The sequence below is a fragment of the Mesoplodon mirus genome (genome assembly GCF_964341445.2).
Source record: "Mesoplodon mirus genome assembly, chromosome: 19".
NCBI lineage: Eukaryota > Metazoa > Chordata > Mammalia > Artiodactyla > Ziphiidae > Mesoplodon > Mesoplodon mirus.
The window spans coordinates 59,724,953-59,835,915 of NC_138995.1; the positions used below are offsets into that span (position 1 = coordinate 59,724,953).

General features: G+C 52.4%; 9 protein-coding genes across 11 annotated transcripts; 2 read left to right on the plus strand and 7 right to left on the minus strand.

Moving 5' to 3' along the window:
* Positions 1-9,188: 9,188 nt before the first annotated feature.
* On the plus strand, positions 9,189-13,780 carry SIGLECL1 (SIGLEC family like 1; the record flags this gene model as incomplete). Its single annotated transcript, XM_082606699.1, is given in 5 exon segments — positions 9,189-9,210; positions 9,562-9,731; positions 9,735-9,843; positions 9,990-10,089; positions 13,636-13,780. Coding segments are annotated over 5 exon segments (546 nt in total).
* Positions 13,781-24,830: 11,050 nt separating this feature from the next.
* On the plus strand, positions 24,831-39,256 carry IGLON5 (IgLON family member 5; the record flags this gene model as incomplete). Its single annotated transcript, XM_082607226.1, has 8 exons — positions 24,831-24,909; positions 33,340-33,418; positions 34,099-34,331; positions 35,732-35,851; positions 37,224-37,358; positions 37,584-37,704; positions 38,292-38,446; positions 39,168-39,256. The coding sequence occupies 8 exons, from the start codon at positions 24,831-24,833 to the stop codon at positions 39,254-39,256; spliced, it is 1,011 nt and encodes a 336-aa protein (XP_082463352.1).
* A 3,772-nt stretch (positions 39,257-43,028) lies between these two features.
* Positions 43,029-51,882, minus strand: VSIG10L (V-set and immunoglobulin domain containing 10 like; the record flags this gene model as incomplete). Its single annotated transcript, XM_082606700.1, has 10 exons — positions 43,029-43,212; positions 43,684-43,838; positions 44,063-44,176; positions 46,654-46,950; positions 47,367-47,645; positions 48,072-48,326; positions 49,368-49,652; positions 49,811-50,104; positions 50,513-51,640; positions 51,879-51,882. The coding sequence occupies 10 exons, from the start codon at positions 51,880-51,882 to the stop codon at positions 43,141-43,143; spliced, it is 2,883 nt and encodes a 960-aa protein (XP_082462826.1). The 3' UTR covers positions 43,029-43,140.
* Positions 51,883-54,392: 2,510 nt separating this feature from the next.
* ETFB (electron transfer flavoprotein subunit beta) lies at positions 54,393-66,678 on the minus strand. 2 transcript variants are annotated; one of them, XM_082607828.1, is made up of 6 exons: positions 66,545-66,678; positions 59,210-59,368; positions 58,890-59,048; positions 58,069-58,131; positions 55,735-55,893; positions 54,393-54,603 (listed from the first exon to the last, which is right to left on the minus strand). In XM_082607828.1, the coding sequence occupies exons 1-6, from the start codon at positions 66,638-66,640 to the stop codon at positions 54,433-54,435; spliced, it is 807 nt and encodes a 268-aa protein (XP_082463954.1). In that variant the 5' UTR covers positions 66,641-66,678; the 3' UTR covers positions 54,393-54,432. The 2 variants fall into 2 exon arrangements, with proteins under 2 accessions (XP_082463954.1, XP_082463955.1); XM_082607829.1 differs by lacking the exon at positions 54,393-54,603 and adding an exon at positions 55,038-55,171.
* Positions 66,679-67,395: 717 nt separating this feature from the next.
* On the minus strand, positions 67,396-68,804 carry CLDND2 (claudin domain containing 2; the record flags this gene model as incomplete). The annotated part of the gene is made up of 4 exons (XM_082607561.1): positions 67,396-67,469; positions 67,722-67,841; positions 68,147-68,284; positions 68,636-68,804. The coding sequence occupies 4 exons, from the start codon at positions 68,802-68,804 to the stop codon at positions 67,396-67,398; spliced, it is 501 nt and encodes a 166-aa protein (XP_082463687.1).
* Positions 68,805-70,501: 1,697 nt separating this feature from the next.
* Positions 70,502-71,918, minus strand: NKG7 (natural killer cell granule protein 7). The gene is made up of 4 exons (XM_082606938.1): positions 71,561-71,918; positions 71,339-71,485; positions 71,115-71,249; positions 70,502-71,011 (listed from the first exon to the last, which is right to left on the minus strand). Exons 1-4 carry the CDS (start codon positions 71,715-71,717, stop codon positions 70,953-70,955), a joined length of 498 nt encoding a protein of 165 aa, XP_082463064.1. The 5' UTR covers positions 71,718-71,918; the 3' UTR covers positions 70,502-70,952.
* Positions 71,919-78,830: 6,912 nt separating this feature from the next.
* On the minus strand, positions 78,831-84,355 carry LIM2 (lens intrinsic membrane protein 2; the record flags this gene model as incomplete). 2 transcript variants are annotated; one of them, XM_082607268.1, is made up of 4 exons in its annotated part: positions 78,831-78,892; positions 79,135-79,269; positions 80,368-80,517; positions 84,181-84,355. In XM_082607268.1, 4 exons carry the CDS (start codon positions 84,353-84,355, stop codon positions 78,831-78,833), a joined length of 522 nt encoding a protein of 173 aa, XP_082463394.1. The 2 variants fall into 2 exon arrangements, with proteins under 2 accessions (XP_082463394.1, XP_082463393.1); XM_082607267.1 differs by having other exon boundaries at positions 84,046-84,355.
* Positions 84,356-85,244: 889 nt separating this feature from the next.
* LOC309795170 (piRNA-mediated silencing protein C19orf84) lies at positions 85,245-87,144 on the minus strand. Its single transcript, XM_082607269.1, has 2 exons — positions 87,078-87,144; positions 85,245-86,412 (listed from the first exon to the last, which is right to left on the minus strand). Exons 1-2 carry the CDS (start codon positions 87,110-87,112, stop codon positions 85,899-85,901), a joined length of 549 nt encoding a protein of 182 aa, XP_082463395.1. The 5' UTR covers positions 87,113-87,144; the 3' UTR covers positions 85,245-85,898.
* Positions 87,145-96,292: 9,148 nt separating this feature from the next.
* On the minus strand, positions 96,293-102,153 carry SIGLEC10 (sialic acid binding Ig like lectin 10; the record flags this gene model as incomplete). The annotated part of the gene is made up of 11 exons (XM_082607816.1): positions 96,293-96,541; positions 97,953-98,088; positions 98,188-98,281; positions 98,594-98,878; positions 98,961-99,218; positions 99,332-99,379; positions 100,515-100,778; positions 100,868-100,915; positions 101,228-101,512; positions 101,659-102,039; positions 102,117-102,153. 11 exons carry the CDS (start codon positions 102,151-102,153, stop codon positions 96,293-96,295), a joined length of 2,085 nt encoding a protein of 694 aa, XP_082463942.1.
* Positions 102,154-110,963: the final 8,810 nt, after the last annotated feature.

The following is a 110,963-nucleotide window of genomic DNA, read 5'->3' on the forward strand; positions in this document are numbered from 1 at the left end:
GAGTTGAATGAATCAAGAAGATGTGGTGTTCATATACAATGGAATATTACTCAGCCATCAAAAAGAATGAAATAATGCCATTTGTAACATCATGGATGGACTGAGAGATTATCATACTAAGTGAAGAAAGCCAGACAGAGAAAGACAAAAACCATACGATATCACTTACATGTGGGACCTAAAATGTGACACAAATGAACTTACCTATGAAACAGAAACAGACTCAGTGATAGAGAACAGACTTGTGGTTGCTGAGGAGGGGAGGGGTGGAAGAGGGGAGTGGATGGATTGGGAGTTTGGAATTAGCAGATGCAAACTATTATATATAGAATGGATAAACAAGGTCCTACTGTACAGCACAGGGAACTATATTAAATATCTTGTAATAAACCATAATAAAAAAGAAAAAAATTGTAAGCCCTTTCCTAATAACCACAAAATGGAAAAAATCCAAATATGTATCAATGGATGAGTGGATAAACAAAATGTGCTCCATCCATACAATGGCATATCATTCAGCCATAAAAGCACAGATACACGCTACGACATGGATGAACTTCAAAAATGTGCTAAATGAAAGATGCAAGACACAAATGGTCACATATTGTAAAATTCCATTTATATGAAACATCCAAAATAGGTAAATCCATAGAGACTGAAAGCAGATTAGGGGCTGCCGGGGGCTTTGGGGAGGAGGAACTGGAGAGTAACTGTTTAATGGGTATGGAGTTTCTTTTTGGGGTAATGGAAAATGTTTTGGAACTAGATAGAGGTGTTGGTTACAAAACATTGTGCATATACTAAACGCCACTAAATTGTTCACTTTAAAATGGTTAATTTTTTTTTTTTTTTTTTTTTTGCAGTACGCGGGCCTCTCACTGTTGTGGCCTCTCCCGTTGCGGAGCACAGGCTCCGGACGCGCAGGCTCAGCGGCCATGGCTCACGGGCCCAGCCGCTCCGCGGCATGTGGGATCTTCCCGGACCGGGGCACGAACCCGTGTCCCCTGCATCGGCAGGCGGACTCTCAACCACTGCGCCACCAGGGAGGCCCTAAAATGGTTAATTTTATGTCATGAGAATTCCTCCTTGATTAAAATACTACCAATACTAGTAATTTACAGTCCTTCCACCAGGACACGAGCACCTGCTTCACCACTTAAACTCTTGCCACTACCACTTGTTCATGTGTCAAGTGGGGATGACGGCATTCCTTAGCTCATTTTGTTGTTTTGAGAATTCAGTGAATTCACGCCCACAGGCATGGTGCAGTGCCCTGTGCTTGGTGAGCCTGCAGCGACTGTCATCTGCAGGTGGCTGGTCAGAGTGCACCCAGACAAACACTGCCCAGGTAATCATTAGACTTACTAAATGTGTGGCACCCTGATCAAGTGGGTGTTTCTGTGGTCATGGGTAAAGGATGTTGACATGCAAGTTGGCAAAGGAGAAGTATGAGGCTTATTTCAAGTCTTCGTGGTCAGGGTTCTGTTTCAATTCCCTGCTCTTTCTTCACCTGTTCCCACTGAGTCAACAACCCCCTGATCTGTCCCCTTTTCTCTATCCCAGCCTGGCCTCTCTCCCCTGATCATTAAAACACCCTCTTCGTGGGCTTCCCTGGTGGCGCAGTGGTGAGAGTCCGCCTGCCGATGCAGGGGACACGGGTTCGTGGCCCGGTCCGGGAAGATCCCACATGCCGCGGAGCGGCTGGGCCCGTGAGCCATGACCGCTGAGCCTGCGCGTCCAGAGCCTGTGCTCCGCAACGGGAGAGGCCACAGCAGTGAGAGGCCCGCGTACCGCAAAAAACAAAAAACAAAAAAACCCACCCTCCTCCTCAAAAATCTGGGCTCCGGTGTCATCCCACCCAGCCCATCACCACCACCAGCAGCAGAGGGAGCGAATACGCCGCTCCAACTCTGTCCCTCCCCTCCTAAATGTCCTTCCATGCCTGACCCTTCCCCTCAAGATGAAGCATCAACTTCAGTGAGAGTTATTCAAGAATTTTCACCCTCACACCTTCATCTACCCTTGGCACTCCCTGGTGGCCTAGTGGTTAGGATTTGGTGCTCTCATCTACCCTAAACACACCCCATTTTAGCCACCACTTCACACATCCTAGTCACATCCCTGTCACTTCTTGAAGATCTCATACCCCTTCCTATCTCTCCAACCTTCATTCATATGGTCCCATCCCACTATAATATTGTCCCCTTTCTCCATCTTTGCGATACATGCTTATCCTTTGAGATCTGGCTCAAATATCACTTCCTCAAACAAGCTATCAATACATTCCCTGCTTTACCCTGCCCCACTCCTGCACTTTCCCGTGGATGGATTACAGTACGGTTTATCAACCTCAGCACTATTGATATCTGGGCATTTGGGGGCCGAATGATTCTTTGTTGTGCGGGTGCGTCTTGTGCATTGTAGGATGCCAAGGAGCACCTCTGATCTCTATCCGTGAGATGTCAGTAGCTTCCCCTGACCAGTTTTGACCACCAAAAATGTCTCCAAACATTACTAAATGCCCGTAGGACAGCAAAAAGTCCCCCACCCCCAGCAGAACCACTGGGTTAGAGCCCCCTCCTCTGCACTCACACAGATACTTCAGTGGAACGAAAAACTTTCCCCAGTTTCTTCTTTTCAAAGTCACCACAAACACCACTTCTTCACTCCTGGAAAAGTTTCGAAACAATTAAGTGCATTTCAGTTCCTTTGCATTGTATTCATGAGGGGAGCCTTGGGAAATTCCTACATTTGCCCCTCATTTCTTTGTTCCCCAAACTTCTTTTTGTTGTTGTTTCCAATCTGCATTCTACCACACACCGCGAGAACCACAAGAGGAGGAAGATACAGTTTCTGCCTCAGAGGAGTTCAAGTTCATGGGGTAAGGTTTGGGGAAGGAACAGAAATACGTAACCTATTAAAACACAGTGTGATGAGGTTCCTATCAAGATGGATATAGGGTATTAAGAGAAAAGCAGGAGTTGGCCAAGCAGAGAAAATGAAAAGCAACCCAGGTAGTAATAACATCAGGTATAAAACAAGGAGGTGGGAGAGGATCTGGCAGCTGTTTGGGCAAGAGGGATCAGTGTGCAGTAGTGAGACCTGGGGTAAAGGAGACAAGGTGAGGTCACATCCCTAGAAGCCTTGACTGGTCTCTGCTCTCCAAAGACTTTGTAGCCATGTTGAGGAGGCTGGACTTCATCCTTCAGTCTGTCACACAGAAAACAAATCTGGATTAAGATAAAAAGAGAGTTTATTCAAAAGGATTATTGCAATAAGGGGAATGGGATTATTGCAACAGGGAAAAGGAAACTTCTCTTTGTTAAAAAACAAGTCTTAATAAAGTTTAAAATATGGAAATCATAAAAAGCATCTCTTCCGATCACAGTGGAATAAAACTAGAAATCGATAACAGAAAGGAAACTGGAAAATTCACAAATATGTGGAAATTAAACAGCACGCTCTTCAACAATCAAGAGTCTAAGAAGAAATCACCAGGGAAATTAGAAAATACCTTGGGACAAATGAAAACCAAAATACATACCAAAATTTATGGGATTCTGTCAAAGCAGGGCTAAAAGAAAAATTTATAGCTGTAGAGACTTACATTAAAAAAGAAGAAAGATCTTAAGCCACATAATTTTACAGACTAAGAAGCTAGAAAAACAAAACAAAACTAAACCTAAAGCTGGCAGAAGGAAATAAATAATAAAGATGAGAACGGAGAGAAATGAAAGAGAATAGAAAAGCAATAGAAAAAATCAACAAAACTAAAAGTTGATTCTTTGAAAAGATCAACAAGACTGACCAACTTTTTTTTAATATAAATTTATTTATTTAATTTTTGGCTGTGTTGGGTCTTCGTTGCTGCATGTGGGCTTTCTCTAGTCGCAGTGAGTGGGGGCTACTCTTCGTTGCACTGTTTGGGCTTCTCATTGTGGTGGCTTCTCCAGCTGCAGAGCACGGGCTCTAGGTGTGAGGGCTTCAGTAGTTGTGGCACGTGGGCTCAGTAGTTACGGCTCGCAGGCTCTAGAGCGCAGGTTACATGGTTGTGGCGCACAGGCTTAGTTGCTCTGCGGCATGTGGAATCTTCCCCGACCAAGGTTCAAACCCATGTCCCCTGCATTGGCAGCCAGATTCTTAACCACTGTACCACCAGGGAAGTGCAATACTGACCAACTTTTAACTAGATCAACTAAGAATGAAAGAGAAAAGACTCAAATTACAAAAATCAGAAATGAAAGTGAGAATATTACTACTGACTTTACAAAAACAAAAAAAAGATTGTGAGAGTACTATTAACAGTTGTATAGCAACAAATTGGGTAACCCAGATGAATGGATAAATTCCTAGAAACACACAATCTACTAAGACTAAATCATGAAGAAATAGAAAATCTGAATAGACCTGTAACTAGTAATAAGGTTGAATCAGTAATATAAAACCTCGCAACAAAGAAAAGCTCAGGACCAGATGGCTTCATGAATGAATTCTAGCAAACATTTAAAGAAGAATTAATATCAATCTTTATTAAACTCTTCCAAAAATTCAAAGAGTAGGGAACACTTCCTAACTCATTCTTTGAGGCCAACGTTACCCTGATACAAAAGCCAGGCAAAGAGACTACAAGAAAATAAAACTACAGACCAATATTCCTTAGATATGACAGCAAAACAGAGACAACAAAAGAGAAGTGAAAAAATTGGACTTCACCAAAATTAAAAACATTTGTGTATCTAGTAACATTATCAACATAGTGAAAAGGCAACACACAAAATGGGAGAAAATATTTGCAAATCATATCTCTGAAAAAGGATTAACATCTACAAGATATAAAGAGCTCCTAAAACTCAACAAATACAAATGATCCAATTTTTAAAATGTCAAAGACTTGAATAGATGTTTCTCCAAAGAAGATATAAAAGTAATAATGAGATATTACTTCATACCTATTAGGATGGCTATTATCAAAGAAAGAAAAAATAGGGAGGTTGATGAAGTTTCAGAGAAGTTGGAACCCTTGTGCATTGCTGGTGAGAATGTAAAATGTTGAAGCCACTGTGGAAAACAGTCTGAAGGATCCTCAAAAAATTACAGATAGAATGACCATATGATCCAGTAATTCCACTTCTGGGTATATACCCCAAAGAAATGAAAGCAAGGACTCAAACAGGTATTTGTAAACCAATGTTCATAGTAGCAGCATCACAATAACCAAAAGGTGTAACAACCAAAGTGTCTATTGGCAGATGAATGGATAAACAAAATGTGTCATATATATATATATATATATATATATATACACACACCATACACACACACACACACACACACACACACATACACACACACACCCCAGAATGTTATTCAGCCTTAAAAAGGAAAGAAATCCTGTTACATGCTACAACGTGGATGAACCTTGAAAACATTATGCTAAGTGAAATAAGCCAAACACAAAAGGATAAATATTATGTGGTCCCACTTATATGAGGTACTTAGACTAGTCGGATTCCTAGAGAAAGGAAGTAGAATGGTGATTACAAGGGGTTGAGGGGAGAGAGGAGTGGGAGGTATTGTTTAATGGTTACAGAGTTTAAATTTGGGGTGATGGAAAGTTTTCTGGAGATGGATAGAGGTGATGGTTGCACAGCAATGTGACTGTACTTAGTGACACTCAATTATACACTTGGAAATGATTAAAATGATAAATTTTATGTAATGTATATTTTATCACAATTTTTTTAAGGTAAGAAATGGATTTATTTAGAGAGAAACACACTCCACAGACATAGTGTGGGCCATCTCAGAAGATGAGAAAAGGCCTATCACAGTTTTTAAAAAGAATATTGTGCCGTGTTCCTGGTCAAATTGTCCCCAAATTCATCTGTTAATTCAATGAAATCCCAATCAGAATTCTGGAAGGGGTGTGTGTGTGTGTGTGTGTGTGTGTGTGTGTCTGTGTGTGTGTGTGTGAATGAGAGCCATCAGGGTGAGGGTAGAGTTTTTTGTTTTTGAAATTTTTTTATTGAAGTATAGTTGATTTACAATGTTATGTTAGTTTCAGGTGTACAGCAAAGTGACTATTTTTTTTCAGATTTTTTTCCATTATATGTTATTACAAGATATTCAATATAGTTCCCTATGCTATACAGTAGGTCCTTGTTGTTTATCTATTTTATATATAGTAATGTGTATCTGTTCATCCCAAACTCCTAACTTACCGCCCCCCCCCCCCGCCATGGTTTTCATTAACATGGTCCAAAAAGGCTTCTCTGAGAAGAAAATTGACTCCTAAATTTCCATAGCACCACCCACACTACTGATTGGCTCAAGCCCTGAAGATTGATCCCCTTCCCCCACCACGCCCCCCCACACACAAAGAGGTGAGGGGGCATTGCTTTCAGCTCCTGATTGGCTCTTGCAGCTGTGCATCAACTCCCAAAGCTCCGTCTGCCTCATTGATTGGCCGTGGACTACTAATCCATGCAGTCGCTGATTGGCTATGAAACAGGCCCATGCAGTAGCTGATTGGCTGCCGGGTAGACGCGTACAGTGCATGCGCAGGAGGCACACAGCCTGGATCCAGAGCAGTTTCCACGTGGCCCTGAGCTGCAGCCTTCCACTTGCAGACAGGCCACGGCATTGGGCCTCGCGGGGCCTCGCCAGGCCTCAGGGGGCCACGCTGGGCCTGTTGGCTTTCCCGTCAGTTACTGACTGTAGAACCTGCGTTGGAACTGTCCAAACTGGGCTTCCATGAAAGTAGAGCATCTCTGTCCGTTAGCGTGACCTCGGGCAGCTAGGCAGCCACGACGTCAGTGAGGCCTCCCAAGGTGGCTGTCCAGCCTGAGAGGCCCCCGAGAGCCCCTTAGTCAGAAAGGCCAATTCTGGATCAGATTGGGAGGCTCCCTGAGAGCTAGCTCACCAACTAGCCAGTCAGTTCACCGGGAGCCTGTCTCTGTATTTGTCAGCCTGCCACCAAGTGGGTCACCCAGTCAGCCTGAAGGGGAACTAGGGGGTCTCCAATATCAGTAAGACCACCAATCGGTGTGTCGATGGAGGATCAGGCTAGTGCCCTGATGAGTCAACAGTTAGTCCCCTCGTAAATCATTTAATCAGTTAATCAGATCATCCACCCCCTTCACAGCCTGCCCTGTTAATCAGTCAAATTAGGCCCCCTGTAGATCAGCCTCTTAATAAGCTAATCCCCCTACAAGGCACTCGGTCATTAGTCACACAGTTATCCCACGTGTAAGCCAGCTGATCAGTTTCACTGTTAGTCCTTGGTTTCTCTAGAAAATTCGTTTTCCAGGCAACCTAAGTAGGTCAGTCGTCCAAAATTCAGTCCCGCCCTTAGGAAGTCTGGAAAGCACTTTGCATTACTTACGTTCTGCTGAGGGGTTGTGCTGAGGATAAAGAATCTCCTGGAAGCCTTGGAATGAGAGACAAAGGTCAAATTGAGAGGAGAAGTGTTGGATGAAGGGCAATAGAAGGGCAGGAAAAAAAAGAGGGTAATGAGGATTCACCCCATGTATCTCTAAAGGCTGGCAGAGAGGAGCAAGAAGAAATCCGAATTTTAGAGCTAGACTGATCATCACATCCCAAACAATCAAGCCCACTCATGTTACAGATGAAGAAATAAAAGGAAAACCAGAGAGAGGGAAATGGTTGACCAAGGTTATTCTGTGATTTACTGGCTAAGCCTGGGCCAGGACCCAGACAGGGCTCGTTCCAACACCCAAATGCAGTTTTAAATCAGAGAACGGAAAAGGAAAAAAAAAATTTGGCAGTGCAAAAAGAGAATGGTTGTGGGGTGTGAAGAAGAGAAAATACTTCATTACCTGGAAGCCTGGACAGCATCTTATTTATGTAAGTAGGAGAAAGGAGATCTGTTTTGACATGTGGGGATTAAGGGTTGGTGCAGAATCCACTCAAAGGGGTCCTGTAAAGCATGTAGAAATACGGAACAGGAAAGTGGGTGGGGGGTGGGGGAGAGGAAATAAAATATTAGAAAAAAAAAAGAAAGCAGCTCCATGACCCTGGCCTCCTGGCTCAGTAAAGGTATCAGCTCCCCTGTAGCTTCGAATCAACCCAATGCTGCCCTAGATGATAACACCAAGGACAGATCCCACACTATTTGGAGTCTTGAAGAGCAAGAATGGACCCAGCCGATCCACAACATACTCAAAAGGGACAACACAACATACTTACTCTATGCAGATCTAGGAGAACACACGAGTGCTTTGCTGAGGAAGAATATCGCTCTCTCTGTGCCAGTGACATTCAATCTCATGCAATGGATGGTTTGGAAAGGACTCCAGAAGGCGTTCTGGTAATTGTGTGGCTTTTGCTTCACCTGGTTCTGGGCTTTACAAAATCTTAGGCATTTCATTTTTACAACCATAATACAACTCAATTGGCACAGCTGATAACTTTTTCCCCCCGAATAGGAATGGTGAAGAGGGGGAGAGAGACTTGCCCAGCAGCATCCAGCCAGTAAGAGTTGGAGGTGTAAATGATCACAGATCAGCTGGCGGGGGGCAGAGCCTAAGGGAAGAGATGGATTGGGAGGGAGAAGGCAGGGTAGCGGGGAGCAGGCGAAGAGACGGGTAAAGAATCGAAGGCAATGTAGATCCTCAGAAAATCCACTCATCCTGTCTTGAAAGTCAAGGTTCTGGTTCAAGCTCTGCCATCTTAAGCAGCTCTCTTCAGTTTGCTCACCTAGACACTGAGGTGTGCACCACCCAATAGTAATCCACCCAATAGTAACAATCCCAGCTTCTATTAGGTCGTTGGATTAAGGCAGGGGTACCAAATGAGCTAATGGGTGGGAAAGCACTTTGCAACCTGGACCACTGGGCGTCACTGAAGTGTCCATGAGGGTCCCTTGTCTCCAAGTTTTGGGGTCCAATCTGTCTCTCTCCTCCAGACCTGACCCAGAAACCAGAGCACCACATCCCAGAGATTCTTGCAGCTGGGGGGCGTAGGTCCTGGCCTGTGCCTTCAGAGGCACCTGCAGAGAAACCAAAGCCCTCTTCCTGTCCTGGAAAAGACCCAATGTGTCCTCTAACACAGACGGCTCCAGCAACTCCTCGTGGTTGGTGCTGCATTTCACCCTGGAGCCTAAGGACCACGGCACCACCCTCGGATGTCATCTGAACTTCTCCCCAGCTAACTTGACCGGGAGTAGCATGGTCAGGCTCCAGGAGGCCTGTGAGTGCTGGTGGGCAAGGGAAAATCCAGAGTCTGTGAGGAATGGTGGGCTCCAGAGAAAGACCTAAGTCCTGGGTTGGGAGACAGAAGCAGTCTGGGGAGCAGTCTCATCTTCCCCTAAGTTCTGGGCTGAAAGGCCAGGGGTAAGAGCCAGACTCAGACTCTGCTGAGTCTGAGGCAGATGAGGAGAGAAGATGAAGGGGAACTAGTCTGAGTCCCAGCCACTCTGGGCTTCCAGAAAGTCTTTCTGAAGCCCCGTGTGAATCACAAATGAGGAGAAGGCAGGGTCCTGGAGGAAGCAGAGAAGGGAAGTCAGGATGCTTGCTGACTCTTGACCCTGCTTCCCTACAGCCCCCACCAGCCTGCTTTATTCTTCTTGTTCCTTGGAGAAGACTCTGCAGTGCAGCTGTTCCTTCCATGGGATCCCCACGCCCTCCGTGCAGTGGTTGATGGGAGGTGTTCCCGTGGGTCTGAACAACATGATATATATCCTCCAGGTGACTTTTAGCATAATTGCCCCTTAGGCCAACAGCACCATCAGCCTCCTCGGGGAGCCTGAAATAATCATGGGCCTCCACTGTGAGGGGAAGAACCAATGTGGAATCCATACTTCAAGCATCTTCTTCATACCAGGTAAGTATACAGGGGTCTAGTTGCTGGGCTAGAACGACAACACCTAGGGATCAGGATGAGGTTGGGTACAGAGCCAGAGGAAAGAGTAGCGGCTCCGAATTTGCAGCCTCAGGAGAAAAGCTACTCTCACTTCCCTCTGATTCCAGATAAGAATTCAGTTTCCAACGCATTCGTGAAAGGGCTGATCCAGGGCATTGTGTATGGATCCGTTGCATCAGCACTATTCTTCTTCCTTGTCCTCCTTGCGTGAATATCAAGTTAAAATTCAACAGCAAGCCTTCCCCAAAGCCTACCACGTTTATTTACATTCTTTATTTCCTTCCTTATGGTTCTTCCAGTTAGTTCAGCTCTGTCAGTTTTCTTGATACAGACGCTTACATCATTAAATTTCAGCCATTCTTCTTTTCCAGTTTTCCATTTAAGGCTATAAATTTCCCTGTAAGCATGACTGTAGCTGAATCTCACAAGTTTTAATATAAAGTCTTTTATTATCTTTTGGCTAAAATATCTCTAATTTCCATTATTCGTTTTTGACCCATAGAGGTTTTTTTAGAGGCATCAATATTTTCTAATAATCCTCTTTTCTTTATTTCTATTTAAATCCAGTAAGGTCAAAGAATATGCTATGCATGATTTCAGTTCTTTATTTCTTTGTGACAAAATTTTTGTTTAGTTTATATAAATAAATATTCCAATGTGGTCTTGAAAAGAATATGCATTCTACACTTGTTGAATGCAGTGTTTTATATAAATATTATATATATGTACATGTATATATGTGTGTATATATATATATATATATATATATATATCTCCTTTAAACCAACTTTATTAGTCATGTTTAAATCTTCTCGAGCTGTACTGTGACTTCTGCCTGGTGCCCCTCCCTACACTTCATCTCCCATCCCTGAACCCCTCTCTTACCTGGCTGACATTTACTCATTGTTTAGGACTCAGCTCACAGCCCTTCCATCATGTGCTCCAGGAAACCTTCCCTGGTACCTGGGCTGGGTGCCTTTTCAGGGCCCCCATAGCCATCTGGACTTTGGGGTATTAACACTAAAGGTTTCACTCTGATGTGACTAAGTGTGGATATCTTTTTTTGTTTGCTGTTATATTTGTTTGGCCTCTTTAATCTCTGCTTTGGTGTCTTTTATCAGTCCTGGAAAAGTCTCAGACCTTCTTTCATATATGCCTCTGCCCTTTCCTTTCACTATGGGATTCTCATTTAATATTTTTCAAACCTCCTTTCTCTTTTTTTTTCCTCAAACCTTGTCTCCTGTATTTTCCAAGGATATAGACAAGTAAACAAGTGCTGTATTAGAGGCCTGCACAAGGAAGATACTAAGGGAAACTTACCCTTCAGTATCTCCTTATCCCTTGGGAGCGAGCATCAATACTGCCCAGAAATCCCTCAGCCTGCCTCTAGTCAGCCCTTTCCAACATAGCACTCTGTCAGTACTACACATGTTTTCCTTTTTCCCCCAACTCTCTTATCTCCTCCCCTCTCACTCTTAGCCATAAGGTTTCCCTGCTTCACAGGAAAAAAGCAGCTCCCCAAACCTACAACGTTATTTACCACTGGCACTGACGATTTACTCCTTGCCTTTTTCAGAGAAAGAGGCATCCCTCTTCCCGTCCAAGGCTAGCCCGACCTCCTTTGCTTGGGAATCCATCTCCTCCACGCTTCATTCATCATTCCTCCTGTCTCTTAAATTATCAATCACTCTTTCTTCACTGGCTCTTTCTCTGAATTATATAAGCATGTCCAAATCTCTCCCACCTCAGCCCCACAAACTCCTTCTATGTACCATCCAGTGTTTTGGGGTTTTTTTTGAGAGAGAGAGAGAGAGAGAAGAGCTTACACCCACTTTCTGATTCTCATCACCCTTACATTCTTCAGTCCACTTCAATATGCTCTCCAGCACCATGCCACTGAAATGACATTGTCTAAACCAACCAGTCATCCTTATTCTCAAAAATCCAATCGCAGATGTTCTTTTTCTGGTTCACCTTTAAGTGACATTTATCACTGGGTGGCCATTTGTGATTGGATCCTACCCAGTGGCTCCTTTCCGGAGAGAAGAAATATGGCAAAGCCATCTGCCGAAAGTGATGTGGGTGGGAGCAGGGGTGAGGGGTAGAGAATGAAGAAGAGGGACAGTGTTAGGTGTGGTTAGAATAGCCACTGAGGAGAAAAATTGGGATCTGTACAAGGACAAGGAAAACACTTGGTAAGCAGCCGCAAAGGCCCAGCAGTGACTGGAGATTATTAAATTTTTTTGGAGATTATTCATTGTTAATGGCACCAAGCGTCATTGCCCTGGGATGTTTCCTCCCACCAGTGGTCATTGGAAAGATACAGTAGATGGTGGCATTGACCTAGGTTTGGGTCTTTGCAGGCAGGGTCCCATGGAAGGGTGGGGTCGGGGAAAGGGAGGCAGGGAGGCTGGAGGGAGCAAGCACTTCAAGTGGGCAACCAGTTGTACCCTGTGGGGTTGGGAAGGAAGGGAAACCAAGAGGGTCTTCACAGGTGCCAGAGAACATGGTGTCTTGGCCTTGAAGTTTCCACCTGTGGGATCAAGGAAGGGGAACACGAGATTGGAATGAGAGCACAGGAAAGCTGATAGAGTAGAACCAGGGAGAGCCTGGGGCATTGGGGTTCATATTTTCACAGGTGGAAAACTTTGGAGGATAATGGAACCTTGGTGGTTACTAAGGGAGATAAGTCGCATTCGTCAGAACTCTTCCAGCTGTGGGTGACAAGAGCCGAACTCAACAAGTTCAAGAGAACTTGACAGCAGCTCTGGTTCCTTGTTGTCATAATCCCCCAGCCCTATTACTTAAGCCATGATTTTAAGCCATGATCGTTTTAATGTATCTTACAATTTCATGGATCAGGAATGTGGTAGGACCCAACTGGATGATTCTTCCGCCCTCCTGTGGCATCTACTGAGGTCACGTGGTGGTAGTTAGCTAGCAGCTGGGCTGTGGCATTTTGATGGGGACAGTCAGAAGATTGCTGGGCCCCTCCCCCTTTCCATGTCGTCTCAGGGCCTCTCATCGTGGTCTCTTCCAAGGCATAAGTTTAGGGCTAGACCTGGAATTGACACTGTCATTTCTGCCATATTCTTTTACAAAAAGTCGTAAGCTAGTCAAGATTCAAGGGGAGAGGAAATAAACCCCACCTCTCCATGGGAGGAGTGCCAAAAACTTACAACTGTGAAAAGACTAAGGGAACTCTCAGTACACTGATATGCACAAATATGCCAGGAATATTGAGAAAGAAAAGAGATGCAGAAGAGATTTCTCTAGGGAATGGCCTGGCTGTCCAGTGGTTAGGACCCCGCGCTTTCACTGCCAAGGGTGTGGGTTCGATCCCTGGTCGGGGAACTAATATCCCCCAAGCTGAGCAGCACAGCCAAAAAAAATATTTTTTTAATTAAAAAAAAAGATTTGTCTATTTAAAAAAATTGCATACATATCGAGACTTTAGGGGGCCAGGAGAGAAGCAGAGGAAAGGCACAGTCATGAAGGGCCACCAGGCTGGAGGGCTGGGACTTTGTCCCGGGGGATGTGGGGGAGCCATGGGAGGGCTGTGAGCAGGAGGCTGGGAAGAGGGTCCAGGCCAAGAGAGTAGGAACTGTATCCCCATTTGATGAGGGGAGTCGATGTTGGTCACAGAACCAGCAAACGGAGGGAAATTTGGTCTTCTGACCCCCAGCCCAGGGCTCCTTCTGGGAACCAGGGGGTAAAGAGCACAGCATTAACCATTGGGGATCATTGCCTTAGAATGAAGATGCGTAAGTGGTGGGGGGAGAGTCATATTCCCGTGGCCAATGAGGCCCTGATCCTCAAGAAACCAGAGCTGCTGGAGGAGCCAGAAACACCCAAGGAGTCTGAAGCTGAAACCTCACCTGCTTCTGTTACAGATTAAGTCCCTGGGCTGGGCTGCTGCACAGCTGAGGCCACCAGAGGGCACGCGTTAGACACAAAGATTCCCAGAGCCCCCGGATACCTGGCAACTGGCCGGGAGAGCCAGGGCTCAGCCTTAGCAGAGCATCTGTCTGCTTCTTCAAGCTGAGGCCCCATTCCAGCAGCCAAGCCCCCTGTGCCCCAGATGGTGATGACCCTGAGGGGTCTCAGCCCCACCTGCTGCCCCGCCACAGGCAGCCCTTGCCCCACCAGGAAAGGAGAGCAAAGTCTAGAAGGGGGCTTATGAGTCCGCTTGTGCTGCCATAAGAAAGCACCACAGACTTGGGGGCTTAAACAACAGAAATTTATTTTTTCACTATTCTGGAAACTGCAAGTCCAAGATCAAGGTGTGGGCAGGGTTAATTCCTTCTGAGGCCTCTCCCCTTGGCTCGTAGACAGTCATCTTCCTCTTGTGTCCTCACGTGGTCATCCATCTGTGTCCTAATCTCCTCCTTATGAGGGCACCAGTCCTATTGGATTAGGGCCCACCCATGAGACCTCATTTTACCTCATCTCTTTAAAGGCCCTGTCTCCAAACAAAGTCACATTCTGAGGTGCTGAGGACTAGGGCTTCGACGTATGGATGGGGTGAGGCGGGGAAGGGACACAATTCAGCCCATAACAGAGGCTTCAGGGAGCTAATTGGATCCTTCTGTTTGTGGGAGACCCTTAAAGGGGAAGGGGCGTGTCCACGGCAGAGAGACGCCAGGATCTGTTTCTCCCACAGTCTAGGGCTCTTGAGAGCGAAAGAAGACCGCAGACACGTGGACTCCAGGACAGGTCAAGCCCAGCGCATGGCTCACAGCCTCCTAGATCCAGCGGCCCGGGCAGACCTGCGCAGACCCGCAGGGCAGGAGCGGCGGCTACAATTCAGAAGCTAAGACCAGAGGTCCTGCTCAGCACTCACCCATTCACTGGGCAGACACCCGCTAGGCCACCTGTCAGCCCACACACCTGCCCCCTGCCCTGGAGGAGCGAGGTCCGGACCGGCCTCAGTCACCCAGGAGCACAGGTGAAATACAAGAACCCTGTAGGGGACAGTACTAGGGTATGGACTGTTACCATGGCAGAGGCCACATGGGGCCCTGTGAACCAGAGTCACAGTGACCACCAACCAAGTCCAGCCCCAGCATTCTACAGGGAGAGAAACTGAGACCCGTAGAAGGGAAATGAGACCCTATAGGTCCCTCTGCAGTGACTCTGGGGATACTCCCCATCCCCACATGGCAATCAGGGAAACTGAGACTCACAGCGCCCCAGGCCACACAGCAAGACCTTGCCCTGCTCAGGACCCCTGGGTCCCTGGAGCAGCTGTCCGGGTCCCTGATCATTTTCTCCTGACCTTATAAGCCTCCAGTGCAGAGGCTGCAAACTCAAGCCCACAGGAGCCAGGCAGGTAGCAAAACAAGTGCCTGGCGGGACCGCATCCACCTTGAGAGCAGGTGCCCCACCTGAAGGGGCCGCCCCGCAGCCGCCATCTCCACTCCCACGCCGTCCACCACCCACCCGCCCCGAGCAGTAATAGGATCTCTATAGCCGGATCTGCGGGGGGTTTTTCCCCGGAGATCCAGATTTCCGTGGGGAATTTCTGGATTCAAACATGTTGGTAATCGACACTATGTTTTTTAAAAAACAGCATGGGCCCAGGAAAAGCCATATGTGGGCCTCTCATTTGCAAATCTCGTCAGAAGCACAGACGTGGAGGGGCCTCCCTTTCTCTAAACCCAACGCCTGCCAACCGGAGGTGTCCTTCTTCAGAATTCAAACACCTCAGGCCAAGCGCAAACGGAGCCCCGGGCTCAGGGCTGCGAGGATGAGAACGAATCCCTGGTGGAGCCGGAAGATCCAGGAAGTCACTCACTCGTGCTGCCACAAACGTCCCCGGAGGCCTCCCGTGTGCCAGGCCCCGGAGTGAGGGCACGGAGCTGAGTCGGATCCAGGTCCTGCCCGCAAGGAATCTAGGTTGTCACAGCCTGCGTGGCCAGGGGCTGTGTACAGGGAGCCTCTGGGAGGGTGGGGGGCCGGCACTGGGGAAGGGGGGCTTGACCTCACCTGGGGAGCTGGAGCGTTGCCACCTGAGCTGGGAGGGGTGATGGCAGTCCAGGCACAGTAAGCCACAGGATCAAAACCAGGGGGCACCCAGGGGGCTTGGAGTGCTCCAGCCAGGGCAGGGCAAGCAGAGTGTCTTGGCAGGGGGCAGACGACAGGGAGAAACAAGCCAGGCAAGGTGCCACTGGCTGGGCCTGGATGAGGCTCCCTGCAAACAGGCCTCAGTTTTCACCCAATCCACTCTCAGGTGAATCAAGAGGAGTTGTGCCTGGCCGGCTCCCCCCACCCTCCAGAACGAACTGGGTGGAGAAGCCAGAGCTGGGGTATTGCATTTAAAATATATATATATATATATATATATATATATATATATATATATATATATATATATATATATATATATGTGCAGCTTATGAGCTTATGACCTGCTAACTGGGGAGGCAGAAGCCACCTGTACGGGACTGGCATATGGCTCCCTCAGCGTCCAACTCCCACTTTGGGGAAGGTGCAGTTTCAACAGCACCCGCACAACGCTGAGCAGCGTCACAGGATTTTGGTGACTTACAGATGCTAGACGCAAGGGGGCGCGGTTGAGCCGGGGAAGGGCAGTCCTCCGTCCCCGGGCACTGGCAGGCCCGAGATCGCAGGGTAGCAGCCCTATTACTTGTAAGGTGGTTGGGGCCACGTCACTAACTGTTCTCGGGCTTAACTCTAAGTGGTTATTATTTTTTTAAATAAATTTATTTATTTATTATATTTGGCTCCGTTGGGTCTTCGTTGCTGCGCGTGGGCTTTTCTCTAGTTGCGGTGAGCGGGGGCTACTCTTTGTTGAGGTGCGCGGGCTTCTCGTTGTGGTGGCTTCTCGTTGTGGTGGCTTCTCTTGTTGTGGAGCATGGACTCTAGGCATGCAGGCTTCAGGAGTTGCAGCACGCGGGCTCAGTAGTTGTGGCTCGAGGGCTCTAGAGCGCCGGCTCAATAGTTATGGCACATGGGCTTAGTTGCTCCGCGGCATGTAGGATCTTCCCAGACCAGGGCTCGAACCCGTGTTCCCTGCATTGGCAGGCGGATTCTTAACCACTGTGCCACCAGGGAAGCCCCCAAGTGGTTATTTTAAAAGGTGTCTTGGGAAAAACAAAGCGTGAACTTATGGCGAGCATCCTACACTCAAGTCCTTATCTATGTTCAGACTCCGGGTGTGAGCAGAATTATCACACTACAAAACACCTGGACACAAGTGGGAAAAACAAAGGCATTTTCCTCAAAAGTTGTTTTTCTCATTGTAAGAACACACGTGGCAACATCCTTGAGTTCAACTTCAAAGACCCCACACTCCATCAGTTAGGGGCTCGTGGAGGCGCGGAGACGGAATTCAGGAAAAATGAATTTTTCATTTTCCTCCTGGGTGGGCGGCAGGGTGGAGACGGCAGGGAGCCGGCAGCGGCTCCATGAATAAAGATGAGGTTGGAAAGTGGATCATCTTCCTAGAAGCGGTTACAGGGCTGACCTTTTCCTCCAGAGTCAAGAGAGAGACACTAGAGGGCGCTAAGGGGTCAGGCACGGCTCCAACCCCAGGCTGTGTGACATCGGGCCCGGCACAGACTCGCTGCACCAGGATAAGAATCAAATGCTTGAAATGTAGTCGTGCACGGGGGGCCTCCACGCAGAGAGACCCCAGGAACCTACAGCTCACCCCCTTCTGAGCAGACATTTGCTGATGTCCACTGTGTTTCAGCGATTCACGGGAAGGACCCGCAGAACTCTGCAAAGCTCTCATACTCACGGTTTATTGTAGCAAAAGGATAGAGATTAAAACTAGCCATGGGGGCTTCCCTGGTGGTGCAGTGGTTATAAGAATCCGCCTGCCAATGCAGGGGACACGGGTTCAAGCCCTGGCCCAGGAAGATCCCACATGCCACAGAGCAACGAAGCCTGCCTGCTGCACAACTACTGAGCCCACGCGCCTAGAGCCTGTGCTCCGCAACAAGAGAAGCCACCGCAATGAGAAGCCCGCGCGCCGCAACGAAGAGTAGCCCCCGCTCACCACAGCTAGAGAAAGCCAGCACGCAGCAATGAAGACCCAAGGCAGCCAAAAATAAATAAATAAATAAATAAATAAATAAATAAATAAAATGTATTTTGAAAAAAAAACTAACCATGGGAAGAGCACACAGGGCAGAGTCCCAGAGAGGCCAGGAGCCTCCAGTGGTCCTGTCCCAGTGGAGTGGGGAGTCTGTGTGATCTCCCAGCAACAACGTGTGACAAGACGCATAGAGTGTTGTCGACAAGGGATGCTCACCTGACCCTCAGTGTCCAGGGTTTTATTGGAGGCTGGTTATGTAGCTCTTAGTTTCCAGGGCCACCACCCACCAGGAGGTCAAGCTGATACCACATGACCCAAGGCATCCCCTGTAAATCACACTGTTAGCATAGACTATCTGGTGTGGCCCAAGGTCCCCAGATAAAAAAAGACACTCTTATCAGGACATTCCAAGGGCTTAGAGGTTCCCACCCAGGAGCCAGTCCTCTGTTTAAAATGGGCAGGGTTTGGACAACCCAGGCCTGCTGAGTTAACCCTTCACTGCACACCTGTCTGAGGCCAGCTGGAGGTGCAGGACCTGCAGGTGAGTCAGCCTAGATGAGGACAAGAGCGTCTTCCTCTGAGAGGTAATGGGACTCGGTGGTTTAGGCTGTTTCGTGCCCGCCTCTGAGCCTTGGCATTTCCCACTCACAGAGCCCTTCCCTGCCCCTCCCACCCTTCCGGGTTGACCTGTGTCCCAGTCTGGACAGGGGGAGGCCTGTCTCATCTCTGCATCCATGCAGTGCTCAGCACGGAGTGTGGCACCCGGGGGGCTCGGGGAAACATTTGCTAGATGAGCAACAGAAGGAAGGAATGAGAAACAGTGAGGGAGAGACAGAAAGGTGGGGACAGAGACGGAAAGAGACAGATGGCAACCGAGGTGGAGAATGACAAGGAGGCGGAGACAGGGACATAAACCGGAGAGAAAGGAGGATGAAGGGGAGATGCACAGAGGGAGGGAAAGAGGAGATCACAGGACGACAGCCTTGCATAAACCTCCTCCATCCCCTCAGGAGGTGATGGAAACAACCGTGATAATGGCACTGGCCAGGATTGAGTGACCCAAGCCCTCAGCCCTTATTCACTTAACCCAGCAGCCCTGTGGTCTGGTCATGGTGACCCTTTCACAGAGGAGGAAACTGAGGCCCAGAGAGGCTCAGAAGCCTCCCTATGGTCACACTGCAACCCTGTGAGATAGGAGTTAGGCCCCCACCCCTACCCTCGAGGATGAGGACGCTGAGATTCAGAAAGGGGAGGGTCCTTCCCAGGGGCTCACAGCCTGAGGGGCAAAGCCAAATCCATCCGGGTGCACCTGCTCTCTCCTGGCTGCTCCTAGGAACTGGGCCCATTAGGATCACTTCTCCGCATCTCCGAGACAGGCTGGAGCACAGTCCTCCTGCCCAGAGACAAACACTGCTCTGGTGCCTGGGGTTTCCTCCCAGAGAGGTGGGTCTCAACCAGGATCCATGTTGCCCCTCCCAGGGAACAGTCTGGGTTGTCATGACATCTAGTGGGTGGAGTCCTGGGATGCTGCTTAACACCCTTCAACACATAGGGCAGCCCCCACCATAAAGAATCACCCAGCCCCAAATGTCAGCGATGCCAAGACTGAGAAAGCCTATTCTAGAGGAATAAGATGGACATGCAAGCATATGTGCGTATTACACATTTGCGTTATGTACTTTGCTTCCTTTCACTTACAGAACACCACACAGTCTGTATCATTAACCTCATTCTTTGTGTGTGTGTGTGTGTGTGTGGTACGCAGGCCTCTCACTGTTGTGGCCTCTCTCATTGCAGAGCACAGGCTCCGGACGCGCAGGCTCAGCGGCCATGGCTCACGGGCCCAGCCACTCCGCGGCATGTGGGATCTTCCCGGACCGGGGCACGAACCCGTGTTCCCTGCATCAGCAGGCGGACTCTCAACCACTGTGCCACCAGGGAAGCCCTAACCTCACTCTTTAACAGCTGCCTATCAATGCATATAATGTATCAAACCAGTCCCTTGTTGAGTATTTAGGTAGTTTGTCCTCTGAGCACTGCAGACAATGCTACATTAATGATCTGGTCCCTCAGCCGTTGGGGGTGAACGAGATACACCTGCAGGAGAAAATTCTGGATAGGGACTTTCAAGGTTAAGGGTGAGGTACATAGTTTCCGGGGATATGCCAACTTGCCCTTCATAGAAAGGGAACCAATTTCACTCTTGTCAACACCGGCCATCGCCAACCTGGTGTGTTTCTGGGTCCTTTGAACTTTGCCTATCCAGTGTATGAAAAAATAGTATCTGTGGCCATCAGAATCTTTATTTCACTTGTTAGGTGTGAAATGGAGCGTCTTCCACACTCCTGAGCCTTCTAAGCATCATCTTCAGGGGGCTTTGGGCCTCGACTGTGAAACCCTAATAGCGTTAGGACAGCAGTGGTCCTGGCCGGAAAGAGACAGCCACCTCCAGTGGGATTCCTAAACAGACTTTGTGATAAAGGTGCCTTTCACAGAGGTGCGAGCAGGGTTAGGGATACAGGGATGGTAAGGCTCCCAGGAACCAGCAACAGAAGGAAAAGATTCCTTCCAAATTCTGCTGTGTCCTTGAGGAACTAGAGAGAGAAATGGTGTCTCTGAGGCCTTATTGAGAACCGGAGCCGTGGCCAAGGGGCCACCTGACAGGCCCCAATGTAGGGCAGCGGGCAAGGACCAGAGCATTCTCCAGCCACCCTTCAGTGTTCTGCCTGTGCCTCCCTTTGGCCAGACCCCCCTTGAGGTCAAAGGGCAAGTAAGCTTGCAGGGTTTGAGAGTTCCAGGTGCTCCACATCCTTGCCAACACTTGCTACTATCAATCCTTTTAGCCATTCTAGTGGGCGAATAGGAGTATCTCACTGTGGTCTTGATTTGATTTCCCTGATGACTAATGGTGTTGGGTATTTTTTTCAGGTGCTTATTAGAAATCTTCTTTCTGTGAAGTATTTGTCCAAGTCTTTTGTCCATTTAAAAATTGAGTTGTCTCTTTTTTTGTTGATTTGTGGGAGCTCTTTATATTGATATAGTCTGGCTATAAGTTCGTTATCAGATACACATATGGCAAATGTCTTCAGCTGTGTCTACAGCTTTGGGGAATTCCTTTACTTTTTTACTTCTCTGCTTTTACTTCTCTATGTCTGTTTCCTCATCTGTGAAACAGAGGTAAAGATAAGACACACCCACAGGGACATCATAAGGCTTCAAGGAGAATGTAAAATGTGCTCAGAAAGATGCCTGCATGTAGGAAGTGCTCATATTGTCATCAGGCCTGGGATGGGTCATTCCCGGAAGAGAGAACCCTGTCCTCATCCTAAGCCTCATCATAGGGAAGCAATAAATGACCTTTTGCCAGGATCCCAATGGATTTTGTACAAGGGTGTGTTGGTACAATGGCTCTCAAACAAAAAGTCCTGATTTGTAGTGTTTGCCAGTTGCCACAGTGTAGATACTTCCGTCATGTCCAATTTCAGGCTAACACTGGTTTAACATCCATTTTGAAAATTCCCGAAAATTTAACCATCAGTTCTCACAAGTCAGTGTGAACAAGCAGCGGCACACCACCAGCTCTTATGCCACCTGGCTGTGTTAACGTAGGTGGGTCCCTTTCCCTCTCTGGATCTTCGTTCTCTCCATCTATCCAAATAGGGATAGTAACTCATCCAACCCATGCATAGAGTACATATTTGTTGAGTACCTACTAGGTGTCAGTCACTGGGCTAAGCTCTGGAGATAAGCCTTGAGCAAAAGCAGACAAAAACAAACAAACAAAAGACCTGTCCTAGATGCTCAACATTGCTAATCACCAGAGAAATGAAAATCAAAACCACAATGAGCTATCACCTCACGCCTGTCAGAATGGCCATCAGCAAAAAGAGCACAAATAACAAATGCTGGTGAGGATGTGGAGAAAAGAGAACTCTTCTACACTGTTGGGGGGAATGTAAATTGGTGCAGCCACTGTGGAAAACAGTATGGAGGTTCCTCAAAAAAATAAAATAGAATTACCATATGATCCAGCAATTCTACCCCTGGGCATATATCCAAAGAAAATGAAAAACACTAATTTGAAAAGACACATGCACCCCAGTGTTCATAGCAGCATTATTTGCAATAGCCAAGACATGGTAGCAGCCTAAGTGTCCATCAACAGATAAATGGAAAAATATTCATATATGTATATATATGAATACTACTCAGTCAAAAGAAAAAAGAATGAAATTTTGCCTTTTGCAACAACATGTATGAACCCGGAGGGTACTATGCTTAGTAAAATAAGTCAGACAGACAAATACTGTATGTTATCACTTATATGTGGAATCTAAAAAATCAAACAAACGGATGAATATAACAAAACAGAAACAGACTCACAGATGTAGAGAACAAACTAGTGGTTACCAGTGGAGAGAGGGAAGGGGGGAGGGGCAAGATGGGGTGGAGGATTAAGAGATACAAACTACTATGTATAAAGGAAATAAACTGGGGCTTCCCTGGTGACGCGGAGCGGCTGGGCCCGTGAACCATGGCCGGTGAGCCTGTGTGTCAGGAGCCTGTGCTTCGCAACGGGAGAGGCCACAACAGTGAGAGGCCCACGTACCGCAAAAAAAAAAAAAAAAAAAAAAAAAAAAAAGAAATAAACTATAAGATTATATGGTATAGCACAGGGAATATAACCAATATTTTATAACTTTAAATGGAGTATAATCTATAAAAATTTTGAATCACTATATTGTACACCTGAAACTAATACAATATTGCAAATCAACTATACCTCAATTAAACAAACAAACAAAAACACAAAACCCTGCCTTAGCAAAGCTTACATTCTGGAAGTGGGAGATGGAGGGGAAGGGAAGTGACTGGAAACAAACAAGTGAACACATGAAATAAGGGAATGGTAACGGCTATGGAGAAAACAAAACCGATGTCAGAGAGCTGTTGCATTGGGAGTGGGGGTTACTTTGGATAGCATGATCAACAAAGGCTTATTTTCTTAAGATTTATTATTTATTTATTCTATTTCTTTCTTTATTTATTTTTGGCTGTGTCAGGTCTTAGTTGCGGCACGCTGTCTCTTCACTGTGGCACGTGGGCTTCTCTCTGGTTGTGGTGGTGGATTTTCTCTTCTCTAGTTGTGGCGCGTGGGCTCCAGGGCATGTGGGCTCTGCAGTTGTGGCTCAAAGGCTCTCTAGTTGAGGTATGCGAGCTCGGAAACTGTGGCATGTGGGCTTGCCCCGCAGCACGTGGGATCTTAGTTCCCTGACCAGGGATCGAATCCACATCCCCTGCATTGTAAGGCAGATTCTTTACCACTGGACCACCAGGGAAGTCCCAACAAAGGCTTTTGAAAGGTGAGACCTGAATGATAAGAAAGAGTCTTGTGCCAATCTGGTGAGAAGAGCATTCCGGCAGAGGGAACAGCAAGTGCAAAGGCCCTGAGGTTGGAACAAGTTGGGCTTGTTGAAGGAGCCCAAGGAAGGCCACAGCAGCTGGAGTTGAGTGAGTGAGGCAGTGCAGGAGCATCAGCTGGTTTATGAGTTCAGTGCTTGTTGATCTGAAGGTGGAGGCTTAAAGACCAGGGCACTGGCTGCTGCCTTCAGAGCAGTCATCCAGGGGAGACGTGACAGCTCAGAGAAGGGTGGGGTGGGAAGAAGAGGACAGAGTAGAGATCTGTTTTGAAGGTGGAGGCCGAGCTAGCCTCTCTTTCAGACAGATTGGATTTGGGGGTGGGGGGCAGGAATAGAGGACGGATGTGCTTTTGCAGTTAAACAGCCCCTAGGGGGTGACTTCAAAAACTTCTGCCTCCAAGTGCCCCAGACATGGAGTAGGCTCAGGGATTGTTCTCTTGACTCAGAGGCTAGATGGGGGCACAGGGGACAGGGATGCCTCACCTGGTGGGCCAGGAGGGAGGACTATACCCGGTAAATGGATGCATAGTGGGACCAGGAGGAAGAACTAACTTCAGGTTGTTAGGGCACTGGGCTGAGCTAGCCCCCTCCCCAGCATCTCCGTTATTCTTCTCAATAACCTTGAGAAATAGAGATGATTCCATCTTGCAGGGAAGACACGGAGATTCTGGGGAAAGAAGTGACTTGTCCAAGGTGCCGCTGCAGCCAAGTGACTGAAAGAATGAGCAGTGGGGATTCTTCGTACCTGAACCCTGGATTACCATCTCCCAAGGTCAGGTCCCCCATTCTCTCCCCATTCCCCTATTATCCTGGGGATGAGGGTTGGGATGGACGGAAGAAGGAAATTTCACCCCAAAGTCAGTGTTATCCGTGAAAGTAGGTGGAGAAGCGGAACTATGTCCCACAGGAAGAGGGGGCTGGGAGTTCTGATTCCTGGGTCAGGGGGAGGTGGGGACTTGGGGAGCAGACTCCTGGGCCTGAGGGGGCTGGGGGCCCGGACTCCTGGGGTTGGGGGGCCGGAATTTCTGGGTCTGAGGGAGGATGAGATTGGGACCTGAAGCAGGAGGGAGGTGCGCTCCAGGAAAACTGTCCTAGACCCGGGGCTCTAGGGATCCGAGGTGGGAAGCCGTGTGGATCGAGGGGGCGGGAGAGGGTAGGGGCCGGGCCGCAGTAACAAAGGCCTCTCCCTCCAAAGAGCAGCCCTCCTAGGCCCCGCCTCCATGGCCCCCCGCCTTCCCTGATTGGTCGGCCTTCCTGCCCGTCAGCACCGCCCCCTCCCCGGGTCTGCAGCAGCTCCGGCCGCCTCGTCGCGCCCCCCCAGCCCCCTCCCCCCGCCCCCGCCGCCCCCCGGGCCGGTGCAGCCGCAGGCGGGGTCCCCCTCCCCCTCCCCCTCTCCCCCCAGGTCTCGCGCGCCCCGGACCGGCCCCCCCTTTCCCCTCCCCCTTCGCGCCGCCGCTGCCGCGATGCGCCCCCCTGCGCCCGGGGCCCGGCTCCGGCTTCTCGCCGCCGCCGCCCTGGCCGGCCTGGCCGTCATCAGTCGAGGTACCGCAGCGCCGGGGGCGGGGGGCTCGGCCGGGACTCCAGGGTCCCGGGCGGGGATTGGGGCGGGGGAGGGTGCAACCCTGAGCAGGGAAGAGGAGGCCCCCGGACGCAGAGGTCTGGGCCCGGGGGCGGGGGCTGCATCCTCTGGCTGGGAAAGGGGTCCTCGGACGTCTGGATCCATGCCCGGGGACGGGGGTCCGCGTCCTGGGGCCCGAGTCTGGGCCTAGGGGCGGAGGTCTGCTTCTCCGGGCCGGCGAGAGGGTGTCGGACACCTGGTCCCGGCCTGGGGGCGGGAGTCTGCGGCTCCGGATCGGGGAGGGAGATCAGAAGCTAAGTAAGGGTCCCCGGGCAGGATCTCTGAACTGAGTTGGTGGGGGGTGGGAGGAGGGTAGGAAGGGAGATGCCCCGTCGGGGGTCTTCATCTCTGCGTGGAGAGGGTCCCGCAAGGGGTCCCTGCCTGAGGGCTGGGGTAGGCGTTTCTGGGGAAAGGTTGGGGGGATGGTGTCTTCCCAGGGTCATTAAGAGGAGGGGGCAGGGGTGTCCATAGACCTCCGTCCCAGGGCCGGGAAAAGAAGGGGGTGGGGTCTGGTCTCCCAGCTGGGAAGGGGCTGAAGTGCCCCAGCTGGGTGGTCTAGGTTGGGAGAAAGTATTAGTACTTGGAGGGTTGCAGTTATGTGGGGGGCAATGGAGCTGGAGATCCAAGAAGTTGGGGTGCTGGGCTGGGGACTCAGATGTGGAAAGCTCTGGCTGAATATTTGGGTTCGGGGCAGGACGGAGCCTAAGAGACGGGCAGATTGAGGAGGGAGGGAAAGGAAGGGTTAACACGGGGTCAAAGGGTTAAACTCGCCCTCCCAGTGGGGGAGGGGGACTGGGGCTGGTCTTTTGTAGAGCAGGAAGGGGAGAATGGAAAGTGGGGGGGGGTGCTGGGGAGTGAACTTGGCAGTCTCTCTTTAGAGGACGTGTAGCTGGATCTTGTGTCTCCCCAGGGGGCTAGCAACCTGGGGAAGGTCCAGGAGATACCCCCTAAGGAGAGGAGAGGAGAGCAAGAAGGCAGGGGGCAGGGGACAGGGTTAATTCTGTGCTTCCAGAGGATTCCCCCAGGCCCTGCCCCAAGCCAGGATCACAGAGTCAGGGACACACAATCGGGGACACCCTAGAACCCCCAACAGTCTCAGCGAGACAGCGACGGCGGCTCTCAGCCACCCGCCCACACACACCGATCTCGCACAGCCACATAAACACCCATCCCCCTGGTCTGACCCGGAGCCGCACCTGCAGACACCCACGGTCACACAAACCCGGCCCTGCACACACAGGACACAAGATGCTGAGCTGGAGGGTCACTCCCTCCCTGGTGCAGACCGTCTGAGTGCCCCTCCCACTTGAGCCGTCTGAATCCCTGCCTGTCTGTGTCTCTGTCACTTGTCTCCTTAGGTCTCTCTGACGTCTCAGCCATTTCCGGAGGCTCCCTGGCTCTGGGTGACATTCCGTTTGTCTCTGTCTCGGGGTCCCCTTCTCTCCATCCCGGCCGGGCTCAGCACACTTTCCCATCTGTCCCTCCCTGCCTCTGGATCTGCTTCTCCCTGTCACAGCACGTGTGTGTCTCAGCCTCTCTCTGGCCCCTGAGATGTGCCTTGGTCCTCATTCACTTCTGGGAGCTCAGGTCGCATCTCGCCCGCTCCTGTCCTTGTCCGCTCGCTGTCTCTGGCTGTCTCCCGTTAGCTGTCTCTCTCTCTCTCCCTTCACTCTCAAGTAACTTCCCATTTCCTTCTACTTTTACTCTTCAGAACCCTAGAAATCACTGCTGTTCACAGGTGCTGGGCTGGGATCTTAGTGGAGCCAGGAGGTGGTCTGTGACCTAGGTCAAGTCCAATCCCATCTCTGAGCCTTTTGTCCCCCATCAGAGAACTACGAGCAAGGGGGGGCAGGGTGGGGTGGGGGATGAGCTGAGACGGGATTGGGGAGGCAAAAAGAGAGCCCCCCTCACCCACCACCCTCTGACCGTTGGGGCTGAGCAAAAGCCGGTGGAAGTTACACCAAATTGCATCTCCTCCTCTCTTTTATTCATTGGATGGTTTCCAGATTACGGGAGGAAAGCATACAAGTGAACCATCCACTACAAATATGCATAAGAGCAAACCCCACTGTGTCCCTCTCCCCTACCCTCCCCAAACCCACTCTCGAGGGGGAGGCGGGGTCCACAGCCCTGGCACAGCATCCCCAGCCTTCTCCCACCTACACAGTCAGACACGCAGTTCAGCATCTGTAAGGGACTGGTTAGTTTGTTGATGTTTTTCCCCAGACAGAAACAAAATAAAGCCATTTCTCTACAAAACTGGCTTTTTTTCCCCACTTAACTCTACCTCCCCAGCATCTGTAGATATTATTCTATCGTTCCTTTTTTTTTTTTCCCCTAAATTCTTTATGCCAACACACACACATACATCCACTCACAAAAGTAGATGCTGCAGGAGACTTGGGGGCAATTCCTTTGCCATATTACCCGGAGTGGGGACAGGGTGAACCTGGGCGTGGGTGACCCCCCAGGCCCCCCGGTTTGTCTGGACTGTGGGCACCGCCTCATCAGCTCATCTAACAGGTATTTACTGAGCACATAGTTACTGTTCTAAGCACTGGGAATCTATAAACACAGCAGTGAAGTCCCTGCCCTCGCAGAGCTTACATCCTAGTGGGATGGAGAGAGATCCACAAACTAAAAAAAACCCTCAGAAGTAAACAGGTAATTTCAGAATGTGATGAGTCACGGAGAGAAAATAAGAATGACTCGGCAGACAAGTTGGCCTTGTGACCTCAGGTGGTGTCTGAGCAGCTGAGGGGAGTTCAGACTGAAAGGAGGGGAGAAACCAGCCTTGGAAAGATCCCGAGGGAACGGCAGAGGCAAAGGCCCTGCGGTGAAGCAGAAAGGAACAGCCAGCACGTGGAAGGTTCCCGGGCTCTTGGTTCTGGAACCAGACTCCGGGCATCAGTGATAAGAAGGACTTGGGAGATGAGCAAAGAGGAAGAGGGCTCTGGGGGCTCCTCAGTGGCCATCAGACCAGGCCCAGCCCCTTCTCACGGCTCTTCCCTGCCAAAGCCACACGGACACGCACTCACGTGGCCCCCACCCCTCCCTCCAGCCGGGCTTCTGCCACCAGCTCCCCAGACGCCCGCCACAAGTTCACACACACTCCTGGGCCTCGGGTTCCCCATCTGTGAGTTCTGGGATGGTGGAATCTAAGCATCCCCCGCATTGGAGGGTCCCATTTCCACCTAAGTTCCTTTGAGGGGCGGCAGGCTGTTCTTATCTCCAACTCAAGGTCACTCAGCTTGTTAGAAATCCCCTTCTCTCTTTTTTTTTTTTTTTTTTGTTTTTTTTGTTTGGCTGCGTTGGGTCTTCATTGCTGCACGCAGACTTTCTCTAGTTGCGGCGAGCAGGGGCTCATCTTCATTGTGGTGCGCAGGCTTCTCACTGCGGTGGCTTCTCTTGTTGCGGAGCACGGGCTCTAGGCATACGGGCTTCCGCAGTTGTGGCCCGCGGGCTCAGTATTTGTGGCTCGAGGGCTCTAGAGCGCAGGCTCAGTAGTTGTGGCACATGAGCTTAGTTGCTCCGCAGCATGTGGGATCTTCCCGGACCAGGGCTCGAAGCCGTATCCCCTGCATTGGCAGGCGGATTCTTAACCACTGCGCCACCAGGGAAGTCCCAGAAATCCCCTTCTCTCAAGAGCAGGGAATTCACCCGCTGCAACCTTCATCCCTTGGTTTATCAAACGGGTATGAGAGCCACTGGTCTGGACTGGCAGAGACCTGTGTGGTCCGTCCCATCACCTCTGGATCTCCCGCCAGGCTGGCACCTGCCCCGTAAGCATTCCATCAGCCAACACACACAGAGCAGTTTGCAAGCACTTAACTAGCAGGCACTGTATTGAGCCCGTTGCTTGGGTGACCTCCTTTCATCCTCTCCCCCACAACCCAATGAGGGAGGCACGATGATCGTCCCCACTTACAGGTGGGGAAACTGAGTCTCAGGGAGGGGAAGTAACTTGTGCAACCCAGTGGCACAGCTGGAATTTCAACCCTGGCAGCCTGGCTCCCCGGTCCGTTCTTTTAGCAGCCTGCTCATGCTGGCATGGTCGTAGCAGAGCAGATGCTGACAGCGCATCTGTACATGCGTCATCGACGCGGGTGGGTGCTGGGCACAGAGCAACCTACAGGCCAGACCTGCTCTGCCCTCCTCCCTCCACTCCCAGGGGACCGACACCGAACCGGGGGAGAACAATAGATGTTTCTTTAAAAAGAAGGTGCTGTTAGGAATAGCTAGCATGTCTTGGGCCCTTTTTGCCTGCTAAGTGCTGAGCTAAACATTTTGCTTGCACGTTCTCATGGAATCCCTGACAAAAATCCCTCCGAGGGAAGAACTACTGTTTTTCTCCTTTCTACAGTTGGGGAAACTGAGGCTCAGACTGGCCGGGGGTCACCCAGCCAGGAAACGGGGGGGCAGACATTTGATCTATCAGCCCAGACTCCTTAGGGCTTTCTTAGCGAGTCTCTAGAGACCATCCATCCCCTCTACAAACAGTTCCCTGCTCGGAGCTAACCTCAGGGAACTCCTGGCCAGGTAGGGAAGACACCCCTGGACACTGTCCCAGCTGAGTCAGAGGGTACGCAGTAGAGAGAGTGGAGACTCTCTGCCTTGAACAGTCAGGGAGGTCCTTCTGGAGGAGGGGGCGTTTGAGTTGGGGTTTTGAAGAATGTGTAAGAGTCCAAGAGGTGGCAAAGCATGTTGTAGGAATCCATTTACATTCACTCATTCAACAAATATTTCCCAAGGCTTTCCAGGCCAGGCCCTGTGCTGGAAGATGTTGGGGATACAGACCTGAGTCAGACCCAGGCTCTGCCCTCAAGAAACTTATAGCTGGGACTTCCCTGGTGGTCCAGGGGTTAGGACTCCACACTTCCACTGCAGGGGGCACTGGTTCAATCCCTGGTCAGGGAACAAAGATCCCACATGCCGTGTGGTATGGTCAAAAAAAAAAAAAAAGAAAGAAACGTATAGTCTGCTGGGGGAGACAGATACCACAGCTGTAAGGGAGGTAGTCCAGGCATTGTGGGAACACAGACTACGGCTGGAGGGAGTAGGGAGTCGGAGTTTCCCAAGCAGAATTCCTGCAGAGGGGACCGCATGTGCACTAGCTTGTTTGTTTTTATATTAAACATCTCTTGAGGCCTCCTGTGGACCAGGCCCTGAGCTGGGTGATGCTGGAGGTGGGGAGACCCAGGCCCTGCCCTAAGAGGCTCCCGTCTGGTGAGGAAAGCAGACCTGAAAACAGTGCAGGGTGACTGGGACTGAGACAGAGGGAGGGGCCGGGCCCGGTGACAGACAGGGTGGTGGAATGGCTAACCCCCATTTACCAAAGCCCAGAGAGGGGAAGGGACTTACCCAAGGTCACACAGCATGGAGGGTCCTCCTGAGCCTGGAGTCTGGGAACTGCATGAGACAGACATGCAGACCCACAACATCCAAATTTATAGACAAACAGACCAGGAATCGAAGACCCACTTGAGATAACTTCATCACTCATCTCCCAAGACTGCCCACAGCCAGGGCCCAGCTGGGCATGCTGGGGAAACAGATGGTCTGAGCCAGGCCCTGCCCTGGAGGAGCAGCTGCGGGAGACAGAGAACTCTGATCCACGGAGCCCTGGGAGCAGAGTGGGAGCTCACATGGGCTCGGACGGGCCATCTCTCCTAGGAGAGGCCCCCATATACTAGGTCCCTGGAGAAGGAGAAGCGTTTTGATGGGAAACAGTGGGAAGGAGGGAGCAGGGAGAAAAGTGGGAAACACAGAGCTGGGCTACACTAGGGGGGAGGAAGCAGGAGAGTGACGCCGGGGCCCCGGACTCCAGGCTGAGGCGCTGGGACTTCGTCCTGGGGGCCACTCCGAGTGTTGGAAAGACCCCTCTGGCTAGGAGTGTGTGTCTGTCTGTCTTTCTGTCTGCTGGACGTATGATTAAGATCCTGCCCACCTCTGTGAGGTCCACACCCCACCCCAGGGCCCTAGCCTGAGCTCAGGAGCCCTGGGTTCTTCCCTGAAGTGGGGCACCTTGGACAGCTTCCTCTTCAGCCCCCAGACTGGGGTTGTTCTCCTTGAATCCTGGACACTGGCTGTCACAGGGCTGGAGGGAGGGGGCAGGTGGGGTGATTTTGCCCCCTGGGAGGTATCTGGCAATGCAATTTTGGTTGGGGTAGGGGAGCTACTGGCATCTAGGGGGTCGAGGCCAGGGGAGCTGCGGGACATCCTACACTGCACAGGACGGCCCCACAGTGAAGAATCATCCAGGCCCCAATGTCAATGGTGCCGTGATGGAGAAACCTGGGTCTAGGATGTGTGTGCCCAGGGGTATGACGAATCCTGTGCGGGGGGTGTGTGCGGATAGGGCTGTGTGTGATCTGATCAGAGGTGACAGCATGACTGCATGTGCCCGATTCTTGGCCCAGGGTAGCCCCTTTGTATTTGAGAGGCTACAACTGTGTCGCTGTTTCACTGCACAGGCCGTATCTTCATGCACGACTTTCCAGGGTAGGGCGTGGGGATGAGCACAGCCCTCCGGCTGGTAGTGTCACTGTGACCGATTCAGCCAGTGTGTGTGTGTGTGAGAGAGAGAGAGACAGCCCCCCAGGTAGGGCTGTAACCGTGTGTAGACTTTGCACCTGCGTGTGAGGGCCCGCTGGTGTCAGTGTAACTGTGTGGGTCCAGTTGTATATGGCGGGGCGGATCAGGGTGCCATGGCTGCTTGGCCTGGAGCTGTCCCTCCGGTGGCTGAGAGGCATGCTTCTGGGAGAGAGTTGTCTTTTCTAACTGACCTTCTGCTGGGTGTGTATCCTGGGCTGTGTGCGTCAGCATGAGTATGTAGGTCTCTGTCCCTCTGAGCGGGACCCATTGCCATGCGTGGGACTATCTCCTGGCCCCGGGGCTGGCTCTGCGCATCTTTCCTGGACCCTGGTGACTGTGTGTGTGTCTGTCTGTCCCCTGGCCGCCCCCTCCTGTTACTAGGGTTCTGCGTGGCAGTATCCTCTCTGCACAGCTCAGGACGGGCAAGTCCCTTCCCTCCCTCCAGGGCCCTTCAGATGACAGGAGCGACTCTGGCCCCAGTGAGCCCAGGGTGAGGGGCTGCAAACCCCCAGGGCCTGGTGAGCCCGCTGCGCTGGCTCTGGCCCAGCCCCGTCCAGAGGGGCTGCTGATGGAGAGGGCCTCCCGGAGGAGTCGTTGGCGGGGCACGGGCAATTAACTCCTTAGATTAATTGGCTCCTCATCCCGGGGCGGGGGCCAGGGCAGCCCTGTGGAGGCCTGTGCCGCCCAGGCGTCCAAGGTCATCCGGCCGCCTCCTTTCCCCTCCTGGTTCTGTCTCCATCCGCCGCCTCCGCGTGCCCAGCTCCCACTCCCTGGCCCCGGTCCAGCCGCTGGCCACGGTCCACAGAGAGATGAATGGCGGGGGTGGGGGGCGCTGCAGTGCGCAGGCGGGCGTGGGCATGCGCCCTCAAGAGCGTGCCCCACCGGGCGCGGGCACACGGGGGAGTCTGTGTAGACGCGAGGCTCTCTGTAGCACGCCTCAGTGCATCCTGGGCATCTGTGATAGACGTGTGTCCGCGTGGATATTCGTGTCCATCCGCGTTTGTGTGCATGTGTGCATTTGCATGTCTGGATGTCTGTGTGCACTTATGTGGGTATTGAGGATCTCCCTGAAGCATGTCTTTCCACGTGTTTCTGAATTAATGTGTGTAACTGTGTGTATCTGTGTGCATGTGTCTGTTACATCTGTATATGTATCTGTGTATCTATGTACTCGTGAGTCTGTGAATATGTGTATGTGTGCCTCTGTACGCGGATATCTGTGTATGCATGTGTGTATTCTTGAATCTGTGTGTATGTGTGTCTGTACACTGTGAACATGTATGTGTGTGCCTTGTGCCATGTCTGCGTGTGTGTCTGTGTACATGTGTATCTGTGCTTGTATACGTACCTGTGTGCACATCTGTGCATATCTCTATCTGCACATATGCAGTTCTGTAATTGTGAATCTGTGCCTATGTCTGTGTGTGTGCACATCTGTACACAGCATCTCTGAGTGTGTATATATGTATTGGTGTCTGTGTGTCTGTGTGCACATACCTGTGTGTTTGTGTGCTGTGATTGTGTGCTCAATGTCTCTGGAGGTGCATAGGTTTGTGTGTCCCAGTCTGTCTGGGTCAGTGTGGGCTTGTGGGAAGGTGTTGCGTGTGTCTGCTCCGAGTGTGTCTGCCATGTGTGTCTCTGAAAACAACAGTGAACGTGTATGCCGGTGGGTGTGGGAAGTGTCTGTATCTGCAGGGGTGTGTGTGTGTGTGTACAGATGTGTGCAGCCCCGCCGAGCTGAGCTGCCCTCCCTTCCACAGGGCTGCTGTCCCAGAGCCTGGAGTTCAGCTCCCCTGCAGACAACTACACAGTGTGCGAAGGTGACAACGCCACGCTAAGGTAGGGAGACCCGGAGGGTGCCGCCCCTTCACCTTCCTTGGGGGGAAATGGTCCTGATCCCCAGGCACAGCCCACACCTCCCCTGTCAAGAGAGAGGTCAATGGGGCCCAGACTCTGGGCCCAGGTCCACCCCTGGGCCTCAGTGTCCCCATCTGTCAAATGGGCGGAGGAATGGTGACCACCACCTGGGTTGTCGTGAGGATTCGAGAGTCTGTACACACGCCCTGAGTTAGAGAGCCTGGCACCCCGTGCCTGCTCAGTAAGGGCCAGGGTTACGCTGCCCCAGCTCTCTGCCTCCCCAGTCTGGATTGTGGATCCCTGTCCTCCTCTCTCTGAGTCTCTGTCCTTCTATCTCTGGGCCCCTCATCATTCTGCACCTTTGTCCCTCTCCCCCAGTGTGTCTTTCCCCCCTCTTTTTGGGTCTCTGACACAGAACAATCACTCAATAACCATCAGCTGTCATTCTGTTCTGCACTTGGGCTCACAGCTCTCGCTGAGGCTCAGTTTGCCCACCTGTAAAGTGGGTGCAGTCACACCTGCCTCCAAGGAGTGCAGTGGGAACTGGAGATGCAGTGGGCCTTCCTCCCCCCACCACCAAGCCCCCGCGACGGGGGACCCTGGAGGGCCAGGCGGGGGTGTGGGAGAGAAGAAAACCACCCTGCCCTGGTCCTCCCCGCCAGCTGCTTCATCGACGAGCATGTGACCCGAGTGGCCTGGCTGAACCGCTCCAACATCCTGTACGCGGGCAACGACCGCTGGACCAGTGACCCGAGGGTGCGGCTGCTCACCAACACGCCCGAGGAGTTCTCCATCCTCATCAGCCAGGTGGGGCTGGGCGACGAGGGCCTTTACACCTGCTCCTTCCAGACCCGCCACCAGCCGTACACCACTCAGGTCTACCTTATCGTCCACGGTAAGCCCTCAGCCAAGGCCCTGGCTGGGGGTGGGCGGGATGGGCCTGGGTGGCGGGCGCAGGGGACAGGGGACCCTCATGTCCTCGCCGATCCCTGGGACACAGCCATGGGAAGGCAGACACACACCCTGCCCTCACGGGTTCCAGCCAAGCTGAGAGAGGGAAAGTCACAGGCAACTTCTAGGGCAGGAGAGCTACAGGGCCGAGGGTGGACTCGGAGGAAGACCGCATTCATTCACTCAGCCCTGTTTATGGAGCACCTACAACCTGCAAGCATTGCTCCACGGGCTGGGGACAGAGAAGGAGCCAGGCAGGCTGTCCCTGCCCCTTTGGAGGTGACTTTCCAAGGAGAGGCAGCTTCCCAGACATAACGTCTGAGCTGAGACCTTCAGGTGGGTGCAGGGCTGGTCCCGGAAAAAGAACGGCACGTGCGGGGGCTGGATGCGAAGAGTGGGAGAGGTGGGGCTGGAGAGATCCACGGAGAGGGCAGGAGGCTGCCTCACATGGCATCAGAGGTGGTCTGGAGGGCAGGGAGCACTTGGAGAGACAGGACCACAGGGACAGCCCAGCGGGGCTGTTGCCAAGCCCCGACTTGAAGCCAGATTCCCCCAGGTTCCAACCTCACCGCCACCACCCAGTGGCTGAGGGACCCAGAGCGAGCCAGGCGGTCTCAGACTCATCTGCAAAACAGGGATGACGCTGTCATGTATCAAGTCCAAAACGTCGTCAGTTGGAAGGGACACCTTTATTTTATGCCTTGCTAGAAACGGAAAAATAAACAAAACAAAAAAACCCTCCCAGTGAAACACTGGCGTCCTACATCATGAAGCCATCCTGATAGGAGAAACGTGCAAACTGGTGGGGATGAGGTGGGAAACGCCCCTGTGTGTTAGAATTGATGAATATAGCAACATCTACCCCAGAAGGGAGTAGTGAGGGTTTAATGGGTTAATTTTTGTCAAACATTTAGAACACTGTAAGCTTACACACAGTAAGCACCATACGAGCATTCGTTAAATAATTTTTTTAAATAATAATACTAATCAATAAAAATAGAGATGGGGAAGGAGGAATTCAGACCAGAAGATAGAAAATAGAAACCTAGTTAGGAGGAAGGTGGAGAGAGACTGAGAAAGAGTGAGGAAGACAAGACCAACAGCTGGAGAAGAAGCCAGACCCAGAGAGAATGGAAAACACAGAGGATTTCTTACAGAAACAGGAATGTCAGCTGGACTCCTGGGCCTGAGGGAGGAAGGGCCGGGGACCTGGACCCCTGGGTCTGAGGGAGGAGGGGCTGGGGGCCTGGATCCTGGGTCTGAGGGAGGAGGGGCTGGGGGCCTGGATCCTGGGTCTTGGGAGCCCACATCTGGCCTCTCACTGAGCTTCCCTCTGGCCTGCAGTCCCCGCCCGCATCGTGAATATCTCTTCGCCTGTGACCGTGAACGAGGGGAGCAACGTGAACCTGCTCTGCCTGGCTGTGGGGCGGCCGGAGCCCACGGTCACCTGGAGGCAGCTCCGAGGTGAGGACCCCACCCCTGGCCGAAAGCCCCTTCCCCCACTCCGCAGTCTGGGCCCCTCAATTCCCCATATCCCTAGCTAGATACCCAGAATCTCCCATACCCCCCTCCTTTGATCCCCCCGGAACCCTTGTGATGACTGGATTTCCCCCTCCTACCCTGGTCCTGTTATTTCACTGGAAGACCCCAGAGCCTTAGAGCCTTCCCCACTTGCCATCCCAGGCCTGGGCTGTTTCCTCCAGATCACCTCCTAGATCCCAACTTGCCCCACATGCCCGACCCCAGTAGCCTCAGTCTCTTTCCCCCCGCAGCTCACAGGATTCTCCTGGACTCAGACCCCTACCACTAGATGGCCAGAGCCAGGTTACAGCCACGGCCCTGGCCCACGTTCCCGTCTCCTGCTCACATCACTACATCTCTGCCAGATGCCTTAGGCCAGTGGTTCTCGGGAGTGTGGTCCTCAGACTGGCAGCATTGGCATCACCTGGAAACTTGCCAGAAATGCACATTCTTGGGCCCACCCCAGAGTTAATGAGTCAGAACCACCCCTCCCCACATCACCACCACAATCTGTCTGAACAAGTCCTTCAAGTGATTCCAGTGGTAGGGCTAAGAACCACGGCTGCCCCCAGACAGAGTGCCAAGGGCCCTGAAAGGGACAGTCCAGATCCCAGACGTCACCCACTCCCCTTTTACCTAGATCTCTACTACCATTTCCCAGATCCCTAGATCCTCACTCACTGGGTCTTTGGAGACCAATTGTGCCAATCAGTAGATCCCTCGGGACCCCAGAACCCAATAACTAGGTCTCAGATCCTTGGATCCTCCCCTCCTGGTTCATCTGAGCCCCACAGTTCTGGTCTCGAGTTTCTGGATCCCTGGATGCTCTGAGTCCCAAAGGCTCTTCTGAGCCAGCGCGCTGTCGTAAGACCCCAGGTATCTGGATTGCTGATCCCAGTCACCAGATCCTGATTCCTTGGGCCCCAAGGGCTAGATCCCAGAACTCTGGATCCTCCCCCACTGGGCCTGTATTTTCTGGATCTTTCTGAGCCCCAAGATTCTAGGATCCTCCCCACTGGGTCCTGTGAGCCACATGATCTGAGTTATGGACTCCCAGATCACTGTATCCCCTGAACGCCCCCAATTCTAGGACCCTCCCCACTGGGTTCTAGTTACTAAGTCCCAGATTCTCATTCTCTGCCACACCCCTAGCAGGAGATCCCAGGCCCGGCAAGCCCCTCCCCATTCCCACTGACCCGGGCACTCCAGGCCCTGCGCTGTCCGCCCCGCTGATGTGTGTCCGTGTTGTGCCCGTGTTGTCCCGTGTTAAGTGTTTGTGTCTGGCCCCGCCCCCTCCCCTCCCCTCCCCCCACAGATGGCTTCACCTCGGAAGGCGAGATCCTTGAGATTTACGACATCCAGCGGGGCCAGGCCGGGGAATACGAGTGCGTGACTCACAACGGGGTTAACTCTGCACCTGACAGCCGCCGCGTGCTGGTCACAGTCAACTGTGAGCCTCCCTGGCACTGGGCACGAAAGCGGGGCGGGTCCTGGGTCCCTGGGGATGAAGGGTGTGAGGGAGGAGGAAGGGGGTGAGTCTGCGCGAGGAAGGAGTCTTGGGTGGGGGGGATGCTGGAGACCTGGATTCCTGGTAAGGAGAGAGGAGCGGGCTGGGGGTCGGACCCCTTCGTCCCCACCCGGCTAGGAGAATGCGCTGACCCTGGTCCCTTACCAGATCCTCCGACCATCACGGACGTGACCAGCGCCCGCACAGCCGTGGGCCGGGCCGCCCTCCTGCGCTGCGAAGCTATGGCGGTGCCCCCCGCGGATTTCCAGTGGTACAAGGATGACAGACTGTGAGGACGGCACCAGGGCCGGCCGTGGTGGTGATGGTGGTGGTGGCGGGGTCCTTGGTCCTTTGGACCGCGGGGAGGGGGGCAGAGGGAGCACAGGACTGGCTCCTGAGAACTTGAGGGTCCGGCGTCTAGGTGTTGGGGTCCTCGGAGCCCCAGGGAAACTGTGGTGGCTCACTGGAAGTTTGGGTCCCAGGATGATGAATGCTGGAGCCTGGTCTCCTCCGGCTCTTCGGGAAGAAGGTCTGGGGTGGGGGTCGACACTGACGATCTGGCAGAGAAGTTTTAGGGTTAGGGGACCATTGGATCTGGGGTCCAGCGGGGCCTGGGTGCCCCTAGTGGTCAGAGGTACACACTGAGAGAGTCCAGTGTCCCTGAGGGGCTAGGCTGCCTGGAGAGGGGCGTCGGTGGGAGTGGCCCGAGATCCATGGGGCGCTAGAACACGAGGCTAGGGGTCGCTGGGGTGGGGGACAGAATGTAGGGTCTCCAGGGAATCGGGGAGCCTGACAGTCAGGGGGCTGGGCTTTCCGCCTGGAGAGGGCCCCGGGCCGGGGTCCTGCGGCCTGGTCCCTGACCCGGATCCCCGGCAGGCTGAGCAGTGGCACGGCCGAGGGCCTGAAGGTGCAGACGGAGCGCACCCGCTCGATGCTTCTCTTCGCCAACGTGAGCGCCCGGCATTACGGCAACTACACGTGTCGCGCAGCCAACCGGCTGGGAATGTCCAGCGCCTCCATGCGGCTCCTGCGTGCGTCCCTGAGCGGCAGGAGGGGCGGGGCCGGAGCGGCGTGGGTGGGGCCGGGGCTGAATGGGCGGGGCCAGAGAGGTGGAGATGCCGGGCCGCCCCCAGACTGTCCCCTAACTTAGGAAAGAGACGCACCCTCGACTGAGCAAGAAACCGATCCCTTCTACAGACATATTCATTGGGAGCCCACTAAGGGCCAGGCATTGGGTGCTCGGGACACAGCAATGCACAAAAGAGCCAAGGTCTAGGGATTTGCACAGCTTCTGGTCCAGCAGTAGTAGAAAAGCAATAAACAAGTAGACACATAAGTAAAATGAAAAGCCAACAAATACATACACACATAAATAAGCAAAAAAATAATTTTGCATATCAATAAGGGCTATGAAGAAAACAAATAATAGAATTGGGGATGGTAGCACTGGATAAGCTCATCAGAGAAAGCTTCCTGGAGGGGGTAACATTTGAACTGAGACCTGAATGGTCGAGAGAAGCCAGCCCTGCCAAGATCTGTGGGAAGAGCTTTGTAAGTGGAGAGGACAGTGATCAGCCAGATGCTTAGACTAAACCAGAGTCAGAGAACAGGCGCACTGAGTGAAAGCCCAGAAAGGTCCCCAGGAGGTATCCTCAGACAACACCCTCAGAGCAGAGACAAGACGCCCGGGAGAGACACACATGGGGTCTCCCCACTCTGGGCCTCCTCCCCTGACCCTGTCTCTTTCCCCAGGCCCGGGATCCCTGGAGAACTCGGCCCCGAGGCCCCCAGGGCCTCTGGCCCTCCTCTCCGCCCTGGGCTGGCTGTGGTGGAGGATGTAGGAAGAACCCAGTGCCCTGGAGTCCCCGCGCGGGGGGTCTGAGGCCGAGAGCAAGAGGAGAAGGGGGAACAAGCGCCGCGGGTCTCGAGGGGCAGAGTTCTCGGCCGCCGAGGAAGAAGAAAAGGAAGAGAAGGAGGAAAGATCTTTACAGAACCCATCACTGTGAGGGATAACGCAAAGTTATGCATCTTTCTACAGCCATTCTCGCCACCGTTCACCTTTCCTGATTGTGACCCATCCCCGGCCACCCCACACCCCTCTCTTAGCTCAGGCTGTCAACTGGATCGCGTGTGTGTAGTGGGTGTGAGCGTGAACCTGCACGCGCGCGCGCGCGCGCGCGCGCGTGTGTGTGTGTGTGAATGGGTGGGGAAGGGAGCTCAGCACTCTTCCCTCCTCGACACCCCGCACATCCACTACCCCCAACCTTGCTGTCTCTCACCTCTGGCTAGAGGTAGGTATGGGGGCTTCGTGCCGGTAGCTGTGAGGAGAGGTTTTCCAGGCTCCCTGCTTTCCCAATATATGCATTCACACCACCTGCTCCCCACCCTGTTGAAAGGCTGTCTCCTGGGCAGGTTGGGAGTGGGCAGGGGCATCACGCTTGTCTGTCAAGCTGTCACTCAGCCTCTGTGAGCAGGTGCAGGATCTCCATCTTGGCTCTGGGCCTCCCTGCTGTCAGCCGGCCGGCTGCCTGGAGCCAGAGGCCCCATCACTGGCTCAGCGGCCTGAGACCTTCCCACTTTTCCTGTCCCTCCCCACCCTGGACTTTCTGGCCCCCTCCCGGGCCAATCGGTGCTTCCATCCAAATGTCAGGCTGGTGCCCGTTGTCACCTGTCTGTCTCAGTGCTTTGCCCCACCCTGCCCCCACTCCCCTCGACCACCTGCAGAGCCAACCAGCTGCCTCCTGCCCCCTGCAGCCGGCCCACAGGTGTGGGCTTGCTGGGCTACCACCCCCTGGCTTCTCCAGCGGCTGAACCTCCTAAAGGCTGACCTGGCCACCCTCACACACGCTCAGACACACACACACACACACACCAGCGGCTGTGACCAGCAATAGCCCCCCGGCTCCAGCTGTCCTGTAGCTGGTGACCAGCTGTAGTTCCCCCCAGGATGGGCAACTGTTATCAGGAAGGGGCTCTGAGGCTGTAACTTCAGCTCTGATTGTAGGAACACCCCGCCCTGGCACACCACATCACACAAAGTGGGGGAGAGAGGCATCACACAGACATCCTGAGCCCAGACCAAGACGCCAAGTCACCAGCTCCAACTCCCGGGAGACCCTCTATAAACACCCACCCTGAACTACACCACCCAGAGCTTGGGAGGGGGAGAGAGGGCAGAGCAGGGGCAGTGACTGTACCTCAGACGGGGGCGTGGGCCCCATCCCACATTGTCTTCCATTCCCAGGGTCCGGGGGACAGGGAGGGCAGGGGGAGGGATGCAAGGGAGGGGGGGCGGGGGGCCCTGGGGGCCGTGTGTTCCAAGTCATGGGGAGTGTTGAGACCACCACACCAATAAACGCCTTTTTCCAAAGTCTCCGCCTGCAGGTGTCACTGTCATTTAGGATACGGGTGAGTGGAGGGCAGAGAGTTGTGGTCATGGGTGGTGCCTCCCCAGCATCATTTCCGCCCTCCCTTTTCTCTCTGGTAGATTTGGAATTGACCCATTTGCAGAGGTGGCACGATTGGCTTAAGCCACTCAGCATAGCCCGTTTCCCACTGTGACTGGTTCAGAGGTGGGCACGTGACCCAGCCAGACTAATGGGAGAGTGGACACCAGAGCTGTGTGCATTTCCTAAGAAGAGAGGCGCTTCTGCTGGATCATGTGGCTCAAGGGCGTAAGTCTAGATCTGCAGGGTTCCTTCTCTCCATCGCATGGAGAGATCGTGGGTCTATGGGGATAGCCACGGTGGGGAAGACAACACGTGGAGCCTGAGAATGATAGAAACACTACGGAATGCAGAGTGGAAGGTCTACAGAGACTGAGTCCATATGATGACATCACTTGAGTAAGTGGATCAAAACTTACCTGATGCCCACATTCACTTACATGAGCAATAAAGTCCCATGTATGTTTAAGCCAACTCATGTTAGGTTTTCTGTTTCTAGTGATTAAAAAGGAAATGAAAATTCTAGCTGATATAGATGTAGAGAGTCCCGGTATCCAGTACCCCAGCCACCACCTTTTTAAAAAGATCCAAGGACTGTATTTCCTAAAGACCTCTTTCACCCCAATCTTCAACCAGAATCCTTTCCTTCCTTGAGACGGATGCTGGTTGCCTATACTTTAGTTGTTTCCACTTTCCTCTTTGCCCACCTCCCACGATACAGCCTGAGATACTTGGTTTCCCAGCCTCCCTTGCAGTGATGTGGCCAGTTTTTGTTCAATGAGACAACAGAAGTTTATTGCTAGGCTTCCAAGAAATTTTTCCGCGACTCATGAGAGGAGAGGAACGCTGCTCCCTTCCTTTTGTCGTCAGATACAGTTGTGTGAAGATGTGAGCTGCAGCAGCCATCTTGCTACGTGAGACCATATGCTGGCCCACTGAGGGTGGCAGTGCAGGACCCAAAGAGCCCAGGTACTTGACGGGGTCACTAAGTTGCTGAGTCAGCCTGAAACCACCTACCTCCATCTCTTGCCATCATTTATTTTGTTACTTACAGCCAAAAGAATCTTCACTGATGCACTCCTTAAACTTCCAATGAGAAACCCAGGTGGAAAAGGCAGCCATCCTGCTGGGGATGGTAGCAGCAAGCCCAGTCCTTCACTGGCCCCAAATATTGGGTCAGTCAACCAATAGGGATGACCTGCTGTGTACCAAACTCTGTGTTAAGTGCTGAGGATAAGGACATGGTCTCCACCTTCGTGGAGCTCCCAGGTAAGAGGGGGTCGGAGGCTAAACAAATAGTTATGTATTTAAGTACCAGGAGCACTACGAGGTGGTTCAGGGCCTCTGGGACCTAAACCCATGACTGAGGCACGTTAGGGTCATGGGTTAGGGAAGGGTCCTCTAAGATGGTAACGGTTACTTTTACACTTGAAAAATGAATGACATAGGGCTTCCCTGGTGGCTCAGTGGTTGAGAGTCTGTCTGCCGATGCAGGGAACATGGGTTCGTGCCCCGGTCCAGGAAGATCCCACATGCCGCGGAGCGGCTGGGCCCGTGAGCCATGGCCGCTGAGCCTGCGCGTCCGGAGCCTGTGCTCCGCAACGGGAGAGGCCACAACAGTGAGAGGCCCGCGTACCACAAAAGAAATGAATGACATAGAGCAAAGAATGCTGCTCCAGGCACAGTACACTCGGGGAGCAAAGGCCTGGAGGCAAACTTAAGTATGGTGGAGAGAAGCAGGGGTGAAACTTCTGGAAGGGAAGGTCAGAGAGGCTGACAGAGGCCAAACCACAAGACTTTGAAGGTCATGATAAGGAGTTTGGACAATATCTGAAGAGCAACGGGCAGCCATAGAAGGGCTTAAAGAGAAGAGGAACGCGATCTGATCTAAGATGAAGACCCTGGGAGCTGGATGGAGCGTGGCCTGAAGCAGGCAAACATTGACATAGGAAGACCTTTCTAGAGAATGGAGGCAGGGTGCCCTCTCCAGCTCAGGGCAGCACAGCAAGCCCTGCCAGTCGGCCACAGATCCTGGACTGCTTGAAGGTTGTGCAAGCTACCTTGTTAGGTCAGCAGGAGTCTCTCCTAGCCCAGGAGTCCCATCTCCTTAGTTGCACAAATACAAGGCGAGTCTTCTGCGCTGAGAGAGGGAGACAGGAAGTCCCACTTTATGGGTCCGACCTTCAATCACAGCAGGACAGGAGGTCCCCTACTGCTGCTGGGGTGAAACAGGAAGTCCCCCCCCAAAAGTCCTGCGCAGAGCAGGCCACTAGCCCTGGTCACAACTGCGTGGCTACCCGAGCAATCTTGGGGTCCCCACGTGGAAAGCTGACTCTCCTGGGACCAGAGGCCTGGAAGAGAAGGGAGGGATGGGAGACACATTCAGGGGTTACCCTGGATGTGACATACCTCACCCTTTTCTAGAGCTAGCTTGCACAATTCCAAAATTAGCTGAGTTCCCTCCGTTTGCAAGGAGGAAAAAATGTCTAGCCACCCTGGGGAGAGATAAGACATGCAACAACCCAAATTTTATGGGGAAGAAGACGTTCTATCCCACTTTGGAGAGAAAATGGAAGTTTTGCCAATTTTTATGTAAAAGAATGAAGGTGTTTTCCTTCATTTGGGGGGGAATTGGAATTTCGCACTTCTTTTAATATATATAAAAATTGGATGGGAAGTCCTGTCCAGCTTTTATATATTTAGAAAAAAAAAAAAGACAGGGAAAATCTACCAACTTTGTAAACCAGTAAGAAAAGCTGGAGGAAGAGAATTCAAACCATCTCCTCTGCCTGACTAAAACACAAAGTACCACCCACACTCACTCGGTGGGCCCTGGTTGGGATAGGGTCCTCCAGAGGAACTTCGAGGGGCAGAGGCTGTGGGGTCTGCTCTGGGGTCACGCTGTGCATCTTCTTTTCCGCTACGGTGGATACAGGGGTCAACCTGGGAGTATGCTCCTTTCTCTTACGAGTCTCTCCTGGGAAAGGGAGGAGGAAGAGAAATAGAAACAGTTGATTGGCTGCTCTGACATGCCCACCCAGTCAATGGCAAGGGAAGCTGGGCTGAGAGGTGGAGCCTTACTCTGATTGGCTGATATGGAGGTAGGAAGGCAGGTTGGATGAGGTAACTGCTGCTGACTGGTTCAGATGCTGAACCAATGGGACTCTTTGTAGGGAACCTACCACTTGGTCACTCACTCACCCTTAAAGTGGCACAGATAGTAGATGCACAGGGTGAGAAGTGCCGCCAGGAGCGCCATGCCCAGTAGGGAGCCCAGGACGATGCCAGCGATGGCCCCGGGGCTCAGGGTGTGGCCTGGAAGAGACCAAGAGGAGGATAAGGAGAGCAGGAGACAAATCTGCACCTGTTTCCTGAGCAGCGCCCCGCCCCTCAGAATCCAGGAATCTGGGACCCCAGCACTCTCAATTCATTTAACATTTCCTTAGTGAATGTGGCGGGCGTGCCTGGCATTCTGCCAGGTGGTGAAGATCCATTGGTGAGCGAACCAAGATACCTGCTATCGTGAGGGTTAATTTTAGGAGGGAAATCAGAAACGAATGTGCAAATAAATCACATAATTTCCGACTGTGCTCAGAAGAAAAAAATAAATGGGCTATGATAGAAATAATGGAAGGGGAGGTGACATTTAGAAAAGTTGGTGAAGGAAGGTCCTTGAGGAACGTTTGAGCAGAGACCTGGGGAATGAGGAGCCGGGCATGCTAAACAGGGGGAAGGGTGTTCCAAGCAGAGGGAACAGAACATGCAAAGACTCAGAGGTAGGAAAGAGTTTTCTGCATTCAATGAAAACTGTGGGTGGAGGACACGGAATGAAGGTGGAAGAGGTAAAAGATGAAGTTACAGGGATTAACAGGGGCCAGAGCCTAGGCATGAGAGGCTTTTAAGCAAGGCAGCAACAGTGTGATGGGATCTGCATAACTTCGGCTTCTACCTGGGGAAAGGATAGTAAGAGGGCGAGAGGGGGCATATAGAGACCAGGTCAATGGCTGCTGCAGTCCAGGCAAGAGAGGATGGTGGTGTCTGAGCAGAGTGTAATGGAAAGAAGTGCATGGATTGGGAAAGCGTTTCCGAAGGAAGTGATGGGACCCTGCTGGTCTTTGGGATGTTGGAGGTGATGTCAGCACTTGGGTGGTGCCGTGTCCCAGGATGGGAAGACTGGAGAGTTGGTGAGGGGTCGGGGGGAGGGTGTAGTTTGGGAGAAAAAACCTCAAGAGATCTATTTTGGACATGTAAAGTCTGAAATGCCAGCTGGACATCCAAAGTGAAGATGTCAAGTAGGGAGGTGGCTTTTCAAGTCTAGAGTTCAGAGGTCTGGGCTGGAGATCAGACAGTTGAGAGTCATCTGAGTCTTCATGATATTTAAGGTGATGAGAGTGGACAGGCCACGCTGGGGAGAAATATAGGTGGAGAAGAGGGCTGAGGACTGACACATCCAATACTTAGAAGTTGGGGAGTGTTGCTGGTTGAACTGTGTCTCCCCAAAGAAGTTACAGTGATATCCTAACCCTCAGTGCCCGTGAATGTGACCTTCTTTGGAAATAGAGCCTTTGCAGATGTGATCAAGTCAAGATAATGTGCAGAGACTTCTTTCCCGAAGGCCACATTCACGGGTACTGAGGGTCAGGCCGTCAGTATACAGTAGTTCCCCCGCCCTTATCTTCAGGGGATACATTCCAAGACCCTCGTGGATGCCTGAAAACACGGAAAGTACAAAACCCTATGTATTCTATGCTTTTTCCAGCATCACTACTCTTGCGCTTTGGGGCCATTACTAAAATAAGGGTTACCTGAACGAAAGCACTGACATAGCATGACACTTGAGCTGATAACTGAGACAGTTTCAAACAGGCAGAATACTCCGGACAAAGGTGTGATTCACATCCCAGGTGGGATGGAGGGGGCCAGCGTGAGGTTTCATCACGCTACTCAGGCACGCAATTTAAAACTTATGAATCGCCTATTTCTGAAATTTTCCGTTTAATATTTTCAGACCACGGTTGACCCCTGGTAACTGAAACCTCAGAAATCAAAACCGAGGATAAAAGGGAACTACAGTATCTTTGGGGGGAGACACAATTCAACCAATCAAGTCGAGATGAGATCAGGAGGGTGGGCCCTAATCTGATATGACTTGTGTCCTTACAAGAAGACAGAGGCGGGGCTTCCCTAGTGGCACAGTGGTTAAGAATCCGCCTGCCAATGCAAGGGACACGGGTTCAAGCCCTGGGCCAGGAGGATGCCACATGCCGCGGAGCAACTAAGCCCGTGCGCCACAACTACTGAAGCCCTGGTGCCTAGAGCCCGTGCTCCACAACAAGAGAAGCCACCACAATGAGAAGCCCGTGCACCGCAATGAAGACCCAATACAGCCAAAAATAAAAACAAATAAATAAATAAATTTATATATAAAAAAAAAAGACAGAGGCACACACGGAGAGGAGGAGGAGGCTGCGGGAAGCTGAAGGCAGAGATTGGAGAGGTGCCAAGGATTGACCCTCACCATCAGAAGCTAGAAGGAGGCAAGCAAGAAGTCTACGCAGAGTCTCGGAGAAAGCATGGCCCTGCAGACACCCTGATTTCAGACTCCTGGCCTCCAGAGTTAGGAGAGAATACACTTCTGTTGTTTCCAGCCACACAGTTCATGGTACCTTATTACAGCAACCCCAGGAAACTAACACAGAGAAAGAAGGAAGATCCAACAAAACAGAGTGACGGGAGGAAGCCCAGGAGAAGGGCTTCTCAGCCCAGGAGGAAGCCCAGCAGCTCCAACTCACCGGCGTGGTAGACCTGGCTTTGGGATGGGGTCCCTGGCTGGAGCCCCAGAAAGGGCAGGATACGAAAGACCCAGACCTGGGGCTTCTGAGGAAGGAGGGGCACCACAGCTGAGCGATCCTGAGGTCCGAGGGTGAGCAGGGAGATCCAGTCCTTGGACGCGGTGGCTCTGCTCAGGTCAGGGCTCTCTACCTGTGCCTGGATCTGGAAACTGCTAACCAGGGCCCCTCGCTCCAAGTCCCAAGTCAGTACTGCTGCATCCCAGGTTCTCTGCAGCCTCCATGAGGAGATAGAAGGTCCTGGGGAGGGGGCGGGGGTGGAATCAAGGTGGGGGTTGGATTCATGGGTCCTAGCAGGGAGAGGAAAGGGGGCCACGGGCCTGGACTCCTAGGTCCCAGGGGCAGAGGGTCTGGAGACCCCAACTCCTGGGTCTAAGAAAGGAAGGAACTGGGGGCCCAAACTCTTGGGTCTGAGGGCTTCATGGAAAAAGTGACTAGGGTCCAGGATTCCCTGATGGGTCAGGGATCTGGGGGTGGGAGTTCTAGGGTCTGGGGTCGGCGGAGGCCGGGGATCAAGATTTCTGTGTCTGAGGGAGGAGGGAACTGAGGGCCTGGACTCCTTGGTCTGAGGGAGGAACAGGCTGGAATCCCAGTCTCCTGGGTTTGAGAGAAGAGAGGGCTGGAGGCCCTGGGTTCCAGGAAAGGATGGGGCTCACCAGTGAGGGTGATCTCGTCGGCCCCAGCACCCAGCGCCCCACTGCACAGCACGGAGTAATTTCCCAGGTCCAAGTCCAGGCTGAAGTCGTGGATGAGGAGCCTCTGCCCATCCTGGCTGAGCCGCAGGCGCCCCTGGCCTCCAAAGGCCAGGGGCTGCCTTTCCCGGGCCCAAGATGCTCGAGAAGGGGGGGTACAGCCAGAGGCCTGCAGCGCCACCTCCACCTTCCCTGACCGTGTCTCCTCGACTACCGGATGCAACAGCACCTCTCGAGGGGCCTCTGTGGGTGGAAGAAACCCGATCAAGAAAGAGAACAAGTCCCGTGCCCTTCGGTGCATCTAATAGGGCACCTTAGCCAAAAGAGGAAGATCTGCCCTTTCACTCCCTCCCTCATTCATTCATCTGATTTCCTTCACAAGGACTTAGGAAGTACGTAAGACAGGCCAGGTCCTGGCCTGGGAAACTCATATTATTCTCAACCATGTATTGTTCTGAACACGTGGGAAAGTGTCAGCCCGCTTCCTGGGTCCAGGAAAGAAATTTTGGCCCCGCCCCTGCTTGAGGTATAGGGAAAACCTCCGACCTTCTGTAGGGTTAAAGATAGAGGAAATCTCTCTTCCTGTAGTTAGGAAGTCCCCTTTTCTCAAGTTCTAAAGGAGCAAAGAAATAGCCCCTCCTCCTCGGGAAACAGGAAAGAAGCTCTCACCCGGGGTGATAGTGCAGGTGCGCGTGGTCATCAGGTGGCGAGCAAGGCAGGTGACGGGGACGCCGCTGAGCCGGGGGTGGGCGGGGACAGCCTCCAGGAGCACAGAGGACACCACTCGCGCCTGGAAGCCTTTGGGGAGACCCTGGAACTGCAGGGAGGCGGCAGGGACCCCGCCGGGCCACGAGCAGCGGAAGCGGAGGATGCGATCCCCAGGACCCCCTTCGACTGAGCACTGTGGGGACCCGGGGGGCAGTTCTGTGGAGGGGAGGGAGAGCTCAAGGGGTCAGTCAGCTCTCTCCCAGCTCCCCTCTAGCCCCGCCTCTTGCGCGTTCACTCCACCCCTTCTTCACCTGGTCCCGCCCTGTAGGCACTGACCCCGCCCCGTTCTCTTGCAGACCCCGCTCCCTTTCCCCGGCAACTCCTGGGCTAAGTGGGCAGTCGCAGCCCCACTGACTGCCCCCCTTTCCGAAGGAAACTTCATCCTCCCACACTGATCCCTGTCCTTCCAAACGTAACCCCCACCCTAGCTCCACCCCTTCTACCAGGTAACTTTGGCCTCCCTCTTGGTTTTTTTTTGTTTTTTTTTTTTAGCGGTACGCGGGCCTCTCACTGTTGTGGCCTCTCCCGTTGCGGAGCACAGGCTCCGGACGCGCAGGCTCAGCGGCCATGGCTCACGGGCCCAGCCGCTCCGCGGCATGTGGGATCTTCCCGGACCGGGGCACGAACCCGTGTCCCCTGCATCGGCAGGCGGACTCTCAACCACTGCGCCACCAGGGAAGCCCTGCCGCCGCCCCCCCCCCCCCCCCCCCGCCTCTTTGATTACTCCACGAGTCGCCTCTTCCTACTGAACCCTCCCCTTTTCTGGACATCCCTGCCCTTCCTAGTGGGCCCTGCCCCCTTTCTAAGACGACTCTGCCCCTTTCTAGAATGATTCCACCCCTTTCTCTCGTGACTCAAACCCCTTTCCCAGGTAACTTCTTTCTCTTGCTGATCCCACTTACTGGCCCAAGCAACTTAGTCCCTTTCCCTGACTGCTCCTTCATCCCCAGGAAGCTCCGCCCCCTCAGTGCTGGCCCTGCCCCCTCTCCTCGCTCCTCCCCTTCTCTTGTGCATCCCCCCCGTTCCTTCTACTGGGATCTCCGCCCCTCCCTGCCGGCCGCGCCCCACCACGCTCTTTCCCCCCTGCCCATACCCGCCCCCGGGTATCCCAGCCCCTTGCTGGTTCCGCCCCTTCTCCCGGGCATCTCCGCCCTTCCTTGCTGACCCCGCCCCTCCATCCCACCCCGCCGCTCTCACCCGCCACCAGGAGTTTGAGCAGCGAGCGGCGGCGGTGGCCGGTGCGTGGGTTCGCTGAGAGACAGGCGTAGGCGCCGCCGTGGCCGGGCCGGACCGCGGGCAGCAGGAGGCGCGGGCCGGCAGGCACCGCGGCCTCGGCCGGGTCGGCCAGGCTCCATGTGATGTCGGCCGGTGGCCGCGAGGCGGCGGTGCAGCGCAGGGTCACGTTGCTGCCCGCGCTGACAAAGTGGGTGGGGTCGGCGTCGCGGTCCGAGGAGACAGTGATGACCGGCAGATCCGGGCCGTCTAGGCGGAGGAAGGGGGTCGGAACCGCGAGAGTCGGGGTCAACTGGGACTCCTCCAGGATTTCCGGAGACTGGACCTCCAGCCCTCTCCTCCCCAGGGACTCCAGGAGCCTGAGCCCTCAGATCCTTGTCACCGATCGGAGGCACCCCTGCACTCACAGAAAACAGTGACGTTGGTCGCGGCCTCCGCGTGGCCGAAGGGGCTGTGGACGCTACAGGTATACCGGGCGTGGTCGCTGCGCGTAGGGCGCTTGATGAGCAGCTCGTCGCCCTCTACGCGGATCCGGGTTGGCTCCACTCCCGCAGGGTCCGCTGCCTCCAGGACGCGTCCGTCCCGGGTCCAGTTCAGCTCCCCGCGACCCGGCCTCCACCCCACACAGCGCAGCCGGAGCTCCGCCGCCCCCTCCTCGATCTCCGGGGCCTCAGGCTTCACCGACAGCTTGGACACGGGCTCTGGGAGAGGGGGAACGGACGCAGGACTCGGTTCTCAGCCCCCTCGTCCCTTAGGTCCAGGGAGCCCCAGCCCCCTCCACCTTTTACACCCAGGACTTCGCCCCAGCCGAGGCCCCCTCTTAGCCCCAAGAGTCCTCTTCTTCTCACAGCCCCAGGAGTCCGAGTCCCCAGCTCTCCCCTCTCTGGGACTCGGGAGTCCGGGCTCCCAGGAGTTTGGCTCCCCAGGTCCAATTTCCCTCAAGCACCTGTCTTGACCCCCCAGCTCTTCTCCCTCCCTCCAGCCCAGAAGTCCTCTCTCCCCTGTCTAGGAACCCTTTCCTCTGGGGCAGGAAACACATCCTCAGAACAGCAGTAACCTGCCCACAGCAGCCCCTGCAGCCAGCACTCTGGACCTCAGGGCCCACTTACCATATACACGCACCATGAACTCCCAAATCGGCTGGGAGATCCCGGCCCGGATGACCTCAGCTGTGTAGACCCCAGCATCCTGTAGCTGGGCAGAGGAGAGTTCCAGACTCCCTCGGGTCTGGTCAAATCGTAGGCGGTCTCCGTACGTGGGGTCCAGGCTGGTCAGAGGGGCCCCTGGCCCCAGGCCCCCAGTTGCCAGCACCTTGGAACCTTGGCGCCAAACCACCAGAGGGGAAGGGGGACCAAGACCAGGAACTGGAAGCAGAGGGAGCTGGATTTTGGTCCCCACCAGCACCTCAAGAGGGCTCCCCACTTGCGGGGATAAGCTTGGCCGGGCCCCTGAGGGAACTTTGGAATCCAGGCTCTGGGCAGAGAATTTAAGATCCTGATCCTCAGGGGAGAATTTTGAAACTGGGGTCTTCACAGAGACGTTAGTATTGGGGACTTGCCTGTTGGAAGCTGGGGTCTTAACAGAGGAGGAAGGCTTCAGGTTTGGGGCAGGAACTTGAGGACCCGAGTTATGAGGAACTACTTTGGAACCAGGGATTCCAGAGAAGGGGTTCAGCCTTTTGCTTTCAGCAGAAACACTGGACCGGAAGGACCCGGGCACATCCTTCAAATTCAGCACCTCAGGAGACCATTCAGAATGAGGGATATCAGCTTTTGAACCTGAAGACTGATCTGGAAATTTCCAGCTGGGGGGTTTGATGGAGGGAACTTTCAAACCCGGGCCCTGGGAAGAGCTTTCTGAGTCGGAGGAGAGATTGGTTCTCTGAATTCCAGAAGAGGCTTTGAAGGCGAGGACCCGTACCCCCGAGGCTGCAGAGGAAAAGGAAGGGAGGGAGTTGCTGGGCTGCAGAAAAGGGAAATGGTGGGCAAGGGGCTGGGTGGGGGGCTTACCCAGCAGCAGGAAGAGCAGCAGAGCCCGTGAGGTGCCCATGGTGCCAGCTGCACCCGCAAGGAAACCGGGGCAAGACCCAGGGCCTGCACCCTTTCCTCCCGGGCTAGACGAGTCCAACAGGACGGATAGCTTCCTGGGTGGGGAAGGGAGCCAGATCCAGTGGGAGGTGCCAGGATCCCCAACCCAGATAGTATGGCTGAGACGCCCACCCCACCCACCCACTTGTCCTCATCAGCTAGTCCTGTCTGAGGGGAGGCCCAGCATTAACCCCTGCACTCCCCACCCGCTGGGGGCAGATGGTGAGACTGGAGTCCCAGCTGGAAACTTAGTAACAAACTTGTGGAGCAGGGTGGGGAGGTGAAGTCAGGAAGACTTCCTGGAGGAGGGTCAGGTGAGCACCCCCCCCCACCCGCAGCCAGCCTCCTGGCATCTGGTCCACTCTGTCCTGCCTACATCTTCAAATACCCATGTCTGACCCTGCTCCTCCTCTGCTCTCCACGGTCCCCTGTTGCCCTCAGGGCCAAGTCTCAAGTGGTTATCTTCCACCCAGTTGTCTCTCCTGAGAGCCAGAACTGTGTCTCCTCAACCCCAGGTCTTAACATGCCCCATGTCCCACTAAACTTAGAGTCCTCCCTCTAACCCCACCCTCCTGCATTCTCCATCTCCAGTGCCGCTCTGCCATCTAGAGGGATGCTGGGAGCCTTCCTCCCTTGTTCCTTCCCCTCACTGCTGTCAGTCTCTGGATCCCACCCCTCCTGCCCCCTGAATCTCTCTGCTCCATGCCTTTCTCTTTCTACCAGCCAGACCCCAGCATAGGCCTTGACTTCCTCTGTCCACTTGCCTAGCCTCCTCCCTCCAGTCCGTGGCCCCCAAGATGGTCCTTGAGTCTTTCTACCCCCAGAGCGGCCCCCTCATCCCTCACAGCCCTCCCGTGGCTCCCCAGCACCTGGCCTTGGAAGACAACCAAGTTCCTCATCAGAACTTCCAGGCCCTGCATGGCCTAGACCCACCCACTCCTTTCCCCCTCCAGCACTTCCTCTTTGAACACCCTGCCATTCTTAGGCCATCTCTCCCCTCCCAGCCTTGGCCAGGACAGTCTCCTTTGCCTGAGAGCTCTGGCTCACTCCCCCACCACCTCCAACCTGGCTTAACCACAACTTGTCCTTCAAGTCTCACCTTATCAAGAACCAAAATAATAATTACCCATTTGCTGTGGTCCAGGAACTGTGCGAAATTCTTCCTGGGCATTAGGCTGAACACTTCCAAATGCTCTGAGCTGGGTGTTTACAAACAAGGATACTACAGCTCAGAGACATCAAGGGACCTGCTGGAGGTTGCATAGCCAGAGGGAAGAGCTTGGTCCACAGTGGTCAGGCTGCTCACTCCTCCTGAAAGCTTTCCCTACCACCCTATGCTAGTAATGGTTATAATACAGAGTAAGCATTTTCTGCATGTCAGATATGGTTCTGAAGATGCTACATTAATTACCCTTCAAAACCCCATGGGAGGACTTCCCTGGTGGTCCAGTGGTTGACTCCGTGCCCCCAGTGCAGGGGGCCCAGGTTCGATCTCTGGTCAGGGAACTAGATCCCGTGTGCCACAACTAAGACCTGGCACAGGTCTTATATTTATATTATAAAGAAATAAATAGATATTTAAAAAAAAAAAAAAAAACCATGGGGTAGGCTTTGTAGCTTAAAAATGGTTACAGGGCTTCCCTGGTGGCGCAGTGGTTGAGAGTCCGCCTGCCGATGCAGGGGACACGGGTTCGTGCCCCGGTCCGGGAAGATCCCACGTGCCGCGGAGCGGCTGGGCCCGTGAGCCATGGCCGCTGAGCCTGCGCGTCTGGAGCCTGTGCTCCGCAACGGGAGAGGCCACAGCAGTGAGAGGCCCGCGTACCGCAAAAAAAAAAAAAAAAAAAAAAGGTTACAAATTCAACCCTCCTCCTACTAAGAAATAGGGTCTATCTCCCCCTCCCTTGGATCTAGGTAGGCTCTGTGACTGTCAGACCAAGAGTGTACAGCACAAGTGGCCCTGTGCTAGTTTCTGCATCTAGGCCTTGACAGACTGGCATACTCCACTTCCCGCATTATAGAATACCCCTGCTGGGACCCAGCTGCCATGATGTGAGGAAGCTCAGTCATCCCAGTGGAGAGGAATCATGGTCCCTGGCCAACAGCCAGCTCAAGTCAACATCCCCAGCCAGCTTGCCAGGCACATGACGGAGGCATCCTGGACACGCCATTTGAGCCACCCAGACTGATGCTACATGGAGGAGAGGCAAGCTGTCCTCGCCAAGCCCTGTCCAAATTTCAGATGTACAAGCAAAATAAATGATTTTTGGTTTAAGCCACCAAGTTGTGGAGAGGTCTGTCATGCCATGACAGACAACCAGAAAATGGGTATTATTACTAACTCCACCTGATGGAGGAAGAAACCCAGGCTCAGAGAATAGGAACCTGCCAAAGGTCCTCTCAGAGCCAGCAACTGGCCAGGCTGGGAGATGAACCCAGGGCCTTGGGCTCTAGACCCCAGGCCCCCAACCACTACACCAAGTTCTTACTATTTCGATCGTCCACATGAGGAAACTGAAGATCAGAGACGGGAAGTAACTCACTCAAGATCTCACAGCTGGTAAGTGTGAGAGTGAGGGTCTAAAATCACTACGTCTGACTCCAGGACCCCGCTCTTCATCCTCACACTAGGTTTTGATTGTCTGCTGCTTGTCTGTCTCCGCAGCCAGGACCAGACCTTCCGGCCTCATTCCCTCTTGTGTCCCAAGTCTCAACAAGGGCCTGGCACCACTGTCTGTGCCCCCTTCACCATGGAAGCTCCTCACAGGCAGGGGCCGGATGTGACTCCCCTGGCTCCCCAGCCTCACCCAGCACAGGACCTGGCACACAGGAGACTTAAGTAAATGTTCGTTGAATGAATCAAAGAATGGGTTTCTGGGGAATGAGTTAACAAAGACAGACGCCGCAAGAGTCAAGGTTTTATTGCCGGGTTTCAGGGAAAGGGCTCAAATGCGCCCAATCTCCTTCAGCTTGGCCACCAGGTCCTCTGTGGTCTCCACCTTGACACCGGCCGTGCGCTGGGGTGGGTCTTCCACGCTAATCACGGAGAGCTTGGAGGTCAGGTCCACGCCCAGGTCCCCAGCCTTGATGACTTCGATCTTCTTCTTCTTGGCTTTCTGCACATGGGAGGCCCACGGTTCACAGGGCTGCCCAAGCCCCTGCCCACACTCCTGCAGCCCCCTTCCATGGGTGCCATGTCTGCAGAACCACTCCCATTTGGCTGAACCCTTCTGGACCTGCCTACCGGCCAGGGCACACGTGACCTCTTACAGGGCCACACCTGGTGTGGACAATTCCTGCTGGCTGGGATGCCCTGGGGAGCCCTCCTATCGCGGGAGCCCACCTTTAGTCAACCGCCGTGGTAAGTCCTTCACTGGCTGGAGCGGACTGGCAAAGTCATTCTTCTGGCAATAATAACTCAATAGACTTTTGGCCAAGATGACCAATTGTACTCTCCCTGTTGGCTGAGATGATGACTCACTGAACCCTCCCTACTGCCTAGGATGACACACTGAAACCTTGCTACTGGCTGAGATGACTCACTTGAACTCACCTATTGGCTGAGATGACTCAATGAACCCTCCTTGTTGGATGAAATGACATACTGAACGCCCCCTGTCAGTTGAGATGACACACCGAACTCTCCATTTTGGCTGAGATGACACACTGAACTCACCCTATTGGCTGAGATGACACATTAAACGCTGTTGGCTGAGATGACACACTAAACCCTCCGTATTGCCTGAGATGGTACATTGAATCCTTCCTATTGGCTGAGATGACCCAATGAACCCATTCTAGAGCCATGATGAACAGTGAACTCTTCCTGTTAGCCATGATGGCCTCAATGATGCCCTCCTACCGGGGGGAACCTTCCCTGACAAACCAAGATGACTTAATGAATCCTCCTTATTTGGCTAAGAGCACACAGTGAACTTTTCCCATTGGTTGGAATGACAGGGGAACCCTTCCTAGAGTCCAGTGAAGCCTTTCTATTGGCTGAGGTAACCAGCAAACCCTCCCTGTTTGCCAAAACAGCCACCCGCACCCCCCAACCCCGAAGCCTCACTATTGGCAGAAATGATTCAGTGAACCCGCTCCGTTGGTCAAACTGACCGGGTGACCCCTTCCTTTGGAGGAGACATCCCTTGGGTCCTCTCTCCTCCCACCTGACCACCAGGGAGGCACTGGGCCTGCAGCACTCACCCACCCCCGGGCCCCCAGTGGCCCATCTGCCAAGCACTCACCATGATGTTGGGTAACGTGGCGTAGCGGGGTTCGTTGAGCCGCAGGTCAGCGGTCACCACGGCAGGCAGCTTCAGGCGCAGGGTCTCCAGGCCCCCATCGATCTCCCGCTCCACTTTCACCTTGTCTCCTTCCATCGTCACCTGGGAGGCAAATGTGCCCTGGGGAGGGACAGCGTTGGGGGAGCACAGGTGAGGTTAAACCCAGTGCAGGCACAGAGCAGGCCATTGCTGAGTGCACAGAACACGGATGAGCCAATGAAGGAGAACAGAAGTGGGAGAGTCCCGCAAGGTGACCTACAGACATCAAGCTCAAAAACAGGAGGAAGCCACAAGAAGGGAACTCAAATATCCAGGGGAGGATCTTTCCTGGGACCCAGGGTGTAGGTCCTAATGTCCTGAACCTGCCCGTTGGATCTCCCTTCCTTAATGATAATGAACATGTATGGAGTTTGGGGCACTGTTCTAAGCGACTGTTTTTTTTGTTTGTTTGTTTTTTTGCGGTACGCGGGCCTCTCACTGTTGTGGCCTCTCCCCTTGCGGAGCACAGGCTCAGCAGCCACGGTTCACGGGCCCAGCCGCTCCACGGCATGTGGGATCCTCCCGGACCGGGGAACGAACCCGCGTCCCCTGCACCGGCAGGCGGACTCTCAACCACTGCGCCACCAGGGAAGCCCTAAGCGACTGTTTTAAGTCATCAGATCCTCATAGGAACTCTATGAGGTAAGTGCTATTATCCCCGTTTTACAGATGAGGAAAACTGAGGCAGAGAGAGGCTCAAAAATGTGTCCAGCCTGCTTCCAGGCTCCATGTCATGGTGGCACTTACCCACCTTTCTGTCCCTAAGAGCTTCCTTTGAGGTCCCTCTGTTGAGCCAACAACCGAGCCTCCTGTGTACCTTGATCCTCGAAACATCCTCTGGGGCCCCCTCAGCACCCACCCTCTGGCCCAAGGCTCCTCTGCCCTTCAGTCCTGAACCACCATTTCCTGAGGTGAGCTACACCCTCTCTGTCTAACCAACCTGTTCTCTCCGTTCACTTATTCACTGGACAAATCTTTCAGGTCTTAGTTGGAATGTCCCATGAGCCCGGCTCTGGGGATGCACCATGAACACAAGTGACAAGGACCCAGCTTTTGGGGGCATTTATCCTGCAATGAAGACCACTGGTAACCAAGTAAATTCACAGTGGCCACCAGCCACATGTGGCTTCTGAGCATGTGAAATGTGGTTAGTTCCATCGAGGGAGGGACGGAATTTTTCATTTTATTTCATTAATTTACATTTTAAAACCAATAAGCAAGATCCATTATCATGATTGTGGTGACGGTTTCATAGGTGTGTAACACATGTCAAAGCTTACCTAACTGTACACTTTACACGTGTGCAGTTTATTGTACAGGTCAGTTTTATCTCAATAAAGCTGTTAAAAAAACAAACAAAAAAGGATACTTGATGCAGTTATTGGAAAACATTTTAAGTCTGTTTGGAACAAGTTGGACGCGTGAATCTACTTTTTCAACAGTGAGTATTAGGAATCTAAGTATTTCTTATGGAAATTGAGCATGTGAATTGAGATGTGCTGTAAATATAAAATACACACTGGTTTTCGTGACCTCGTACCAAAAGCCAAAAGAATGTAAAATAACTCAATTTTTTTTTTCGTTTTTTCTTTTCCGGCCACACCACGCAGCTTGTGGGATCTTATTTCCCCAACCAGGATTGAACCTGGGCCCTCGGTAGTGAAAGCACAGTCTTAACCACTGGACTGCCAGGGAATTCCCAGCTCAATATTTTTTTCTATTGATGACATGTTGAAATAATATTATCGATATATTATGTGAAATAATATAGGATTAAAATGAATTTGGCCTTTTTAACTTTTTTAATGTAGCTGTGAAAAGCTTCAAATGACCCATGTCGCTTGCATTTCTATTGGACTGGAATGGGAACTGTGGGGTTGGGGAGGGGGCGTGAGTACTTTCATAGACAGTGGGCAAGGCAGGCCTCTCTGAAGAGGTGATATCTGAGGAGAGACCTGGTGGGGAGTGAAAAGCCCTGAGGAGATCTGAGAGAACCCTGTTCCAGGCTGAGGGAACAGTCAGTGCAAAGGCCCTGAGGCAGGGCTGAGTGGTGTGGTTGAGGAGCAGCAGGCTGGGGAAGCGGCATGTGAAGGCCCAGATGTGGCCTGGTGTCCTGGCTGTGCGCCCCTCCTTCCTGCCCACTGGAGTAGCCATCCTGCTTTACACCTGCCTCCCTCCAGAAGGGCAAGGACAGGGTGGCTGTGTTCTGAGCCCCCAGGCCTGGCCTGCAGCAGATGCTCCCCACTCCGGCCTCACCTGTGGCCAGTCCAGAAATCCGGCTGTCATCTGCCCTGTCTGGTTACAATCATCATCGATGGCCTGAGTGGGGAAAGAGAGAAGACTGTACAATGATGGAGCTTCTCACGTACCATTTGGGCCTTTCTCTAGAATGCAGGGTGGCAAATGTTTTCTCTAATGGGCCAGGTAGTAAATATCATAAGGTCTCTGTCACAGTCACTCAGCTCTGCTGCTACAGTGCACGAGCAGCCGTAGACAGTAAGTGTCTATGTAAACAAACGCAGTAGCGTTTCAATAAAACTTTATTTATAAAATCAGTGGTGGCCATGGACCACAGTTTGCTGACTCCTGGTCTAGAATGATCCCATCCCCTCACTTGGGCCCCGGGATAGGCAGTCACTCGTCCAGGAGTACATGAGGGCACCTGGCATCCCAGATGCCAAATCTTTGCCCGCTGTCTAAATACTCCAGAGGCCTCCCTCTAGCCAAACCCTATGCCAGTCACACTAGGGAACTAGATGAATGGCATCTGGGCCAATGAGAACGTTTTATCCCTGACCCCAGTGATTGGTTCAGGGATGGGCACATGACTCCAGCTGGACCAGTGAAGTGCCAGCTATAGAAGCTTTGCTGGAGCCCCTGGGAAAGAGATTCTTATCTTTCTCTTGGGTTTGTTAGGCTGGTGGGATGTGAGCCTGGAGATACACAGAGTGAAGCCAAGACAGAGGAGAGGAGTGTAGAGCACGTGGGACTGGATCAAGCTGTGCCTGAAGCTCGTTACATAACCTGATGATTGCTTTTTGGCTTCAGCCAGTTTGAGTCACGATTCTGTCGCCTACCTGCTTCCCCAGCAGCACCAGGTCCACCTTCTCCTTCTCTGCCAGCTTGGCCAGGACCCGGGCCACCTGCAGGGGACCCAGGCGATCCACCTCTGCAGCCGGCACCTCCACGTGGATGCCTCGGTCTGCACCCATGGCCAGAGCGGTGCGGATGGTCTCCTGCGGAGCAGAGAAGGGGCTTGACTTGGCTTCTAGCCCTAGGGGGACCCAGGAGCCCAGTCTCCAGCCCTCCTCCCTCAGACCCAGGAGTCCAGGCCCCAGTCCCTCTTCCCTTAGACCCGGGACTTGGGGTCCCAGCCCCTCCCCAGTCCCCCGAGCACCTGGCACTGGGTAGGCCCACAGCTGACAGCAATGACTTCCTTCACCAGCTTCTTCTCCTTGAGCCGTACGGCCTCCTCCACGGCGATCTCGCAGAAGGGGTTCATGGAGTGCTTCACGCCATCCGTGACCACACCCGTCCCGTCGGACTTCACCCGGATCTGCTCAGCCAGGAGGGGAGGTGGCACGGTCAGGGGGAAGCGGGCGAGAAGGTGGGGGTCGGGAGGGGGGCGGTGGCCGAGACACCAAGCCTCGCGCAGGCTGGACGGGGACCACAGGGATCTGGAAAGGGGCAGGGCCTTGTCCAGGGTCCCACAGCTCCAGGGACAGAGGGCGTTAGAATTCACAGACGGGTGGAGGTCACCTTCTCACTCAGACATTCGCTGAGCACCAGGGACGTCTGCCATGCTCGTCCTGCTCTGTGGCTGCTCCTTGGGCCCGAAAGAGTGTTTCTCAAATTTTTCTTTACCATAACCCACTGCGAGAGGTACATCGTTACAATATCCCCAAGTGTATTATGAATGCACAACACACATCTATACATAAACGTAAATACCAAGGCAATGTAAGGTTCGCTGATCGATACTAACCCTTCCATTATACACCATACCCTGACATTTTCTGTTCTTTTTTTTTAAATGCCAGCCTGCCACATGGTTTTCCTGACCGACACATGGTTAAGATCTAGTCTGAAAAACACTAGCATTGAAAGCCTCTCTCTGCCAAACAGGCTAAGGTCAAGGGCAAGCAAACCTCGTCTATTCCCTTCCTCACATGGTGAGTCTTCACTGAACACTGGCCCTGCGCTGGATTCCTAGGCACCACCGTGTGCAAGGCAGACAGGTCTGCTGGCCCGGGAGCTCCTGGTCTGGCACAGGGGGGCATGGCAGGAACAACTAACTACTGCTTCTGTTAGTTTCCCGAGGCTGCTGTGACAAATGACCACAAGCTTGGTGGCTTACCGTCTCACACTTCTGGAGGCCAGAAGGCCAAAATAGGTTTCGCTGTGAAATCAAGGTGTCGGCAGGGCTGCGGTCCCTTGGGAGGCTCGAGGGGAGAATCTATTCCTTGGCTTCTTCAACTTGGAGGGGCTGCCAGCATTCCTTGGCTTGGGGTGGCATCACTTCACCCTCAGCTCTGTGCTCCATCTTCGTGCAGCCTTCTGTGTGTGTGTGTGTGTGTGTGTGTGTGTGTGTGTGTGTGTGTGTGACAAAACTCGACTCCTCTCTTATAAGGACTCTTGAGATGGCATTTAGGGCCCACCTGGGGAATCCAGGAGAACCTCCCCATCTCAAGATCCTGAACTCAGTCGGGACTTCCCTGGCGGTCCAGTGGTTAGGACTCCGCGCTTCCACTGCCAGGGCCCTGGGTTTGGTCCCTGGTTGGGGAACTAAGATCCCACAACCCACAAGGTGCAGCCAAAAAAAAAAAAAAAAAAAAAAAAATCCTTAACTCAATCGCATCTGCAAAGACCCTATCTCCAAAGAAGGTAAGAGTCACAGGTTCCATGGATGAGGAACTTCATAGCCCAGGGGGGCCACTGTTCCCCCCACGATCCTCTTGGTAGCAAACAGGGATGACAGTATTGGCCACTGCAGAAGCATCTCGCAGGAGCCCTGTTCTAAGCAATCACACGCATCCTAACTCATCAGTCCTGGCAACGGCCCCGTGAAAGAGGAGCTGTCGCTGTCCCTGTGGGCAGACGAGGAAACTGATGCTCCGAACGGAAGTACCTGTCCCAAAGTCACACAGCCAGTCAGCAGTGCTCTGTGCCCCAAGCACTCGAGTCCCCTGCTGTACCACCTGACAATTCCTGAAGGGGAGTCCAGGAGCTGTGAGACAGCATGATCGGGGCCCGACCCAGTCTAATGTTGGAGGCTATCAGGGAAGGCTTCCCTGACACAGTGGCATTTGAGCTGAACCTGAAAGAGGAACGGGCATCGAGTGGGTGCAGTGTGAGGGAAAGTGCTGGGGGTGGGGGGGAGCATGTGCAAAAGCCCTGAGGTTTGAGGAGTCTCAGGAGGCTGGTGTGGCCAGGGGAACACAGTGTGCTGTCAGAGAAGCTGGCAGGGGCTGAACCGGGGTGACAGGCACAATAACAGATCCTCAGGGTGCCCACATCCTAATCCCTGGAACCTGTGACTGTCACCTACATGGCAAAAGGGGCTTTGCAAAAGTGATTAAGTTTAGGATTTTGAGAGAGGGAGATTATCCTGGATTATCCAGGTGGGCCCAAAGTAATCACAAGGGTCCTTACAAGTGAAAGAGGGAGGTGAGAGAGCATCAAGGTCCAAGAGAGCAAACGCTAGACTGCTGATCGAAGACATAAGAAGGGGCCACAAGCCAAGGGACGCAGGTGGCCTCCAGAAGCTGGAAAAGGCCAGGAAACGGATTCTCTTCTTGAGCCTCCGGAAGCCATGCAGCCCTGCTGACACCTTGATCTTAGCCCAGTGGACTCATTTCAGACTTCTGACCTCCAGAACTGTAAGAGAATAAATCTGTTGTTGTGAGCCACTAAGTTTATGGTAACTAGTTACAGCAGCAATAGGAAACGAATTCAACTGTGCAGGGCTCAGCAGGCCATGCCGGGGAGCTGGGTCTTGATCCAAAGAACAACAAGGAAAGGTAAAGAGGTGAGTGGATCCAACTGAAGTTTGTACAAGGTCGTTCTGTATCTTGGTGTAGAAAACTGGAAAAATGGCAAGAGTGGAAGTGGGGAAACAGCTGGGCAGCTGTTGGTCACCGAAGTAAGAGATGACAGTGGTTCGGACAATCCATCCACATGTGGAAGTGGGTGGACTGGAGAGGTCTGGGGAGGTGAAACGGACAGGGTGCTGGGGGAGGAGAGGGAAGAGTCTAGCAGGACTCGTGGGTTTCTGGTGGGTACATCAGTACAGTGGGGGAGGATGCTGAATTTGGCTCTAGCCTGAGAGAGAGATTGTCAGAGAAGCCTGGCTTGGGAGCCTGCACAGTCTGGCTCAGGACCTGATCTCTTTCTTCTCCTTGGCCGGAGCAGACCTGGGCTGACAGCAGGGACTCTCTCTTTGGGACTATCTCCCTGCACCTGTTTCTCTGGGGCTGAAGGATGTGGCTGTTCCTCCCATCCACGAGACAGAACTGAGATGGGACTGTGGGATTCAGGCAGGGGTCCCCCAGTCTGGCTGTACCTCAGGGACCGGTACCATTAAAAGGAGGAGAGAAAGGAAAAGGACAACTGTCACTTTCTATCACTGTTACTTCATTTTGGAAAAGTCACCTTAGCAAGACTTAGTAAGACTCAAACCCCAGAACTTAAATGCACTTTACAGAAAAAGCCATGGAGCAAACACCATGCACTGAGTCCATGTTTTTTTTTTTTTTCACTAGAACCTGGGCTGGGCATGTCACCCAGGATTTCCCCAGAATTTCCCAGACACGCCCCTGGCTCCACCCCTCACCTCCTTCCCTGGTCATCTTCCTCAAACTGCATCCCTCCTAACTCTCCCCACCCCCTTCCTCTGTTTCTTTCTGGAGCACGCCTGCCATATGACGTATGCTGTACTGATTAGCTGTCTTCTCCCCAGCAGGACGTCAACTCCATGAGGACAGGGATTTATGGGCATTTTGGTCATGACCACCATATCCCCAAGGCCTAGAACGGTGCCTGGCATGTGGTGGATGCACTGGAAATATTTGTCGGATGAATGAATGAGAATTTGCTCACAAGAGTAATGCATTAAAACCTGCACCTGTCCGTTCATCGAACACTTACTAAACAGCATGGAAACTAACAGGCCAAAGTCCTGTCTTTCATGAAAAAAATAAAACCCAAGATAGGAGTTTCCCCTTTATAAATAGGAAAGCAGCCCATGAGTATAAGCCCTCACTGGGAAGCCAGGGGGCCCAAGAGAGGGCCTCAAGCCTGCTCCGGCCCTGGCAGGACTCTCAGCCCCAGAATCCTGACCCCCAAGGAGGAAGGGATGCGAGCTCTCCAGCACCAGGGACCCGTGCCAGCTCACCTTCTCCGTGGAAGACCTTTGAAGCCTGAGTTGATTTCAAGCTTCAGAAACACGGTTTAGTTAAATTACGTAAGTCGGGAAACTATGGTTGGCCTGAAAAATCAGTGACGAACCTTTTTTTTTTTTTAAATAATGATGTTTTATAAATTGAGGGAGATGATTCAGTGAAGCTTCCAGGCTTTCTCTGTAAGGTGTAACAAATTAACTCTCAACAGAAACAGCCAGAGGGGACTTCCCTGGTGGTCTGGTGGTTAAGACCCCGTGCTTCTACTGCTGGGGGGTGGAGGAGCATGGGTTCAACCCCTGGTTGGCCACATGCCACACAGCACTGCCAAAAGAAAAAACGAAAGAAGAAAAGAAAGAAACAGGCAGGCAGGCAACCTCCAAGGGCTTTATAGGCGTTAACTCATTTAACCATCCGGACAGCCCAGGACGTTGGTTACTGCCACCGCCATCCTCATTTGCTAGATGGGTCAACTCAGGCACAGAGAGACCAAGCAGGTGACCATGGAAGGCCTCATAGACAAGGTGACTTTTTTTTTTTTTTTTTTTGCGGTACGCGGGCCTCTCACTGTTGTGGCCTCTCCCGTTGCGGAGCACAGGCTCCAGACGCGCAGGCTCAGCAGCCATGGCTCACAGGCCCAGCCGCTCCGTGGCATGTGGGATCTTCCCGGACCGGGGCACAAACCCGTGTCCCCTGCATCGGCAGGCGGACTCTCAACCACTGCACCACCAGGGAAGCCCGACAAGGTGACTTTTGAGGAAAGTCTGGAAGGGAGTGAGGAAGCAATGCTGGGAACACAGAGTTGGGTCAGACCTTGCACACCACCACCCCCACCCGAAAGGAGCTGCCAGTCTGGGGGCAGGGGGTGACAACTGGGCAAACAGAGGATCTCAATCCAGTGTGGGAAGGGCTGAGACTCAAGCCCAGGGGGCTGCAGGAGCGCCCAAGGACACATCAGGGTAACCTGAAGGGATGGGGCGGGGGGGGGCGCTTCCTGGACGTGGTGATGCCAGAGAATCCCTGCACCCTATTACAATCAGTGGGATCAGAGTCAGGCAGGACAAAGGAGAGATGAGAAGCAGAGGGGGGAGGGGGAGCTGGAAGGGCACCCAGGCAGAGGGCACAGCAGGGGCAAAGGCCCAAGGCAAGCAGCAGCCGGGTCTGTCAGTCAAGTATGAGCCGCTGGGAGGCACAGAGGGGTCAGTGACGGAGGGCCAGGGGCCAGGGCTGGACCGCGAAGGGGTGACAGAGGGCCAGGGGGCCAGGGCTGCGCCATGAAGGGGTGACGGAGGGCCAGGGGGCCAGGGCTGCACCACGAAGGGGTGATGGAGGGCCAGGGGGCCAGGGCTGGACCACGAAGGGCTCGAGCACCTGGCGGAGGGGCTGGGACTTTGTCCTCAGGGTGCTGGGAATGGCGGGATGAGGGGAGGGGCATGGTCAGCCCTGGGGGCAGGAAGCCCCCCCACCCACGCAGGCTGGGAGGGGATGGACTGGAGGGGAGAGACTGGGGAAAGAGGAGGAGACAGCGGTGAGGGTTCAGGTAGAAGAAGATGAAGGCTGAACTGCTGCGGAAGAGGGAGCAGGGCAGAGAGATGGAGAGGGCTGGGGGGGGCGGGGCGGGGCTGAGAAACCACCGGCTGCGGGAGATGAGGGAAGGAGGGCTGGGGTGGCGCCCGGGGTGGTGATTAGGTAGTTAGCAGCGTTTGAATCACTTGTTTCAGACAGATCCAGGGAGATGCCCTGGAGCACTGTGGAAGGGGCAGGCCCTGCCAACACTGCAAAAAAGGACGAGTTCACACTTCCCCATTTGGTACAAACGCCAGAGGCACCCGTGGGCCAGGTCCTGGACTGGGCAATGCTGGGACCCAGAGCTGAGTCTAATGTGAGCCTGTCTGGCGGGGGAGACAGACATGACCCCAGACATCTCAGGCCAGGGCCCAGGGCTGGGGCAGAGGGAGGCTATGGGAACCCAAAGGGACAGTCAGAGTGGGAAGGAAACCAGAAGAACCGGGTCCCAGGACCCCAAGACGAGCTTGTCCCCCAAACAAGCAACCCCCCTGCCACACGCTGCCAGAGCTGTCATTAGGCCAAGTGGCTGTGGTTGCATTTTGACCTGACTGCGGCTGCCTAGCCGGGTGATCCGGCAGCTAACAGAACCTCCACAGGCCTGTGTCCTCACCTGTCCAATAGGATTAATCATATCTAAACAGGGGAATTCCCTGGCTGTTTTTTTCCCAGTGGTTAAGACTCTGCACTTTCACTGCCCTGGCCAGGATTCAATCTCTAGTTGGGGAACTAAGATCCCACAAGGCGCGCAGCATGGCCAAAAAAAAAAAAAAAAAAAATCTAGACGGTACTGAAAGGACTGAATAGGTTCATCTCCATCAAGGACCCAGAACGCTGCCTAGTGCATAGTAAGGACCCACTAAATGTGAGTTGTTAATGACTGCTTAAGTTTTCATGCTAGGGTCAGGCCTCCAGGCCCTGTACTGGGCAATGCTGGGGACACAGAGGTGGGCTCCTAGTCTGATGCGCATTGCGGGGTGGGGACATACATGGATGGACAGTCACTGCCTTCAGTCTGGTTTAGGCCAACTATTGAGACAAAGTGGCTTGAGGGACTGTGTCTGATTTACCTCTGTCTGGACCAGCTTCTGTCTGGGGACGAGTCAGGCCCTCAGAGACCTTGCCCTCCACCCCTCTCATGGAGGTTGTAAGCTATACCACCAACTTGTCAGACTGGTTTTCATCTCTAGCAAACACACTTCTCCCTTCCCAGCTAGAGTCTCCTCACTTGCCCTGGGGCTGTGATAGCGTCTGGGTTCCCATAGGGCCTCCATGACAGCACTTTTTCTGTGCTGAACAGTCAATTGAGTGTGCAAAGCAGCCGAGTGGGTGAAAGCCTGGATTGTGTGCAAAGCACTAGTTGGGATGAGGAGTCAGAGGGACCTGGATAGGAATCCCGGCTGTGCCCCTTCCCAGCTGAGTGACCCCTCTGTGCCTCAGTTTCTGCGTGTGTTAAACAGGAAGCATGGCTCCTCCAGCAGGTAAGAAATAGAAGGTAACTCGCCCTGCACACAATTCTCAAGAGAGTGAGTACAGAACTGGCGGAAGGGGAACGGGGTCATGACCCAGAAGGGCTGGGTTTGAATGAAGAGGGATCGGGCGTCAGAACCTCTCAGTTCTTGATCTTTGCCCTCAGGTGTGACTTTGACGTTTGAGGGAAGAGCTGCAGCGATCAGAGGTACCAGAAGACCCTCATACAGTGTGCGCTCTTGACCCCAGAAGTATACGGCCGCGGGGCTCAGGGAGGAGGGAGAGGGGGGCCCGGTCACCTTCACGGCGAAGTCGATGACCCTCTTGACAGCCACAAGCGCGCGCAGCTCCGCCATCTTCCCTCCGCGGCGACCCGCCGGGTCAGTCCTCACCATCGGCCTCACGGCCCGGACGCCCCGCCCCCTGTCCTTCTCTGCGCCGGCGCCCCGCGCTACCAGCCAGTCAACCGCTGAGGTGCCCGCCTCCCCGCCCCGACAGAGGACCAATCAGGAGACCAGAGGGGAGGGCGGTGCGGCAGGCGGATGCAGGCCAATGGGGAGAGGATCCTGGGGAGGGAGGCGGAACCCGGAGGGGAAGGGGAAAACTGCTCTGTGAAGGGGGCGTGGCCGAGAACTAGGGGAAAGGTCTTGCGGGGGAGGGAAGCGCTGCCAGGGGGGAGTTGCAACCAGTCGTCCTAAGCTTTTCCCAGTGCCATAGGATTAGCCCGCTCCTCTAGTTCCCCACCTCTTACTCGCCTCTCCGAGTCGCGGTGCCTATGTGTCCGAGTCCCCCCATTCTCTCCATGCCCGTGTTCCTCACCCCTTCTATGATCGTGCCTCTACGTTCCCCCATATCCGTCCTCCTCCGTCCCTGTCTCCACTTTTCCTCCATGTCTGTGTCCCTACATCCTCTCCACGAGCAGGGGCCCCACTACCCCCTGTCCCTGTTCCCATCAAAACCCTTGTCCTGTCCATGTCCGAATCTCCGTTCCCGTGTCCCCCCATGTCTCCACGTTCCCTATAGGTTCGTGTCCTTACTTCCTCCCTGAGCCTCCAGGTACCCCCGTGTCCGCGTCCTCAGGTCCCCCAGAAAGGCACGTGGAGCCGCGGCAATGGAAGCAGTTCCTTTATTCTGCCCCAGGCAGCTGCGGTCATAAGCACACGGGGAATCCACTGATGGCATCCGTGCTCTGCATGATCAAGTCCGCCAGCAGAAAGCAGAAGCCTGGCGGGAAGGGAACGGAGGGCGGGTGGAGGAGGGTGAGTCTTAGGGCGGATGGCCGGGAGGGCCCCGGGGACTGGGGTTTGGGGCTCCAAGGGCGTTTCTGTTGGGTCCACGGGAGCCCAGAGTGGAGTGTGTTCGGGAGTCCCTGGGAGGTCACTGGGGGGTTGCCTGGGAGGACAGCTGAGGAGTCTCTGCGGGGGGGGGGGTCCTCGGGGCAGTCTCCTCTCCACCCTCTTCCGTTATCCAGGTTACCCGCGAGAACAGAGAAGGGTAAAGCCAGCCACCCCGAAAAATAGGACCAGGAGAAGAAGACGTCGTTTTTCCATGCATTCTTCACTGTGTAGCCGGTCATGGCGATCAGCAGCAGCAGACCTGGACCCCGCCCACCCGCCAGGTGAGGGTGGCCAGCGGGCTGCACCCAGGCCCCACCCTGACCGCACCCACCGCACCAGACCACGCCCTTCTTGCCCGCACTCCCGTCCCTGCTCTACCCCATCTCCCTGGCCCCGCCCCTGACCCCGCTTCTTTAGCTCCTCCCCCTCGAGGCCTGGTCCCCCCCGAACCTCCCTCCCCCGCCCCGCCCCGGGTCTCTGGCTCTTTTCCTGGTGCCTCTAGTCGCGCGCGACCCCTTGGCCCCTACCTCCTCCAGCTACCAGGCCCACCCTATGCCATCTCACCGCAGAGGAAGAAGATGGCACTCGTGGTCCGGCCCCGCGAGTCGCCCTCCTGGCACAGAATCCGCAGCCCCATCACCAAGCCCACGATGCTGCAGCCCGCCGCCAGCACCATGCACGCCCCGGTCACCGCCGGCATGGCTGGGGAGAGCGGGCCGCATCAGCCCCGCTGGCGCCTCTCCTGGCCACCACCCCCATCCGCCGGCTCCGAGCTGGGAGCAGTCAGGGTTCTGCATGGGGACTTGGAAGTTACGTCGTGAGCGGCGGTTAAGGTTGCAGCAGGGAGGCAGGTCCCCGAGTTGGGGTTCCTGGTGGCCTGGTCACAGAGGGGCAGCCGGATCTCAGGCTGAAGTGGAAGGGCTGGGGGCGGGGGCACCGCAGGATGTGCCGGGCTGTGGTGTCAGGAGACGGGGCCAGCTGTGGTCAGGGCTGGGGGGCTGTCTGTCCAGTAGGGTCGGGGGAGGGTCTGACAGCTGGGCGGCCGGGCCTCACTCTGGCAGGGGATGTTGGAGCAGGTGCCCCTGCTACACTCCTGCCACAGGCCAGTGTGGCCCCCAGAGTAGCGGATCCAGTAGTTGGTGGCCATGGACAGAATGGTGAGGATGTTGGCAAAGGAGCCCAGCAAGGTGCCCCCACTTTGAAGGCTCCGCTTCACCCCCATGCCAAGGAGGCTGCTGCTGAGGACCACAAATGCAGGACTGGCCAACCCTCCTCCCACCCCCACGTCCCTGAGACCCCCTCCTGCATGTCCCTCCATATCCCAGATGGCTACCCCTGCACCCCTGCCTGGTGCCCCTACTTCTGGGATCACCCCCCTCAGGCCCCTCCCAGACCCAAGACCACCTGCCCCCTCAGGCATCACTGCTTAGGAACCTCTGCCTTACCAGAGATGTCCATCCCCCAGTGGACATGGCTTTGGCCTGTCCCTTGCCTTCCCCACCACACACCCACCTAAATGACTCACCCACAGCTCCCAGGGCTTCTCAGACAGAGCCCAGAGGGTGGGGGAAGGGAGACTGGGTCTTTGTGAGGTAGCAGGAGTTCCAGAACCCCCTTTCTAGTGGCCATTTAAAGAGATAACCACCCACCCACCCATACACACACACACACACACACACACACACACACAGAAGCAGCTCTTCTGGCAAACTGACAGCTCAGGGTCAGATGGCAAGTCTGGGGGACCCTGAGGGCCATGACATGGTAGCCCATATCCTTCTAGAAACTGCTCTTCCCTTGACCCCACAAGCTGTCCTGGTCCCCAGCTCTCTGTGCCCTCCCAGGCCCCCATGCAGCCTCCTGCCCCTCCTCCCCCCTGCACTTCTCAAGGCCGGCTCTCCTGGAGAACTCCATTCTGCATCTTCTTACCAGGTGAGCTCCAGTGACCACTGATGCTCTGAGAGCATCCCAAACTGCATCTCCAGCCCAAGTCCTCACCTGCTTCTGACCATCTCCCAGACCCTGACACTCAACCACATCCCCATTGATCTCAGCATCTTCCACCAAACCAGGGAGGACACCATCATCCCATCCGGTTAGTTGGACCACACCCCTGGGCACTATCCTTGCCCTCTTCTTGCCCCTCACCCTACAAAGCCCTTGGATCCCTGAGTCCAGTTCCTCCCACCCCCTGAAACTTTCTGGCTCCTTTCCTCCTTTCCCTCTCATGCCCTGGCCCCAGGGCACCCTTGTCCTGTCTCATGTCCCACCTGTTGGATTGACAAGCTCTTCTCTCCCCTTCAAGCCTCCCCCATGGGCCCCAGAAGGAGCTTTCTGGCACCCAGACCAGACGCTGTCCCTCCCCTGCTCACACCCTTAGCTCCCCATCACCCTCAAGAGACGGTCAACTGCTGGGCTAGAGGCGCTGCCTCCTACCCACCTCTCCATCCTGATTTCCCCTCACCCTCACACTCTACAGTGGACCACAAAGCACTATTCTCCACCCTCTGAGAGCCCCCAGCCTCTCCACGCCTTCACCTTAGGGTCCCTCTGCCTGCATTACCTTCCCTCGGCCCTGGAGAAGTTCCTAAACACCGTCTCCCCAGAAAGCTCACCTCCACACCGCACCCCTCCTCCAGACACAGCCAGTCTTCCTGCCATTACCCGCCCTGGGCTCTGCCTGCCCCCACCGGACTTGGAGCCCCTGGCGGGCAGGGCCTGATCTGACTCACCTCAGCATCCCCAGTGGGAGGCCCAGCAGAAAGGAAAGCCAGCTGAAAGAGTGAATTTGTTCTTTTTCTTTTTTTTTTTTTGGCTGCACCCCGCGGCTTGCGGGTTCTTAGTTCCCTGACCAGGGATTGAACCCATGTCCCTGCAGTGGAAGCACAGATTCTTAACCTCTGGACCACCAGGGAAGTCCCAAGAGTGAATTTATTAATGAAATGAGCAAGGCACACTAAGGGTGAAGGGAAGGGTGACAAAATCAGAAGGAACAAAAGAAAAGAGCTAAAGGGAGAAAGACAAAGGGAAGAAAAGAGATAAAGGATGGAGAGACAAGGGCCCTGGGGCCATGCCCGAGCCCACACTGGTTCCCACTCTGGTGGGAGCATCTCTAGGGCAGGGCAGTAGCAGGATTGACTCCTCTCTGGGTGCCCAGGGTCATCCGCCGTGGAGCTGCAGTGTCGTCGGCTTCTGTTGTGGCAGCATTAACCTCGGAATAACCAGATCCCAGCAAATTTTTGTTGAATGAATGAAGACACAAAGGAAAGAGCTTGCAGACTCTGGGAGTCAGGGCAGGAAGGAGAGCCAGCCATTTTCATGGTTCCTGATGATGCCTTCAAAGAATGGAGTGCCAAAGCCATCCTGTGGTTCACATGGCCTCATAGCCAGGCCGGTGGGCCCTGTAGTGAGCTCCCAGACTCAGGCCACCTGGGTTGGCAGAGAGAAGTTAGACCCTTGCTCTTGCCCTGCTCCCTCAGAGCCCCCAGCTGGGCCCCTATCCACCCCTGGCACTCCCCAGGGCAGCGGTCACCTGCACAGAGAAAGAGGACAGTTGAAACCCAGCCCAGGTAGAAGGACCAGGAGAAGAAGGACTGGATCTGGGAGTGTCCAGGCTGCTTCCACCGCTCGATAGTGTAGACCACCATGGCCACTAGCAGGGAGAGGGCTGGGGACGGAGACAAGAGGCATGGCTCAGCCCCTCCGCAAAAACTCACCAGGGCCCAGCGCCCCAAGCGCAGCCCACTGAGTCCTTACCTGCGGCAAAGGCCATGAAGGTCGAGACAATGGGGCCGCGTCCAGGGTCAGACAGTGAAGGGATGCAGGACATGACCAGAAAGCTCACAGAGATCAGGCCCCAAAGGACAGCCAGAATGCAGAAACTCTGTGTCACGTGGATATAGCCTGCTCAGAGACGGGACCGCTGAGTGCCCGTCCCCTCAGGCCCTTCCCCACCCCAAGAGAGACTGCTCCCCTTACCTTCTACTGAGCCCCAATCTCCCCTTGGCCAGAGGCCCGAGTGAGACAAGGAGCTGGGCCCCTCGGCCACAAACCAGAAATTCGTGCTCAGAGCCACCAAGAGAGCCAACAGGCCCAGGGAGCTAGTGAGCAGGGCCAGGGACCGGCAGGGCTCCATGGGGGCGAAGGCTGCGTTTCTGGGTCCTGGGTGATGAAGAGCCTGGTGATCCAGATTCCTGGGTCTCTGAGAGAGGAGGAAGCTATGCCCCCCGGACTCCTGGGAGAGTCAAGCAGTTGGGGCAGCTGGGGGACCTGTGGTCCTTCAGATCAGACTAATTTGGTCTCACCCAGTTCCTGGCAGCTGACTCTCGTCACACATCTCCCTTCCCGGCTTGCATCGGCACCCACCCCCCACCCCTTGAGGTTCTCCTCACAGTATATGGTGGGGGGGAGGGCCCTGGAGGTGTCACATTGTCAGTGGTTTGGGTGGGTGGAATGTGCCTCTCCAGAAGGTTCTACACCTCCTGCCCTTGGAGCCCTCCACACCAGAGGGGGCTTCCTGTAAGAGGTGAGAGAGAAGCTTGGGGGGCCCAGAGGTGTGGTGTGGTGAGTGAGGCCAGGGTGTCAGTTAAATGGGAGGGGGAGGTGTAGCCAGAGGGGACAGTTAGGGGATGCATCATTCTTTCCTGTGGGTTCTGCAACCTTCCGTTCTGGCAGCCGGGGGCCCCAATTCTAGGGTCTCCATAAAAGGAGGGGGAAGGAGGCTAGAATGCTTGGGACTGAAGGAGGAAGCTGCTAGGAAGCCTAGACTCCAGGTCCTGAGCGTGGGGACACAGACTCCCGGCTCCTTACTTGGAGCTTATGCCCAGGGCAGGTAAACAGCGATCGCAATTTTGAAGGTTTGTGGAGGGAAGACGTGCCCACATCCTCATCTGTTACATGAGTTCACAGTTAGTGCTGTTTCGAGCAAGGCCTTCAGTCTGTGCTGAAGCCTTCAGCAACAGGATCTGGGTTTCTGTGGTCGGGGAGCGGGAGTTGGGGGTCAAGGATGTCAGTGCAGGACTTTCTGGCCCTCCCCTCACAGCAGCATCAGGTCCTGGGCCCCACCTCAAATAGAAGGTGAAGGTGCCACAGCCCAGGTAGAAGGCCCAGACAAACTTGACCTCTGTGAAGCAGGAATGACCTGGAAGAGGACCTCTGTCCCGCAGATGAACTGAGCTAACAGTCCCAGGACAGCTGGCGAAGGGGAGAACCAGAGGGACCCAGGAGGCTGGGTCCTCTTCCTTGGTTGGAGACTCCAGTTTGCAGGCCCCCGTCCCTCACCCAGATCCTCACCAGTGGGGTAACTGGCCACTCCTGAGAACATGCTCATGAGGACAGGCTCCCAGAAGGGGATCCAGGTCCTGAGCAGCTGGGGTGCCATCCCCAAAATGGTGCTGGACGTGGCTCCTGTGATTAGCACCCGGACAAGCTTCAGGAAGTCTCAGCCGAGGGCATGTGGTGATCACATGCACAGAACCCATCTGAGATCTTTTATTCTCTCTCTCTCTCTCTCTCTCTCTCTCTCTCTCTCTCTTTTCTTCTCTCTCTTTTTCTTTTTTGGCCTCACTGCATGGCTTGTGGGATCTTAGTTCCCCAACCAGGGATTGATCCTGGGCCCTCGGCAGTGAAAGCACGGAGTCCTAGCCACTGGGCTGCCAGGGAATTCTCCCCATCTGAGATCTTGACGCCATCCCAAACCCAACACCATCCTGACCGCAGGCAGCTCCAATCCCTTCCTTAGCCCCATCCCTACCCTCCAACCCAACCCCATTCTCATTCCCAACAACAAATTCAATCCCATCCTTTTATTTATTTATTTTATTTATTTGTGTGTGTGTGTGTGTGTGTGTGCGCGCGCGCCACACAGCATGGCTTGCGGGATCTTAGTTCCCTGACCAGGGATCGAACCCCAGCCCCAGCAGTGAAAGCGCTGAGTCCTAACCACTGGGAAGCCAGGGAATTCCCTCAGTCTCATCTTTAACCCCAGTTCCAATTCCAAACTCCAGCTCCAACCCCAAATTCAACCCATCCCAATCCCCAAGCTCAATCCCATTGTTAACCCCAGTTCCAACCTATCCCAAACCCAAACCTAACCCCATTCTCATTCCCAAACCCAACTCTAATCTCAATCCCATCCCCAACCCCAAACACAACCCATTCCTTAACCCCAACTCCATCCCTGAATTTAACCCCATCCCTGTCATCTCACCTAACCCCATTCTTATTCCCAAACCGAACTCCAAACTCAACCCCATCCCCAAACCCAAACCCATCCTCACCCAGACACTTAACCCTCTCCTCACATCCATCCCCACACCAGATGGCATTTCCAGTCTCAACTCCAGCCCCAGTCCCACCCCCACTTCCTTCTTCATACCTCTCCCCCACCCTGTAATTCTTACCTCAATCCCACCACACCCCCTCCATTTTTTATCTTCATCCGACCTCCAGGTCCAAGCCACTGGAGGACTGAGAGCAGAGGGGGGACATGATTTGAATCATGTTTTAATAAAAATTCCTTTAAAAGTCTAAAAACAATAAATGCCGGGGAGGGTGTGGAGAAAAGGGAACCCTCCTACACTGTTGGCGGGTATATAAATTGGTACAACCACTATGGAGAGCAGTATGGAGGTTCCTTAAAAAACTAAAAGTATGGGGCTTCCCTGGTGGCGCAGTGGTTGACAGTCCGCCTGCCGATGCAGGGGACACGGGTACGTGCCCTGGTCCGGGAAGATCCCACATGCCGTAGAGCGGCTGGGCCCGTGAGCCATGGCCGCTGAGCCTGCGCGTCTGGAGCCTGTGCTCCACAACGGGAGAGGCCACAACAGTGAGAGGCCCGCGTACCGCAAAAAAAAAAAAAAAAAAAAAGAACTAAAAGTATGGACTTCCCTGGTAGAGCAGTGGTTAAGAATCTGTCTGCCCATGCAGGGGACGCGGGTTCGAGCCCTGGTCTGGGAACATCCCACATGCCGCAGAGCAGCAAAGCACGTGCACCACAACTACCGAGCCTGCACTCTAGAGCCCGCAAGCCGCAACTACTGAGCCTGTGTGCCACAACTACTGAAGCCCACATGCCTGGAGCCTGTGATCCGCAACAAGAGAAGCCACGGCAATAAGAAGCCTGCGCACCGAACAAAGAGTAGCCCCCCCCCCGCCGCAACTAGAGAAAAGCCCACGCACAGCAAGGAAGACCCAATGCCAAAATAAATAAATTAATGTATTAATTAAAAATAAATAAATTAATTAATTTTTAAAAATTAAAAATAGAACTACCATATGATCTAGCAATCTCACTCCTGGGTATATATCTGGAGAAAACCATAATTCGAAGATACATGCACCCCAATGTTCATTGCAGCACTATTTACAATAGCCAAGACATGGAAGCAACCTAGATATCCATCAGCAGAGGAATGGATATAGAAGATGTGGTACATATATACAATGGAATATTATTCAGCCATAAAAAGGAATGGAATAATGCCATTTGCAGCAACATGGATAAACCTAGCGATTATCACACTAAGTGAAGTCAGACAGAGAAAGACAAATATGATATCACGTATACGTGGAATCTAAAAAAGATACAAATGAACTTATTTAGAGAAGAGAAACAGACTCACAGACTTTGAAAACAAACTTATGGTTCCCAAAGGGGAAATGTGGGGTGGAGGGATAAATTAGGAATTTGGAATTAATATACACACACTACTATATATAAAATAGATCATCAAAAAGGACGTACTGTACAGCACAGGGAACTCAGTATTCTGTAATAACCTATATGGGAAAAGAATGTGAAAAAGAATGAATATATGTATATGTATAACTGAATCACTTAGCTGTACACCTGAAACTAACACAACATTGTAAATCAACTATACTCCAATATAAAATAAAAATTAAGTTAAAAAAAGAAAAAATGAAAAAAATATCCTTTAGATACTGTGTAGAGAATGGACTGCAGGGGCAGGGATTGGGTGGGGTGTGGGTAAGGGTTGAGGCTGAGCTGGTTAGAAGTCTGTGGCAATAAGCCAGGTGAGACATGATGGTGGCTTGGATCAGGGGGTAACCGTGGTTGAGCAAGAAAGGGTCAAATTCCAAATACATTTTAAGGCAGAGCCAACACGATTTGCTGATGAATCAGATGTGAGATGTAACAGAAGGAAAGCTATGGAGGGTGAGCCCAATGTTTTTGGCTTGAGCAGCTAGATAAAAATGGACTTGTCATTTACTAAGTTGGGGGAGACCATGGGAGGAGCAGATGTGGGATGTGAGGGAGGTCAGGAGCTCAACTTCAGATATGTGAGAACTGAGATGCCTCTTCTTTTCAGGTGGAAATGTTGAGTAAGTAGTTGGAGGTATGAGTCTGAAGTTATAACATCATTATTATTGCTACAGTCAGCCCCTATACATATGATTCCTGGAATAAGTCTCAGTAAATATTTCTACTTAAATAGGCCTCAATAAATTATAGTTAGAGAAGAAGGCTTCAGTTGCTATTATTACTAGAGGAAGCCTCTATAAATATAGTATTTTTATTATTTGAGGAGGTCCCAATAAATATATCTAGGGACTAAGCTTCTATTAATATAACGGTTCCTAGCATAGACTGTAATAAATATTCTTATTATTGGAATCAGCCTCCCTAAATGGTCTTATTATTTCATGATAAGCTTTAGTAAATCTCACGGCAGTTGGCATGAGTTTGTTGAATGAACGAATGAATGAGTGAATGAAGAGAAGATCAAGGTCACAAATGACGGGTGAAGAGGCAGGTGCAGGACGAGGTGCAGGTCAGAGTTCTGGTGCTTCTCCTTGGACGGGTCCAGCCAGGGAGGGGCCGGGAGGTTGGGAGGGCCAACTGGAGATGGCGCGAGTGGGCAAGGAGGTTGTTTTTCCACAGTTGGTTTTTTTTTTTTTTTTTTGGCTGCACTGGGCAGCATGTGGGATCTGAGTTCCCAGGCTGAATTCGCTCAGTGGCGTTTTGGAGGGGCTCCGAGGAGCTCAGGTTGTCTCAGCACAGAAAGAATTCAGTGAGAGGCAAAGTGATGAGATAAGAAGCGATTTATTAGATTATTAGAATAGGATGCTTGTGAGGCTTACAAGTGGGTGGGCGAGAGGGTAACTCCCCAAGAACTTAGCGGGCTACAGTTTTATAATCAAAGGAAAAGTGGGGAGGCGGAGAAGACCACCTTCTTTCTCATTCTTGAGTAGTCGTCATGCTTCCATCATCAGCTCCGCCTCCAGGTTGGGCAGCGGAGTTTTTTTGTCCCTACGTGGTCAAACCAGGACTGTCACAGCACTATGGAAAAACTATTTCAGGTTTCAGTACAATGAGGTTCTTTCACTTTGAAATGTCACCTTTTCATAAATTATTGTGTTTTATGTGTGCAGAGAGCATGTCATGGGGGTTATTAACTTACTGAGCTCACTGGACAGGATGTGGGTCTCATGCCACCATTGTTTCATTGTCTTGGGGCGTGTCTCAGGCTTCTGTTGCATGGTTTTGTTGCTAAGCGAACCTGCTTGGTTTTGTGGTTAAGCAAACCTGCTTTCTTAAGTGATCATTAACTTACAGGGGTCTCCCATACTTTTTCTTTACTTACAATCCCCTAGTGTAAGTAAACCCCCTATTTAACTAATCCCCTATTTAATTACCTACTTTGTCCCTTTATTCTGACCCTATCATGACCAGGGATAGAACCCACGCCCCTTGCATTGGGAGTGTGGAGTCTAACCACTGGACCACCGGGGAAGTTCCACAGATCTTTTCATTTATCGTACTATCCTACTGTGATATTATGTTTTATAATAAATATATATTGGGTCTTTGTCCCCACTTCTGGCATAGAGGTCCTAAAACTCTTGGAATTTCCTAAGTTGTGAGAGCGAGGGGAACCAACCACATGATTAGAGGGTCAGAAATGGCAGTCCCACCCCTTGACCTCCTGGGAGGGGAGAGAAGTTGGAGATTGAGTTCAACCACCAATGGCCAATGATTTAATCCATCATAACTATGTAATGAAGTCTCCAGAAAAACCCAGAAGGAGAGGATTCAGAGAGCTTCCGGGCTGGTGAACACGTGCTTTCTGGGGGAGAGTGACCTACTTGGAGAGAGCATGGAAGCTCCACACCTCTTCTCACTTACCTTGACCAGTGCATCTCTTCCATCTGGCTGTTTTTTGTTTTTGTTTTGTTTTTGTTTTTGTTTTGCGATACACGGGCCTCTCACTGTTGTGGCCTCTCCCATTGCGGAGCACAGGCTCTGGACGTGCAGGCTCAGCGGCCATGGCTCATGGGCCCAGCCACTCTGTGGCATGTGGGATCCTCCCGGCCCGGAGCACGAACCCGTGTCCGCTGCATCGGCAGGCGGACTCTCAACCACTGCGCCACCAGGGAAGCCCCATCTGGCTGTTTTGAGTTATATCCTTTTATAAAAAACTGGTGATCTAGTAAGTAAAATGTTTCCCTGAGTTCTGTGAGCTGCTCTAGCAAATTAATGGAACCCAAGGAGGGGGCTGTTGGGACCTCTAGTCTATTGCTGGTTATCCAGAAGCACGTGACAACCTAGGCTTATGATTGGCATCTGGAGTGGGAGGCCATCTTCTAGGGCTGTGTCGTTAACTTGTGTGATCTGACACTTTCTCTAGGTAGATCGTGTGAGAACTGAGTTACTCACTTGGTGGTGTGGGGAAAAAACACACCCATCAGAATTGGACCCACACATTAGTTTCCTAGCAGTTGAACCCAGGGACTTCCCTGACGGTCCAGTGGTTTGGACTCCGCACTTCCACTGCAGGGGGCCCAGGTTCGATCCTTAGTGGGAGAACTAAGATCCCACACGTCGAGGGGTGCAACCAAAAAAAAAAAAAAAAATGGTGAACCTAGTAGGGTGGGGACTGTGCAATTTATCTCTGTGCCCATCCCTCCTACAGGAACTAAGCAGGCGGGCCTACTATAATGCCACCACCCCTGCCCCATTCACCACACTTCACCCCTCTTTCTCTCCACCCGAGCCCCTCAGGGACCACACTTCAGTAGTTTCCGTCAGTTTTATTAGACTCCAAAAAGCCTCTCTAATGGATATTCCATTTCTCTAACAACCCCCCTGGTGGCTGCGGCCTTGGGTCTCCTCAGCTGCCTCCACCAGGCCCTAGGAACCAGGATTTCAGGCCTCTAGACCCTCCCCCTCCTCTTCAGTGACCTGACTTTGACGTTCAGATGAAGTCGGGGCACACATTTGGGTTCAGCGGGGAGTGGACAGGCGCCGACATTCATTCATCCGGTAGGCACACATGTAGAAAATTCCTGCGAGAGAAGAGATCCCGGTTGACCCCGCCCAGCCCCCCATCAGCCCTCCCAGCCCCTGCTCCCAGCCCAAGACACCGACACAGCATTCCCTTTCTCCCTGGTGTCCACAGGGCTTGGAGTCTGCCTTCTGGTTCAGTGCCGGGGGCGCCTGTGTGGGACACCACCCCCCATCATCTCACCCTTTTGAGTGTTGCCCACAGTGCCACAGACACTGGCCTTTCCACCCCCAAACCCAGTACCTGCAAAGAAGGTCATGAGCAGGGCTACCCAGCCCAGGATGTAGGACCAGGAAAAGCGCCAGTCCCCGAAGCGGCGACCGAGGAAGCTGACAGTGACTCCAGTGTAAATGGCCAAGGCCAGCAGGACGAAAAAGGCTGGAGAGAGAGGTCGGGGTGGGGGGTGGGGGGTGGGGGTGAGGGGAATGGGGATGGGGGCGGGTTTGGGGATGGGGGTGGGAATGAATAAATTGAGAAGGGGGTATGGGTGCAGGTAGGGATAAGGGTGAGGATGGGGGTTGAGTTGAAAGTGGGAGTAAAAATTAATGAAGTGTAGGGTTAGGGTGGGAATGGTGTGGGGTTGTGTTGTGTCGTAAAGAATCTGACTGGTCTTTGTCTCTGGTTCCTGGGAGGGAAACTCTAAATCCTTGGAATTTTCTGTCTTTGTTGTTCTTGGATCACACCTGAGTTTATGTTGATGATCAGAGATGACTCAGGGATAGGAGCTGGTCAAGAGAAAGACCAGCCTTGGGAATAGAGGGTTGGGGCTTTGAGCCGCTTGGGATCAGTCTAACCTCTGGGGAGGAAAAGGGAGCTGGAGATTGAGTTCAATCACATGGCCAGTGATTCATGCCCTTGTAATGAAACTCCAGTAGAAATGCTGGATGCTGACGCTCACCGGAGCTCCCTGTTTGGTGAATGCATGGATGCGCTGGGGGGTGGGGGTGCTGACGAGCCCTAACTCTGCAGGGAGAGTGCATGGAAACTCCATGTTCAGGACCCCTCTCCGGCTTCACGCTATGCATCTCTTTAGCTGGCTGGTCTTGAGTTGTACTCTTTACGATAAAACTGTAAGTATTATGCTCTCCTGAGTTCTGTGAGTTATTCTAGCACATTTCTGAACCTGAGCAGGTCCTGGGAACCCCTGAATCTGTAGCCGATTGGTCAAAAGTACAGGTGAGCTGGGGACCCCACTTGCAGCTGAAGTAGGGGCAGTCTGGTTGGGAACCGCGCCTTTAAACCTGTGGGGTTTGATGCTAACTCCGGGGGTCAGTGCCAGAATTGAATGGCCGTACACAGAGCTGGTGTCAGAACTGACTGGCATTAGAAAGAGTCCTGAAGTTGTCGCTGAAGGTGGAGGGGGGATTTGGGTGAGGGTGGAGTGGAGTGAGGAACAGTGGGGAATGAAAGTGGTGTGGGGGGTAGAGCTGGAGAGGGAGCTGGGAGAGGGGCAGGTGTGGGGGGCGAGTCACTCACTGGAGGCGAAAAACACGATGCCCGCAGAGAAGGGCCGGGAGAAGCGGGTGAAGGTGGGCTGCTGAGCGAACGCCATGATGCCCATGATGATGCCGGAGGTGGCACACAGGGAGGACAGGATCATGAAGGCCCGGGTGGCATTCCAGTATGCTGTGGGAGCACCCCACGGTCACTCCTGTGCCTTCCTTGCCCTCAGTGGTGAAGGCTGCTACCTCTGAGGGCAGGAATGCCTCACCCCTCTCTGTATTCCTGACCTAGCTCCTCCTTCACCTCTCTGAAAAACCCCTCCTCTTCACCTGGCAGACTCCTATTCATCCTGCAAAGCCCGGCTCCCAAATCCCCTCCTCTGGGAAGCATCCCTTCACCCCTTAGGCACCATCCTCACTCCCTGCTCTGGGCTGAGACTCTCTTTGCCTGTTTCCCTCTCCAGCCTGATTGCTCCCTGAGGACAGGGACCTGGTTGATTCTACACCACAGACACCAGCAGAGGTTTGATGTGCACATGGGCCTGGAGAAATGTTTGTTCAATGAATGAATGAGTGAATGAATGCCCATTTCCCATATCCTCCTGCTACTCACTCTCTATCCTCTCTCCCATGCTCCCTTTCCCTTCCTTCATACCACTTACCCATATTTGGAAATGTCCCATTAATTTATTTCTAACTTGTTTATGACGTCTATCTCTCTCCACTGAGTTCTCAGCTCTGTGAGGGCAAGGGCCTGGCTTTCTCACTCACTGCTGTATCCCCAGCACCTAGTGCCTGGCACTAGGTGTTCAAGAAACATGTTGAATGAATGGAGATGCCCTGGGAACACGCATCATGATCTCATCTTCCATTTGGCAATGGTCAAGTATGTGCCAGGCTCTCTTCCCATGTATGATCCTGTTTATTCTTTCCAAGAGCCCTATGCTCTAAGTAATATTTTCATGCCCATTTTTCAAGTGAAGGAATGGAGGCTCAGAGAGGTGAAGTGATTTGCCCAAGGTCCCATAATTAGCAGAGGGACTGCAGTTGAAAGCCAACCTCCACGCCCTCAGTCTTAACTGCTTTGTTATTCTGTCTCTCGGAGTGCCCATGACAATTATCACCCCGGGCAGAACTGGGATCCTGGCACTGAAAAAGCCTTAGATCTTTGCAAAATGCAGTCTTTTGTCTTGTGGAAGTCTAGGGGAGACCAATGCCTGGATACTTCTCCACGGATGTTGTTATGGGTTGCTGGGTTGCGTTGTGTCTCCCCTTTCAAGTTCATATGTTGAAGTTCTCACTGCTCCCCCCTCATCCCACTGCCTCGGAATATGACCTTATTTGGAAATAGGGTCTTTGCAGATGTCAGTAGTTAAGATGAGGTCATACCAGAGTAGAGTGGATTTCTAATCCAATGTGATTGGTGTCCTCATAAAATGGGGAAATTTGGAGACAGGCACACACCCAGGGGAACATCACGTAAAGATGAAGGCAAAGATGGGCTGGTGCATTTACAAGCCAAGGAATACCAAAGATTGCCAGGCAACCACCAGAAGCTAAGAGAGAGGCAGGGAACAGATTCTTCCTCACAGCCCTCAGAAGGAACCAACCTTGCAGAGACCTTGATTTTGGACTTCTAGCCTCCAGATCTGTGAGGCAATAGATTTCTGTTAAGCCACTCAGTTTGTGGTACTTTGTTATGGCAGCCTTAGAAAACGAATACACATGCCTCTGGGTATTTAAAAGTCTGGAGGACTTATGGGGGATGTTATAGCCTATTTCTTTCCCATGGTTGGGCTAACGCAGGAGTGGAAAACACAAATGCCTCTGAGGCTTGGCTGCAGCTGTGAATAAAGGCAGGAGACAGCAGGTCGCATGGGGAACATGTGTGTCCCATGTACCAACCATCAAGTGTCAGCATCATCTTCAGGTAAAACCTTCCCTATTCAAATCACAGTGTGGTTTCTGTCTCCTGAGGGGACCCTGACTGGTGTACCCCATTTGAAGGGGGCATTTGCTGCTCATACCCAGCTGACCATGGGCCTGGAAAAGACAGGCAAACCTGGATTATTCAAAAAGAGCTGCAAGTCCAGATTTTAACGTAAAATCTTCAGATTTTTTAAATACTGGTAATGACTTTGGAAACTTAAAAAATGCTATGCATACATGTCTTGGGTTGGGTTTGGCCTCTGGGAAGCAGGCTCAGGACTCCTGCTCTAATTTTGGTGATCGGATTACATCAGCTATGCAATGGATGAACAAATTAAACCTGCTGTTTGGACAAATACCCAAGAATCAATCGGGGTGAGGTATGTCCCTGAGGCTCTCAGTCTTGTGGTCATGAAGATATCAAATGAAGTTGAAGATCTCCATCCAGCCTCCCTCTCTCCCATCCCCAGCAGAGGGAATTCAGAGTGCCTGGTGGTGTTCCCAGTCTGAAGCAGGAGGAATGGTAGAAGTGTGACAAGGGAGACAGCCAGAAATGAAAAGGATGCACGAAGTAAGCCAGATGGGGCTCTGAGACTGGTAGCCCAGGGCAAACCTTTCCACTTCTCCCTGCCTCAATTTATCCCTCCAGCAAATGGGCAGGTTTGGTGAGATGGGGTGAAATCTGCCACAAGCCTGTCATATCACAGGGCTTAGTGAGGGTTGGCTCCTCCTCCCAACACCCCCCCCAGAAGAACTGACTTTTTGAGGTCAAGTATCATGTCTTAATTCATAGACACAATGGAACAGCCCTCTTAGTGTTGTTGGGACACCGAAGGGAGTTAATCCAGGCAAAGCACTTAGAATAGCACGTAGGACACAGTAACAATACATGCCAGTTATTGTTCTTATTATTATTACTACACTATTATTGGATACAGATAATATAGAACATGTGATATACTATATACTATTAATATATTATATAATGTATATTGTATAATATATATTATGTAATATACTATACACCTCTCTTTCCCTATATATGCATGTATATACATTTGACCCTTGAACAGCACAGGTTTGAACTGCGCAGGTCCACTTACATGAGAATTATTTTCAATAAATACATACATTACTACACTATCCGCGGTTGGTTTAATCCGCAGATGAAGAACCGCGGATACGGAGGGCCGACTACATGACTGGAGCATCCAGAGGCTTTGGTATCCACGGCGGGTCCTAGAACCAATTCTCTGTGGCTACTGAGGGACTGAGGGAAGACTGTACATATATACAAATATATATGTATATGGAAAGAGACACATAGAGGTACATAGTATATTATAATAATATGTATTATATAATATAGATTGCAGGAATCCTATACTGTAAGTACTATGTATATCTCCATTTTTACAATATATAATGTAATATATACTCGTATATATCTCTATACACATATACATACACACACATATATACACATACACATATGTATTACATGGCTTTGCTCACAGCAAGAATTGAAAAGTACCTCATCCAGTATTAGCAAACTTAGGGTCTGTATTGCTTCTGTATCCTTCGGGTATCTAATATAGCTCTTGACACCTAGTAGCTATTTAGAAAATGCTCTTCTGATAACCCCAGCCCCAACTGCTATACCTGCCCTCTATTTCATGCCAGGAATGTCACCGCTCTACTTAACCTCTAAACCGGTACATCCTGTAATTGTACTAGAAAAAACGACTGGAATCCCAGGTCTGCCCCTTCCACGCTGAATGACCTTGGGCTGGACGCTTTCCCTCTCTGAGCCACAAGGTTCTCCATCTGCAAAACAGGTGGCCTTTCCACTGTAAGGTTCTGCCCTGCGTGAGGCTCTGATCCCAGGCACAACCCAGACCCCGCCCCGGAGCCTCACCGATGCTCTCCGTCTGCAGGTAGCACTTGCTGCCCAGGCAATATCGCCACAGGCCCTGGTGGGCGAAGGCCCCCGACAGCCGGTACTGCATCCAGTGGTCTGTCGCCGTGGCCACCACCAGGAGGATGGTCCCCACCCAGGCGCAGAAGAGGCCACCACCCATGAAGCTGTACATGGTGGTCTGTGGGTAAGGGGAGAGACGGGGTCAGGAGCTGGATTCCCATGTCCTGGGGGAGGAGAAGCTGGGGCCCTAGACTTCCAGATCCTAGGTGAGGAGGGAGCTGGGGGCCTGGGACATTAGGTCCCAATGAGAGGAAGGAACTGGGCACCTGGATCCCTGGGTCTGGGGGGCAGAGGGAGCTCGGGATCTGGACGCCTGAGTCTGGGGGAGGAGAGGCTGAGAACCTAGACCCTTGGGTCCTGGGGGGGAGAAAGGGGCTGGGGGCCGAGACTTCCAGGTCCTAAGCCAGGAAGGGGCTGGCCACTGGGACACCAAGTCTTTGGGGGATGGAGGGGGCCGGGGTCCTGGACTCCCAGGTTCAAGGTGAGGAAGGGGCTAGGGCTAGGACCCCACCAAGTCCCTGCAAGAGAAAGGAGGCCTGGCCGCCTAGATTTAGGGGGAGGAGGGGCCCATGGCTCCCACGCCTGGTCCCTACCTGAGGGGCAGAGCCTGCCCTGAATCCTCCGTCTGCCTCGGCCCCTCTGCGCAGACTGAGCCCAGTCAGGTCGCTGGCCTCTCTGCTCCCAGGGTCTCCCAAATCCCTTAAGCCTCCCCATACAATGGCCCCATGGCCCAGCAGCTTCCAGCAGGCAGAAGTGCAGTGGTGGCAGACGCCCTAGATGGAATTCGCTGAAGCAGGAATCCAGGCCCTCCCTCCCCGCAGCCCCTGGTCCCACCGGCCTCTCTCTGTGACCCTCCCAGCCACCCTAGCACCCTTTCACAGGCCTCGTTCCACAGCACCCTCGGGGTTAGCCCAAGCTGTGTAAGCACACACACAGACACAAGACATAGGGACACTCAGCCATTTATTGTTCAACCCGGACCCGCTCCCCCAAAGGCTGGAAATGGGGTGGGGCTGCAGGTGTCTGGATATGTTGGGCCAATGGGGTTCTTTGCAGGTGGGGTCCCAGGGCATGTCACGTTTGGGGCTGGGACAGGAAGGAGGTTGAGGGCGAGGCGGGGCTGGCTGGGGTTGAAGACAGGGCTGGAGTGCAGGAGAAATCAAGGATGAGGATTGGTTGGCCTTTAGGTAGATGGGAATGAGGATGGGTCAGGGCAGAGATGGAGAGTGGAATGGGGGTGAATGGCTGGGGGATGTAGGATTCAGTGTGGCCGTGGGATGGGGCTGGCAGAGGCAGGTGGGAATGGCTTTGGGGTTAGGAATGGGCCTGGGCATGGCTGGAGGAGCCCTGGGCATTGAGAGTGAGGTAAGCGTTGTCGCTGTAGTTGGGAACAGTGTCAGAAATGGGAAGAGGCTTGGGTTTAGGCATGAGGTTTGGGGTTGTCTCCCTGGCTTGGGATCCTATGTCAGGTCTGGGTTTCACCAGGGGACTCGCAGGACCCCTCCTGAGGCTGTGGTTTGGGAGGAAGAGGGATGGGAGCAGGATGTTCCTTGGGTATCTCTGGCAGGGCTGAGGTCACCCTGGGCTCCAGGAACACCCTCCTGGTGACCCTCAAGGGCCCCCTCCGGAGTCCAGGGTGTAGGGTCCTCAGGGTCCTAGTACTCGGCCTCCCAGTCCTCAGCAGGCGGCGTCTCCAAGGGTGGCTCCGGAACCTGGGTGTCCTTCTTCCCATCCTGGGCTCGTGGTGTTGGTGACGGCAGCGTCACCAGTGGGGTCTTGGGGCCAGCCCCAGGGCTCCCCACCCAGCCCCTCTCTGCCTGCTCAGCCCTCCCAAGTCCCCATTGCCGCTGGCCCTGACCCCGGCCTGGCCTGCGTCGGACATCCCAGCCCCCGCGTCCCCTGGGCGGCCTCTTGGCGGTGCCCGGCTGGGTGCAGCACGCCTGGGGGGCACAGGGGCAGGAGGGCAAGGACTGCTGAAGCGTGTAGGCTCCCATCAGGGCGCTGTGCAGGAGGTAGGAGAGGGCATCCAGACGGATGGGGACAGTGACAGAGGCCAGGCTCTCGGGGAGCCCCAGGTGGGCTGGATCTGGGGTGCCCAGGAGAGAAGGGAACAGGGCTGGGAAAGGTGTAGGAGGCCACGACTCAGTCCCTGGGGACGGCAGGTTGTTCCTAGAATGACAAAAGGACAGGTCAGTGGGTCTCCCCATCTGCATATGCCTTCCCTACTGCAGCCTTTCTGCTACCGGGCTTCTCTCAGGAGTCCATGTCTCCCAATCCTCAGGACTGAGCTTGCCTCTGACTTCCGGGCCCCTTTCTCTCTCTGTTTCTTCCCGTTTTCTTTACAGACAGACAGACAGCTCTGCCAGAGCTTCAGCATCCCACAGAACGCGGTTCCCGTTCCAGGCTGCCTCCCTCGCGGTGTGTTTGGGCAAATCATTTTCCCATTCCGAACCTTACTTTTTCATACCAAGAGATAGCTTCTGGTGGTATCAAAGGTGCCTATTAAAGGGCTGGGTCTGGGAAGTGTTCAATAAATGTGGACAATTATTATTTCTCCAGCCCTACGGCTGTGTCTGGCATCTTCAATTCTCCTGGTTCCTTCTCGAAATTTCTCTGTTCCACAAATATATTTCTAGCTCTCTCCCTATTTCTAAGCATCTCGCTCAACTCTCTCTGTCACCGAGATCGTCGAAGATTCTGTTTCTGTGTGATGATACCCAAGACTTTTTTTTTTTTTTCCTGATACCCTCTGGGTCTGTTCAACTCTCTGATTTTCGCTATCCTCCCTCTTTCTGGGTCTTTGTGCTCCCCGCGGGAAGTCTTGCGTCTCTCACCCCTCTGGCCCAGTCCCTTCCTTTTGCTGTTCCATCTTCACCGGGGTCTTTCAAGTCTTTTCTAGCACCTTCGCCTCTATTTCTCCACGGCCCAGCGAGGGGAGAAGCGTCTGGAAGAAGATGGGTGGGACTTTGTCAGAAAGGGGGCGTGGTTTGCGGGGCGTACGGAGCCGCAGGATAGCGTGCAGGGCTGAGTTCGCGGGGTTCCGGTCCGTCAACCCCACGTATCTCAGGTCGCAGGCCCCGCCTGCCGGAGACCCAGGAGCCGGGCGCCCGAGCCCACTCCTCCCTCAGACACAGGAGTCCAGGCCCCCAGCCCCTCCCCGCTTAGACGCAGGAGTCCAGGCCCCCAGCCCCTCACCCCTCAGACGCAGGAGTCCAGGCCCCCAGCCCCTCACCCCTCAGACGCAGGAGTCCAGGCCCCCAGCCCCTCACCCCTCAGACGCAGGAGTCCCCGCCCCCGGCCCCACCTCCCTCAGACCCAGGAGTCCCCGCCCCCTCCTCTCTCTCCACCTGTATTCCTGGGCCGTGTCCTCAGGGGACCCGATGGTGTTCTTTAGGACTAAAGGGCATTTAGGGAAATCTGGACATTGGGTACTCCCGGGGCAGAGGGGTTAGTAGATGGACTGGCAACCTTAGAGGCTGGATTTCACTCTAAGCTCTGTCTGCGACTTAACTTTGTGAGCTTAAGCCCTTGTAGTCTCTGTGCTTTTGAGAAACAGGGCTAATATTACCTTCTAGGATCTCGTGAGGTTTAAAGGATGTATCATGTGTGTAAAGTAGTCAACACATGATCTGGACCACAATAAGTCTCAACCAATGCGAGTTTCTTATTGTTATTGTTGGTGGTCGTGGTAGTATTTTGTTGAGAAGCAATAGTCATTCTCATATCTATTTATTTAAGAAATATTATTCAGTGCCTGCTATATGCTACGCTCCAAGTTGGGGGCCGGGGATTTAGCCCGGGACAAAATATGTGCACGCTAATGAAACTTTACACGTTGGGAGAGAAACACACAAGACACAGTACATTTCCTATAGGCAGGAGGGCTGTGAAGGTGTAAAGACAGGACAAGTGATATAGAGGCACAGGGGGCAGAGGGTTATTTTTTATTTTTTGGCCACGCCACCGGGCATGTGGGATCTTAGTTCCCCGACCAGGGATGGAACCTGCGTTCCCCTGCAGTGGAAGCTCAGAGTCTTAACCACTGGACTTCCAGGGAAGTCCCCCATGGGCTTATTTTAGATAAGATGGTTAGAGAAGGATACTGTGGGATGGAGCCAGCTGACCTGGGAGTTGATTATTCCCAGTGGAGGGAAAAGCAGGTGCAAAGGTCCCTCGGGGTGAAACAAACATAAGTGTTTGAGGGACTGGGAAGCAATAAGCTAGGAGGAGAGGGACAGGTCTATTTTTAAAATATATGTATATTTAAAATTTTGGAATACCTTCATATTTACAGAAAAGTTACAAAGATAACTTTGTAACTCACCCCGATTCCCCTCTTGCTATCTTCTTACATTATCGTGGAACATTTGTCACAACTAAGAAACCAACATGACTCTTAAGACTCTTCACTAAACTCCAGACTTGATTTGGATTTTGCCAGTTTTTACCCGAATGTCCTCTTTTTTCTGTTCCAGAATCCAAGGCAGGATCCCACTGAGCCATCACATCCCCTCAGTCGCCTCTGTTCTGCAGCAGTCTCTCAGTCTTTCCTTGTTTTTCACAACTTTGACAGCTTTGAGGACTACTGGGCAGTTTCTTCTTTTTAACAAACTAGAGGTCTATTTTAATGAATAATTCCAATTTATTTAGTCTTCATTTCACAGAGGTTCAAACTGTGCCTCAGAGAGGCTAAGTAAGTTACTCAAGGTCATGGAGCTCGTCAGTAGCACAACTGGGATTTGAACCCTGGCTCCAGAGTCTGTGCTTAATGGAGACACAAGTCGGAGCCAGACTGTATAGTACCTTCTAGGCTGACTTCGGAATTTTTTTTTTTTTAAATTCTGGAACACTGAGATGAATTTGAACATTTGTAAGCAGAAGTGTGACATAATTTATGTTTTAAGAAGAGCACTGTGCCTGCAGTTTGGAGAGTGGATTGTGGTGGAACGCAAGAGTGGAAGCAGGAAGCCTAGGGAGAATGCTGCCATCCTCCAGGCGTGGGTGGTGACGGCTCCAAGGAGGGTTGGGGGTAGTGGGGATGGGAAGATATGAATAGATTTAAGATGTGTTTTGGAGGGAGAACCATCAGGATTTGCTGCAGGGCTGCTGGACATGAGTAATGGGGAATCAAGGATGATGCAAAAAGTTCTCAACCTGAGCGGCGCCTTTGAATATGAATTTTCTTACAAGAAGTTCACAACATCCCACATTAAGGATGAGAAATCCGAGACTAGCTTTCGAGTTCTGTGCTGGATGATGCTGGTGACGCCGAGATGACGCAGAACCGGTACCTGCTCTCGAAGGGCTCTCAGTCTTGAGAGGTGGGAGACAGACACACAGATGGACAATAACATTCTGGGGTGATGGGAGCCGGGACACAGGGAGGAACAGGACAGTGAGCGCCGGAAGCGGATTAAACGTTGCCTGGAGGCAAGGAGGGGGAGGGGGAGGGGGAGGTCGGGGGCCAGGAAAACATTGTTGCTCGCTTGCAAGGCGTGGGGGAGAAGGTCGGAGAGGTTTTTGGTTTTTCTGGTGTTTTGTTTTGTTTTGTTTTAGAGGAGGTGGCCTTTGGGCTAGGTCTAGGGTGAATGGGTCATTTGATGTAGAAGAAACGGCGCGAGCAAAGGCTAGGTGGTTGGAATCTGAAGATTTTTACCAAGAAGGCTGGCTTTCCTTTCCTGGCGACTATGATTAGCATGCAGGTCTCATATATCCGGTTAGGAAGCTTACGTCGAACAGGGCTCCGAAATAAGGGTTCGAATCCTCGTTCCGCTTCTCACTAGCTCTTGACCTAAAGTAAGCTAAGTCTCTGGTTTTTTGCGACATAAAACTCAATTCCAGCGTAACGGCACTACTTCTGGTTTTGTTCTGTTACTGTTCCTCCGGTTTCTGCAGTCAGGGTCCGACCTCGCCCCTTACCATGTACCTAGCCCTTTAAGGCCCTCCTCCCCGAGCTGGGAGAGCGGAGGCGTGTTCTTGCGCCTCGAAGAAAATGTCCTTTACCCAGCTTTCAAGATTGACAGACAAGTTCTGAAAAGTGACCAATCAATTCCTGCGTCGGGACTGAACGAAGGTTCCGATTTGTTGGGGAACGCCTGCAGCAATAGGTTTGAGCTCCTCCCACTCCTTGTTACGTAAAACAGCGCGAGACGTAATCTTCAGCTCTGATTGGCGGGTAAACTCACGTTGCTTCCGCGTCTCCTCCCTCTGCCGTCAAATCCGGCGGGGGGGGTGGGGCTAGCATCCTCGCTTTTTGATTGGCTACGTTTCTGAGCGCGAGTCTCTCTCTCTCTCTCTCGCCCTCTGATTGGCTGTTCCTTTTCCGCGCCTTCTCTGGGCTGTAACTGACTATTTTGCCCCGGCCTTTAGCAGGGTCCCTTGTCTGCTCTCCGGCACGGTGGCAGCGTCCGCGTCCGGGGAGGCCCAGCCTAGGCCTAGCGATGCTGAGCGAAGCTTGGAGGGGAGAGGGGTCTCCAGGCTGAGGGGAGTCTCATACAGGGGTCTTCTTGGCCCACTAGGGAGCCTCATTGCCCCTTACCAGTCTTAGGACCAGTCTCTTCCTTTCACTGCCCCCTACAGGACTCGGACTGTCAAAGTCCCAAGATTCGATCTTCAGGGTCTTCCCAGCCCACAGGGCTCAAGGATTCCCTTAAGTCCCCACCCCACACCCACACCCAGCCCCACCTTCCGTCCCCGCTGCAGGAGATCCCTGGGGGCCCTGCTCTCTCCCTTGGGCCTTACCCACTCGTTCAACCCTTCCAACTTAGGGGCCCTTCCAGTCTTGGGGTTTTCCCACTACCCCCAGAAAATGTCCGGGATGCTTGGCAAGAAGTTACTGGCGTGAGAGATTCGTGGGCTGAGGTTTGTGCTGGAATGAGTGCCCCTAGGTTTATGTGGCTGTCACGAATGCTTTTTAGACTGCTTGGAAGCTGGGATTTGCTAGAAGTGTCTGCTCAAGTGGCAGTGGAAGTCTGGAGGTCGAAGGGCCCCAGAAAGGGAGATCACTTAGACACTTTCACTTGCATTAACTCATTTAAATTCTCATAATCTTTTAAAAAGTGCTCTGTTTTGCATCTGTATCATTTATCTTTTAATACAGTAAAATTCACTCTTTTTGGTGTGCAGTTCCGAGTTTTGACAAATGCATAGAGCCATGTAACCATCACCACAAACAAGATCCAGCGTTTTGTTTGTTTGTTTGTTTTTCTTTTTTGCGGTACGCCGGCCTCTCACTGTTGTGGCCTCTCCCGTTGCGGAGCACAGGCTCCGGACGCGCAGGCTCAGCGGCCATGGCTCATGGGCCTAGCCGCTCCGCGGCATGTGGGATCTTCCCGGACCGGGGCACGAGCCCGTGTCCCCTGCATCGGCAGGCGGACTCTCAACCACTGCGCCACCAGGGAAGCCCCAGCATATTTTTATCATCCCTCCAGATTCTCTTGTGCTGCCTGTTCGTCATAATAACCTTTTTTTTTTTAAGGTTTTCACCAGTTCTTTATTGAAAATGCACCAAAAATTTCACATCAGAATCATACTATACGTTGGAGGAGTTTGTTGTAAAAATTTATAATCATGCTTACTTGAAGTACTAGGTGAACTTTACCTTATACATTCCACATAAAAGTTTAGTTACTCAAAGTTTTCTTATTGTCTTTAGAAAGCCTTTTTAAAATTTTTTTTATTAAAGTATAGTTGACTTACTGTGTTTAATTTCTGCTGTACAGCAAGTGACTCAGTTATACATATATATATTCGTTTTCATATTCTTTTCCATATATGTATATAACTGAATCACTGTGCTGTACACCTGAAACTAATATAACATTGTAAACCAACTATACTTCAATTAAAAAAAAATTTTTTAAAGGTGACTACCATCCAAAAAAAAAGCAGCAGCAGAAGAGTCCAGGAAACCTCATCAGACCCATCCACCCAAGTCCTCACATTTTTGCTCCACAACATAGCCAGTGTTTGGACACCTGCCACTCAGAGTGCCATCCAGGATTAGCCAGAGAAGCAGCTTCCACCAACAAGAGGCCACTGCTGTGGCCAGCTAGGTCAAGAGTCACTTGTCCCCATACATGGTGTCCCTCCTCTAGGCCCCAATACTTTGGGAAATGGGGTGTGTATCAGGGACAACTGGTCTCCCTACCTTCTCCACGGAGTCCAGTCCCCGCTTAAAACCTCCACTGGATGGAGAGGGGAGGCGATGGGATTTAAACGGAGTTGGAGGTGAAGATTCAAGACCAGGCTGAGTTTTAATAATCAGAGCTGACTGGACAGTTACAGAAGGTCTGAGACACTGTTAGGAGATGAGAAAAAGAGTTTTAACAGAGCACGATCGAGTCAGAAATCAGAAACGTAGACCTATTTTTTAGTTATATCTCCTGGCATTCATAGCCTCCAATTAACTGGCTATAGAGAGCATCTGGCAATGCGGAATCGCCAAGCTGAGTCTACTGGCTCCAAGCCCGTTGTCATTGTCGCTGTGTCTATCCATCCACACCTGCCTTTCCGCAAGAGGACTGGACAACAACACCCTCCTCCCCCAACCCCCCATTCCAAGTCCCAAGTCGGTATTGCAGAAGTCAGGACTTTAACACATGTATTTCAAAGTTACCGACCACCCCCACCCCACGGGCTTCCCTGGTGGCGCAGTGGTTAAGAATCCGCCTGCCAATGCAGGGTTCGAGCTCTGGTCCGGGAAGATCCCACATGCCGCGGAGCAGCTAAGCCCATGCGCCACAACTACTAAAGCCCGTGCACCTAGAGCCCGTGCTCCACAACAAGCGAAGCCACCGCAATGAGAAGCCCGTGCACCGCAGAGAAGAGTAGCCCCCGCTCGCTGCAACTAGAGAAAGCCCACGCACAGCAACGCAGACCCAATGCAGCCAAAAATAAATAAATTTTTTTTAAAAAGGTACTGACCCCTGGTCAAACCTGTTGTCCTAGCAAAATCATCTTGCTATTTCCCAGGTCAAACAAATTTTGAAGGGTCGCTTGGCAGGATTTGGGGGCAGAGGGAAGGAAACAGAGGCCCCTCCAGCATTCTGCCTCCTCTAAGTTTATTAAAAGGAATTCAGGAACTGCCGTGGTCATCCCTTGTAGGACCTGAGTTTGAATATCACTTCTGCTATTTCGTTGTGTGAACCTGTCCCTCTCGAAGCCCCATCTACACAATGCGGCAGTTGTACCAACTACCATGTAGAAACTACATAAACTCTAAGGATATGGTTTACAACACAGGGAATAGAGCCGATAGTGTATAATAACTATAAACGGAGTATAACCTTTAAGATCTGTGAATCACTATGTTGACACCTGAAACATACAATATTGTACATCAACGACACCTCAATGTTTTTAAAAAAGTTTTAAAACATGAGGCAGTTGTATTGGTTGATCCTACTCCATGGGTCTGGAATTCAATTACTCTGGCTATACCGGCTTCTGGTGGCCAACTTCAGTGCTTGCAGCTAGTTCAGTGTTTTATTGTATTCAGTACACAGAGGCACTGGCACGTTTAGGAGGCAAAACATGTCAGCGTGGGCCTCCTTACAATATTATCATAAGCAGTAACTACCAAATCCGGGCTCCGGGGGTGACTATGGAGGAAAAACAGAGAGCGCTTAGGACACAGGGAGCACAGCGCTCTTTTTTGCTACTTCTTCTCCAAAGCTATTTGCATCCCACCTGCAGACTGGAGCTCCATGGCTCAGCCAACTGGGCTAGTCAGTTAATACCTTCCACAAGCCGAGAAAATTTAAAACACTATAGTTGCCATTAAACAAATGTAAGATGATAACTTTCTCTATTCTTCTGAATCAAAGAAGGACACCCACCATACATAACTCATCGTACTTGATACTCAGATCATCGTACTTAAAGTCTGGGTAACAGTTTACAGTTTATCAAGTGCCTTCATCTGTGTTCTCTCTTTTTCTTAAAAAACATGTTTTTATTGAAGTATAGTTGATGTACATAAATTACATAAATTACAGGTGTACAATAGAGTGATTCACAATTAAAAAATTTTTAAGGTTATGTTCCATTTATAGTTACTGTAAAATGTTGGCTATATTCCCTGTGTTGTACCATACGTACTTGTAGCTTATTTTATACCTAAGAGTTTGTACCTCTTAATCTCCTACCCCTATACTGCCCCACCCCCCTCATCTGTACTCTCTTATTCAATCATTATAACCAGCCTTCCAAGTAAGGGTGTTACCTTCATTTTAATACATGGGGAAATCGAGGCTCAGAGAAAGTAAGTCACTTGCCTACACTTATTCTGATTAGTAAGTAGTAGAATCTGGACACAAGTGCAAGTCCTTTGTCCTTTCCATATACTGCACCTGCCACCCCTCCTTATCAGGTCCCCTCTGCTCAACAAGCCAATATAAGGTCATGACCAAGAGCCTGGGCTCTGGAATCAAATCTTACGAATCCCGTGGCTTTGGATGTGTCTGTAACCTTTTCGTGACTCAGTTTGCCCAACTGTATAATAGAGATAGTATCTGTATAAAGGAACCCTTGGAAAATTCCAACTCAAAATCTTTTTCTTTCTTTTCTTTCCCTCTTTATCTAATTGCATTTATCCTTCTAAGAAGTAAAGACATCCCCTCCACCCCCATTCCCCCACCATGGTCTTAGAAAGGAAAAAAAAGATCAACAGAGGCCAGCTTCATGGACACAGCCTGACCACAACTTCCTGCTGAGATGAGGTGACCAGCTAGCCTCTCTTTATATCTGAGATGACTGACCATCCTCACGTTCTGCCCTGAGTTTTGAGTCCTTTTCACTCAAGAGCGCCACTTCAGGAGGGATTATGAAAAAGCAGGGGGAGCAGTGGTTTTGGAGTCAGCCATGGGTGGGACCCCTGATATTGCCGATTTCTCCTGTGTGTCTTTAGATAAGTTAATTCACCTCTCTGAGTCTCAGATATCTTCCCAATGGAGATACTCTTAAATCTTACACCACAGTTGGCTCACAATGTGATACATAGCAGATATTCAAAAATATTAATTTCCGGGCCTCCCTGGTGGCGCAGTGGTTGAGAGTCCGCCTGCCGATGCAGGGGATACGGGTTCGTGCCCCGGTCTGGGAGGATCCCATATGCCGCGGAGCGGCTGGGCCCGTGAGCCATGGCCGCTGGGCCTGCGCATCCGGAGCCTGTGCTCCGCAGCGGGAGAGGCCACAACAGTGAGAGGCCCGCATACCGAAAAAAAAAAAAAAAAAAAAGAAAAAAATATTAATTTCCTCCCTCTATTAAACTGCCACTCAAGTCTCCTCGCCCTACAAGTCCTCACCCTAGAAACCTTCCATCTAGTCACAGAGCTAGTCAGTGTCACCTTGGCTACCCTTGAACTCTCTCTGGACCTCCGCTTCTGTTTGCTCTTCTGTACAAATAAGTGGGTGAGTTTACATTACATGAAAATTCCACAAACTTCTCCTAAACCGAAGGCTAGCTATCTTAGGCTTAGCAGGGCAACGACTCCACTCTGCCTGAAATCAGCCATAGGCGATACAGAAAAAAATGGGCATGGCTGCACTCCAATAAAGTTTTATTTTTATGGACACTGAAATTTGAATCTCAAGTCATTTCCATGCATCATAAAGCATCCTTCTTTTGATTTTCCCCTTAACCATTTAAAATGTAAAACACACTCTTGTCTCACAGGTGGCAGCAAAACAGGCAGCCACCCAGACTTGACCTGTGAGGTTGGCAAAGATGAGCGCTTAATCATCTTTAAAGGCCCTCCCACCACTGAGAAACTGAGACTGTGAGTATTCATCCAGGGTGGTGCCTAGGTTTGTCAGAGGAAAAGTTTTATCTTGCTTAGAATGGTGTATTTGGAGAAGGCCGCTCTGGAGACATTCATCAAGCTGTTCCAAAATGCTAGGATCTGGGATGGGATCATCCCATCCTTGGACGATGAAATGAGAGAGAGAGGGAGACAGAAAGACAGACAGACCACACTCTGTTCTCCTCTTCCCAATTGCTCTGCCTTTCTCCCTGGCCTGGATCCCAGTCCTCCAGCCCAGTAGCCGCTCAGTGGAACTGGATTTCAGCATACTCTGGGTGAGTATCCTTGGGCCTCTGGGTGTCCCATGGTCTGAGGCCTGGGAAGTTGAGGACAGCATAATGGATCTCCTCTTGGTTGTTCCCTGATTCTGGGACTTGAGTGGATGATTTGGGTCCTGGACAATTGTGGGAAACAAGATGGAGCTCCTTCTGGTTCTTTCTGGGTTCCGGGGGGGCCCAGGAAGGACTGCTTGGTTTGGCTTTCTGTTTCTGAGCCTAAGGGAAAAATGACCATCCTTCATTCATTCATTCATTCATTCATTTAACAAATACTTGAGCTCCTACCACGTGCTAGGCACCGATTGAAGAACTGGGGTTACATCAGGCAGTAAAACAAAGACCCTGCCTTTGCTGAGCTCGCCTTCCATCTCGGGACAGGAACAAACAATAAAGACAAGTCTGTGGTTAAGCCTCCCAGCTTGTGGTTCTCTGCTATGGCTGCCCTAGCAAACTAATGCAGATAGATTGGTGTAACCATCACCACAAGACACAGAACTGCTCCATCACCACAAACATCTCCCTCCTGCTGTCCTTCTCATCATCCTCCCATCCCGAACCCCTCGCAACTACTAACCTGTCCTCTATCTCTACAATCTCATCATTTGAGAGTGTTATATACACGGAATCCTGTGTATGTGACCATCTGAAATTGGCATTTTTCACTTTTTTGTTTCTTGGTCCCTAAGCTCTATCCAACCGAGGGGGGAGAAGTGGTTTGGATGGATTTGGGAGGAGATTTGCAGATGGATTGATTGTGGGGGGGGATAAAAAAGAGAGGAGTAAGAAATGACTTAAAGTCTTTAGGCTTGAGCAGCTGGGCAAATGTGGTGCTATTTGCTGAGATGCAGAGGATGGAGGAGAAGGGTTTTAAGTGGTGCTTAGTCATGAGTTTGGTTTTGGACAGGCTAAGTTTGAGATGCCTATTAGACATCCACATGGAGATGCTGCCTAGACAGTTGGCTATGAGTCTAGAGTTCAGGGATGAGTCTGGGAGATGTAAATTTTGGAATCATCCACATATAGATGTTCTCTCCTGAAAATATCCAGCACTTACCCAACACTTACTAGGTGCCTGGTACTGTTCTAAATGCTTTACAAGTAGAAAATGAGCATATTGAATACCCAGAATGAGCCTACGGGGTCGGCACTACTATTATCCCCATTTTACAGTTAAAGAAATCGAGGCACAGAAAAGTTAAGTGACTCATCCCAGAACACACAGTGAAGAAAGCGGACAGGAACCTAAGCAGGCTGACTTCAGAGCCCTACCCTTAATCATCACTAGGACATACCGTCTCTCAGTGATATTAATCATTGGTGACATCATTAATTTTACTTAGTAATGTCGTTGGTAGTAGTAATAATGGAATAGCTGCTACCTATTAGGCAATAACATGTGTTGTAATCCTCAAACCAACTCTCAAGGAGGAAGCAATAGGGGCTCAGTGGAGGGAGGGATTTGGTCAAGGTCTCATAGAGGTTAAGTGCCAGAATCGGGACTTGAATCCAGCACCCGGGGCTTTTCCACTGCGATGTCTCTCGGGCAAAGGGTGAGGGCGGAGCTGGGGAGGAGGGTATACAGGAGTCAGAGAAGGGCAAGAAGAGACAGCTGGTTGGGACCACTCACCAGGGGGCCAGTTTTAGGGACCACGTTGATGTAATCCAGGAGCGTGCTCCTCCGAGAGACCCTGGACCTCGGAGTCTCTCCCGGGGCCGGGGCCGGAACCTCTGCTTGGGTCCACTTCTTCCTCAGAGCCCTCACGCTGAGGGAACACCCCGCCTTGGTGTGCGCCCTGGCCCCGCCTCCCTTTCCACGGGTCCCAGATCCCACTCTCCCTCCATCGCTGGTCCTGCTAACTCACATGATCAGGATGAGGCAGAGGAAAAGGAGGGTCATGAGGCCAATTCCTAGAAATATTCCGCTGGAGAACGCTTTGGAGGCGAATCCCTTCTCATCTGCACGAGGAAACGGCCAGCCATCTCTGAGCCCTTCCCATCCCCGTGGGTCCTCACGTCCACGCGCCACTAGGCGCTCAGGCTTCCGGCTCCCATTCCAGAGGTTTTTACCTAGAGCCCCTTCCCATCGACTTCTTGGAAACTGCTACACCCCAGGCCCAAGTGTCAGGCTTTCCGATTTAATTTCCCCCTCCGCATCCCCAGCCACAGGCGCCCCCGTGTCCCTGCTCCCCAGCTCCTGACCCAACCACAAGACCCTGTCGCTGTCGCTCTCAGCCCCCGCCTCCAGGGGGCGTCCAGTTGGCCCCTGACCTGGCAGCAGCAGGACAGTGGCGCTCTGGGCCCCGTGGACGTTCAGGGCCTCGCAGCTGAGTCTGAGGCCAGAGCTGAGCCCCTCGCGGAGGCTCAGGGAGCTGTTGGCCCAGGGCCCAGCCGAGCTGGAGGTGACCTTGAAGGAGGCGTTGCTGAGCTTCCCCTCCGGCAGCCCCTCCCCCAGCCGCCAGCGCAGGGAGGGGGCCGGCTGAGCTCGGGAGGAACAGTCGCAGTGCAGACCCTCATCCTCCTGGGAGCAGGAGGGTCCCAGCAGCTGCGGGGGGTCTGTACAGAGGGAGGAGAGTCAGCGGTGCCTCTCCCCTCCCCTGGGCCCAGGTGTCCTGCCCCCAGGGGTCCCCGCACTCACAGACCACGGAGAGGCTCAGACAGATATTTTGGGAGCCCAGAGGGTTCTGAGCTCGGCAGGTGAATTCTCCTTCATGCTCTGTTTGTATCTGAGGCAGCTCCAGGACCCCAGGATCTGAGGGCTGGGAGGGGCTCAGAGTCTGTCCCCCTCGGGCCCAGCTCAGCCGGGCTGGGGGGTTGCTGTGAGCGACACAGAGCAGACGCAGGCTTTGGCCTTCCAGGACCGGAAGAGATGTGCCATTTCTGAAGTTTTCCAGGACTAGGGAGGGAAGAGGCAGGATGGATGAACAGCTGAGGGCACAGGGACCCTCTTCCTGCTGACATTCCAGACGTCTGGGCCCCCTGTTTGGTTCCTCTGATCCCCTTTCCTACCTGTCCTATTTCCTTGGGAGGCCATCACTTTCAGGTTCTCTGGGGCATCTGCAAGAGAGACAGGGTACTTGACTCTCAACAAGCCAGGGCTTTCCTTCTGGGCAAAGTGAACGCCCCTGGGGGTGAAGGGCTGGGAGGGGGAGGGGGGCTGAATCACCCACTGAGTGATTCTCAGATGAATGACCCAAGGGAATAGACCAGTAAGAAGGGTAGGTCCCTAAGATATTGTGATTTATAACCGAAACAGGTATTTGATCTTTGTCCCTATTCCTGGCACAGAGCTTCTAACACCCTTGGATCTCCTGAGTGGTAGGTAAGCGTGATAAATGTGCCTTGTTATTTATAACAAACCCCTTTCCACCACTCCTGAGTTTATGTTAATGAAGTCACTTTTAGAAGGGCCCAAGGGTGAGGGCTTGTTGCCAGGGCAACCAACCACAGCTTAGAGGGTTAGAACTTTCAGTCCCACCCCCCTGACCTCTGCGGAAGGGAAAGGGGGCTGGAGGGTGAGTTCAGTCACCAATGGCCAATGATTTAAGCAATCGTGCCTATGTAATGAGGACTCCATACCACCCCCCACAAAATGGGGTTTGGAGAGCTTCCAGGTTGGTGAACACTTGGAGATTTGGGGAGAGCTGTGCCCAGGAAGAGGGCATGGAAGTTAGATGCCCCTTCCCCATACCTTGCCCTATGCATCGCTTCCCTCTGGCTGTTCCTGAGTTATATTCTTTTATAATAAACCGGTAATCAGGTGAGTAAAATATTTCTCTGAGCAGCTCTAGCAAATTAACTGAACCCAAGGAGGAGGTCATGGGAACCTCCAATCTATCGTTGGCCGTTCAGAAGCACAGGTGACAACCTGGACTTGTGACTGGTGGCTGAAGCGGGGGCGGGGCCAGTTTCCAGAAACTGATCCCTTCACCTGTGGGATCTGATGCTATCTCCGGGTAGATAGCGTCAGAATTGAGTTGAATTGTAGCACATGCCACTGATGTTGGAGAATTGCTTGGTGGTGTGGGGAAATCCCCCGCCCCCGCGCCCACCACAGTCGGAGCTGGAAGCAGAATCCCTAGCCCCATAGGCCTGGGGTTCCGGGTCCCCTTAGAGCTCTGGGACCCTGCCCTCAGCCCCCTCCCTCCTCCCCGCCCCCGCCCCAAACCAGGCCCCTGCTGGTCACACTCACACAGCACAGAGAGTTCCAGGCTGCGGCTCTGAGAGCCAAGCCTGTTTTCAGCTTGGCAGGTGTAGCGACCCGCATCCTCAGCCTTCACCCGGGGCAGCACCAGCTCCAGGGTTCTGGAGCCCGAGGGATGGGACCAAGAGAGGACTCTGTCCTGCAGGGCCCAGCTCAGTGTGGCAAGCGGCATGCTGTCAGCTGTACAGAGCAGCCGCAGGAACTGGCCTTTCTGGACTTGCAGATGGGGGCTGTTTCCCTGCGGCTCCAGGTCTGCAGAGAGAGAGAGCGTGCAAGAGAAGGACTGCAAGGGGGAACACCACTCCCCCGCCCTCCTGACACCCCCAAGTGGCCCTCAGTACCTGATACATTGGTCTGGGAAGTGCTGATAACCAGGTCTTTGGGGGCATCTGTAACAGGATTGGGAGCTGGCTTTGGGGAGGAATGAGAGATTCCCCACCGCCAGAGAGAACCCCCTTGGGGAGAAGGAAGTGTGACTATCCTCCGGGAAGACAAGTGACAAATGAGTGCCCAAGATGCGCTTATGGACACAGGTCCAGACGGCATCCCCATTCCCCCTCCCTGGGTCGAGGCAAGCGTCGCTAGACTCCACCACGCCTTCCTCCCCACGAATCCACAGACAGCTGACCGTCATTGCCCGGCTGCCTCTCGCCACCTCCACGTCCCCCGTGCCCTGATGTCCTTCCCGCCACCAAACTCACAGGCCACGCTCAGTAGGACGGTGTTCTCTGTGCTCAGTCCCTTTCTGGAGACGTCCACTCGACAGGTGAGCTTAGTGCCGTGGTCCTGGGGTCTGGGTGTGAAGGTGAGGGCTGAGAGGTAGGAAGTTCTTGGTCTGGCCTCATGGGAGGAGACGGTGGCCCCCCTCCAGGAGAGAGTAGGGGCTGGACATTCCTCAAAGGTCCAGTCAAACATACAGATGAGCGTCACCTGGTGCCCAGGCTTCAGAGTCTCTGGGATGTAGATCTCTGGCTTCTGAGTCAGGGCTGGGATGCAGGGAGAGAGGGTGGGATGCTAGGCCCTGATGGGGGTACTCCCGGGGGTCCCCCATGGTCCATTCCCCATAGCCCCTCCCCAGTAGGAGAAGGGGGGAGGGGGTCCCACCCCATTCCAGCTCGAGCCAGTTCCATACCTGTCACCTCCAGACGGAACTTGTATTCCATGAAATTATATCGGACGTAATGGCCTCTCTCCAACCGAAAGAAGTACGATGCACTGTCCTCCATGTGTACATCTCTGATGAGCAAAGAGCAATTCTGTGTGGCGTTGCCAAGGAGCTGGAATCGGCCTCGGGTGTGTGTTTGCACGCCTTGACCCGGCTTGTTTGTGGCCACTGGCAGACCACTGTCTGTGTCGGTCGGGTCTTTGAACCAGAAGCCGTAAGCTGGGGTGGAGGGAATCCAACCTATCACGGGATAGGAGACGGAGCAGGGCACGACCACGCACAGGCCTTCCTGCACCCTCACCAACTCCTGCACCTGCAGCTGGAAAGCTGGATGCTGAGCCCATGACCCTATGGGGAGACAGAGAGAGGCTCAAGCTGCAACCCCAGTCCCGGGCCCCTCCTGGCCCCCCACCTCGTTCACTCACCGGCCCACAGCACGGCTAAGAGCAGTGGCAGGAGCATCTCAGGCACTTGGACCTGCCCTGGGACGCGCTCATTCCCCAGACACTGTGACTGGCCCTAGGCAAGGGCAGAGGCGGAAGCTGAGCCCTGGTGGACTGATGCATGAAATGAGCTTCTGATGCTGAGACCCACACGACTCATTTTCCTTTTCTGGACTCTCCCCACCCCGCCCTTGCCCACTTGAACTCACTCTTTCCTGGGGGGCTCGCCTGGCGTTTGGGGTCCCTGAGCTGGTCAACTTCCCGAGTCATCTCTGGGGGAGGGAGCGGAGGACATGTGTCTAGACTTGGGGCCTGGCTTTGGGTGGGTGGAAGCTAGGGACTCTCCCGCTGGACCCTGAGCCGTTAGGGAAGCAGAAGTGAAAGTCCCCAGTAAGTCCTTCTTACAGGGGCCTCTGGTGACGGTGATGGGTGCTGGGCAGGGTGGATTTCTGGGGCAGAGGGTGGGAGTGGGAGTGCAGGGCTAGTCTTGCCAGATAAAAGGCAGGATGCCCGGTTAAAACTGGCTTTCATATAAATAATGAATTTTTTTAGTATAAGTATGTCCCAGAGATTGCATGCAATATACTTCTGCTCAAATCATTCGTTGTTGAGATCTGAAATTCAACTTTAACTGGGCCCTTTGCATTTTTATTGGCTAAATCTGGCAACCCTAGACTGGTATCAGTCCCTCCCCCTTCACCCTCCCTGATGGGCTCACTGACTCCTGGTCCCCCAGGAGCACCCACCCCAAGGTCTTTGTCTGCTTCCCTGTCACACAGTTGGACGACACACATTTGTAACACCTGATGTGATAAGAACACAGACACCCAGGGGTGATGCTGATGGTGGGAGACTTAGGCAATGTCAGGGGCATGGGATTTGTGGAGTGAGTCAGTTAAACTCCCCCAGATGTGGACTGTTGCTCCCCTCATCTTGAAATGACTCTGTGTTTTGGTCACGTGGAGACACTGTGTTTGCCTATATGACCTCCATGCTCTGGAAGCTTGTGTGTGGCAGGTGTCGTGCTGTATATGGCGGAGGGGGACACACATAAGTAAATGAGACAGTGTCTGACCTCAAGGGAAGCCAGCTTGGTAAACGAAGATCCTTAGAAACAGAAGAAGAGCACTGAAGTGTTCATAAATGCCCTGCCCACCCCCCACATGCTGGGATACATATTCATGCTGGGCCCTGGGGAAAGGGTGGTCACTACTTCCTGGCAAAGTCAAGAGGGGCTTCCCAGAGGAAGTGACATGTAACTATCCCTGTCCTCGAATCCACTGTATTAGTCTGCTCAGGCTGCCATAATAAAAGAGCACAGAATGAGTGGCTTAAACAACAGAAATGTATTTCCTCACAGTTCTGGAGGCTACAAGTTCAAGATCAACGTGTCAGCAGGGTTTGTTTCTTCCGAGGTCTCTTTCCTTGACTTGGAGATGGCCGTCTTCTCCTCCAGTCTTCAGCTGGTCTTCCCTGTGTGTGTATGTGTACTTCCTAAGGACACCAGTCATACTGGACTGGGACTCCGCCCTATGACCTCATTTCAACTGAATTACCTCTTTAAAGACTCTATCTACAAACATAAATTCTGAGATACTGGGGGTTAAGACTTCAACATATGAACTTGAGGGCAGAGGGAGTGCAATTCAACCCGTGACACCCACCCTCCTCTTCACTCTGCTCCCGGGTCCCCACTGCCCAACCTGGGCTTTCTCTGGGGGAAGCAGTTTCCCTTCTCCCAGGGGAGCCCTTGCATCCAGGGACATCACACCCTTCCTTCCATCAAGTTCACAGAGGAAGGGCCTCTCAGAGGGAGGAGTGAGAGGGAGGGAAGGGTGCCTGGGCCCTGCTGAGGGCTTGCCCTGAAGGAGCTGAGAACTGAGGCTCCCCACCCCCAAAGCTTAGATCCAGCCTCACCTCTGCCTTGGAGCATCTCCATGCCTCTAGGGGGCTAATGGGAGTAGGAACTAGGAGAGTGGCAACATCTCAGGCCTTCCGTGGGTTTCTCCACACTATTCCATGCTACCCCATCAGACAGCAAAGGGAGAGAGGACCGTCTGCTACCCTAGGGCTGAAGGTGACCAATCCGTGACTCCCCAGCTCCTCCAGGCCAACCCAGAGGTCTCACACGCCCCACGGACGAATGTGGGCCACCCTCAGGGTTAGATATGCCTTCAAAGCTCAGAGCTGATCCCTGAGATGTGGAGGTGAGGAGGTCTCCCGTACCAGGTGAGGTCAGTTGGGCAGCTTTGTATCTACAGCCAAGCGGCCAGGGAGAGGTGGAAACAGAGTGGAGCCAGGGGACCCTTCAGTAACCCCACTTGTGGACCAACCCACCCCCTTCCGGAGGCAGATGCCAAAAGGCTCCTGGAGGTGGTCCTTAGGCCATCAGTCCCCTCCTCCGCTTTCCCGGAATCCCTGAGGGCTCGCTCTTCTCTTCACAGGAGAAGTTCTTCAGGTCACAGGAACTGCCCTTTGTTTACTGTCCATCCTGCTCACCCTAGTCCAATCTTGCCTCCATCCCTACATCCCTCAAACTCTTCTTGTCAGGATCACCAAAGATCTCAAATGGCTAAAACCCAGAGGTAATTTCTATTCTCATCTCATTTGGATGCCGCCTGCTCAGCAGCATTTGGTGTGCTCAGTCACCCTTTCCTTCTTTTTTCTTTTTATAAATTTATTTATTTATTCATTTATTTAATTTCTGGCTGCATTGGGTCTTCGTTTGCACACGGGCTTTCTCTAATTGCGGTGAGCGGGGGCTACTCTTTGTTGCGATGCACAGGCTTCTCATTGTGGTGGCTTCTCTTGTTGCAGAGCACAGGCGCTAGGCACGCGGGCTTCAGTAGTTGTGGCTCGCGGGCTCAGTAGTTGTGGCGCACGGCACAGGCAATCCCTGACCTCCCAGAAGGGGTGAGGGGCTAGAGATTGAGTCAGTCGCCCATGGCCAATGATTTAATCAGACATGCCTATGGAATGAAGCCTCCATAAAAACCAAAAGTATGGGGTTCAGAGTCTTTCCAGGTTGGAGAACATGTGAAGATTTGGGGAGAGTGGTGCACCTCCCCAAAGAGAGGGCATGGAAGCCCCAAGCCCTTTCCCCATACTTTGTCCTATGCATCATTTCCATCTGGCTGTTCCTGAGTTATATCCTTTTGTGATAAGCCAGTAATCTCAGCAGTAGACTGTTTCTCTGAGTTCCGTGTGCCACTCTAGCAAATGAATTGAACCCAAGGAATGGGTCATGAGAACCTCCCATCTATACTCCACCAGTCAGAAGCACAAGTGGCAACATGGACTTGTGACTGGCACCTGAAGCGGCGGGGGGCGGGGGGCAGTCTTATGGGACTGAGACCTTAACCTGTGGGATCGGACACTATCTCCAGGTAGGTGGCGTCAGAGTTGCGTTGAGTTGTAGGATGCCCAGCTAGAGTGCAGAATTGCCTGGTGGTGTGGGGAGCTTCCCCCCCAGGCCCACACTTTGAAATTGGTAATCAGAATTGTACTACCACTATCAATTTTTTGATTTTCATATTGTCCTACAGTTGTGTAAGATTTTAACACTGGGGGTAACTGGAATGCGTGAGACATCGCTGTACATTTCTCTGCAACCTCCTGTGAGTCTCTATAGTTGCTTCAAAATGGAGTTAAACTACAAACTAAAATAAATGATCACAAGACACACAACAACAACAATAAAGAAACATGCTGATGACTCATAAATTACATCTTTCAATCCTTCCCTGTCTACCTAACATGTACTCAGGAATACATAATGGGCATCGCAAACTTAGTGTCTAAATTTTCATGCAGCGCTCTTATTTCTCATCTCAAACCCTCTCCTTTTCAGTTGTCTAAATGTTGTTTTGTGGCACCAACATCTGCCCACATCCTAGCATCATTCTGATGTCTTCCTTTGCCTCAGTCCCTGCAAGACCTGTCAGTTCAACTTTTTAAATATTAAAAAAAAATCTATCCACTGATCCCCACCCCCACTACCGTTCATTACCCTAGTCCAAGATTTCGCAATCTCAGCACTAGTGACATTTTGAGTCAGATAATTCTTGGGGAGTAGAAGCCGCCCTGAGCTTTGTAGGACGTTGAGCAGCACCCCTGGCCTCCACCCACTAGATGCCAGTTGCCTCCCTCCCCCGTCACAGTTGTGACAATTAAAAATGTCTCCAGGCATTGTCACCCGTTGATAAAATCACCCTTGATTGAGAATGACTGTCCAGGTCCTAGTCACCATCACCACTCATCTGTTTGACAAAAATCTATTGATGATTCTTCCTGCTTCTTTTTTAAAAAAATTATTTTAGTGAAGTATAGTGAACTTACGTTGTTATGGTAATTTCTGCTGTACAGCAAAGTGAGTCAGTGATACATATATATATATTCTTTTTCAGACTCTTTTCCATGATGGTTTATCCCAGGCTATTGAATACAGTTCCCTGCTTCTATTCTTGCTCCCTCCGTAATGCAGTTTCAACACAACAACCGGAGTTATTTTTAAAATATAGATCAGATCAAGTCACCCTCTTGCCCAAACATTTCAATGGCATCTTATTATATTTAGGAGAAAATCCAAACTAATCACCATAACCTATAGAACTTGACCTGAGGTAACCCCCAATGACCCCTGCAAACTCACTTTGAACCCACTTCACTTTATTTATTTATTTTTTATTTTTTATTTTTTTTTTTTCTTTTTGCGGTATGCGGGCCTCTCACTGTTGTGGCCTCTCCCGTTGCGGAGCACAGGCTCCGGACGCGCAGGCCCAGCGGCCATGGCTCACGGGCCCAGCCGCTCCGCGGCATATGGGATCCTCCCAGACCGGGGCACGAACCCGTATCCCCTGCATCGGCAGGCGGACTCTCAACCACTGCGCCACCAGGGAGGCCCCCACTTCACTTTACTTCTGCATTCCCGCCGGCGCTCCCCACTCTGTTTCTCACATTTACCAAATTCATTTCCGCCTCAAGAACATGACACTAGCTGTTCTCTCTTTCAGGAGTGCTCCTCCCGTGGCTGCCCCTCCTTTTCACTGTTCTCACCTAAAAGGCCATCTCTTCTGAAATGCTTTTCCTGACCTTACAACCAACTTGCCCCAACATTTCCCCACCTGTACACTTTTCCAGATTTTTGGTGATTTCTTTGACCTCCTCTGAACTTTCCACCTTTTCTCAGTGTGACCAGAGCACGTCCCCACTTTGCAATTGCCTTCTCATCTAAGCCACCCTTCCCCCCTACCCCAACCCTTGGCCAGACCACAGACTAGGGGCTACCTGAGTCCACGAGAATCTTTATCGGTCATCCTCCTATCTGTCTTCTCTGCCTAAGAATGTTCAGATTTTTCTCTGAGCCTATTCCTTAAGAAAAAAACTCTACAAGCCTCTGGTTTCCTTCTCTAATTCAACAGATGTTGAACACCTGCTTTGTCTGTCCCTGAGGTCACAACGGGGGCAAAGATAGATATTGAGAGGAAGTGAGATTGAGCGGGGGGGTAGGTATGGGCTGGGAGCAGCTGAGGAGGGGGAAGAGAGGTAGGTAGGTAGGTAGGTCAGGATTCTGCCCTAGAAGGGCTGGGTGTGGGCCTGGGGACTGGACTCATTAGGAGGGATGAATGAAGGAGATGTACGGAAGCATTCCAGTGGTGAACGAAGAGTCTGGGTCTGGCTGTAGTTGAGGCCCTGAGGGTGCTGAGGAGCCTTTGTTGGGGGGAAGGGAGTATCTTAAACACCCCCTGGCTAGCATCTTGGTGTCATTCAGATACACCTGTCCCAGTTCCCGCCCATACCGCTTGTGCTGCAGTTCAGGATGCTGCCCCCAGAGGGCGCTCCATTTCCCCGGCACACACTGACCCTTGAGCCCCAGTCACCAGGATCTCTGCTGTCCAGAGTCCTGAAGAACTGCAGCTCTTTAGGGAATATTTCTCAGGCTCTGGACACATTTGCAAATGTTGCTCATCCAAAAAGGCTGCATTCATTCTCACTGAACCTACAAATAATGATTCTGCTCTTTTCACTGCACCTCAGTACAACTGAGTCTCTGCCGGGGGAGAGCATATCAAAGCAAACACTAAGTCACCACAACCATCCGCTTCCCTCACGGCAAACCCACCCTTCCTGAAAATTAAAACACCTCAATATCTCTCACAGTGTCATTCTCAAATGACTTCTACCCAGGCACACCAAACATGTGATTTTCATAAGAAACATTTTCATAAGAAAATGTTCCTGTGGTGTCTCAGTCTGTTCCGGCTGCTATACTAGACATACGAAATGTAAGACCTGAAACCATAAAACTCTTAGAAGAAAACATAGGCAGTGCGCTCTTTGACATTGGTCTTAACATCTTTTTGTCTCCTCAGGCAAGGGAGACAAAAGCAAAAATAAATAAATGGAACTACAAAAAATTAAAAAGCTTTTGCACAGTGAAGGAAACCATCAACAAAACAAAAACACAGCCTACTAAATGGGAGAAAATATTTGCAAACAGTATATCCGATAAGGGGTTAATATTCAAAATATACAAAACACTCATGCAACCCAACATCAAAAAACCAGGGTTTCCCTGGTGGCGCAGTGGTTGAGAGTCCGCCTGCCGATGCAGGGGACACAGGTTCGTGCCCCGGTCTGGGAAGATCCCACATGCTGTGGAGCGGCTGGGCCCGTGAGCCATGGCCGCTGGGCCTGCGCATCTGGAGCCTGTGCTCCACAACGGGAGAGGCCACAACAGTGAGAGGCCCGCGTGCCGCAAAAAACAAAACAAAAAACCAAACAACCTGACTAAAAATGGGCAGGGGGCCTGACCAGACATTTTTCCAAAGAAGACAAACAGATGGCCAACAGACACAAGAAAAGATGCTCAATATCGCTAATCTTCAGAGAAATGCACATCAAAACCACAATGAGATACCACCTCACACTCAGAATGGCTATAATAAAAAAGACAACAAATAACAAGTGTCGGCGAGGATGTGGATAAAAGGGAACCCTCATGCACCGTTGGTGGGACTGTAAATTGGTGCAGCCACTATGGAAAACGGTACAGAGGTTCCTCAAAAAATTAAAAATAGAATTGCCGTATGATCCAGCAATTTCACTTTTGGGTATTTACTCAAAGAAAACAAAAACACTAATTTGAAAAGATATATGGGGGCTTCCCTGGTGGCACAGTGGTTGAGAAGCCGCCTGCCAACACAGGGGACACAGGTTCGAGCCCTGGTCTGGGAAGATCCCACATGCCACGGAGCAACTAAGCCTGTGCGCCACAACTACTGAGCTTGCGCTCTAGAGCCCGCGAGCCACAGCTACTGTAGCCTGTGCACCTAGAGCCCGTGCTCCACAACAAGAGAAGCCACCGCAATGAGAAGCCTGTGCACCGCAACGAAGAGTAGCCCCCGCTCGCCGCAACCAGAGAAAGCCCGCGCACAGCAACAAAGACCCAATGCAGCCAAAAATAAATAGAAATAAATGACTAAATTTATATATATATAATAGGTATATGCACACCAATGTTCATTGCAGCATTATTTATAATACTCAAGATATGAAAGCAACCTAATTGTCCATGATAGATGAATGAATATATAATATATATGATATTACTCAGACATAATAAAAAATGAAATCTTGCCATTTTTGACAACATGGATGAATTTAGAGAGTATTATGCTAAGTGAAATAAGTCAGACAGAGAGACAAATACCATATGATCTCATACATGGAATCTAAAAAAAAGAACGCACACAAACAAACAAAACAAAATGAAAACAGACTCACAGATATAGAGAACAAATGGGTGGTTGCCAGTCGGGAGGGGGTGGTGGGCAAAATAGGTGAAGGGGATTAAGGAGTGCAAATCACCAGTTATAAAATAAATAAGCCATAGGGATGTAATATACACCAGGAGGAATAATGGTCAATGATATTTTAATAGCTTTGTGTTGGGACAAATGGTTACTAGACTTATCATGGTGATCAGTTCATAATGTATGCAAATGTCAGATCACTATGTAGTACACCTGAAACTAACACAGTATTGTACATCAACACTACTTCAATAAAAATTAAAGAACCTCTAAAATATTGACCCAACATACAAATAACTGCCATCAAGAAAAAGACCAGTATTATTTAAAGAAAGACAAGACCAAGTCATCAGCCACATAAAATTGACAATGTTCAGCATCAGTGAAAAATTACTAGACACATAAAGAAGTAGGAACATGTGACACTTAATAAGAGAAAAATCATTCAATGGAATCAGGCTTAGACATGACGGAGGAGACAGACCTAGCAGACAAAAACATTAAAACATTGATTACAAATATTATCCATATACTCAAGGATGTAAAGGAAAACATTAACATAATAAAAGAAGAAACATAAGATTAAAAACCAAGGAAATTAACTTCTAGAGAAGAAAATAAATTATCTGAAGTGAGAATTTCACCGAATGAGACTAACATCAGAGTCAATATTGTGGAAGAATAATCAGTAAACTTGAAGATGTAGCATCAGATCCTATTCAAACTGAAGAATATAGAGAAAAAAGGTTGGAAATGGTGAACAGATGCTCAGAGCTGATAATGAGATAATATTGGGCAATATCACATATGTAAAATTGGAGACCCAGAGGGGAATAGAAAAAAATATATATATATAAACATTGGCTTCAATTTTTAGAAATTTGATCACTATATAAAATTTCAGATTCAAGATACTCAACACACTCCAAGTAGGATAATCTCTGTCTCTCTCTCTGTCTCTCTCTCTCTGTCACACACACACATTTACACGCTAAGGCACATATTATTCAATTAT

Bases quoted from the DNA above. Each gene is read 5' to 3' on its own strand.
- ETFB (XM_082607828.1), bottom strand. From the start codon at position 66,640: ATGGTGAGGACTGACCCGGCGGGTCGCCGCGGAGGGAAGATGGCGGAG. The intron at 59,049-59,209 runs GTGCTCGGGGGA...TCTGCTCCGCAG, and splicing joins GTGGGCCTACCCAGTGCCAG to GAGACCATCCGCACCGCTCT. The intron at 58,132-58,889 runs GTAGGCGACAGA...TTCCCCACTCAG, and splicing joins TGGTGCTGCTGGGGAAGCAG to GCCATCGATGATGATTGTAA.
- NKG7 (XM_082606938.1), bottom strand. From the start codon at position 71,717: ATGGAGCCCTGCCGGTCCCTGGCCCTGCTCACTAGCTCCCTGGGCCTG. The intron at 71,250-71,338 runs GTAAGGACTCAG...CTCCGTCCCCAG, and splicing joins CTTCATGGCCTTTGCCGCAG to CCCTCTCCCTGCTAGTGGCC. The intron at 71,012-71,114 runs GTGACCGCTGCC...CTGCCAACCCAG, and splicing joins TGTCCTCTTTCTCTGTGCAG to GTGGCCTGAGTCTGGGAGCT.
- LOC309795170 (XM_082607269.1), bottom strand. From the start codon at position 87,112: ATGGAACAGCAAAAGGAAGGGACTGGGCCAGAGGG. The intron at 86,413-87,077 runs GTGAGAGACGCA...TTGTCATTCTAG, and splicing joins GAAGGGACTGGGCCAGAGGG to GAACAACCTGCCGTCCCCAG.